This window comes from Megascapheus bottae, chromosome 8, assembly GCF_031878675.1.
Source record: "Megascapheus bottae isolate mThoBot1 chromosome 8, mThoBot2.hap1, whole genome shotgun sequence".
Classification (NCBI taxonomy): Eukaryota; Metazoa; Chordata; class Mammalia; order Rodentia; family Geomyidae; genus Megascapheus; species Megascapheus bottae.
The window spans coordinates 62937247-63081425 of NC_143516.1; the positions used below are offsets into that span (position 1 = coordinate 62937247).

The following is a 144179-nucleotide window of genomic DNA, read 5'->3' on the forward strand; positions in this document are numbered from 1 at the left end:
TTCATTGCTAATATCATCCCCATCATCATCACTAAGTTTTAACTCTCTTCCGGCGTGAACTTTTAAGTTGCGCGGAGAAGGTAGAGTGGTTTAGTTTTTCTGGGAGCCCCAGTGCGCAGCTCAGCTCAGCCCCTGCTTCCTCCTCTGCCCCCCCCCCCCCACCCTTTTGGTTCCTTTTCCTTAATGGTTTAACCCTTGACTTTCCTAGCGGGAGTTCTGCCCAGAGGAGTTTCTCAGCCATGGAAGAATAAAGTGAACTGGCTTGGCTTTCTCTTCTCCTCTCCTCTCCTCTCCTCTCTTCTCTTCTCTTCTCTTCTCTTCTCTTCTCTTCTCTTCTCTTCTCTTCTCTTCTCTTCTCTTCTCTCTTCTCTCTTCTCTCTTCTCTCTTCTCTTTTCTTCCCTCCCCACCCCCCCTGTCATTTTATGAGCTCCTCTTTGGGAAAATCGCAGCCCGAAGCAGAACTGAGTCAATGGGATTTTTATTGTATTGGAAAATGTGAATTGATTTCGCCACCGGGTTCAGCTGACTCGGTGTGTTTAGGGTTTATTATCTGCATGGTTTTATTTGATGAGGGTGTAGGGACCCCCTCCCCTCCAGACACACACCCTTTGGTTGAAATGTGGAGTTTTATCTGATTAGTTAAAGTCCTCTGAAACCAGTTTAGTTCAGCTTGGATCCTCCTCATCAGCTAACTTTGGTTTTTCTCCAGGGAGCAGACCTGGGGATGAGGGACAGAGTCATTTATCACTGTCTGCCTCTCAGTGGCTTGAATATTATGTGGATTGCAGCGTGGCTACTATGCCTATTAGACCAGTTTCGGAAAAAAAAAATAACATTTAAAAAGTCAGACATGACAACAGAACCTCTTAGTACTCTGCTAGGTCTGCCAAAAGCCTCAAACTATTACTTCCAGTCTCTGTCCCAGACGGTAAAACTAGTCGTTAAATGTATTTTTTTCCCTTCTGTTTTCGGAAGACTGTTTAAGCTCCTAGGTAGTGTTTTGCCAAAACTTGACAAAACCAAAAGGAAAGAGAAAATAATTCTCAGCTGGGGAGAGGATGAATTTTTTTTTCTCTTCTGGGTTTGCTCATCTTTTTGTTTCTTGTCTTTAGGAGGCTTACGTACAGAAAATGGTGAAAGTGTGCAATGACTCTGACCGATGGAGTCTTATCTCGCTGTCCAACAACAGTGGCAAAAATGTGGAACTGAAATTTGTGGATTCGCTGCGGAGGCAGTTTGAATTCAGCGTTGATTCTTTTCAGATCAAGTTAGACTCTCTTCTCCTCTTCTATGAGTGCTCTGAGAACCCCATGACTGAAACATTTCACCCCACAGTCATTGGGGAGAGCGTGTATGGTGACTTCCAGGAAGCTTTTGATCACCTCTGTAACAAAATCATTGCCACCCGGAATCCGGAGGAGATCCGGGGGGGAGGCCTGCTCAAGTACTGCAACCTCTTGGTGAGGGGATTCCGGCCCGCCTCGGAGGAGATCAAGACCCTCCAGAGATACATGTGCTCCAGGTTCTTCATCGACTTCTCAGACATTGGGGAGCAGCAGAGGAAGCTGGAGTCCTACCTGCAGAATCACTTCGTGGGGCTAGAGGACCGCAAGTACGAGTACTTGATGACCCTGCATGGCGTGGTGAACGAGAGTACCGTGTGTCTGATGGGACACGAGCGGAGGCAGACCTTGAACCTCATCACCATGCTGGCCATCCGAGTGCTGGCCGACCAGAATGTCATCCCCAATGTGGCCAATGTCACTTGCTACTACCAGCCCGCCCCCTACGTTGCTGACGCTAATTTCAGCAATTACTACATTGCCCAGGTCCAGCCAGTGTTCACCTGCCAGCAACAGACCTACTCCACGTGGCTACCTTGCAATTAATTAAGAATTGCTTAAAAATAGCTGATGGGGAAGCCATTGCAGACAAGATGGTGGGGTGGGGGAAGAAGGAAACAAAGTAAAGGGGTAATGATTCCTAGTTAGGGATGTTCTTTTGTACAGTGACAGGCTCCTGATTCTAAGCTAGGCAGACCTTTGGCATCTTCATTGGCATGAGAGCCTGATTCCAAGCCAGTCACCCTGCTTACCTGTCCCACTATTCTCCTGGCCAGTTGGATTCTATCTTGAAACAAAGGAGACCTGTTGCTAAAAGCAACCAGGTTCTCCAAAGATAAGGTGGGGGTGGGGAGATGGTTATTGACAATATAACAATATGGGTATGTAGCAATCGCTTCCCATAGCTTTGCCAAAGTTGGGGGGGCGCGGACTGGCAGAGGAACTTCTTAAGCTGAATTCACAAAGGAAAGAGAGGGAATTAAAAAAGGTCTCTGTACACCTCATTTGATCAGTTCAGGAGTTCAAATAGTGACAATCTAGGAAGAAGAGGAACTCCTAGACTGGACGACTTTTTGAGATTCCCTAGTGAGTGCTCTCTGTGAAGTGGTCCCCATTGGGCTTGACTTCTGGAAGAGCAGCTGGAGTGCAGGTTGGTGCCCTTCTTGTAACAATCAGCAGAACTGAGGATGATGACACAGTCCATTCATTCCAGCTGCACGCTTGCTCACATTTCGAAATGTGCAAGTGCAAGAAGAAGTAGCTGTAGCAAAGCAAAATAGGCTCAAGGACCAAAGATTTTACAGATAAAAATTCCCGAGTACAAGAGACATAGAATATATATATATATATATATATACACACACACACACACACACACATATAAAGAGTCACTATATTTGTTACACACTAGTATACATCAAAGTGCCTGTTGCTTTCTGAAAATTTGAAGTGGAAAAATTATTTTATGGTTTAATAATTATTTTATCAGGGACTTAAGAAGAAAATAAAACAACATAGAAGCTTGTGAATGGTGGAGGAAATGCCCTATTTTTTTTTCATGGCAAATATGTGTATAAAGTTGATATTATTGGTGTGATCATGTCCTAGGTACGTGCGTGCATTATGTGTGTATGCATATGTGCATATGATAGTGTATATATGTACACATACTCCCTTGGCTATGCCCTAAAATAATGTGTCAGTTAGAAAATGTTTAAATACCCTGTGTTTTTATGTTTTCACTAGGATGACGTGAATGGGCATATTGCAATGATGAATTAGAACCGGCATCTAAAAACACGAAGGAGGGAAACAAGTAATATATTTATAGGAAAAGCAGAGATTATAATTTTTAGCTAGGTTTTTTATTTTGTCTTTTTTGTATGTGTGCCCGAGAATTCATAATGAATATTTTTTTGGTAGCACTCTTAAATAGATAGCATTTTGACAGCTTGAAACCATTAAAGGAAAAGAATTGCATACTTCCAAGGTATGCAATCTTAGGGAACATGGAGATGAGAGGTGACTTAAATCCCTGACTGCTAGCAAGAATTTCTGGTGATCTGAACACTACTTATTAGTATTTAAATGAATTTATAAGTGAATGCATTTTGCATTTCTGGACCACTAGAATTTAGTAAATGTGAAATGACCCTTTTTAAAGAGTATTTGCACAATTGCATAAAGTTTATATTATGAGATATATATTATATATGATGTTTTATAAATTTATGCCAATATGAAACATCTTTAATCGGGTTGTCACACTGCATTTAAATATTTAGTACTGTACTTTAAATTAAATCACTTTGCATTAAACCAAACCCAACTTTGTTTTCCCTTTGACAAGAGACCACAAATATCTTCGTGAAGTGAGCTGAAAGTAGCGAGCCCTTTCAGTTCCAGCTCCCCTCTTGGCCTTCAACAACACTGGTCTCTGAAAATAATGTTTGTTACAGCAAAGGAACACTCATTAAGACAACCTTGTAATCTCACCCACCCTGGCAGAGCATTGCTTGTTATTCATTCCTTTGAAGGCCCACCCACAAGATTCTTGTTGTCAAATCAGGAGGCACCAGGGAAGGAAATAGCATCCCCCATTGGCCAAGTGATGTGTTTCTTGTTTGTTATCTGGGCATTCCTCTGGTGTTCCCTGCTGGTTGGTCCAGGTCATCTGTCTGAACTGCCTTCTGTGCACTTTTCTTTGAAGCCTTAACAGGAACCTGATAAGTTTGCTGCAACAGATTCCCTGTGAATTCCCTCTGATCCGTCAGCCACTTGCACTGCCACACATTTTGGGGGGAGCGCTTCCTACTCAAGTCTGCTCAGTTTCCCTTGGGTGTGAAAATGTAATCAGAAAATGCCTAGGAAGCCTTTCAGCTGGCAGACCAATCCTGACGTACACTGGCCTGTCACAAACCAGAGTGCCACCTTCTCAGTTGCTGGGAAGTTTTCTGAGAGAAAATGGAGGAAAGCTAGTGATCAGAGGAGCTGCGCCACACACCTGCTTCCTCCCCTTCCCATCCTCTTGGTGGACAGAGGGCTTGTCCTTGTCTACTACTGCCTGGAGTCTAGAATTCTCAGGCTCCGCTGTAACATCCACCTACTTAACTGCTCATTCATGACAGAGATTTTACTTTTCTTTGGTGGAAGGAGCCTTAATTGCAAGTGTAACTTTTCATTTATTTCCTCCAATATTTATATTCTTTTCTTGCTGACTTCAGGTTTGATAGCTTAGTTGGAAGTGCCAGAAGCCTATCATTTGGGGAGACACCTTTCCCATCTGTGCTTTAAGACTTACATAATTTATTTCTGTTTTGTATGTACTATAGTTTTGTGCATATGTAGTTGAACACATATGTGTGGCCTAAAAATTTGAATGTCTGGTGAGAGAGAGAGAGAGAGAGAGAGAGAGAGAGAGAGAGAGAGAGAGAGAGACACGCGTGCGCACGAGCGTGCGCAGAAAGCAAGTGGCCATGTGTGTAGGTCAGGAAAAAAAAAAAAAGCCAGAACAGCTCTCAACTTCTGATTAGTGCCTGTGATTTTGTTTGCTTCTGTGTTTATCTGGCCTAGTATGTTGTTACTTTGAGACAGGAAGAAGTTTTGTCTTCTGGAGGCATTTCTTCCCTGGGCAGTCTGGCATGTTAGAGAAGCTTTAGCCTGTGGCAGTGCCCTTCATAAAAGTTTACTTCATCTGTAGTGATCTTCAACTGCCTCAAGAACTCTTTGAACACCAAAATGGACTTTTCCCTTCCAGAAATGGGGTCAAATACCTGGCCAGTTTGATACTGGGTGGACTGTTTTCCACATGGGTCCAAACAAATGTAAGGATGGCAGAATATCTGTAATCCAAGCCAAGAAGGAAACAAAGTGAAAAGCGGATGTACGGTTTCTACCACCCCTTTCTGTTTTGCTTATTGTTGGTTATTTTATTGCGCGTAAAGTTGTTTTCGATGCAATGCTGTTAAATAAATATTGTGAACTCTTTTGTAAATGAAATGTTATGTTTAAAGCTATCAACAGCTGTCAAAATAAGCTTTTCTTTGTTGTTATTGTTGAAAACAGAAACGTGTTAGATGAAACAAAAAAGCCAAAAAAAGTGATTTCATATAGAGCACCTGTTTGAATATAGTCTTTCTTTCCGATTCCTTTTTTAGCATAGCCTCTCAGTGCTATGAGACAGTCTCTATGTTAATCTTTTGTTATCGTAGTGGCTTGCTAAGGAAGTAAGTGGTAAAAGTACAAAGCAGGAAGATGTTGGAGTCAGTTGGCAAGACTGGGTATGCATGTTTTGGGGCTGGGCCGGAGGGCCCCCTGGCCTGTTGGTTGTTTCTGCCCCCGCCTCTCCACAGCTACCGCTGCCCAGAGTGGGTGCTCCTCCAGCAGGCTGCGCCTGTCACCCTCTGGGAGTCTGATGGTCACATGTCACAGGCAGAAAAAGAATGGACTCTTAAAAAAAAAAACTGACATGTTTGAATCAGTGCTAGAAGGAACAGATTGTGAATTTTGTTTACAGAATCCAATATTTGGATCTTTTTGTTTTGTAAATAAAAAGAAGTTATTTTTTTCTATTGATTAGTGTGTGCTGTCTGTGGCGTTTGTGCGAGCTAGGCATGATCTTCCCGTGACGTGACTCCTAGCTGGCATCACTTGGAGCCGACCAGGCTTCAGCGACAATCAGAACATGAACTCGTCCTCCTGGCAGCCAGTGCATCTCTGACCCACTCAGCTCTTGATGAGTCTAGTTGATGGGTGTGAAGGATTTGTGTCTGCTGTGAGCACCGCAGTGTAAGTATCAAGGTCAGCAGACAGTTGAGCTCCATAGCTCTGAGTGGACTTGGGGGGTCTTTGTAACCCAAGGGCAGTTGACTGCATCGCTGCTGTTACCTGCATCATTTGTGTGAGGCCCTTGTCTGTTTTGTCATTCAGTAGAGTTGAATTTGTGTGGGGAATATTCAGAAGAGGAAGGAGGAAGAAGGAAGACAAAGGATGTATTATACTCTGTGTGTGCACTCACACACACCCATGTGCATGCACACTTAAACTGTTCTTTTGGGTAGCACCTAATGCAACCACTCCTTTTCAAAGTGCCAGAATGTAGACACAATCTATTAATTACATTTTTTTTCCTTTCTCAACATTAGTAGCGTGAAGATTTGATAAGTCTCCACCACCAGAGGACATAATTGTGTTTTTTTTTTTGTTTTTTTTTGCCAGTCCTGGGCTTGAGCTCAGGGCCTGAGCACTGTCCTTGGACTTTCTCAAGGCTAGAGCTCTACCACTTGAGCCTCAGCACCACTTCCGGCTTTTTTCTATGTATGTGGTACTGAGGAATCGAACCCGGGTCTTCATGCATGCTAGGCAAGCACTTTAACCACTAGGCCAAACTCCCGGCCCCATAATTGTGGTTTTAAGAACCACTGAAAGCCTTCATGTTGAACAGAAGCATGCTTTACATTGCCTCAATGAAAAGAGCCACTCCTGGTATTAAAAGCCAGCTTCCTTCACACATATACCCTAAAAGTAAGGGAAATCTTATTTGGTTTGATAGTATTTGTGTGACCCTTTCTTCCTTTGTTGCAACACCAAGTTGCAGTGAACACAACTTCAAGAAAAGCCATTCACCCCTCATTTTCTAGAGATCCTTTTTCCTTACACATGCACTTCCTTTAATAAGAGACAAAATGCAAAAATTAATTTTCAAAAGGCAGAAACAAAGGAAAATAGAATCACAGACTTAAAGTAGGAGGAATTATATAAAGCTATTAGATACTTCTGAAGTGAAATCGATTTCTTTCTAAAAAATAAGTTTGAAATCAATGATGGGGATATCACTTAGTCAATTCACTAACATATCCAGGCAGGAGAGGTGGTTTAAGACTACAGTTTCTTTCCCCTAGTAGGCTTTGGATCTTGGTTTCTGTATGTTCATATACACAAGGAACTAAAGGTGCTGGGAGAAGTGGATGAATCTAAATCTAGGGCTCAGAACTATGCAAGAAAGACTTGAAGCCTCGGAATAGAGTGTCATTGAGAGGGTGACATTTGACTTTGGCTCACGAGTTATGGTGATTGCAGTGTCTCAGTGTAAGATGTCAGCGTTGGGATAGGGCATGGATCATGGGGAGAACCTGTATGGATTGTTGCAACTTTTCTGCAAATGTAAAACTATTCTTGAATAAAAATTGACTGATGGGGTTGGGAGTCTGGCCTAGTGGTAGAGTGCTTTGCTAGAAGGAAGGAAGACCAGGCTTGATTCCTTGGTACCACACACGTAGAAAAAGCCAGAAGTGGAGCTGTGACTCAAGTGGTAGAGCTCTAGCCGTAAGAAAGCCCAAGAACAGTGCTCAGGCCCTGAGTTCAAGGCCCAGGACTGGCAAAAAAAAATGAAGATTAAGTGGGTATTTGTAGGGAAGGAATCCATTTGTAGAACTGACAGTGCATTTTATTTTTAGTAACCTAACACTTAAGTTATCAAGATATCACATGAAGGAGAAGGAAAATGTATTTTTTTAAGTTGTATTATAAAGATGATGTACAGAGAGGTTACAGTCTGATAATGAAGATATTTCTTTTTGAAAATTTCGTTTTGGAAAGTGTCACTCCCTCCCTCATTTTCTCCCAGTTTTCCCCTCCCACACCCCTCTCTCATTTTCTCTCAGTCTTCCCCTCCCCCACTGCCCCTCCCTCATTTCTCCCAGTTTTCCTCTCCACCACTGCCCCCCACCCCATTGTACAGTTCATTTTCAACATAGTGTCTAGTGAGTATCATTGCTGAAGGATCAACCAAGATGTTGTGTTTCTTTCCAGAGTTTTACGGAAGCTTTACCTACACAGTTTAAGAGGAAAGAATTAAAGAAGGCTGAGTTCTATAGGAAATAGTTTGCTTTAGAAAAAAAGGAGAAATTAATGCTCAAAAGTTATTTCAAGCCAGGCGCTGGCGGCTCACACATGTAATCCTAAGTACTTAAGAAGCTAAGATCAGAGGGCTGTGGTTTGAAGGTTTGAAGCCAGCCTGGGCAGGAAAGTCCAGGAGACTCTTATCTTCAATAAATTACTCAGAAAAAGCCAGAAGTGGTACTATGGCTCCAGTGGTAGAGTGTTAGCCTTGAGTAAAAGAGCTCAGGAACGGCACCCAGGACCAGAATTCAAGTCCCAGAACCAGGACAAAAAGGTTATTTAAGGGGCTGAGGCATAACTGAAGTGGTAGAATATTTTTTGTAAGGCACCATCACCACAAAGATAAACAGACTGAGAGACAGAATGAAAGAAAGAAAGTGAAAAGGAAGAAAGAAATGAAGGAAAGCAGGAAGAAAGGGAGGATAAGAAAAAGTTGCCTAAGATTATTTTGCAAGCTAACAATTATTTTTAAACTAAGAGTCTTATACTTAATGGAGTGTGGCACTGAATGATTACTTTATGTAGATAACCACTTCCATACTTTTATCTGTTTATCCAAGTGTTTTTTTTTTTTCCATATAAGAGTTTCTTGGAGTGGAGTAACGTCTGTAGTTAAACTTAATGTTCCTGACTTAATCACTGGCACTTGAAAAAGTAAAAATGCAGTTTTAAGAACGTAGAAACCTTTCATACCTTTGGAAGCAATCGTTCCAGCTCAGCAGTTTCTGAAGCTGCAAGGAGGCCCAGGCTTTCTTTGGGACATGGAGCTCCCTGAAATCCAGGAATTTATAAGAGTGTGGAGCTGTTATTTCTAACCTCAATCATGGAAAGTTCTCTTCAGGATCCCCTTCAGAAAGGACTGATTTCCAGCACAGTGTGTACTTACCAGCGATGCCAAGTTTTGTGGCATCATCTGGCTATGCCATTAGAATACGGCTGAAAATCTATTCTTTCACAAGTATTTTTTCTTCTCTTAGCAAAATTCAGCATGGTGAGCTTCCCTGAGTGAGCCTCCAGGAAGGTGCTGGTCTCTGCAATAATCTGAAATTACCTGTGCTTTGCAATTTCTTCACTTAAAAGGAACAAGGAGAATCTGGTTCCTCAGTCCTTCATCTTAACAAAGGATAGCTAAGAAAGTGAGCAATGTAGTTTGGTGGCCTTCTAGAAGCGGAATCATCAAGGCATAAAAGCAAATGAAAAGCAAATTAAGACATAGGTGGAATGAAGATGGTCAGATGTAGTAAATAAAAATACAGGATGTTCTCTATTTAATCTAAATTTATTTCAGATACACACTTCTGTTTGGAAAAAATGAATCATGCAATATTTGTGACACAATCTTATCTGTATTTTTCTGAAAGTCAAATTTGATAGAGTCTTGTGCTTTATCAGACAACCTGTGAACCTGCTTAGGTTCACAGTAATTGGGCTCAACATTTCCCATGATCTGAACAAAGAACATTTTATAATTTGTTAATATCTAACTTTTATGAACCATTCCATATTACATTGCCAGAAAGTACACCCGGTGGCAAAGGCTGGGACATACAATTTGTCAAATATGTGGTGTACATGCTTACTGTGTTTGCCTTGTGCTGGGTCTTGAGATGGGTCCAGAAGAGGTGAATGTCCTGGCTGGCACTTTAGCACTCGAGCCACATCTTCATCTCAGCCATTTTGGTGGTGGATTGGTGTGAGGCCTGTTCACTGTCCTGTGTTACAATCTTTCCATGCCTGAGCTGAAATGGATGCACAATCCTTGGATCTCAACCTCCTGAGTAGCTAAGCAGTAGGTGGCAAATTTGCACTCTTGAACTAATATTGTTTTCTGATATAATAAGTAAATTCTGAAGACTTCATTTGTAGACTGGTGAGGGCAGTGAATGTGTTGCCCCTTTGAAAGGCTAGATCTTAAGTATCCTTACCCCACTCATATATAAAAGACAGTAACTGGACCAGGGCGTGGTCTAGTGGTAGAGTGCTCACCTAGCATGCATGAAGCCTTGGGTTCAATTCCTCCGCACCGCATAAACATCACATACACAGAATCCATGCTGTTATCACCACATCCACAAAAGCCATTGTCCTAGGTCTTTCCATCCCTCAAAGAAGCATTTTTCTTTAGTTTCTTGTTGCTGATGCAACTTACTTATCATTTTCTTCTTCCGGATCCTCCAGTTACAATAGAGTTACCTCTATCATTTTATCAATTTCTTCTCTGAATCCTGAACTTGTTTTCAGGGCTTGCTACTAGCTGAACTATAAACAGAATTCTTAACGGTGTGTCACCACAGAATAAAGTCCCACAATGACAACTTGTCATTGTTTCCTGCTGTCACCTTTTCCCCCCAATTATTATTCTTAGGTACACAAGGGGCTTTCAAATTCAACATGTCATGTGTGAGTACAATGTATCTTTATCCGTGTCACCGATTCCACCCTTCTCCCCCCTCTCTCCCAACCCCATCCTTCCCCTCAAATTACTGAGTTCTCACTATATTCTTCACATTTGAAACAGTACCTGCAACAGCCAAGCTGCTGGTGTTGATCAGCTATTCTTCACAGCGACAAAATACCCTGGAAAAATCAACTTAAAAGAGGGAGGAGTTACTTTGGCTTTGGAAGTTTCAGTCTTTGTCACCTGGCTGTGGCCTATGAGCCCATGGCAGGGCCTGGCGAGGAGCCTGTGATGGTACACAGTGGCTCACCACAGGACACACAGGAGCAGAGAAAGGAAGCAAGCAAGTGACTGAGGACAATGTATCAGCACCAATGATCCATGATCCTCTACCTGCCTTGCATGAAATCACACATCTGTCAATGTTCAATCTTGTGTGTGTGTAAGTGCGTGCATGCATGCGCATGCGCGCCACACCTAGGGCTTTAATTCAGAGCCTGGGTGGCTGTCCCTGAGCTTTGTGCTCAACACTTATGTTCCATCACTTGAGCCACAGCTCCACTTCTGTCTTTTTGGTGACTATTTGGACAAAAGGGTCTCATAACCTTCCTTCCCAGCCGGCTTTACACTTTGATCTTCAGATCTCAGCCTTCTGAGTAGCTAGGATTACAGGCATGAGCTGTAAGTGCCTGACTTATATTTATTTTTTTATATCCTGTAAATAGCTGTCCAATGGGGTTTCAGTCACCATGTACATCGGGTTACTGTATTGATGAAGGAATGCAGGAAGTAAGGCAAACCCTGAAGAAAATACAGGACAGTTATTTCTCACTGTAATCTCTCTCTCTCCCCCCTCTCTCTTTCTTTCTCTCTCTTTTCCTTCCTTCCTTCTTTCCTTCCTTCTTTCCTTCCTTCCTTCCTTCCTTCCTTCCTTCCTTCCTTCCTTCCTTCCTTCCTTCCTTCCTTCTTCCTTCCTTTCTTTTTTGCCACTCTTGGGGCTTGAACTCAGGGCCTGGGCACTGTCCTTGGACACATTTTACTCAACTAGTGCTCTGCCACTTGAGCCACAGCACCGCTTCTGGCTTTTTCTGATTTTGTGGGAATGAGGAATTGAACCTAGGGCTTCATACATGCTAGGTGAGCACTCTACCAATAGGCTACGCTCCCAACCCCTCACTGTAAGCTTTCTGTACAACGTAAAACACAGTGGTTTTAATGTTCAGAAAATTTGACAAAATAGATATATTTTCCATTTAGTCTTCAAAATAACCCTGAAAGTTAGGTAAGAAAGGTATTAGGATTTTTAAAGGAGGAAAAGAGAGTCTTGGAAAGTCTGAGATGGTATAAAAGTTAGAAAGCTTTAAGAACTCATTCAGTGATGGCACAGAAAGTCAATTTCTACTTGAAATGCAGAAGATAAATTGTGTCTTTACCAACCTATCTTCTGTCAACCATCTATCCAGGACACAGGTGCAACATAACAGCCCAGCACAGCTCGTACGAAGTTTAGGAAGAGGACTGGAACTTTCCTTACAGAATGAGATCACACAAATTGCCTATTGTGGGAGAATTACCTTCGGAAAAATAAGCATGATTTAAATTTTCAGTTGACAGTCAAAATTCAATAAACTACTTGCTGTTTTCCATATGTCACATTACAGAGAATGGACCACTTAATCTTGGAAAAGTGATCAATTAGCCTGGCCTAGTCACTTGCGTTTGCTACCCAGCTGTGGAATCTTTTCTGTTTGAAGAAAATGTCTGAAAGGAGAGGTAAAGAGTGCAATGATTCATACTAACCTCTTACAAAATTCTGACTAAATCTCCATACCTTCTGAAACGTTCATTAGTCTTCTTGTCCTAGGTGCTCATCACGCCAGCTCAGTTATTCCACCCGAAATGTGGGCCTTAGCACTTTCTTTTCTTCTCAGTTTGTGACATTTTCTTAATGATGTTATAAGCCTGCTGTAATCTACAGTGAGAATAAGATTCTTAGTCACTTGGTAGATACCTCATAGGCATGAGGGCCTGGGGAAGGGTTATTGCACACTTGGACTTGATTCTGGAACCCTCTATGTGTGTTAGTTTGCTTGCATTTGTGGCATCATATTAGTCTGTGCAGTATTAAACTCGGTACTTAAGGAAACACAGAATACCAAGTCACCATCTCTAGTTTTTATTTAGTCAGCCTCAAGAGAAGGAGGAACTTTTATAAAAAGTGTGTGTGTGTGTGTGTGTGTGTGTGTGTGTGTGTGTGTGTGTGTGTGTGTGTGTTGGAACTAGAATTTAGGGCCTCTAAGCACCGTCCCTTAGCTTTTCCTTTCAAAGCCCTCTCTTTACCACTTGAGTTCCACTCCTCCTTCTGGCTTTTTGGTGGTTAATTGAACATAAGAGTCATCGATTTTCCTACCCATGATACCTTTGACCTACAATTCTTAGGTCTCAGTCTCCTGAGCAACTAGGAATATAGGTGTGGAATATAGGTGTGAGCCACCACAGCTGTACTTTTACAGAATTCTCCCAAAGCACAGCTCTACTCAGAGCCCAGGTTCACAGGCACCGGTCATGCCACATCTGTGTCACTGAGTCTTCTAAGAAGCAGGGCTTGAAGAGGGGTCTATAATACCAATGGATAGATACAGTCATAAAATATTGCGATGAGGGAGGAGCAGATGTGATTTATTGCACCACGTGTGCTATGTATTACAGGATGCCATAAAGAATACAACAGATTATTTGGCAGTCTTGTTCTAATAACAAGAGGGAATTTTCCAGAACATTTACAAGAAAGCATTGTAGCTTAATATAGTATAGAGGAGAGAGAAAGAAAGTGGAATTGTGCGCTTGTTTCCCTTGCTTTCTTTTCCCCATTGTGCAATGTTTAATGACTTCATCTGGTTTCATGAGTAGCTACTCAGGAATGGGGATTTCAGATGCTACAAGCTTCAATTCCAAAGGCAAAACCAATCTAGTAATAGCGGGGATGCTGACTAAATAAGACAGGGGAAGGTGGTTAAGATTTGCAAGACTGTCACCAGGGATAGGAGAGAGAGAGAGACGGGGTGGGGGGAGGGAGAGAGCGAGCAAGCACAAGCACATATCCAGGAGTTACAGTATTTACACTTGCCAAGGACATAAAGTTACACTTGAATGGGGTAGAAAATTGGAGGATAGCACTGATTAGTGCTGAGCATCGTTGTTTAGCACTTGTCTACACTTATCACCCTTCGGTCTCTTTCTTTGTTACCGTGGAAGGAACTACAAGGAACTGAACTGCATTAACTGGACTTGCTGCAAGGGCTCTGCTGCTGTTACAATACAGATTTGGCTCTTTGTGTCACTCTGGTGCCATCAAGCATGGATTGTGGATGAGTATACAGATGAAAAAAGGAGCTTTCTTTCCTCATGGTAACTATAATGGTCCACAAACAAGGCAATACTAAAGCTACCAGCACAACTGTGTTCATTGCAGCATTATAATTGTGTGATCCTTTTGTTGTTGGTGGTGGTGTTGTTCATGGAGCTTGAACTCTGGACCTGGACACTGTCCCTGAGCTTTTTATCTCAACACTAGTGCTTTAACACATTGAGTCACAGCTCCCCTCCTGGTTTTTAGGTGATTAACTGGAGATGAGAGTTTCATGGACCTTTCTGTGTGGGCTAGCTTTGAAGCACAATCTTCAGAGCTCTGCTTCCTGAGTAGCAACGATTACAGATCACCATCACTGTGCTTATAGTGGTATCATCTTAAAACCAGGAGACCCTAGACCATAGGTTTTTCAGACTTCCCTTTCTTCTTTTCAAACACTTTCAAGTACCTTCTTTCTTCATTGAGACCCTTGGAACCTTGGATGTTTCTTGTGATTTATGGAGACAGAAGCACTGAAAACAGAGCCGATCTTGTGGCATTCTGATGGGCAGACTCTCAGGTTCCATTCCCCATACACTATCAGCCCAGAAAGGAGATGGTGCAGGGGAAAGAGACCGTATTTAAAGGTCAAATTTTCATGCTTCCCAGCTAGTCCCACCAGCTACTACTTACTTAGCTTCAGTCAAGGTAATTAGCCTTTTTGCAATTTTGTTTCTTCAGCACCTAAGGACAACTAATACCTGTTCTACAAATCATGACGACCAGATAGCTTGGATGAACTAAAGGAATGAAACTATTCTTTCTATGTAGTTGAAAAACATTGGAATCTGAAAGTATTCTGTATACATCAGGGACAGAATCTGGATAGCTGGGCCTACAGGAGTATATCATAGTACTACCAAATATTTGGAACCTTAAAATACTGGGATTACAAGTAGGTGCCTGCTGTGTGTTGTCATATGCAGTTTGAAGTTTCTGATATTGAACTTCCTATTCAGTGGTCCTCAGGAAATATTTATAGAACAAATGGCTACATCGAGACTGTGAGTTTCAGAGGAGAAAGTAAGTGTGGATGGATGGCAGTTCCACTTACACCTTATCATCAGTCCTCTGCACAGGGATGGTACAGTACGAGGCTTTGAAGGGACTCTGAGCAAGTCCTGCCCCCTTTTGGTTGAGGGGATCACCAGGTATTTGGGAGTTTCCAATCTATCTTTCCATTCAGTGCTTTGCAGTACTCCACAAAGTCTACAATTTTCTGCCACACCTTCTAAAGTCAGAAGTCGGATGGAGCATGAAGGGAACATGAATTTTGTTTAGCCTAGAATTTTCTCTCAGAGGTCTCATTTCATGACTCCGTGCAGTCTTGATTTTCAATATATCTGAATCTATTTGAGTACCCACATTCCTATAATTTGGGAACATTAAAAAGGCTGGGAATTGGTGACAGGGTGGCTGCTTTCAAGCATGTTACCTAGAGGGAACATATTTTGTTATAAGGAAATGGGTATTGCTTTTTGAGAAAAAAAACCTCTTTGAAACTTAATATTGGAAATGAAGACAATTTCAAATATGTTCTATTTTTTCTTCTTATGTCAATATTAGGATCTGAATTCAAGGCTTCCTATCTGAAAGGCAGTTGTTTAGTCATTTGACTCATGCCCCAGATAGGGTCTCTTGTTTATGCCTTGGATTGACTGAATCATTACTCTTTAACTCCCACATTATAGCTTCATATTAGCTGAGATGAGGTCTGGAGAACATTGTGCCAGGGTTCTTGTACTGTTATCTTTGCAACCTAAGCCTCTCAAGTATCTAGGATTACAGGCATAAGCCATTGCTCCTGGTTGATGTGTCTTATTCTTTTAGATTTTATTTGTAAACTATGGGTTATGTGCCATTAAATTGTTTCCACAAATCACATGAGTCACCAACTGCCTTTTAAATCTCGTATTAGAAACATGTCTTTCATTAATGTTATTACATTATGCTGTAGTTAAATATGTGTGCTTTTTTCCATATATTTTTTATTGTAATTAATAGAAGGATTACATTATATTCACCATATAGAAGGTGCATTAATTCACATACATTGATACCATTTCTCATGTCTTGGTCCCCATTTCCCTCCCCCAAAATATGTGTTCTTCTATGCGGGACACCAGAACACTCGGATATGTGGGATGGGCCTCATCTGCATTCGAGGAAAGCAGTGTTTGTATTATCATAGCTCCACACCACAGTGCATAATTCTGCACTATGGAGTACTTCTTCCTCTAGAAGACACTGCTTCCATTATATCTCTAGTTTCATAAATCCTTAGCCATTAGTAAACTTTCTTGCTTTAGGATGTCAGGTCAATTTTCTGAGCTTCGTTTGAGCTTTGCATCAATAGTTTCACGGTGGCATAGGGCTGGGTAAGCATGGATTGGGGTTAGGTAAGGATAAGATTGGGACTGGGATATCTGTATTAGTCCTGTTTTCACAAGTGGAGACTGATGGCTTCAAAAGATGGAGAGTTTTGTAAGAATGCCTGTAGCAGGGGAGCAGAGAGTTCACAGCAGGAGAATGCCAATGCCGACATGTGGACTACCGAGTTATGGCTTATTATAGAGCTGCCCAGCTGACTCCAAAGAGTGGTGCTTCATGAAATGTTGTCTTTGCATGCCCAGGTGATGTTAGAGTGGAGAAGTCCTCAGCTGACATTTTGAGGACTTCATTTCTCTTTAAATGGCTCTGCTCTTTAATAAAGTAATTTAAAAAAGAGTTAGATAAACAGTAGATTCCTCCTTTTATTTGTTTGTTTGTTTGTTTGTTTGTCAGGCATGGGGCTTGAACTTTTGGTCAAAAATGTTTGGGACATGCTCATCTAACCAGTTTTCTACATGATGTCTGAGGTTATATGTAAGGGTAGAGGTAAGCGCTCAGTTCTACTATGTCTAAGGTCCTGACTCATTGGCCCTTAGCTGATAGTTAAATATAACATCAACCTTCATTGTCTTCTGCAATTGCAGTTTGGTCAAGAATTAGCTGGGAGCAACTCTGCTGTATCGATGGCTTCAGCACCACACCAGCCTGCAGTAATAAGGCCTCTGTTTCTCACACAAGTCTTCAGGACTTCTGCTGATGCTGGCAGTTGTCTGTGAACATTCACGTACCAGAGACAAAAACAGCTGGGAACTCCTCTGATTTTCCTTGTCTCTCTGTGAACTCGGCCACCCGCCAAGCTCTCTAATTGGAAGCTCCATGAGCACCAAGGCAAGCCCAGTTGCCTTTTCTTATCTAACCTTGGGCATTGTACATGGTCATTCTGGCTACATCTCACTCTTCAGAAGTAAAGCACTTTGTGAATAGGAATAGATGAGGGGAGTGTGCAGGAATTTGGTAGCATGCATCCACACGTCCACATGTTGCTTAAGTTTCCCTGATTGGGAACAGTGAAAAACCAATGATGTGGCTTTGGACAGAAGCTAAGGGGTGATTGTGAATCTGAGATCCAGATTGAGCAGATTTTTAATCTCACTTCCCTCCTTGCCTTCTTCTTTTCTCCTTTCCCATCCTTTTTTGGAGGTGAGAGTAGAAAAAACATCTTAGTACCCTGATAAAGCAGTAAAATTTCTCTTTCTATTCACCTAGGAAACAAATGATTAGGTATATTTCTGCCAAAATATCTTCTGTATGTTATAATAGGTGTGGCAGCTATTAAAAATCAATTTGTACATCTTCTTCCCAAAGGTCATGCCAGTAACAGATAAGTAAAAACATGTATACCTCCCATCAATAGAGAGTATCAATATTGCATAATATTATTAGTTTTGCTCCACATAAGTTAGTTGCTATAACTAAGAATGGCATGTAGGCAATGGACATAGTCACTGTATATTTCTTTGTTTTACTTTCTTTGTTTTTGCATGAAGTAAAGTTAAACATATATTTTACATGAAGCCAGTATAAACTGAAAAATACAAGTAAAAGAATCCACTCTTGGTAATCTATTCTAGTGACAGTAGTAGATCTGAATTTTTTGACTTATATAGTTTTCACCTTAGAATCAAACTTAATTAAAAAAATAACTCACCCTGTCTAAGAAGAGACAGATTCCTGAACATTTGATCCAATTAGTTAAAACCGAGAGTAAGAGAGGCATGAAGAGTAATTGGACATTTTCCAGAGGGAGCCCCAAAAGAAGTGCTAAGAAATAAGGTGCAAAGAAAGTATAATTTATTGATATATGAGATTGTCAGGGTAAAGTTTAAACAGCTCTGCCACACCGCCAATGTGATATCCATCCTGGAGAAACAGAAATAAGAACCAGAACAAAATTCTTCAACAGAAAAATGCCTTTGCTTCATCTAACTGAATCAGGAGTTAAATTTGGAGTAGTTTGCATCTTGTTTTTCATTTAATTAAGGATTTCTCCATGCTCTAATTTAAAAAAGAAAACAACAACAACAACCCTGATTTATAAGTTTATAGATTGCCTATAAATAGTCTATGCTCATACACGGTTTCAGTCCACAAATGACAGAGTGCTGCTTATTGGAAGATGAATTGTTGCATGCTTCCGTTGTCTAATGACTTCATTAGGGAGCATTCTCTGTGGGTGTCTTCCCATCCACCAGCTTGATTTTCTATTTTGATAGTGATGGAAGTGGGGCCACTGGTGCCGGGGGTCTGTCTGGTCACATATACTTTCTTGTCCCAGCTTCATTTCTTTAAACTTAAAACCAAATGTGCGCACTGGCCAGACTACAAACCCTGATTCTTCCTTCTCCTGTTAAGTCAGTGGTTCCCTCGTGATTCCCTTTGGGTAGTTTTTAATTATGATCTGTTTGTTAGGCTTCAGCAATGGGAGACATTTTGAATTGGAGTTGAAAAGATTCTGCCTATCTGGCTGAAGTGGAAATGTAATGTCTTAGACTATTTGGGACACACACACACACACACACACACATACACACACACACACACACACACACGCACACATCATATACTTGTAAACAACAAATATTACCACTGACTGTCTGGAGGCTGAAATGATGTCTCAGATCAAAGCTTCAGGAGACCCATTGTGGATGAGAAGCGGTTCCTTCTCTGTGTCCCTACAGGGAAGGGGCGGGGGTGGTGGCCCAGATGCTCAACTTTAATAAATCTCTTTCTGACTTAAACTTCATTTTCTTTTGGTCACTCTGAATAATAAGTTTATAATCTAGAGAATGGAGAGACAAATCAATGCTTGATAGCATGGTTAAGACATTATGAGCAAATTTGTTTTCTGAATAATAAAGGCCTATAGGATGGCTGGGCTTATATGTCTGAGGGTCGCTAATATCACATGAATGTATGCTTAGCATGCCATGATCATATTATTTAATTTACATAAAGGAGATGAAAACTTGTGTCCGTTCTGCTCTGCTACAGATTTCTAAGGTGTGACTTTGTATAAGGCAGTAACGACACCAACTATCCATCTTCTACTCACTCTTTCATTCATAAGTAGGTGTGATATCCTACACAGTGGCAGTGCTTTTGATCCTGGAAATGAGGCTGGGAATGACAAACATAAAGCACGCAGAGCTGGAATATTAAGAACCAAAGTGAGAAACATATAATTGTCTGGTGAGGATTCTGCAAGCCTCCAGTCTGAAAGGAATAGGGCATGCAGGTGGTTGATCTTTCTTAAGCTTTAATTGTCAGGTATGGGGAAGTAACTTGAAGAAAGGCTTGAAGGAGACCAGGGCAGGAGCCATGTGGAAATGGGGAGGAGAGTAGAGGAACTATAAGCATCATGAAGTGGAAGATGTGTCAGGGTGAGGAGACTGGGATGGGAAGAAGATGCAGGAATGCGTGTGAGGAAATAACCACAGATGCAGCCAAATTCAGAAGATACATGGGGGAGAGGGGAGGAGAAAATATTACAGAGCCTTGTAGTCCAGTGAAAGATGAACTTCATTCTGAGACCATCGAAGGGTTAGGTTTTCATTGGGTCCTTCGACTGGAGAAAATAAGAGGCTTGGTTTGATGCTATAAAATCTCTCCTAGCATTAGGATGAAGACTTTGTGGTATGTAATGGCATCTCCCAGTTCTATCTTCATTGTAGGCAGAAGAAAGTCCTGCTCCAGCTCTGCTTGGCCTGCGCCAACGCCAGCTGCTTGACAGAACTCTAGGAATCAATTATTCATGAGTGCAGGGTCAGTGGGGAGAGCTGAACCTCCATGTTCCCACGCTTTCTAAAAATACGCTCAGCAAGGTCACCGTGTTTTAGAACTACTGAAGGACTGTGGGTGGCAAATATAAAGACTGTGTGTGTGTGTGTGTGTGTGTGCGTGTGTGTGTGTGTGTGAAAATTATTGCATGTTTGACCTCAGCACAGGTGAGAACTTGTTGTATGAACATAAAGATTCTCTCTCCTGTCCTTTCAGGCTTTCATGAGCACAGGCTTCCCTTTGTTTGGTTTCTTGTCCATGAATCTGCTCCCTTATTAGCAGAGGTGAGATCATTTGTATCAATGCATTAATCTAAATGCATAGGGATTCTACAGTAAGAAATTTACTAATTGGTACATACCATCAGATCTTTTAGTTCTTTAAAGAACGTTAAAAGAAAACATTGTTTTCTAGAGATAAATTATGTTTAATGTTGGGTATATATACATATACATTATACATATATATATGTATGTATATATATATATATATATTGCCAGTCCTGGGCCTTGAACCCTGGGTCTAGGTGTTACTCTGCTTTCCCTAAAGCTCCTTTTGCTCAAGGCTAGCATTCTACCACTGGAGCTACATCACTGCTTTCATTTTTTTCTGTGATTAATTGAAGATGAGAATGTCACAAACTTTCCTGCCTGGGCTAGCTTTCAACTGCTATCCTCAGATCTCTGCCTCCTGAGTAGCTAGGATTACAGGTGCGAGGCATAGGTGCCCAGCTTATATTTTGTTTTTATGTGTCATACCTGTAAGTCCCCAAATATGTTGTTATTTGGACAGGAGATACTTTTAGGAAAGGAGAATCTAGTAGGAAGGAATGCAGTTGTTGTTATATACATTCAGATGATGGTGGATGCTATTGTTTGAAAAAAGTACTGTAAGAACCCAGAGCAGGTGGTTCATGCCTGTAACTAGTTACTCAGGAGGCTAAGCTCTAAAGCTCTCAGTTAGAAGGAGTTTGCCCAGAAAAGTGGAGGTGTGGTTCAAGTGATAGAGTTCTAGCCTTGAACAAAAAAGTTAAGCAAGGATAAGAGGCCATAATTTCCAAGCCCAGTAACAGAACTAAAAGAAAGAAGAAAAGAAAGAAAGAGAAGAAATGAAAACCCCAAATCTAATAAATGAAAAAAACCCAATATGTTTTCTTGTTTGTTTCTATTTTAATTGTGTTACACCTTTGATTGGACAGTAAAAATTTTTTTAACAAATATTCTACCTCAAATTCATCTCATTACAGTTACAGACAGGACTGCAGAGAAATGGGGGGAGGGAGAGAGAGAGAGAGAGAGAGAGAGAGAGAGAGAGAGAGAGAGAGAGAGAGAGAGAGAGAAATAGAGAGAGAAATACCAATGTTCTCAGCAATTAATTTTTATACTTAGAAAAGAAAACATTAACTAGAGGAAGCAACATCGTAAAAAGCTGTGGGTGGTGGTTATGAAAGGGCATTTAGATCCTTTGTAAAAGGCCTTGGAGTTCTCAAGAACTAAATTTAATAAAGGAGAGATAAGAACGTCGTATTGAAATTCATAAAAGAAACTTGGCAGGGTGCTCAGATTTGGTTTCAAGCATGTGCTGGAGACAATTTCCCTGCACAGCTGTGACTTGAGGCGGCATACAGGCTGGTAGTCTGGTTTGCACTGAGATAAAGCACAAGAACAAGGTAACATCATCAAAAGTGCAATTCCAAGTGATACGATCCAATAAAACCTGAGACATGCTCTGGCGTTCTGTCCAACTGCAGAGGCCATCTAAGTGGCTGGATTTGGGAAGCTAGAGTTCTTCTATGGGACAGTTCTAGATCTCTACTAGGAAACTTATTCCCTGGGTCAGTTCTCAGCTTCACTTTGGAGGTTTGAGAAGTTACTTATATGGATTGACAAGAGACAAGATCATAGTCCTGAAGAAACGTGATAATCAAATAGCAGGGTATAAAATCAACTCACAAAAATAAATAACCTTTCTGTATGCCAGCAATAAGAAGACGGAGGCTGAAATCAGAAAAACAATCCCATTTGCAATCACCTCAAAAATGCATATGAATTAACCAAAGAGGTGAAGGACCTCTAGAGTGAAACTTTAAATTTTTGAAAAAGATTTAAGGAAATAGAAAGAGCTTCCATGCTCCTGGATTGGAAGAATTAACATTATGAAAATGGCAATACTGCCCAAAGCAATTTACAAATTCAATGTAATACCCATCAAAATCCCAACAACATTCTTTAAAGAGATAGAAAAAGTAATAGAGAAAATTCGTATGCAATAACAAAAAAAGACTCCCAATAGCAAGAATAATCCTTAGCAAGCAGAGCAGTACTGGAGGAGTATCAAAACCAAATGTCAAACTCTATTACAGAGCCACAGTAATGAATGAGCTTGGGACTGGCAGAAAACTAGATCAGAGGACCAATAGAACAGAATAGAAAACCCAGAAATGAAACCACAGACTTATAGCCATCCACTATTTGATGAAAAAGCCAAAAATACAGGCTAGAAGAAAGGTATCCTCTTTAGTAAAGGATGCTGGCAAAACGGAATATCCAAATACAGAAAATTGAGGCTTTCTTAATCCTTTATTGTATTCACTATTCAAATTTCTTTGCATCAGGCTGTGTGCTTAGAGCTATTTGGACATTCATTTTGCCCTCATGTAAATAATTTGCCTGAGAGGTCTGGGGATTCTAAAATCTGAGTCTGATGTCAGATGACAGGCACACAGCCCTGTATTCCTGTGTCTCACCTGTGTACAAAAATGTCAAGAAGTCTGGCAGGCTTTTCTCTAACAGGTAATTCTTTGAAGTTGTTCCATCTTTTAAAATCATCTTTTAATTGCAAATATTTACATAGTGTCTCTGTATTGAGTCCTTATCCCATTTCAGGTGTCTCAGCTAGCACTGGCTGCATACGAAATCACCTTAGAATGGAATGGCTTCCAATTATAATCACTTATTTATGACTCATTCTGTGAGTCAGTTGGGAAGTTCTGCCTATGGCTCCTGTCAGCTGTATCTCAGCACTCTTGCTTCTGAGGCCCTGGTTAGGACCACTAGCCTGACTCTGTGGTTTTGGCCCAAGTGATTGCTCATTGTGGTTCCTTTCCATTACCGAAGCATCAGAATCTTCTGAGAAAGACATGGTCCTTGGGGAGAGCAGAAGAAAGCAATTATCTCCTGAGACCTGGACTTGAAACTTAGCCAGGACATGTGTAATGGGTTCTTTTGGCCAGAGGTGCTCCCAAGGTCATCCTTTAATCAGGCAGACTAGGAGGGGATGGACAAAGCTACCATGGCTGTGGAAGTAGGGTGGAAGTTGTGTACAAGGTATAATCTACCTACATAGCCACGAAGCTTCCCGCTTTGATGAAGGAACTGAGGTACAGAGTTACAAATTACAGTTTATCTAGGTTCATGGTGAAGCTCAAATTCTGGCAGGGTCTGGCTCTGGAATTCTCTGTTCTAACTGATAGTGTGTGCATTTATTCTCTGTGTGTTTTCTGCCACCACTGTGTTCATTGTTCTGTCTTTCTTGTATGGCGTCTAACTCTCTTGCCATGGTGCATTCCACTGCAGTAAGCCACAAGTCCTCCTTCGCCTCCCGTGTTTTCTCCCCATCTTTATTCAGATCTCCAAGAGAAACATCATGAGATCTCCAAAGAGAACTTTGAGCAAAGTGTATGTAATATGTCTGTGTCCTTCAAATACCAACCGCTGAGGATGGGAACTGCTTGCTTACGTACGTATGCATGCATGTATTTAATTATTCTTTCATACCTCTCAAGTTTTAGTCCCAAAAGGGTGTTAAATACCCTTAAAAATTCTGCCACAAATTCTTCTTTTCTACTAGCAAGTAAGTCCCATCAGGTCAGGATCTAAACTCTGGACAACAGATCCGTTGCTGGAGTTGGCAGGCAATGAGGGTTTTATAAGTATTGTTGAAACAAAAGAATGTAGAAAAGCGAACCTTGCAATTAATAATAGATACCTTCAAGTCATGATATTATCAAGTAAGTTATACTAATATACTGTTCATTAGTCTACAAAAGAGCTCTACTGAGCAAGGCGGCTTTCACCGTGTGGGGAAGTAGAGATTGAGAGGATGGCAGCCCAAGAAGCCCGAGGGACTGTGGTCTGAGGCAAAGCCCAGATCCCCCCACAAAAGAACTAAAGCAAAAATGTTTTGAATTCAAACCCCAGTACTTCAGAGTAAACCAGCAACAACAAAAATCAGCCTCATACTTCCATTTTTTGAGTCTTAAGGTTTTTGTCTGCCTGGGTTGGTTTTTAAACTTTAATCTTTGATCTTAGATTCCTGAGTACCTAGGATTATATGCATGAGCTATTGGTGCCTGGCACATGGGCCTTTTTTTGTAAGCACATATGTATAAGTATATATGTGTGTGTTTGTCTATGTGAATTTTGGAAACATTAGTTTTGTTGTCAACTTTGCAAAAAATATCCCAGTTTACCAGTTGGCATTATATGAATTGATATTATATGGAAATCAAAGAGCTCTATTGGCCTACAAGTGTTAAACTTCTATTTTTACATTTTTACTGGTCTATACATTACATGCAAGGTCTTATCTCCGTGGGCTTAATTACAGAGACTAAACATATTTTCTAATGCAAACATCTTCTGTGTTTCTGCTTACTTACCTAGCACCCTCTTTTCCAGTGTGCTGCTCATTTTCTTTATGTATATCTCTGTGCAGGGTAGCATAATTTTGGAACCAGATTTTAAAGCAATTCATTGCTTATGTGGAAGCGTGTTCCTCAGTAACTTCATACCAGGACTCCCTCATCAGCTGGGAATGTACTAGTATTTCAAGTGCTAGCATGAAAGCGTTCTGACATTATGGAAACTTTTAACACACAAAGATCTTTCAAACCATGGGCTGCCAACCTTTTCTTGCCATTTCGTTACTGCACTTTTGATATCCAATCCTTGAGCGCCACAAAGCGCTGTGCATTAATTAGAAACCACATCAATATGTGTACTGAGAACTTGAAGGTCCTTACTGGAGACCCTTCTCAGTAACCTGGTGAGTTTGTGATTTGTTTTTTTCTTTTTACTTTACCAATGTGAATAAGCAATGGACTGAATCGCTTGTCAAATTCTAGATCAAGGCCAAAGGATTGGGTAGCCTAGATAAGAACCAGAGGAAGCTCATTTTATACACTGTTGTTCAAGAAATGTAGCTTGTAAAGAATGAAGGGCTCCTTTCTTAATTATAAGTTCTGTATGGATACTTTTTATTAGGATGTATTAAAAGGTTTGTTGAATGGACAGGGATGTGTGTAATTATTAATAGGAGGGACATTTTATAATTCATTTGGTTAATATGTATGATTGCTATCCAGAGACAGATCTTATGCCCAGAAGATAAAGAACAGAATGAGCTTAAATGGCATCTTTCCTCTAGAGATCAGAGTTCAAGTCATCAAAATGCATGAAAAGGATCCCAAGGGTGAAAGTTGCTTAACTGTGAATCTGTCCTTTGTAGTAAGTTCAATTCTAACCCCAGGATCTGTTCACATTAAAAAAAGTTAGTGTCAGAATGTTTTCCATGAATACATTTTATTACAATGACATCTCTTGTCAACGAAGTTTCTGAGAATTTATCCAATCAAACATAGGATTTTCTCCCTTTGGGATCACAGAAGGCCACGGACCTTCCACCATTCTCCCTCCAGATATTTCATGAATGTCACAGTCAGGTTCCAGATGGGAGAGTACAAGGCTGAATTCCCAGAAGGCTAGAGGAAGACATGCATGCCATAAACAACTTCTCCTAAGAACTACACTGTTTATGTGATTATCAAACTTAGAGGGTCAGTAAAGTGCCTACTCAGACAGAGTGAAATGTGCCAGAAGAATAGGTGGGTGCTACTGACACACAGAGGAGATGAAATTGAAAGAGAACAGGCCTGCTGGTCTGCGGCCCTCTGATGCAGCATGAAGGCCCAGGACAAAGGCCTTCCCCCATGACAAGGAGCCGTCTTCACTACAGATCAGCAGTGTTCCTCAAAACGCCTGTCTGGGAGGCAGAATAATTTGTGTAAATTGTCTCAGACTTACAGGGAATTCTATCCAGCTCCTGAAGAGTAGGCATCCTCGAGGGCATGTCCTGGAAACGAATAATTTCGCTAAGTCTGAGGGTGATTTGTATTAGCTGATAGCTGTGAGGCCTGGAAAAGTTTAATTCTGCTTTTCCTTCACTGTGTTGAGATGGGTTTTTTATTTTATTTTTTATTGTAATTAATAAAAGGGTTACATGATATTTGCCAGATAGAAGGTGCATTAATTCACATACATTGATACACTTTCACATGCCTTGGTACCCGTATGCCTCCCCCCCCCACACCCCCCACCCGTCTTGGTTTTTACTTTGTCTAAAGCATCAATGTCCCTTTCTGTATAATCGGGGACTGCTGCTACTTCATCGGTGCACTTTGATGAACAAAATGTGAAGTGTATATAAAATATTTATGACAGTGCTCAGTACCAGTGCTGGGTGTGCATTAGCTGCTGTCATTATCATTTTATCCAACATACTCTGAGGATCTGGGCCCAATTAACTTAATTAACATAGATGCCACAAGAAATCTTTGATGAAACAAAAATCTCTGGTGAGTTGGATGGGAGCTGGGGTGCATTTGAGTGGATGGGGTGATGGTGAGAATGGGCACCAAGGGTGTACAGCTGGCAATGCAGAGAAAGAGAGAGAGAGAGAGAGAGAGAGAGAGAGAGAGAGAGAGAGAGAGAGAGAGAGAGAGAGAGAGAGAGACAGAGAGACAGAGAGAGACAGACACAGAGAGAGACACAGAGAGAGAGACAGAGAGAGAGACAGAGAGAGAGACAGAGAGACACAGAGAGAGACACAGAGAGACACAGAGAGAGAGACAGAGAGAGAGACAGAGAGACAGAGAGAGAGACAGAGAGAGAGACAGAGAGAGACACAGAGAGAGAGACAGAGAGAGAGACAGAGACAGAGAGAGACAGAGAGACAGAGACAGAGACAGAGACAGAGACACAGAGAGAGGAAAATCCCTGTTCTGTTGAGTTTTCTGCTTTTTCTTTTGGGGAATCAGGTGCGTGGCTCATTTGCTTTGCTAGGCAGTGTGGACTCTGTAGGGATTACGGGGTTATGGTTTAATTGGGCAATGATAGTATTCCCACTTTGTAAAATTTCCATTTGGAATGCATTGCCTACGTTGATCAGATATTCTTTGTCTTTAAATTAGATAAGACTTTCATTTTTGAGCACATAGTGTTGTAGACGGATCCATCGGTGGTATGTATAATCAACCCATGCCGGGAAGGTTAAGGAACCAGAGAGAAAGGCTGCAAACTCCAGGCACAAAAAGTGACAGTATTGTTCACCCAGGCTCAGTGGTCACATGGATGGCTATCTCTGCGCATACTTCAGAGATGGAGCCCACCTAGCCCGCTGATGAGTGTGATGTGAAAAATGGGTGGGACAAAGGTGGGAATGGAGGCCAGCTTCACGACTCCATCACTGGAGCTTGACACAGATGCACTCCAGCAGGGGCTAGGATGCGATATGTGAGACTTAGATGGTAGATATGCCAGGTGCTCAAGGTGGGTGCTAGCAAGGAGATGGGGTTGACAGGGGAGGTAAGGTCTCCAGTTCAGGGTGGGGGATTTGAATCATATAAAATTGGAATTTGCTGGTGTAATCCTAGCTACTCAGGAGGCTGAGATCTGAGGACTGTGGTTCAGAGCCAGCCCAGGCACTAAAGTTGGTGAGACTGTTATCTCCAATTAACCACTGGAAAACTAGAAATGGTGCTGTGGCTCAAGGGGTAGGGTGATAGCCTTGGGCTGAAGAGCTCAGGGACAGCACCCAGGCCTAGAGCTCAAGCCCCACAACCCACAAAAAATAATTGGAATTATTTAGATGAAGAAACATGATAAAGATATCATAGGTTCATCAATGAAGACTCTAAACACTGGGTCAAAAATGAGATGTAGGACTGGGAGATGGTATGAGGTAAAGGAAGTAAAGATACCTGTCCAGAAGCTACAGCATCTGGCAGCCAGTGTGCAACCTGCAGCCCTTGTCTCAGGAAGCAGAGATGAAGATCAATGCCAATTGACCCAAGATGAAACCCTAGGTTTAATAAAATAACAATCCTTGCTGAGGTGTGTAATGGAAGGAGAAGTGTGACTCCAGGGCTAGAAAAATCAGAGAAAGAGCTAGAGAACAGATGATTTTCAAGAGAAAACATCTTGCTCCCTTTACAATATTTGCTTATTTTCCATGTTATATAGAATTTTCAACTGAAATGCATTTTTGCCTTAAAATGATCCATCTCAATCATTATAGATTATTCCAGCTCTGTGTCATTCTTGATAGTGAACTAATCATTGCTATATTACATTTATTTTCTTTGGAAAATGACTTTGGTACCTGATGTATTACATGTACATTTATTTGGTTATTTGAACCAAAGAAGGAAGGAGAAAAACAAGATGATGAGACAAAGGACAAAGGATAAACCAGTGCAACAGCCATATTCACAAGACAATAGGTTGGAAATGAACTTTACAACTTGGGAGAGGGTGGGCGGAGGGGAAAAAGGGAGAAAAATATGGGAAGTGGTAACAATGTTTATCCAGATGCCCTACTGCAGATGAGTGATACAAAAATGTGATACACACACACACACACACACACACACACACACACGCACACACACAATGGAATTCTACTTTGCCAACAGACAAGATAAAATAATGGCATTCACAGGGAGGTGGATAAATCTAGAGCAAACCATGTTGAGTGAGACAAGTCAAGACCAAAGGAACAAAAGGTGCATGGTATCCTTAATTAGATCCTATTAGATCCAAACAGTACCAGAGCGAGGACTCAATATTTGTGTATACAATGCTATGGACATGGACTTGGAAATATGACTACAACTACATAGACATAAAAATTTATGACTGTATAGACATAATGCTTTATTACATAGATTAATATGTATCTATAACATACAAACCCTCAGCCTAATTTTAATTATGTTCTAAAATCTAAGTGCCAGTGATTGTATATAGAGATTCCTTTCTTGAATACTTGTTTGTTAAACACATCATTTGAAATATGATGTAAAAAAATCAATGTTAATAAATTCTTTAATAAAAACAGAAGTAATGTAATCACTACCTGATGAATGCAACTGTAACCCTTCTATGCATCACCCTAATCATAAAATTTAAAAAGTAAAAAAAAAACAAGAATGAAAGAAAAATTAGCAGAGGTAATAAATGAATACTTTCGAGTATCTCAGCTAAAATAATAAGGTAGGTAATTTTCTTTATAGGTTTCTCAGCTTTGTGAAGGAAAGAGATGATTGGATTGTAACATAAAGGCCATATCCTACCTACAGAGTCAGAGATATCATTGGTTAGAAATTGCACATCCATTTGACACCAGTGGCTCATGCCTACAATTCTAGCTGCTCAGGAGGCTGAACTCTGAGGATTACAATTCAAAGTCAGCTTGGGCAAGAAAGTCTGGGAGATTCCTGTTTCCAATTAGCCACAAAAAGCCACAAGTGGAGCTGTGGGTCTGGTGACAGAGTGCTAATCTTGGGCAAAAAAGCTTAGGGGTAGTATCCAGGGCCTGAGTTCAAGACTCAGAACCAGCAAAAAGGAAAAAAAAAAAGAAATGTCACTTTAAATATTACGAAGAAAAGGGAAAATAATCTCCTACTTGGGATTTCTCCTTCCAAAGTAGAAATGAACTTAAAAAGGTTCAGCAAATCTGAACACAAAATTGAAATATTATAAATAATCCATGAACTGGTAAGTGTGGATTACTATAAAACAATGAATATGGAAAGAGCAGGCAAAAGATGAATGAACTTATTTATTAGTCATTCGTGTAAAATATAAACACTTTTTACTGGAGAAAAAAATCTTCTTAATTGAAAAATCAGATCTATGACTCAAGTTTTGTAAATATTTTCCCAGTTGATTAGTTTTTTTTCTTCCTTGTATTAAAAATCTGAAGTTTGGTAAAGAGGTCATCCAAGATATGTGGTTTTCTTCTTTCTTTCCTTTGTGTGTGTGTGGGATGTCCGTGATTTGTCTATTGGGCAATATTCATTTATTCATAAGCTACTAATCTTTCTTTGTGGCTTTTATTTCTTCAGAGATTGCGTTATTTTTATAAATGTAGAAGTATTTTTCCCCTACAGATTCATTAGAGATGGAGAATTGAAAATGGAAAGTTATTGAAAAAGATAATAATTACTTTTTCACTCAAATTTCTATCATACAATGCCCAAGAAAACATTTTAAATATTCTAGGAGTAGAGTCTGATTAGTCTTCCTTAAATATGGTCAAGTTTATATTGTTTAAGGAGACATTTATTTTTCCTTCTGCAGTTGCTTTAAAGTATGACTTCCTTCTTCATATTCGTAAAGAGTGATTATATAAGTGCCATCTATTCAGTAGCACTAATAATATTTTTTATTTTTAATGCTTCTTTTGGATCTTTTCCTGCAGTACTTTACAAGCTGAAGACTGCTCTTATGCAATTGTTTTTACCTGTGAACTCACTGTTTCCACATTAATAGCAGGGTAAAGATATCAGGCTTCAGTTGAGATTATGACAGTACCTTAATGTCTTTTCCACCCAGACTTCAAGCAAGGAGACTTCCTCTCTTGTTTTCATGGGAATTTTATGAATTCCAATATGTATATTTTTCCAGCTGCAATATTTTATTTGCAATTGGAAATGACCAGTTGAGATATCACTTTTCTTATGAAAAATTTCCTAATACTAAAGCCTAGTAGCTAAAATTGATTTCAACTCCTTTAGAGGCATGATTTTTAAAGTTTTCTTTTTGGTGATTTATGTAGCTAATTCAGATTCAGTAAAACATTAAACTGTCTTTTTCCTTTCATATTAGCCATCTTTTTTTGTAAGTGTATTTACTCTTGTACCAGTGTTTGTTTGTGAGACTTCTTGATTGCAAATATTATATGTTCAGAAATTTCATCTCAGTAACCCAACAGGGTGGGGAGTCTTTACCTTTGTTTCCCTCTGATAAATTATTTTCTTATTTTAGATTTGAAAGGCTGGCTTCAACAGACATGCAGAGCAAACAGACATGTTAGGCTCACATGGAATTTTGGAGTCATTACAAATGACATTTTCTTAAACATCTTTTGGTTTTGGTTATTGTTGCTAAGGAATCTCTTTGCTTTAAAGGAAACATAGTTTTTCTATGAGGAATGTGCTTAAATTGAAATCTTTGTATTTGTTTGGGTCAGTTCTGTCACTAATTAGTTAAGGAATATTACTCAACCTATTGATCTCAGATTCAGGAGCATTCTGAAATTTCTATCCAAGTTGAAAATGACTTTCCTTTATCTTTACCTACAACTTAGTCATTTGTTCATCACTAGGTGATTGATAAAGTTCTTTTATAGCAATTTCATGGAAATTGGGAGGGTTCTGATGTTCACAACTATAGCCAAGCTTTGAAATTGTTGCTGTTCTGATTCTGTTTATTTCCAGAAAACTATTGCATTGGTCTAAGAACAATTACTAGGTTATAAAAATGTGGCATCTTTGTTTTCTCCACTTAAGGATAGGAGTTGGTGGTAAACATTCTCTCATCAGATTAGAAAGGATTTGCCCCCAGTATGGCTTGAGTACTGTGTTCCACACAGGCTCATGTTTAAATCCCTGATCTCTAACTGGTGGTACTATTTTAGGGATTGTGGGAATTTGGAGGAGGTGTCACCTAGGTGGTGGAAGAAGGTCCCTGGGGCATGCCTTTGATGGATATTTGAGTCCCTCAGAATGTCTCTCTCTCTCTCTCTCTCTCTCTCTCTCTCTCTCTCTCTCTCTCTCTCTCTCTCTCTCTCTCTCTCTCTCTCTCTCTCTCTCTCCTCTCTCTCTCTCTCTCTCTCTCTCTCTCTCTCTGCTTTCTGTCTGCAAGGATGCAAAGGCACTCTGCTATGTTACCACACTCTTGCCGTGATGCTCTGCCCAAATGCATAGGGCCAGGAAATCTGACTCCTGGGAAGTCATGAGCCAGAAGATTCTCTTCCCTCTCTATTGTTTATGTCAGCTATCATTAACAGAGATGGAAACAGGAACTCTCACCGAAAACTGGTCCTGGAGAAGTAGAGTCATTTTGACTACCTGCCATTGTGTGCCTCAGAAACAGTGTGTGGAAGCAACTTGGAAGAGTTTGGAGAAGCAGGCAGAAGAAAAGAAGAAGAAGAAGAAGAAGAAGAAGAAGAAGAAGAAGAAGAAGAAGAAGAAGAAGAAGAAGGAGGAGGAGGAGGAGGAGGAGGAGGAGGAGGAGGAGGAGGAGGAGGAGGAGGAGGAGAAGAAGAAAGAGGAGGAGGAGGAGAAGGAGGAGGAGGAGGAGAAAGAGGAGGAGGAGAAGGAGGAGAAGAAAGAGGAGGAGGAGGAGAAGGAGGAGGAGGAGGAGAAAGAGGAGGAGGAGAAGGAGGAGAAGAAAGAGGAGGAGGAGGAGGAAGAGGAGGAGGAGGAAGAGGAGGAGAAGGGGGGAGGGGAAGGGGGAGGAGGAGGGGGAGGGGGAGGGGGGGGAGGAGGAGGAGGAGGAGGCAGTAGCCTGAGATGCTATCTGCAAGGATAAAGTCTGGTGGGAAAGCGAAAATGCTATAAAAATGCAGACAATAAAGATTAATCATAAGGTTTCAAGTGGGAATGAGGGTTCTACTGGGAATGTCATATTCAGGCAAAGAACTTGTCTGTTTTTTATTCTTGTCCTGAGCCCTTGAGACAGACTGCAAAAGTAATGGGCTAATTGCTTTGGCAATGGAAATTTTAAGACAGGATAGCATTGAATTTGTGGCATGCTTATTGCTGGCTGCTGGTACCCCTTTTGTGGAGTGTCTGTATGCTAATGAAGAGATTATTAGCCTTAAGGCAATCAAGTACTTTGTACTAGGACAGGAAGAAACGTGTCCACAGGGTATAGCTGGAATTGGCTGGATCTCACCCATTGTAGGAAGGGGCAGGTAAAGGTTTTAACTTGCTTGAGAAGAGAGCACAGGGTACTTATTCTCACATGGCTGCCTTGGGAACTGGTTTTCCTGCTTGGCAGCCCAGGTACTAAGAAGCTGTGCAACTGTGACCCCAGGGCCTGGCTTAGCACTGGAGATGACAGCAAATCTTGGTATCTCCCAGATGGTGCCACTTTCTCTTGCATGCAGAATCCAAGAGTTGCAAGATCATAGAGACTTCTATGTGGATTTCAAAGGAAAGCCTAGGAGCCCAGGTAATGGTGACAAGGTCAGTGTGCCCTGACCTTGAGAGGGCAAGGAGTAAGGCTGTAAGGGTGAACCCTAAGCTACAAGGGAGACCCCAAGATCCTGTGGACTTGGAGCCTGTGGGACATTTCTGGAGAAATGCTGCAGGCAGAGTGGAGCCAATCCTAGGAAGAGGCCATGCACTTTGCAAATGACCACGCCACAGGAACAGAACTGCCTAAGGCTCTCGAAGCTCACATAGTTTCCATAATGCCTTGATGCTGGACGCAGAGCGATAAGGGATTTAGTGCTTGCTTTGCAGGATTTCAGGCTTGCATTGGTATAATTTTTCCTTGCTAGTTTCCTCTTCCTTTTTTTTTTGCCATGGGAATGTTTACTCTGTGCCATTGTATCTTGGAAATGTGTAACTTGCTTTTTCATTTTACAGGAGTTTCACAGTGAAGAATTTGTTTTGAGCTTAAACTTGAGAGCGAAGTTGGAACTGTTAAGCTTTGAGGACTCTGGAGAATGGACTAAATGCATCTCGCATGATGGACTGGCCGTGAGCTTCAGGGCACCAGGGTCAGAATAAGGGCCCCTAGGTTTGAATAAGGGCCCCACAGGCTTGTCCTTGGAATTCTGCCCTTGGTGGTTAGGTGGTGGTGATATCTGGGAGACTCTGGGAGGTGGGGCCTAGCTGAGAAAAACTGGCTGCTGGGGTGGGGTTTAGAAGAGAAAACTGTACCAGGTCCCCATTCTCCTCCTTTCTTGTTCCAGCACTCAGTGAAGGAGCTCTGGGAGCCATGGTGGCATCCTGCCCACGTCCTTGGGGCTTAGCAACCCTTGTGAAGTCGTGACCCAGAACGAATCCTCCCTCCCCGTTGGTTGATTCTCTGAAGTGTTTTGTTATGGAAGTGAGAGCAGACATTGGCACAGACCCCGTGGATATTTTTTTTTCTGTCTATGTCTTTTAATTTTTTCATATTTTTATTGTAACTAATAGAAGGGTTACATTGTATTCATCAGATAGAAGATGCATTACTTCACAAACATTGATACCCTTTCTCATGTCTTGGTCCCCATTTCCCTCCCCTGGCCCCCTCCCCTCATCTTGTTTCCCTCCCCCCTCTGGATATGGGTTTTATAGTACTGCAGTTAGACCCCAGAGGAACTTACATTTAGCACCTATATAAAATGACATGAAACTGACTAAAAATTGAGTTTTATTCTCCACTGAGTTTGAAGTATTCTTTGTTTTCCTTGCCATGTCTGCTTATGTCAATTTCCCAGTAAGTTGACTGGCATTTGTATTTATGTGCTTTTCAGTCCTGCTGTAGGAGGGGGCTCCCGGACCCCATATCCCATGGGTCGTGAACATTCCCGTTCCCAGAGAGCCAGTGTCCCAGATAAGAGCAGCTCCTTGAGACAGATCTTAGAATTAAAGTAGTCCTGTATGCAAAAGCTTTCCTCTGTCCCACTGGAAGCTTAGATGAGCTTAGATTGTTCCTTTGTGTCATGAAAACCTGTTTTCCTTTGCTCTTGCTTTAGCACACGAGTTCCTTCAACAATGACACCATTTTGTTTTCTATCCCATAATACATATTAAACATTTATTCTTTCTCTCACTCACTTGCTCATTCTCCTGGTGGAGACACCGGAGTTTGAACTCAGGGCCTTGTGTTTGCTAGGTCTGGCACACTGCCAATTAAACCACTCTAACCATGCTTTCTGTCTTTACTTATTTTTGGAGTAAAAATAGAGTCTCACATTGATGCCTGTGCAATGTAGATTTTAATCCTCCTATTTATGCTTTTGCATAGCTAGGACAACCATCACACGCCACAGCACCCAGCCTTTTATTGACTGAGCTGGCACCTCATGAACTTTGTGTCTAGGATGACTTCATCCATAGCTCTGCTGCCAGATAGCTACAAGTATATAAGTACCATGTCTGTTACATCATAGAAATTGAGGAGCTGATTTTCTAAAAATAGCACTCATAATGGCAAAAGATTCATTTCAGGAGTATTTTACCATGACTGTATCAATAGACCATGACTGTAAAGTTATTGGTGAGGGGAAATTTGACCTTCTAGTATTTAAATCTTGCCTCTCTCTCTCTCTCTCTCTCTCTCTCTCTCTCTCTCTCTCTCTCTCTCTCTCTCTCTCTCTCTCTCTCTCTCTCTCTGTGCTATTTTTAAAAAATCATCTCTTCTTCAGATAAAGTTGAAATATTGAACATAAAATGAAGTTCCACAGCCCTGTTACTCATCTACTGACTTTCCAGTTTTAGGGTGGTATAAGATTTGGTCTATTGTATATGAATCTTAAGGTTTATATGGCCCATTGAGGTACAGTCCTGAGAGAAAATGGCACTCTGTGATTAGAAGTGTTCATTCTTTGAAGAGTCCAAGTCTTCCCTGTGTGCTCTGTGGTTTGATGCCTCTGCTCTTCAGTCTGCATTTTCTCTAATCTCTTGGTGTCATTTGTGCTTCAAATACGTTCAAGGACAAAACATTCTGAGTCTACCATTGCAGCTGATGGAGTTCACGGAGGTGGGAGAAGAAGAGTGGGCTGATCTGTACGAGGGCACGGTCTGTGCCAGTGCATAGAGGATCCTGACTTCCCAGGAGAATGGATGTTTAGGGCTTTTGGGTTGATGTGTCACTGTCGTCAGATTCTAGTCAATCTTTGATAATAGCGGTTACATTGATTGTCTCGGCACAGCCGGATTCCTATGACTCACTGGCACATAGGAAACCATTCATTCAAAAAATTAGATAAAAATTGCTAATATTTCATTCTCCTTCAAAACCCCAAGTCCCCATAAATGTCAAGCTGAAATATGAGAGTGAGCGAGAGAGAGAGAGATCTTCTCTTGAGGGAGATAAATGAAGCCTTTTTCCTGATATTTAAGTAGAACATTTAGCTTTCATAATTCTTTCCATACATATTTATTATTACTTTTCAAAGAGCCATTTGAACTGATTACAATTGAGAGTAAAATTTCTTTCAGATAAAATTTAATGAGTTTTATTTAAGATCCATCAATATTCCTTGGTGATCTCTGCGTTTCTGCTGGTCTTTCTCCCTGGCTGTTTTCATAGGCTGGTCTTGGTATTATAATCCTCTTGTTTTGATTTCCCAAATGAGTAAATTCACAGGCACAGGAATCTCTTTTTTTTTTTCTATTTTGGTCAGCTGATTCTTTACCACATGAGCCACATATCCAGCCCTGCTTTTTGCTGGTGGTTTTGGAGATAGTGTCTCATGGTCTGTTCTATCCAGGCTTATAAACTGTGATATTCCCGATGTAGGATTGAGGACATGGACTGTTGAAGCCATGTAAGACAATAGACTTTTTTTTAAAACAAAAATTGGAAATCTTCCTTGTTCATCTTCAGTTAAACAATCAGAATCTCAAGAGCAGAGAATGTGCTTAAAGTAAGGGTGCATTCATTAGCTACAATGACTTAGATCCCATATCATGTTGATGGTTAGAGAGAAGCATACCTTTTCGGAAGAAGAATGCCCATTAGTTTGGGGGGAAAATGATCTTTCCAAATGATATTCTTCTGGTTAGAGAGACAATGCACTTCGTTCATCTGACTATTCTCTTATTTTACTTTTGTGGGTCATGGACCTTGAACTCAGCCCAGGCACTGTCCCCGAGCTCTTCAGCTCAAGGCTACCACCCTACCCTTGAGCCCAGCCCCACTTCTCATTTTCTAGAGGGTAACTGGAGATAAAAGTCTCAGGTCCTTTTGTGTCCAGGCTGACTTTGAACCTTGATTCTCAGATCTCAGCCTCCTGAGTAGCTAGGATTACAGGCATGAGCCACCATGCCTGGCTCTGGTTATTCTCTTATATCCTGTAACCCCCAGTTATTCTAAGAGTGCTGTCTGTCAGGAGCACAAGAAATTGAGTGGTCATGATAATGTGGTTTGTGGAGAGCCTTTGGAGAGTAAGTTGGAAGTATGGTGGCTGAAATCAGCCTGAATTTACCTACAGTATATTCTTAACATTTAAGGGGTTACTGTGCGATTGTTGCTGGAGCCTGAAAGGAAGCTCGCATCCTGGGGAAGCCCTGCGTTGATTAGGAGATAGGGTAAAAAGACCAGCTGCCATGGAAGCCTGCTTTAAAACATCTGAATTGTGTCACCATTCTGGTCAAGAACCATCCTGACATTTTAAGACGCAAGTTCAGTGGAACACATCTGTGAACATCACCTTCCCTCCAGTTCCCCTTAACCTGAGTTTTGGGTGCAAGAGACTGGCTCTGGAAAATAGTCTGTCTGAAAAAGAGTCTGTCTCGGTGCTGTGGGAAGGGTTGGTGTCAAGGGGACAGCCATTTGGGATGGGACAGGGTTAAGGTGAGTTTTCTGAGGTGACTTTTGAAGTTTTCAGAGTCTCTTGCTCTAAAAGCTTCACATAAATTCTCTTGATGAAAGTGTTAATAAAGCTTCTGCTTGTTCACTAATGATTTCAGTGTGTATGTGTGACCTTGGGGAAAAGCATTTGATATCTCTGGTCTATTTTTTTACACTTGGGTGTTGTGATTCTAAACACGCAGTGAAGGTAGCCAACCTTTCACCTGGAAGTCCTTCCATGAGTGGAGCACGACTGTTCCTGGGTATACAGCCAAGGGAGGGAAATTGATGGGACCAAAAGGCTTGTGTGTGTATGGGTGTGTCTGTATGTGTGTGTGTGTGTGTGTGTGTGTGTGTGTGTGTGTGTGTGTGTGTCTGTCTGTCTGTCTGTCTCAGTACTGGGCTTGAACTCAGGACTACAGTAATAAATATTTTCTTTGTATATAATACTCATTACCATCATTTTAGAACATTTCATATAGGTCTAAAATGGTCATCCAAATTTGACAAATTACTCCTTTATGACTATGTATAAAACTGTTATTTTAAATAACAACAGTGTATGGCTAATTAATATGACTTCATATTTTAGATTACTTCTTTGAAAGAGGCTCATAAGGATGAAGTCAGCAACTTTTTATGTGCAAATACAACACATAAAGCCAAACTGAAAAAGGCAAAAAAATATTCTTGTGATGTTTTAAATTAAATTCTTTTCTGGTACTGGGGCTTGAACTCAGAGCTTGAGTTTTTTCCCTTAGTTTTTTTATTTAAGGCTGGTGCTTTACTGCTTGAGCAATAGCTCCACTTCTGGATTTTCACTGGTTCTTTAGAGATAAGAATCTCACAGACTTTCCTGGCCCAGTTGCCTTCAAGTTGTGATCCTCAAGCCTCAGCCTTCTGAATTGCTAGCATTAGCCTTGCCTTATCACACAAAATCAAACAATTGTTTCTCCATGTCGTAATCCTTGTTAAGATGTTAACATTTCTCAGCGTATATTTTGTAGTCAATAGCAGTCTCCATAGCTTTACATTTGAAGATAAAGAACAATTTGTTATTCTTTCTTTTGACCTACCACTATTCCTGAAAGAATCTTATTGGAAGGTTTATTCCAGCTCAAGAACTCTGGATCTTCTTCACCAATAAAGATATAAATGAATGCCACATTCCTCAATAAACTGAATGTGCAAGCCCTGGCAGAACAATAAAAAATTGGGATGACACCTGACTGTCTACAAGACTGGATGAAGAAATCCGACCCTCTGTAAACGTGACTGATTTTCTTGGCAAGAAGACATAAGTTGCTCAGTTGCTTTTGCTGCTTGCCTATTAAGACTTTCTCCTTTTGTGCCTTGTGAATCCTCTTTCTGGCACCAAGATAACAACTTACAGGAATAAATTCTCCAAATGCCCATTGCAGCCAACTGGGTGGGCAGAGACAGTTGACTGAAAGGACCTGAGTCTGAGTCTCATATCCCTAGAGCAATCAATCCAAGAAGTTTCATGGTTATTCTTGCTTTTTTCTTCCTTTTGGTTTCTACATAAACATGATTATCTGACTTCATATAAAAAACACCTGCAATATTGAAACTATTGATTTCAAGGATTTAAATATTTGTACTGGATGTAGGTTTCTTTTTAAAAAAGAAAAGAAAACCCAGACCTTAGCTTTCCTGGGAAGAAGAATGTAATAAAACATCTTCTTGTCCCTCCTACTGTTCTGAAACAGAGTAAACCCTGAATGTAATAATCATTTTCTTCGTATCAAAAAATGTCCACATCCAAGTAATTTGGGATCCTTGATGTTTTATCCTTAGAAAAGTAATTTTGAAGTTGAAAGTTAATACTTGAAATTTATTAAACTTCTGTCTCATGTAGACACTAAGCCATATGAAATTAGGTACATTAACGGAAAGAGATTGGAATTTTAAGAGCAAATTTTAAGATAACAGATGATAATACTAAAGAATTAGATGGCCTATCAACATCGATTTTGTATCTTACATTAATGAGCTTGAATATTTTCACAGTCAATCACCTTGTAATACAGCAGACACTGTGGAACTATAGGTAGTGGTTTCGTCAAGGTAGTTTTGATGAGCATTCTTTAAAAAGTAAGGTTCTGCTCATTTAGTGAGCTTGGATAAAGGCATTTGACTCTCCAGCCTGTGGAATGTATTCAGGAACCCAGCCAAGCGCATTGCACACTTAGCTCTTTTCTGTACAGAGAGAGGCAGTGATCAGTGGCATGAAGTACCAGGACTCCTGGTTAGCCAGCCAACTTCCCTGCTGTGTGTGGGAGGCATGGACGCACAAGCCATACTCCTCCTTCCCTGGGAGAGAGCTGCCCTGCGAAGCTAATCGCCTGGAAGATTAACATTGCCTTTGCTGGGCATGATCGTTCTTCTACTGAGCCCCGGGGATCATTCCCTGAAAATGTCACGTTCTGTGAGTAGATGTACATGGGTGGCATTCTCCAGCAAAGTTGCACAATCACCACACATGGCCATTTATATTTAAATCTAAATTAATTAAAGCTCAGTAAAAGGTGAAATTTCAGTTCCTTGGTCTCACTGGGCACTTTTCAAAAGTCAACAGACACCAGTGGTTAGCAGCCACTGTATAGTGGACATGGTGAATGCTATTATATATATTATACTTTATATAATTTAAATGTACTATACTATATATACTTTTCTCACAGCTGTCAGTTCTACTGAAAACCTACACCTTGATTATTTTTAAATTTTCAAAAATTATCTTTAAGTAGTCCTACAAGGAGATCTGGATTCAGCATAGCTGTACAAGGCTGATTGAGTTTTTAAAATAATGAAGTAAATGAAACTGTAAACAAATAAATAGCAAGTGGAAATAGGTTACTGTGAGCACATTCACTTAAATTTGTTTGGCCTTTCAGATGCAAACCATGCCTTCTGCACCAGCAAAGCAATCCAGAGGAAACTCAGTGAGGCTGAAAGCCAGGTCCTGGGGCCTCTTCTGCAGGAGATGTGCTAACACTATGATCACAGAGCAGAATTATTTCAGGAGGCCTTCTAAATTATTTATCTACAGCTCTTCTTCTGTCATCATGAAGTGAAGTGGTAGGATTTCCTCTGCTTCACTTGTTACAAAGATGTCATAGAACCAGAAAGAGGAGTGGTATACCTGAATATATAATAGTATATATAATAGGTTTTCATATATATAATATAAATAATATATGATATATATTTATATATATAAAGACAGAACTGTCTTTATACCTGGCACATGTGACCCACCACTACCTACATTAATGTCCTGCTCAGGGCTGGGCTCAGAAGCATCCCAGCTCACCCCTCATGCTCTCAGGCAGAGGGAGTCATGAGTCATATGGATTTTTCTGCCATAGAGGTCCTCGAACTGCAATGCAGCCCTACTGTTCTCAGCCTTATAAGTAGCTAGAATTACAATCACGAGCCACTGGCAATACACACACACACACACACACACACACACACACACACACACACAATTACGTTTAACTCAGTTACAAATAATAGACCATAATACTGTTGGATCATTATCACACAGTACATGAGAATCTATATAAATATGAAAGATAATAAGGCTTTGGAAGGAGTTACAAAATATGAGATAAGCAAGCACTTGAACTATAAAAAGAAGCTAGTTTTTCATTGTGTGTTACATAAATGATATCTTTTCTTCAAGCCCCCATAAAAATCATGAAAGCTACAGAATAATGAAGTATTTTGTAATATGCATCATAATCAAAAGGCCTGTATCTCAAATAAAAGTACATAACTCATAGGTCAATTATGTGAATGGCAGAAACACCAGGAGAAAAGTAGAGAGTAATTATATGTATAAAATGTTTGTATTCACATCCATCTATAGATCTATCATCTATCTATCCAATTGGAAAAATGGTGAGGGAGGGAAAGAGGAAGAGAAAGATAGAATTGTCTAGCTATATTGGTTATCATGAAAATGTAAATTAAATCTATGTTATAATTTCATGACATAGTCATCAAAATGGCAGCACCACTGAAGATACCAATATTTTGCTACTTCTAGCATAAATTTGATCAACTCCCTGGAAAATGACTTGGCATTAAAACTGGGTGTGTAAGTACTCTACACCAAGAAATCTCCTGAGTTCATACACATGTGTTATAAAATGCCAGTTACAAATGTTCATAGCATTATTTGCACCAGCACACCAAGATGGAAACAAATTTTCAGAGTTAACTGAATTTGTTTCTGTCCATTCATGCTATAGAGTTATTCTACATATTAGCAAGAATGAATGAAACACACAGTATTCCACAGAGATACGTCATGATGATAATGTTACATAAGAGAAGCAAGGTCCATCATGGTTCCTAGCTTGTGAATCCATTCCTGTTGTGAATCCATTCCTATAAACTAGCATGTGGTATTAACTAAATTAGCATGGTGGTTACTCTGGAGGAACATTGACTAAAGAAGAAGTCAGTATATGGATCTACTCACTTTGTATCTCCTATGAATATTTTTCTGGGTGTATATAATTTTTCACTAAATGTGGAATAGCACATATTTTTAAAGAAAACTAATAGATTTAAAAAAATTATGACTCTGGTACAGAGATTTGTCTTTAGGCAAAGTGCTCTGAGAAAATGTTTCTATTGCTAAATGCATTCCAGACAGATATAAATAGAAAGCTTAATAACAACAACAATAGTAATAATTAATATTTTCTGGGAGCACTGGGGTTTTCTTCTGCTCAAGGCTATCACTTTACCACATCCACCCACAGTGCCGCGCGTGGTTCTAGCTGCCTCCTGGAGGTGGAGTCTTGGGGACTCTTCATGCCTCTGCAGGCTGGGAACCATGAGCCTTCCATCTCAGCCTCCTGAGAGGCTGGAGCTGCCGCCAGTGTGAGCTGGTGTGAGCCCCCAGCAGCCAGTGCTCTCCTTCTCTCCTCCTGTCCCCCTGGTTGTTTTCTCCTTGGATAGTATTTGAAATTATTCCAGATATAGGAGCAGAGTACTTTTTATTATTCTGCCAAAAGAAGGATTATTTTGTTGTTTGATGGACTTGGCTTGTTAAAATCTACTTAGACAGATGATGAATTTGGGGTGGGGGTGGAAATTTCCCAACTTAGGGAAAAAAGGAGGTGTTGATTCCCTGTATGGGGGTCCATGAAGAAGAAACAGAAGCCTGGAGAATGCCGTGAGCAGGAATCCCCAAGGCCCACAGTTGATCTACGTTCAGTGGCAGTTGAAGTCGCTCCTACAGCTGCTTATTCAAGCGAGTGGATTGAGGATGAGCCCAGGCTGCTGTTTTCAGCTCCCCATCTCCTGTTTTCTGCTTGTAAAGGTCACACTGACTCATGCACAAAGCTTTTGTTTGTACCTTGGAGCTGAGGTGAGCTGACCTCTGTACACCTGCTTTTGAATGCTTGACAAAAGCCAGGCTGACAAGGGAATATGGCTCTTTCAAGAAGTTGCTTATTTAAGAAAGGAATTAGCATTTCTGTGGGTGTCAAGCCTCTGGTGGGGAGGAAGAGAGGGGTCTGTGGGAAGAAGATAGATTCACTGTGGGACAGAGGCAGACTGGCATGTCACCTCACTCTACATGACATCCTGAGCCAGTCCTGAGTGAATGACTGAACAAATGAGCAGAACGCTTTCCTAGTTCCTCTTGCCCTGTTTATAGACTCCTCATACAGGAGGAAATGGGGGTTGGTTATACACTTGATTTGTGTGTGTGTGTGTGTGTGTGTGTGTGTGTGTGTGTGTGTGTGTGTGTGTGAGTCCTGGGACTCAAACTCAGTCTCAGCACTTGTCCCATAGACTTTTTGTTTAAGGCTGGAGCTCTGTCAATGAATACAGTTCCATGTCTGGCCTTTTATTTTTCTGGTCATGTGGCTTGAACTCTGATCCTGGTCACAGTCCCTGAGCTCTTCAGCTCAAGGCTACCACCCTACCCCTTGAGCCACCGTGCCACTTCTGGTTTTCTGGTGGTTAATTGGAAATGAGAGTCTCGCAGACGTTAATGCTGGGGCTGGCTCTGAACTGTGATTCTCATATCTCAAACCCTTGAGTAGCTAGGATTACAGATGTGAGCCATCAGCACTTGGCATTAAAAATGCTTCCTCTTTCCCCCAAAAGCAATCGTATACCATGTAGATTAAAGTCCTTGCTGTCATAAATAATCTGGAAGGAACCTCAGGAGGATCCTTCTAGAACTGTGCAAGGTACTGAAGATTAAATGAAGTGTGAGACGGTGCTTAGTAAAATATGGAAATGTTGGGTGATGGGGAGGGAGCTGGTGGAAGGTTGTACCCGGGGAATACCATGAAAAACCATGTTTCTCAGAAGGTTCTAGCGTCATATGAATAATTAATTGGGAGAGGGCCTAGTTTAGTTAAAGTCTCCTGTACTATTAAGTATAGACCAAAGACAGTCTCTGTTGGCCTTTAGGTTAATAGTTGTCCTTGGCAAGTGAGTGGCACAATATAAAAGGGTGAGGCACACATTCTGGTGAAATTCTATTCCTGATGTCCATGCTGGATATTTGTATTGGTTATTTGCAAATGCACATAAACTATATATTTTATGTATTCCTTGTTATTTATTTCAACAAACTAACAAAGAAATAATGATGCCCAGGTCAAGGCATTGGGAATTGATAGAAAGAGAATGGTTTCTACACATCAGTGACCAAAATGGTGTCTATAATGAGTAAAATGAGAGAAAAAAGGAAAGGATGAATAACAAATGACTTTGAGATATTCAGTCTTAGAAGTGGGAGATAGCACATAGCAAGTGAAGAACTTCATGGGAGCAACTCATTTTTTTTTTTTGTAACCAGCCACGGGGCGTGAACTTAGGGCCTGAACACTGTCCTTGAACTTTCTCAAGGCTAGTGCTCTACCACTAGAGCCACAGCACCACTTTTTTTCTGTGTATGTGGTACTGAGGAATTGAACCAGGGTCTTCGTGCATGCTAGGCAAGCATTCTACCACTGGGCCACACTCTCTCGGAACAACTCTTGTGTGGTGGAATTGGTGAGTTCCTGGGGGATATTTGAGATGTGCTTCAGATGTTTAGGTGTGTCTATTTAGAGACCAAATGTGAATGACAGTCAGAGCTCAGAGGTATGTTATGTAGGAGCTCACCAGAAGTTATTGCAACAGAAAATAAATAGCTGAAAACAGTAAAAATATTGAGATCCTTAGAAATGTCCTGAGGAACAACAACTGTGTATTAAGTTTTAGAATACAAAACTGGGAGAATGCTGGTAGTGTGGCCCAGTGGTAGAATGCTTGCCTAGCATGTACGAAGACCCAGGTTCAATTCATTGGTACCACATACATAGAAAAAGCTGGAAGTGGTGCTGAGGCTCAAGTGGTAGAGCTTTAGCCTTGAGAAACCCAAGGACAGTGCTGAGGCCCTGAGTTCAAGGCCCAGGACTGGCAAAAAAAAGTCACATGTCAGCCAAGTTCATGACATTGTAATTTTGGGAATAAAATGTGTAAAAATATTAAATTGCTAAATTTAATATTTAAATTTAGATTGTTAAGTATGTGATTAGACTTTTAAACCTTTTAGTTTTCTATATTTTCCAAATTATCTTCAGTGGAAATATATTACTTTTGAAGTCACAATTGAATGTTATACAAGGAAATGAACATGTTTTATGCCAGGAGACTGTCAATTTACATACATTTAAGAAATAGAAAGCAAAGATATATCCTCAGTAGATTATTTACTATTGTAAAGTAATTCATTTGGAAAGCATAAGTTATGCTTTAAAATGTCTATTTGTTTTTTCAGATAGTTCTCAATTTAATCCCAAGAGAGAGTAATCAGCTCAAAATACTTAAATAAAGTTGATCAAAAATTAATCAAATTCATTAGATACTGTGTTGAAAATGAGCTAGACTATTTGTAGGTGGGGACAGGAGAGAAAAACTGGGAGTGAGAGAAGGAAGAGGTAACATTTTTCAAAAAGAAAGACATTCATTACTTGGCTTATGTAACTGTAACCCTTCTGTACGTCATCTTTACAATAACAATATTTATAAATGATAATTAACAAAAAATTCTGTGGGGTCACTGGTGGCTCATGCCTGTAATCTTAGGTACTCAAGAATCCGAGATGTAGAGGATGAAGATTCAAAAACAGCTCAGGGGCTGGGAGTTTGGCCTAGTGGTAGAGTGCTTGCCTAGCATGCACGGAGACCCGGGTTCGATTCCTTGGTACCACATACATAGCAAAAAGCTGGAAGTGGTGCTGAGGCTCAAGTGGCAGAGTGCTAGCCTTGAGAAAGCCCAAGGACAGTGCTCAGGTCCTGAGCCCAAGCCCAGGACTGGCAACAAAACAAAACAAAACAAAACAAAAAAACCAGCTCAGGCCAAAGAATCTATGAGTCTCTATCTCAAACATAGTGAGCAAAAAGCTAGGCTCAACTGGCAAAACATCAGCTGAGGAAAAAGAAAGACTAGTAAGCTTGTTGCTATGAGATGAGCCCTTGGTTGTATTGGCAGAAGGAAAGAAAGGAAGCAAGGAAGCAAGGAAGGAAGCAATGAAAGAAGTAGGGAAAAGATGAAAGATGGAAGAAAGGAAGAAAGGAAGAAAGGAAGGAAGGAAGGAAGGAAAGAAGGAAGGGAGGAAGGGAAAAGAAGGAAGGAAGGAAAGAAGGAGGAAGGGAAAAAGAAGGAAGGGAGAAAAACAGGAAGATAGGAGAAAAAAGAATAAAAAGTAATAGGAAATTCATAAAGAGAAAATATATTAGTGTGTGTGTGTGTGTGTGTGTGTGTGTGTGTGTGTGTGTGTGTGTTTCCAATCCTGGGGCTTGAATTCAGGGCCTGGGCATTGTCCTTGATCTTTCTCAAGGATAAGGCTCTACAACTTGAGCTATAGAACCACTTCTGATTTTTCTATGTATGTGGTACCAAGGAGCTTTGTGCATGCAAGGAAAACACTCTACCACTCGGCCACACTTCTGGCCTGAGAAAATCCATTTTGAAAGAATCTTCCTAGTCTACAGGGGTCCACTGATGAATAGAAGTGATTATTGTTCTGGACTAATCTATATAATTCTCTCTGTGGATGAGATCAGTTCTGCCATCAGTGGCGATTTAATTTGTGGTGATGCATGTGCTGTGGCAACCCCGTGCAGAGCCAGGGGAGATTCCTCCTGACAGGGTTTTCTCTGTCTGTGGTGATAATTGTGACACGGGGACACTGGCCCTGTCATTCTCCTATGAATGATACTGACAGAATGAAGGGAGAAATTCATACATTTCATGTGGGTCAGTTTGAGGTGTGGAGAACAGATTTTTTTTTTCTGAGAGTGCAAGATCACATGGAATTACACCTGAATTACAATAAAAATATATGGAAAAATATTTATCTGGATGAAAGATTCTGAAAAACCAAAGCACCTTGAATTCTCTCTACAACACTGATCTCTGCATATTTCATAGAGATATGCCCATTATGTTTTATAAAAGAAGATGGTGATTAGTATGCATAGCATGTTATTTCTTACAGAATGTTGATATATGTAGACATATATATGTACATGTTCTTCCAAATATAGACATCTTAACCTTGACATTAGTGGCCCCCAATTTTTAATTAGGTTATCAATAGCCCAAGATTAAAATAAAAGGTCACACACACACACACACACACACACACACACACACGCACGCACATGAAAAAATCGAGATGTTCTCCATTCGTTAAAATAACTTCTTCATTCTTAGAATAGGATTATAACATGCATCCTATTTGATTCACATGTTACAGTATTGAAACATACCAGGGAAGTGAAATCTCCATGACAGAATTATCAGTATGAAAAGAGCACCCTACTTTTACAGGGGTCCCGTCATTGGTCTTGAAGACCCCAGACTATAAGGAACACGTGCATTCCTGTCTTCCTTTGTTGCTGAGGCAATTGCTGGATTCTTCCGTAAGCAATGAAATTCAAGAGGCACAGGCCTGGGCTCTCACTGGCCCTGCCTTTCAAAATGTGCCAATCACACGTTTGTCCTTTTCCAAATAGATGTCGGACAAATCCATCTTGACTGAGAACCAGAACAATGAAGCCAAACCTAGAATCATCCATTCTGGCAAAAGCCGAACCACTGGCAACTACTTTTTAAAAATTTCATTTTTTTAGGAAATGGATTCCAATTTTTTTCCACATGGGGAAAACCCAATAACAAACATTGATTGTCATAAAAATAAGACCAAGGGACCACAGGACTTATTTATTTTGGAGAGGAAGTTAAAAAGAAGTTCATTCATAAAACATTTTATACCAGTTTAGATTAGACCAACAGTTTAAAAGATAAATACCTTGTATTTTGTGTAGATATTCAAGATAAAAATAGTTGTCTACAAGAAAGCTGGAGATTTTTGAGGAAATGCCATAACAGATGGTTCTTCCATAAATGGTGGCTGAATTACAGGAATAGGCAAAATGAGAAAATGCCATTTTGTAGGTTCTTATGATTTCTATCTCCAAGGACATTTATACTCAAAGTTTTACACACACACACAATTCAAGCCAGGATATCTGAAGTTCTGGCCAAAATCTCGCTGGTGTGATGTGCTGTTGCTCTCTACATTCTTAGGGAATACTAGGAGAGAATTAACCATGACAGAGATTTCGTGTGGACTGCTGAATCTCACTGTGGCCTCCATGGCTACTTACCTGCAACCACAGAGCCCACAAACTCATCAGAGTCCAAAAGGAAAGAGGGGCTATATTTAAAGTAAGTTAATTAAAAGGGAAATCTCTTGTGGATTTCTTTAGGTAGTTGGCTCGTGGGACTCCCTGGTTCTTTCTTTTTGTCAGAGAGAGCTAGGCAGCGTCCCTATTGTCTCGGCGCCATCTTCCTTCCCCCCTAAAAGGGAAATTTCTTTACCAATAGATACTTTAGTCTGTGTGGGTACAGGAAAAGCCTCGTCTTACCGGTTTAGAAAGCCATGAACTTTTGGAGCTTGAGAGGGGATAGAATGGGACTACATGTGGGGCCTACGGAAATACATTCCTTGACTGTGCTTTGCTCTGTTACTGTGATCTGCTGAGATTCTACATTGCCTGAGTTTAGTAAGCTGGAGAACAGAGGATGGAGGGGACTGGATGGTGTGGAAGGAGGATGACGTGACCCATTGCAGGTCCAGTTTCAAAGTAGAGACCAACTGGAGGAGATACAGCATGGACTTTGAGGGGTTCAGTAAAGGTACCTGGCCAAGGCCACATGGCACAGGCCACAAGCAGCTAGTGACTAGATGAAACCAGGACTGGAGATCCACTTACCACCTTGAAGAGATTTTTCTTTTTCCCTTTGTGCCTTAATTGAACAGTTGAATTCCCATTTACTCTGTGAGGATGCTCATTCATACAATAAACTTTTCTGAATTGGATGACACTGCTTTTCCTTTGTTACCAACTTGAACTGTAGGTCTGTATCAGATCTCTCTGACTGGCCTCCACATCCATCCCTGAAATGCAGCACTCACTACTGCACATGTGTGACTTGTTCCTGAGTTTGGGAATACATACCCATGTGTATATTATCAAACCCATGTCCATAATATATGCAGCTTTTTTGCAAGAAGATTTTTTCTTGTTTAGACCTTTTGAGTTCTAATTCAAATACTAATAGTCTGACCAAGTTTAGCAATACTTGTAAATTTAAGAGCATATTTCTCATTTAGTTTCCAGGTTATCACAAGACATCTTGGAAAGCTTAGCCCCAAGACTGGTTCTTATGAGCATTTCCGTACTACAAAATCTCCAACTTTTTCTTAATCACGAGCTTACTGCTAAACATTGGCAGTAAGAAGGTTAAAGAGGTCATGATTATTCTCATGTAGATGGGGAAGAAAAGTACAAGTCTCAGAAGAACTTTCATGAACTTTGATTACCTATTTATCCTTAGATATACTTTGAGACTACTCTAGAGTGAAGAAAAGAGTTTTGGATGTGTTTTTCTCTCCACAGGATTGGCTAGTATGGACTCAGTTGTAACTTAAATGATTTTTTTTATTATTTCCTTTTTGGGGGGTGAGGAGAAGGTAGGGTAGGGTGGGAGAGTAGTGCCAGGGTTTGAACTCAAGGTCTTGAGAGATCAGTCAGCTTTCTTGCCCATGACGGGCATTCTACCAATTGAGCCATGACTCCAGTTTGACATTTTTCTAGTTAGATGAAGGCTTATTGACATTTTTCTGCCTGAGCTGGCTTCAAACCACCATTGTGTAGATCTTAGCTTCCTGAGTAAATAGTGAGACACCCATGTCCAGGCCAAACAATTGTTGTTTTGTAAAATCATGACTTGATTGAAGTATAGACTTGACTCATCAATTCTTATGTTACTCAAAAGTTGTGTAACTGTCACAGTGTGTACCCCATAATTCCCTGTTGTCAGTTCCTCCTCCCAGTTTCTCTGCAGAGGGCTACAAACTCCCTGGGTCTCTGGGTCTTCGGCTGGCATCTGCTTTTCAACACTGGACCCTCCTTGTATAATACCAAAGCCAGAAGGTTTGCAGAGTTGAGTAGAATGCAACCATTGCCTCGTGCAAACACATGTTAGTGGATTGCTGGGGAACAATCTATGTGACAAAGGTACACTCTGAGTTCTGGTGTATATTCATCTCATTATGTTTAATAGTTATTTTATATTCCATTATTACAGATTATACTTATAATTGATCACATTCAGTAGACAAAACAGATGCATGAAACAGAGGATACATGATGCATTTTAACTGGAAAATAATTTTGATACAGTACTCAGATTCAGAAGAGACAAAACGGAAGGTCATGCCATTGGAGCTGTTACCTGAGAATGAGGTTGGAACAACACCTTCTATCAACTGAGCCTGCTTCCGTACTGTCTCTGGGCACTCATGAGGTTGCTGAGCACATGCTGGGATGTCTGTAAACATTCCTGGCAGTGTGAAACATACCTCACACAGAATGAAGCTGTCCTCCATCTTCCTGGGGCCTTCCAAATATCTTATAATTGCTCTTAATTGGCAGACTTATTTTTCCAACTAAAATTCTGAAATTCTGCAAAAACAGCTGAGAAATGAAGTTTTGGGCTTTCTACTCCTTGGTGTATTGGATGGCATATTTGAAAGAGGCAGGGGTGATGGCTGAGTGCTAATCAAAGCCATCATGTTGTATAACGTGGCATAGTTCACCCTGCAAATGCTGGCTTCACACAACCAAATGACTATTTCCTAGCAGAATTCCAATGGAAGATCACCCAGTGTTCAATTTCAAGCGTCAACTTCAAAATAGGCATTAAAAAATGGTGTGTGTCCTGCTTAGATGCCACCATGCTACTGGGTTTTGAAATCATATCATAAGAGGAAAGGAATGGAAACAGGAATTAACAGAGCAATCTATAAACATTCGAGGAAGCAGGAATAACTTTGTAATGAGTTTCAGTGTACGTCAGATTGAAGATCTATACGCATAGATTGACAAAGAGGCAGGTTTCACATTGGGAAATTTTCCTCTGAAATTTTGCCTTATAGCCCTTTGGAAACTAACAGTCTGCTGGGAGTTGGTGGCTCACACCTGTAATCCTAAGCTACTCAGGAAGATGAGATCTGAGGACCATGGTTTGAAGACAGCTGGGCAGGAAAGTCTGCGAGACTCTGATTTCCAAAAACCCACTCAGAAAAAGCCTGAATTGGCACTGTGGTTCAAGTGGTAGAGTGCTTGCTCATCTTGAGTACCAAGAGGCTCGGGTATAGCACCCAGGCCCTGAGTTCAAGTTGCAAGCCCGGAGTTCAAGCCCAAGATCAGAAAAAAGAACAACAGCAATAACAACAACAAAACAAATCAACAACAACAACAACAAAAACTAAACAGGTGAACTAGGCTTACATTTTGTGATCTGAATTATTCTAGATTTTTTCCATATAGATCTTGGATTTTGTATCTCCAGCATTCTGGTTTCATTTAAGAGCACTATCATTTCATAGGATAGGGAAGGGGGTAAATAAGTTGAGGGGAGGAGGTAGGGGCAGGGAAATGGGGACAAAAACATGAGAAGGGAGATCCCTGTTTTTTAAGTAATGCACCTTCTATCTGGCGAATATAAGGTAATCCTTCTATTAATTACAATTAAAAACCAGAATTAAGTTAAAAAAAGGTTAATGCTTAAAATAAATTTACCACTGTTTGTGATAAAATGTGATTGTAACTGTATCAAATTCACAAAATAATGGTCCCACATGTGTGTTTCTACAGTTAAGTAAATTTAACAAAGTTGCAGTGTGGCAAGACACTACAAAAAAAAAGAGCACTATCATTTCATTATTTCTTAGCATTAATTGTCCTTATATACTAAGTATGTCTAATGTTTTTATTTCTTTTTCTCCATTATTTCTATATTAATCCAAATTTTAGTTTTCCATCATGAAGTTGTGGTTCAAACCACTAATTTTAGTGAGGAGACTATGATCTGGAGAATTGAGGTCCTATGCTAGTCCAGGCAGAAAAGTCTGAGGCTATGTATACACAATACTGTAACCAGGAAAAGGCTGGAAGAGGTTATGACTCAAGTGATGGAGAACCAAAAGAGCCAGTGGATGGCTGTGATTTCAAACTCCAGTACCACCACCACCAACAACAACAATTGAAAATATATTTAGTTTTCTTGGTTGGTCCTATATATCAATAGCTTTATGTTTTCTGAGATTTCAAGAGAAGTATTCTTGGAAATGTAAAGATGTAAAAGTAATTTGATGCCATTTTTGAAAATAATTGGACAACAAATATTCAAGAAGTGAGCTCACAGATTGGTAATTTGGGAAACTGAGATGAGATGAATTCTAACAGGAAAAAATGTGAAGCGTATTAATAAGTTGAGAAATACTAACCCAAGATGAAATACTTTATGGGCAGAAGAAAATGAGACCACTGTTTTGCCAAAAGAGACACGGAGAAGATGGTTTTGCCATGTGTGTGTCAATAAATTAAGACTGATGTAATTTTGACCTGTTAAGGAAGGATTCTCATGGACAAGGTGGAGACTGTTTTCCAACTTCAACAATTCAACATTGGCTCTCGGAAACTGGATTCTTGAAATAGATGACAGAGAACCAGAGAAATTTAAAGTAGTTATTGAGGTAAAAGTAACTAAGAGATCTGAAGATGGCTAGCTATATAGAAGTAATTAATTGTAAAATAAATCCAGGAAAGGATTATTTATAAGTATTTGTGTAAGCAAATTATATAGTAAACCCAGAAAAAGATTTCTTATAAATTGTATAACAAATTCAGAAAGATATTTATTAACCAACATAATTATACAAGCAATTATACAATTTATTAAAATATACAATTAAGTTTTTATTATACATTTAAAGGCTAGAGATTACTATCATAGATCAAATACCCAAAAGACAAATTTACTTCCTGCTAGCTAATCAGCCTGGGAAACTATAGTAGGGTATATAAATTTTGAGTCTTCTTTTTTCTATTGATTTTTATTTTTTGAAAGATTAAAACTCATAGGTTGGAGCAATAATAGAAAAATAATTTCCATCTTCTAGACAAAAAATAAATACCCCTACTAAGCTAATAATTGCCTGACTCAGTAATAAATGACATATCCCATACCTTCCAATGAATTGTTTATAAATTACTTACAAATTCCAGTTGCATTCTTTGCTAATGAACAAAAATTATACACAATAGCTTAAAACACCTAGGCATGATAAAATCAAATTTAACTCAAAAGACCTAACACATGGATAAAGGTGAGATTAAAATCCTTAGCTCTCATTTTGGTTATCTGTACAATATAAGAAAAAAAGAATTTTTTTCTTGAAAAAATTCTGGATGGCACACTTGGTTACATTTCTGGCAGTCTACCTCATTCCACAGATTGTGTGTCTTGTCCCCCATTTCTCTAAGTAGCAAGCACAGGTCTGCCATGTTCAACTTAATCTGCTTGTTGACTATTAATGTGATCCTGAAAGTAATTTATTTTACTACTTTCCCTTAGGCTCTGTCCCTTCTTGATAGCAAAACATTAGAAAACCAGGGAATGTTTTGATAAGTGGTCCAATTTGTTTTCCCATATAACCGTTGATTAAATTAACACAGCTAGGCAGGCTCAGAGAAAACAGGGCAGATGAGAGTGTGTCTGTTAGGCCAGAGTAGACCAGCTTGTGACTGAGCTTGTTGGAATATGAGAGCTTTTCTCCATGCAGAAAGACCCTGAGAACGGTTCTGAGGCAGCCTAGCTAGTACATCTCCAGAGCCCCACAGTGCTTCAGACTGGCATCAATCACTTGCCTTGTGCAGTGTATCTGCTGTGTGCTAGCTACACAGGTCCAGTTTCTTCACGTTTCTTATGTAGGTAATTTGGTGATCACATCTCCATTCATACAGGAAGGAAATTTAGGAGCAGATAGGTAAAACAATTTTCACAAGACAAACAATATTTCAACTCAGAGGCTTCACCATCCATTGCTTGGTATGGCAAAGAGATCTTATAGCATTATCACTTCATTATTGGGAGCAGAAATTAATTGCTTACACTTTAACACAGGAAACAGGACTTTGGATTACTTTTTCCCTGTCCCATCTCTCCGGGCCTCAGTGTGTCATGGAGGATGTGTTCTTTCAGATTCCAAAGTCTCCGATCGGGGAGGTTTTCGTAGTGAGCAGCCATGGCAGGAAACCCGAGGTCAGCTCTAGTTGGTAGCTTCTTACTGACCTGAAGAACTGGGCTGCAACAGAAAATCGTTTTCCCTCTAGCAGGGACAGGCTTGTTACCTGGCCTCATTCAATACAGCATCGGATGATAGCACAGGAGAAATAAACTTCTGTAGAGGGCTAACTAATTTCTCAAGAGAGACTTCGGTTCTATTGATTCTTCCACGTTACTGAAAAAATTCAGAACCCATGTCATACAGACCCTGCTGGCATAAGGGAGTTTCACTGGGGAGAACAGCAAGTTTCAGAATATTTTACTGGCCCAACTTGTGCCAGAAGAGGTTTAAAAAGGTTACTGTAATTTTAGACTTTTTGAACATGTGGATATTAGAAGCAATTTTCTATACAGTTGACTGAAAATGGATTGGATAATAAGTCCTGAAATTTAAAAGAAAAAAAAAACCTAACACTTGTCACCTCTGCACACTCAGGGATGACCCTTTTTTCTTTACCATATTCTTGTTGGACTTTATTGCACCAGAACTTTCTAGAGCTCCGGATTTGAAATGTTCAGGTATAAGTTATTTATTAGCCAGATCTTATGGTCTAAAGTTGTTTGTTCCAACATTTCGTATGTCCCTGTTTCTAGAATATTCTTTACAATTATGAAATCAGTAGAGGATAAGGCTACTGGTTTGTGTTGTCATTCACGTCTCATTTTAACCGTAGTTCCTAACTCCTGAAGAATACTCGAATTTCTAAGGAGATTTTTAAAATGTAAGAATTTTGGGGTAAAAAAGGAAATCTTGGGTTCTACCTCAAGGATTCTTTGGTAATTGATTTGGAGTTGGAACCATTATATCAGAGTTTTTTTTTTAAGTTTCTCAAGTGGGTTAGAAATGTTGCTTTAGTTTATAAATTTGTAACATGCCTATCTTCAAAAAGCCTGGCTTTAATAAAGAAGTCTTGTCTCAGCCATTATAAGCTATCACAGTTCATGCTATATCTTGCTTCCTATAGAAGAATTTTTGAAATAAGAATATCTACACTAATTTGATCAAAGTAATACTATATAAGAAGTTCATCCCTAGGCTTCCTTAAATTTTGCAGGCTTAGCCTAATTTGTATTTGTCAAGACAAGGCAGGAAGGACCTAAAATTTAAGGGGAAACTGAAGACAAATATCAGGGAAGGTTGTATGAGAAGAAAAAGAGATGGAATGGACTAGTATTTTTGCAATGAGTATTTTTGTAATGGCTAGTATTTTTTGTTATCCCACCTGCAGTTAATTGTAATTAAGTCTCAGACTGAATCACCTACTTCTTTTCTCTTGTTTTCTTTTTTTTCTTTCTTGCCCATTCTTTATCACTCTTCCAATCAAGAACATAGATGGTTTTATTATTAGCCTACATAGTTGTAGATTACAGCCAAAATCTGCATGTCAGAGCAAGTGGACAAATGGATTCCATTCTTCTGGGACTTTTTTGTCCAGTTTGGACATTGGAGTCCTTTGTACCTATAGTTGAATAAGGTAGATTTTATTCCTCATTGCAGTGAGGAAGTTTACACACCACCACTCGAGGCCTCTCTGTCTAGTGGACATGTCTATGCCCAAATCTTCCATGTTAACCTACTTAGAAAAAAAGGACTTAAGATGAGCAGATCCTTGTAGATATTCTGTGTGGGCCTGATAGTTCGTAGAACCAAGTGTCTCTTCCCAGACCCACAAAGGACAGAGAGTGAGATGGCCACATGCTGACAAGTGAAGAAGCGCCAAGAGCTGTGAGAAGGTAGCAGAGTTAAGGAGTGGATTCCCACAGCCTGCTAAAGATGCTCAACCTCCAGCAGACGTTCACGGTCGCCATCTGGCCTCTACAAATTTGAAAGAATATATTTCTGTTGTTTCAGGTTTCCACGATGGTGATAATTTGCCACAGGAAACCAACAAACCGGGTGAGGATAGAATGAACCCACTGTAAGTATAGGAGTTGGGCTATTTTATGAAAGGGAATAAAGAAAAAGATATTGGCCTAAATTGTGTGCTACCAGAAAACAGGGGGCAATTTAACCTTGGAGAAATCTTATTTATAGAAGGGGAAGATCTGGACAAAGATGAAGTTAAAAAAAATAGCAGTTACTGATTTAGGCTGAGAAATGAAGTACTCAGCATTTTGTGGGTGTTACAATAACTGTTTTTGTCTATGCTCGGTGAAAATTATAAAGTAGTCATTCCTTGCCTTGTTTTATCATGGTTCAAGAGACACCTTGTCTGCTGCTGGTGGTTGGTGAGTTTATGGACATTTGGAAGATGGTATGGCCTGGCTTTGAGTATCAGACTAACTTTCAACTGTCATCTGCTACCTGACTTCTTGAGCATTGCACAGTGAATGAGCTAACTCTTTGCTGAAGGGGAAAATCAGTCCCATAGGTGGAAGGTGAATTTATACACCACTGAACTCTATTAGTCAGTCACATTCATTACTTTGGGTGCATTTTGTTTTCTTGTCTGGAAGTGGAAAATATCAAGATTTTATAAAACATTCACAAAATTTTCTAATTGAAACTGTAATGTAATTACTCGGTTAATGTTCCTAGAAACATAGTTTGGGCTTTTAGTGCTTGCAGGATAAGATTTGTGTTATTCCTTAGTGTATTATTTTTTTTTAGCACCAAACATTATTTGTTTGGGACCTTGTTTTGTCTGTTATAACATTGTGGGTCTGTACAAGTAAAGTCTATAGTGGGATGGTGGGCTTGTAAGTCCATTTTCCAGGCCAGCCTCTGGGATGGCAGCTTCAGAAGATTCATTGGAATGAATTTTCCCCCGGACACGGTTTTAAATTCTCCTCAGAACTTCTTCTGTCTCATTTGTGGGTCTTCAAAAACTATTTCTTTTTTAAAGTATTCATTTAGGCCAGAATTCTAAAAAGATTGCCACATGCATTTTCTAGATTGTCAGGACTGCTTTTGCTGTCGCTTCACCTCTTGATTTTGTCTGACTCCTGATAAATGACAGTGGGCCACGGGTCAAACTCCAGTGGACGATCTCACTTGAGGGATGGGGGAGATGTTCCTTTTCCCACATACAGACTTTCTTAGTTATCTAGGAACTAAGAAGATGGAGATTTAATAAACATTTCATTTTCTGTTCTCTGTTGGCAATCTTAACAGCTGTATGACACCCAATGAGGACAGCCCATATCTTGTATCATCATCTGAAATAAATCTATCAGACAGAGATTTGACATATCTAGGCCCCAAGATTTAGAGCATGTTTGTTTCAATGGGTAATGTAATTATTCCCTACTGATGCAGTACCTACAAAATCTGATAATACCAAATTCAAAGCATGCAACTAAGAAAATAAAACCAAATTTAATTACAGAAGTAAAACATTTCTAAACAATCTAATTATGTCACCAGAAATCATGGATCTGAAGTTTAATGTACCGATAAAGTTTTATCATATAGATGAAAATTTTTATAAATTAGACTTCTGGTCTGAAAATGTTTGAATGTCAGGCTTGCTTCCTCAGAGCCTGTAAGGGGCCATTTCCTTGGTACCTTCTGTGTCACTTGTGCTTTTCTAACTACTAGGAATACAAGAGCACATGAAAAATGAATTATACACGGGAGTTGGGGCTAATAGAGATAACTGAGAGGTGATCATAAAAGCATTCACTGAACAATTAGTTTATAAGCAAAGAAGGTTTAAAAGGTGTCAAGAAAGCCAGCTTCCCAAGGGCTCCCATCCAGAAGGATGTGCTACACAATCCCTGGAATTAGATTGTGCTACCCATGTCAGGGAAGCTCAAGTGGCTGTTGTGGTTGGAAGGCATGATGAGGAAAGCATGATGAGGTGAGGCAGGATAGGGATGCGGCTCAAGACTTGAGCAGTTCTGTAGACCCTGTTTCTGCTTAATGGAATAGCACAGCCTTAGACAATGCCTACCATAATCTGATATTCATTTTTATTCTGGCCATTGGGTTGGGATTAGACTTTGGTGGGAAAGAAGGAGGTGGGAGGCTGAAACTGTGACCAGATGAAACATGGTGGAGACTCAGCTATCCTGGCAAAGCAAGGGTGCTCAGATGCAATCAGATCCTTTCTTTTCTTTCTATGGGCTGCTTTTAGCTCAGAGGTCTCAAAGAGGACATAAAAAGTAACTCCACAAAGTTAGTTTAACATTGCTGAGAAGAGGAAGATTGTGGAAGAACAGGTTTGGGGAAGGGTGAAAACAGGATTCCAGCTCCATCTGAAGTGTGAGACACCACTTAGAGATCTCCATGTATGAGAGAACACCATGCACAAGATTTAATAATCCAATAACACAAATATTTTGTTATTTCCTTGGTGTGCTCTTCTTTCTTTCAAATAGATTGTATCCTCCTTCCATAGTGTTGCGGTATTTTAGATTATTCTTTGTCTTCTATATTATCAAGTAAAATTTTGACACCTACAGTTCAGCTTGTGGGTTTATGATGTGAAGAACCAAAGAAACATATAATAAATTAGACATTTCAATTCTATTATATATAGTTTCTCTTCTAAAATTTGGCATTCCTTATGCTCTATGTGTGAACAAGTTCATATGCCATATTATCCAAAGAGTACCGGAAAGGCTTGGCAGATAGAGTAATTAAGTTCCGCCTGGAAAATGTTACCAAGAAGTGATTCCTGTACAATGCACACATTAACAGGAAGAGTTCATTTGTGTTTAGTCCACATTCCAGCTCATTCACAATGAAAATTCATGTCTTAGGACTCACTGGCAGGAAACATGGCAGAGATCCAGAAACTAAGGCCAGTGGGGTGGGGCCAATCTTTCCTTCACTGGATGGAATTGATGATGGCATCTTATTATCAAGCCAAGGATTTTAAGCCAATTTAGGTAGGATGAAGCATAATGATTTAAGTAAATGGCTTAATCTTTAGAAACATGTTCCAGAAGGAAAGAATGTATTTTGTTTATTATTGTTATCTTTAAACAGGATCTTTCAGCAAAGTAGCTAGATTTAGGAATAACAAACTGGTTTTGTGGCTGTAAATGTAAACACTGAGAGGAGATGCCCAATGAAATTACTTTCTAGTTGTCTCATTGGTACAGCTAGCTTGGTAGGAAGGGACAGAAAACAGGGAAATGAGACTATTATTTTGTACCTTTCCATCAACCAGGATAACAGAGAATTAATTCTTACATAAAAAATAGTAATGATTCTACTTCTTATGACGGATCAGAAAATAAACAGTGCATCAATCATTAAATTTCAAACATATAGATAATTTTAGCTAGAAAACATCAAGTGATTCATTTCCTGGGTATCCTGCTAATTCAGTCCCAGGTATTTATGCTGTGATCCCAGTGGGTTCCAAACGTAGGATGGGGTCTTAAAACATTCATTGCAATCTTGCAGTGTTGACACATCTTTTAACCATGTTATATGACAAGGAATTGAAGCAAAAGTACACATTCAGTTTATCCCTCGTGAATGTCATTTTGGAAAGTATTCATGCATTGGTGAGGGATAAGATTATCTCCTTCTCTATATCATCCCTTTAGCTGAGTAGTTTGCTTTATGATGCCTTGGCTCTTTCACTTTAGGATGAATTTTAAAAGTATAATTATAAATGTGCAACAAATGCATACAGGGTTGAGGGCAAGGATACACAAATGTATTGATGGAACCATGGTATTTGCAGGGGAGGCATCAAATGATGTCATTCCTTAGAAAAATGAAACTCACAGTCTAGCAACATGAATACCAGGAAACCAGCACTTGAAATGTCCATAGGGAAAGGAGGGAAGAGAGAGGGAGGGAAAGGAGGGAAGAGAGAGGGAGGGAAAGGATGAAGTCACAGTATTCAATGTGGGTCCTATGAAACTTGAAAATGTGGGAGCGTTTGTGGAGGAAGATATGGGGGAGCAATTAGAAGGGTGGCTTCCGGGAAGAGGAGTTGTACTCATGTCTCGAATGGTAACTCCTTTGTACAACGACTTGAAGATAAGAAAGAAGTTAGGTTTTAAAGTGTCATTAATAATCTATGCATTTTTTTATGTTCCTTTGACTGCTTTTCTTTTCCCCTAGACGGAAGATTGTACTTATCATAAATAAAATGCTCCAAATAAAAATGAAACATGAACTTTTGGTTCTGACTGTCGGAGGAGGATTGAATTCAAAGAGATCACAACAGCCACATTTTCTGATACTTTGCAGTCTAGAGCTAAGGCAGAGCCTCTTCAGCAAGTAAGTCAGGGTTCCCAGGGCTCATTGTCTGCTACCTTCTGCTGCATAAAGTTGTCTTGGTGCTAATAAAATAAAAGCTGGGAGAGGGTGAAAGGCCTCCAAAAGCCATTGTCATTGAAATGAGTCATGGTGTTGACAGGGGAAGTTGCTTGCTCACATTTAAGTATCTACGTCATTCCAATGAGCTGAACTAATTAACAGCATCACTGTAATCTTTTCTGTTATCGTCACCAATCTCCTCGGTTTATGTAAGGGGATATTTTTATTTCAGATTTGATATCTGAGCTGATGGAAAGAGGTTAGAACAGTTAACAAAAGAGAAAACCAAATAGGAAAACTGTTCACATGATTGTTTTTTTTTCAAAGGGATTTTTAAAACACTCCCAAATGTATTTTTGTCTGGTTATTTCCTACAATGTCTACTTATTGCTGTTCTTTGACTGAACTGGTACTAAGTATATTGATTTACATTTGGGTTATAAATCCAACTAAAACTATTAAAATGGAGGATTGTTTTTTGTTTGTTTTTAAGAGACAAATATCCAAATAATGAATGGATGCTATACTTTTTCTTGCTAGTAGCAAGGAATAGGCAGGAAGTAAATAGGATTCTGACTGGAGTCTTTCACTGAAGCAGTCCGTATGTGGAGCTAATCTAATCAGAAATGCAGTTTTTAAATAAAAAGGGCAAATTACTTTTAGGAATGCAAAATAAACAAAAGCATCTGTAACTCTCCCCTATCTAATCCCCTCTCCATTTTGAGCCAATCTTTGACTAAAACCAGTAAGAACATATTCGATACAATATGTGATTTGGTTAATGGTTGTCTTTGCAAGAAAGGCAAAGTTGCTCTTTTTAACAGTTGGCATTCTGGTTTCTGACTTTGAGAAATTTTGAGCCCAGTGAGATTTCTTCTTTATTTTCAGGGGGAAATGGACTCATCATTGCTTTCTGGGCTTAAATGGTGCAGGCTCCCAGGTCTCAGTGACATTCAGGAGATTATGCTGGTCCAGTTTCCTAGTTCTTACAATAGCAATATGGAGTGCATTGTCCCTGCTGTAGAATAATACTTCCTGGAGAAAGGGCTGTTCTGTGTGGGGAGCCCTATTGTGTTGCACAGTCTGGCACTACACTCAGGAGATGCCTATGAAACCCTAGGCTTGCCTCTTCCTGGTGTTAGCAGAGTGACCTTGTTCTATGCTCTCTTGACCTTGGCTCTTCTATTTGAAACAATCTCATTATGACTTCTCCTTTTCTATTCTTTGCCTTTTGTTTGGAAAGGAGATGAATGCAATATGAATGGGGGCGGAGTTAAATGTTTGGCAAACTGAGAAGGCAGACAGAGAAGTTGAGTGACACAGTTTTAAACTCATTGGATATGTGGCGACAGAAAACTGAGGCTTGTTTGTCAAGGAATGTGCCATATAATGCACATATATTATAAACATACAGTATGCATAAAATACACACTGAACAAGTATGAAACACATGTACACTACATATACAGGCACATTGTGTATTATACATGTACATAAAATGTACAACTCATAATGTACATTATAAATTACATATTATATATGCATTATATTATATAATATATGATGTGCTATATTAATATGATACAATGTATGTTAATGTATATTATATAGTATGTGTAATACATTATATAGTATTTAATACTATAGGTTCACTGAATTTATATATATACTTGTAATATATGTTATATGTATAGTCCAAATATTGGGCATATAATATGTATAATATACATGCAACATATAAAATACATGTGTTTGTTATATATAATATATCACATATTATTATATATATTCTCTCTTTGCATTTATGCTCTGACATCTCTAATCAATTAATATATGTGAGTTAGCCTTTCTGAACAGAATTAGTAGACTTTGTTATGCCAAATAGGAAAACCTTTTGGCAAAAAAAAACAGATGAAGACTAAAATAGACCCAACAGCCCAGGGAATTTATTTTTTGTTTTCCATGCAATTACAGTTGGAGAGCCAAGCCAAGATATACCACCTCCTCTATTAATCAGTAGGGGTAACTTCTGTCATAAACCCTGGGAGCAATTTTTGAAAAAAAAAAAAGCCTAGCAAACTTCAGCTGTCTCTCTGGACAGACAGATTCTTCTTCTCCATCCTTTCAACACAATCATTTTCTTGGGACTGACAGAGGGTGGTAATGGCAAATGACTCAATGGACAGATTTCAAAATATAGGGAATAAATCTCGACCTGTGGTCAGAAAATAATTATTAAGATTGGGAACACTTCATGGTAGTTTTGGGGAAAAAGCCACACAACAGTTGTCTGAACAATCCTGAACAATCAGAGTAGATTTTGGACCAACATCATTTTTTTTTTCTTTTTCTTGCTTGGGTGTGGTGCTTGAACTCAGGGGCTGAGCTCTGTCTACCTCACAATTTCTTATCCTCTATTAGACTCTAATGTTGACATCATCTCCCCCATATGGCTATGTCTCCAAGATGCTATGATCATGTACTTCAGTGATTTCTCAGTGGAAAGACAAATATCTGCATTTCAGTTGAAGGAATACCAGGAGGGATAGTTGCCACCAGAGAGATTTCAGTACAACGAAACTAACCGTCATTACATATTTTATATAACTGAGGTTTTGTGGTAGTGGTATGGAAATATTATAAGAAATTTAATAAAAATGGTCTCATAGTTTTAAACACTCTTATAAAGTTGCCTCAGAAGAATGCAAAGCCCTGGTTGAAATGACTTTTAGAGCATACCCCTTGAAAGCTGCGCCATGAACACATTCACCAAAGAAATGTTGGCCTTGTACACTATGGTGGCCTAGGAATTGTAGCAAAAGACCATATTTTATTTTCATTTGTGAAATTATTGCAGAGTGCCTTTGAATGCTCTTTGATTCATAATCATTTCTGTGGCCCTTCTGAAGTTTAGTTCCCAACTCTATCATTATGTATCTGTTACAAACTTTCCTATAGCATTTATTTTTAGGTTTCTATAAAAAGGTCTTTGAAATTGTACATGTTTTCAAAATCATACTTCCTTTCAAAAGTGCTATGCCCATAATCCTCTTGGAAAAACAGTGAGTTGAGGTAATTCAGGCTCATCAGAAGTAAGCCAGCATTCACAGTATTTGGTTGACTGTCGCAAGACTTTTCTTTGCATATGGTATTAGTCATTCCATTACATTTTTTTTTCATTTAATCCCGTTGAAGCAAATCATACTGTCCTCCTAGCTAAGATAGTTCTTGGGGTACTTAGGGGCAACACTGTAAAATTAACCATCCATCACATGACCATCAGAAGAGGTCACTGAGGAATACATATAAAGACCTATACATACTTCCACAGGGAAGTAATGATATTATGCAAGGAGGCTTCAGAGTTGCATGCTTCATTTTCTCTACTAGACTTTTCATTGAAACTCAAAAAGCTTGGTGGTAACAGTAAACAAATCCTTTATAATACAGTTATGAATTAATCAAAATATCTGAGACACATTTCATGATGAACTACCTTAAAGACATCAAATACAGCACTCTTCATTGTTTTCAGTGAAGAATAGTATTTACAGAATAGGAATGCTGACCCTGCCACCCTTAGTTCTGGTCTGTCTTACCTCTCAATCCTTTGGCTCTCCTCAGTTTACTTATTTCAAGTGGAGATTCTGCTCTAAATTCTAGCTCTAAATTCTACAGATTCCAAGGTTGCTTCTCCAGGTATATTTGCTTGAGAGGATGAATTTGTAATTACATTGGTAGTTTATTAGCCATTAGCCAGTCATTTTTTTAGCAAGATTCAATTATTGTCATAAGAAGATGTTGAATGAGTAGGAAATGAATAGGAAGTAGGATAAAATCTGTCAATACATATTTGGAAATGATTCCAAACAACCCCATCCTTACTTTTCTATTTTATGAGTTAATCTTTTAAGAAAATCATGCAGAAATAGCTTTGAAGAGATTACTCCTTTCATAGAACTAAGGCTGTAAGATTTCATTCCATAGGAATATACTTAATACCAAGTTGTTAGAGTAATTCCCAGAGGTACCACGAAAGCCTTTGTCATTATCATGATGTGACTTCAAAGAAACTCAGCTAAAACAATTAAACACTAATTAATTATATAACTGCTGCTGCTTGGAATACCACATTGAACGAGACAGAATCCTTGTGGACAGAATCCCATTGCCTGGGAGAATTGCTCTCCCACTGTCTAAACAGTCTGGAAGATGAGGTGGCTTTAACCATCCATTGCCTCATTTCTCAGGAATAAGGTCTGGCATCTCCACTTTACAAAAATCACCTATGTTCATATTTTCTTTTTTGGTGCAGGTTAGACAAACATACAAATCTGACACCTAAAGTATGCATACAGGATTTCTGAAGCCATAAAAAATAAGCATTTCCCTAGGTTTGTGTCTAATAAAACAGAAAAGGAACCCGCTTGACAGAAAGTGGGCATACTAAAGGCAGTGGTGGGCCAAGACGAGCTGCACACAGCCCTGCAAGCACAGAACTGAGCTGGGCTGACACGTGGCAGCCACCGGGGCTCTGCTGCTGGTAATGCTGCCACTGCTAACCAAGGGAGGTGCTCAAAGGCATTCTGTAATATCCACATCTAGATGCTAAGTTAACCAAGGAAAGAACAGATTGCTTCCAGAGATACAGCTAGAAGAATCACCCATGTGTGAGTGAGTGAGTGTGTGTGTGTGTGTGTGTGTGTGTGTGTGTGTGTGTGTGTGTGTGTGTGTGTGTATGTGTACTGGGGTTAGGACTCAGGGCCTGGATTCTATCCCTTATGTTTTTTTGTTCAAGTCTAGCACTTTACCACTGGAGCCATAACTTCACATCTGGCTTTTTGGTGGTTCATTGGTGATGACAGTCTCATGGATTTTCCTGCACAAACTAGTTTTGGTCTTAGTCTGAAGATCTTTACTTCCTGAGTAGCAGGGATTACAGGTGTGAGCCCCTGGACACATCAATGTGTCAATGCCATTGAGAGACAGTTGGGGCAGTGTGTTAGGGGCCTCTCACAATCTCAGCGCCACTGCACAAGTAATAATTTTCTTTTCTTAATCTTGGGGTTTGCCTTGTCTCAGGTAATACATTTTAGGGAACAAGACACTATTGCAGAATAACCCTTTCTTGGCACAAAACAACTTCATTCATCAATGCACAAAGAGAGACAAAGTTAAACACACAGTTCAGTCATCTTTATTTTAAGCAACATTGTGAAATTCTTTCCCATTTTAATTATAGGCGTTTAAGTATGTTTTTGCCTTATTGATAAAATAAAATGTTCCAAAAATGTGCTTGGAAATAAATAACATGATAGGTAAACATTAACTATTAGTCCTAACAGGAAAAATCAGAATATGCTCATGATTGTGTTGAAGTAGCTAGTTTATAATTAGTGCATGCATTTGCATGTTTAAGACATACACAGAAGGCATCAGATTACACCTCAATTTTGTGTTTATTAGAATGAGTATAACATATCCATTAAAATCATATATTAGATAATTATGAAAACTATCATTAGCACTACATTCCTTTAGATAAAAAGTAAGTTTTAGCAGAATCTAGTGATAACTCTAGTTTATATATACATATATATGAGTACATATATGTATATGTCTGTGTTTATATCATCTATCTTCCTATCTTTATACCATGGCAAAGAACCTGAATTTTCACATTTAGGGGCATATTTCCAAGTCAAATAGCATCTACCCTTGTATATAATTTTAAAGGAAATGCAAAGTGTATGTATGGTCAAGTGTACTGTAATTATGTGAAGAGACGACATGATGAAAAAGCCTTACGATATGCAACTTAATATGCACCCATACAGAAGGGAGCTAACGCATGCGTCCTTTGGATTGGGAAGCAAGGGAACAGGGTAGCTCCTGAGGGCAAGGCTGGAATGCTAGCCTGGAGCAGAAGGGTTTGTCAGGCTGACCCTGGTACAAGGGCTCACACCATGCCACGGGCCAGGACGTAAGGCTGGTTTGAGCTGGCTAGGACCTTGCCCTGCTCAATCCTCATACTCTTTCTCTAGAACAAGGTCCGCTCCAAGGGCCCTGATGGAGTCAGTGAGCCTATGCATGTGCAAGGTGAGAGCACAGCAGCTGGTCCAGAGTTAGAATTCAAGGGCTTTCAGCTCTGACATCAGTACACAGCCTGCTGGGAAAAGCCTGGAGTAGGGGTGGGAGAGGCTTAAGTGGGTGGACATCTACACTGGAGAGGAAGAAGGATGGGGGAGAAGGCTCACTCCTTTCCCCATTGTATCCAGGGTAGACAGACCTGACATACACAGAGGGCTAAGATCCTTTCCTCTTACAGCACAGGAACCACGTGCAGAAACGTGAGCATGCACTGTCCCCTCCTTCACCCAGGACCTTGAACATTACCATCCTCTCAGGTTCACACAGAAGACACTATAGACTGAAAGACAGCAAAGGATTGGCCAAGCAAAGATAAGTGGGAATTGAGAGAGTTGGTACTGGATGCCTAGTTAGCTAGCTAAGGCAAATGGTAAGGTTAATTTTAGAAAAAGACAAAACAGTGAAGAGGAAAATGAAACTCAGGTCTTGACACCGTGTTTTCTTTTTGTCTTGACGTTAGCAAGCCATTAGCGAAGCCTCCACGCCAGCACATGCTCTTAGTCATGTAAGGATGGGAAGGCAGCTAATTATAATTGAACTGAAAAGTAATTTCCTTGTGATTTCCTTTGACCTTTGTCTCCAGGGTGATTCTGCACCATTTTTCATTGCTGCTTTGTCTAAGTGCTTTTGACCGTGTTAGGCAGCTTTTTGTCATCTGAAAAATCAGAATGGTATACAAGGTATTTGATATTAATCATGTTCAAAAAGGATGTTCAATAATCTTTTGTTTCCGTAGCTAAGTATTCAGGTATAATTTTATAAGGCTTTCTGATATAGCTGTCTTATAATCCCTACATATTTTACTACTGTTTAGAAATTGGGGTATGTTTTGTTACTATTTCACAACCAAGATAGTATCAGGATGTTTTGGTGCTAGAAGGGAAACTAGTAAATATAAGAGAGAGCTACTGTAGTGTGGTAGTGTTTTGAATTCTATCTCCATTTTCTGCTTAGAATAACCACAGAGCTGCTGCATGTTCATAGGAACTTGAGAAATCAGAATGGATGGGGCATTACAATGGCCTGTTCTAGAGTCAACTGGCTGATTCACATCAGGAGTTTCTTATAGAGAACACAGGATATAGCATTTCTTAATTCACCATGGTAGCAAAACTTGGTCTGCATCTTCAGATCACCAACTTTACTTGGTATATCAGAGTGGACCAGTATGGGGCTAAAATATATTCATTCCAATATCTCTGCTTGCAGTTGAGGAAACTAAGACGCTCCAAGCAAGAAAAATAGTTCCCACTGTGATACTGTGGGCGTTTCCACACATTAACTTTCCTTGGTGAGTTCTGTCAACCCTAATTTGGGTCTGGGCATAGGAGTGAGACTAGAGATGATTCATTCTTTGATTTTTCCTTGGGAAAAACCAAGTATAAGCTCCAAGAAATTGAGGGAAATGTTCACTAAAAATGTATTTTATAAGCTAAAATCAAAATGATAGGGACTGAAAGAGAGAGATTGTAGTTGAAAGCACATTGAAATCTAACATTGTGGGATTGGAGAGTTTTAAAGACCATATATATATATATATTATATATATATAATGATTTTTTTTATAATGTCTGAGTTCATACCCTTAGTTTCAAAAATGAAAAAAAGCACTGGCAAATGTAATTACCTTCTGGTGTGCTTTATAAAATCTGATATATGAGATATCAAAATAACCTAATACATTCAAGAATGAAGAATGATAGGCTGGGAGTTTGGCCTAGTGGTAGAGTGCTTGCAGTCTTCATGCATGCACAAAGACCCAGGTTCGATTCATTGGTACCACATACATAGAAAAGGCAAGAATTGGTGTTATGCCTCAAGTGATAGAGTGCTAGCCTTAAGAAAGCCCAAGGTCAGTGCTCAGGCCCTGATTTCAAGCCCTGGGACTGGCAAAAAAGGTTTAATTATCTAACTGAGGTTAGATTATAACACACACACACACACACACACACACACACACACACAATCCATATTTTAGACTACATAAATGTATTAGCGATCCTGAGAAGCTTCATTTTTCTTTTGCCAGTCCTGGGATTTGAGCTCAGGGTCTGAGCCCTGTCCTTGGGCTTTCTCAAGGCTAGAGCTCTATCACTTAAGCCACAACACCAGCTTTTTCTATGTATGTGGTACCCAGGAATTGAACCCAGGTCTTCCTGCATGCTAGGCAAGTACTCTCTCGCTAGGCCAAACAAAATCCTGGTCCCATAGAAGCTTCGTTTAAAGTTATGGAAGTGGTATTGTACCTGGAGAGTCAAATGATTTTTAAAATCTGATATATTTGAAGTGGGTGTATTATAGCATTGACATTACTAAGCCCAGTATTTAGTTACCTTGGCACAGGATGTTAAAGAAATGCAGAGAAAAGGGAGACACCTCGCAACTATCCTTTGCTGTCATGTCATCAGATGAGGAGACAATGAAGAAACCAGTGGCTCCTTGTACCGGATCGTCATGAGTTCTAAGCAATGCATAACAGTACAGAGAGGAAATTTTACTTTTGACTTAAATGATCATTATAGAAGACCTGTCAGCAGTTTTCTGTCCTTTTCCTTCTGAAGTTCCCCCTTCCCCACTCCACCCCTGTTCTTTTTTCCTTCCTCAGCATCCTTTAAATGTGGCTGGCTAAATTATACTTGGGTGGCTAGAGAGTGGGAGGAACTGTAGTTATCTTTCTTCCCTTGTCTTTACTTACCCATGTAGTTAAATCATTGGTTGTAATGATATTGTATATTTAGGGAATGCTATGATTTGTAGCATTACATGTAATTATTGCAAAAACAAGTATCAGGTAGGGATATATTTTTTGCAGAGTTGATATGGTTAATCAGCTTCACAGATGTTAAAAAATAAAAATTAGGGAAGCCAATTGATTTGTCTAGTTTTGCAGCAAAGAAATGCCAGATGGAAAATCAAACTCAGTTTGCTTAAAAAACAAAATTCAGTCAGGCATAAGGAAGCACACCTGTAATCCTGGTTACTCAGGAAACTGAGATCTGAGAACTGCAGTTTGAGATTAGCTGAGGCAGGAAAACCCGTGAGACTCTTATCTCCAATATACCACATCTCAAAAAGCCGGAAGTGGAGCTCTGGCTTAAGTGGTAGGGAGCTATCCTTGAACAATAGAAGCTCCGGGACAGCACCCAGATCCTGAGTTCAAGCCTCAGGATGGACACACACACGAACACACACACACACACACACACACACACACACACACACACACCCCTCAATCTTCATAAACTATGGAATTTATTTTGCTTTATTAAAAACAGATTTGTCTTTATTATGAATAGTTAGGAAAATGTAAAAATAATAACAAAGAAAAACATAACCAACATCCTGTTGTAGTCAATATTTTTCATTCAATCTTAAAAGTAAGTTAAGAATTAAAAGCAATGTGACATTATTCAACTGCACAGATATCTACATCCTCTCTCTCAACTGATGGTTTTGTTCCCCTTTGCAGTACTGGGGTTTGGACTCAGGGTCCCATTCTTGCTATGCAGTTTACTTACTTTATCAGTTGGGCCATATTTCTACTTTCGTTTTTTCTTGGCTTTCATTTCCTTTTTACTTGGTTCTTGCTTTTGATTTCCCTCTTCTCACCTCTGTCTCCTGTAACTGGATTACAGGTGTGAACTCCCCATACCTTATCTGCTTCTTTAGATGGGTCTGCTTTTCCTGTAGGTTGGCTTCAAACTATGATTTTCTTGCCTCAGTTTCCTGAGTGGTTAAGATGTGCACCACCCTGACTGACTGAATTTTTTTTTTCCAATGCAATATTTCTTTTTCAAGTAGTTCTCTGTCTGGCCTTTTTTCCTCTTCTCATTCAACCTTGCAATGAATGAGTAGCACCAAACTTTATTGAATATGTCAGATTTCTAGGGTAGAAGATTGAGAAAGTAAATCACAACATTTCAAATATGTCAAACACATTTTTATAGCCTTTAAAGATCTTGATGAGAATGTTCTGTTATGGGAAATCACTTAAAATATCTTTATTAGATTAAGGGAAAGTAGACCTATGTGTACATTAGATGTTTTTCAAATTATGTGAATAATTTGAATAATATAAATACATTGGGAAGAAAATATATTGACATACTAATGGATATTTTCTTCAACGAATAATGTTTTATTTTCTTTCCTTTTTTTGATGCTAATATTGAGTCTTGAAATCAGGCCCTGGGCACTGTCCCTTAGCTTTTTCACTCAATGCAGGTGCTCTACGACTTGAGCCACAAACTCTACTTCTGGCTTTTGGTTGGTTAATTGAAAGAGTGTCACAGACTTTCCTATCTGGGCTTGCTTTAAACCACAATCCTCACATCTCAGCCTCCTGATTCACTAAATTACAGGTGTAGCTACCAGTACCTGGCTTACTTTTACTATTTTGAACAAACTTAACTGCCAGCAATAAAAGGGAGACAGACTTTGAGGAGGAGACAGGACTGTTCCCTGTATAAGACCTTGTCCTGCATCTGCTTGGTCCTCATCTGTCACCTCAGTGGTTTATTTCAATGCCAGGAACTTTCCCTCATTCGGCTAGCAATTCCAGCATGAGTAAACTTATTCTTTCTCACATGGCATGGCCCCTTTGTTAGACTGACTTCCCAGCAGGTTAAGAAACCTCCATTCACAAACAGGCTATTCAAGTGTGGCAATGTCACAAGGATCCCCCTTGTAGAATTCATGCATGCCATTAAGAAAAGAAGCCCATATTTTGGAATATTACCAACTAGTTCTCTTTTGGATTATTGGATTTTGACAGAATGAGTCAGTAAACCATTGCCTTTTTATATATATTTCATGACTTAGATTAGCATATTAGCTATTATATGTTTACATAGTTTGTAGACGTACTGTATGCCCTTGTAATAATGTGTTTATTATTGCTAGTATAAGGCTATAAGCATATGATATTTACTAGTATGGAGTCATCATTGTGTCTTAATTAGTGAATCATTTAGGCAATTGGAATACAACTGTGGGGCTTTGAATTCAGAAAAAAAATCATACAGAAAAGTCACTGAAATTTCCAAAGTTTTCTTGAAACTTTTTTGCTTGTCAGTTGGTAACATTTTAGGATGTTTGAGAATTACAAAGTATCACACTAAGGCATAATTTCAAACAAGATGACAGAACTGATTTTCCCTCGAGTTTACTTAAATTTCTCTGTGTCTCCATAATACATATAGTCCATTGAAAGCAATTTATATCTCCTTTTGCAGAATATCTGTTACCAAGGTAACCAACCTTTGCTTACTATCCTGTCCAGAAGTGAAATGCATGTCATCTGAAGAATGGTTGAATTTTTCAGTAGAGATTGTTTGAGATTTTTATATTAAATGACAATGAAACGCTATAGAACCATTTCCACGAAATATGCCTTTGAAGTGTTTGAAATGATCATGCTCAGAAAAATGATTGTTCTCAGAGGTGAGGGGCTATTCCGTGTTTGTGCTTTCCAGGGTTGGCACATTAGCAATCAAAACAAGATTTTGCCTTTGGTCTCCACCTGTCTATGCAAACTGGACGTTTATGCCTTACTTGAGACATAACTGAAGGTAGACAAACTGTTCCCACGGTGTAGGGAAGTGGAAGCTATCTGGAGAGTTCAGCCAGTGAAAAAGGTCAGCTCAGCTGCTGGGCAGAATTCTCCATGGCCACCCCATGGAGTGCACATTCCCTGTGCACTCTGGAAATGGTTATTTATGCTTTCTGCCTGCATCTGAAGCCTGTACCAGGGAGACACACAACTTTCCATCATTTGGCACGGTAGAGATTTCCTGGGCTGCAGTGTATGGGTGAGAAGCCGCTGTTACTGCATTTGCTCGTGGAGAATGTGATAGGGTCTGGGTTTTCTGACACTTAGCTAAGCCATCAACTTCAGTGCACTTCCATTTCCAGAAGAGGAGCTTTCTTCTACCTTGCACTATTAACAGTAGGATCTGCTTGTTGGTTGGCTCATTTATTCCAAACAATATGTATGCTTAGGGAAGTGAGGAAGAAACAGAGTGGAATTTTGATCCAGTTCCTCCCTGGATCTGAGGCAGAGAATCCAACACACCAGGCCTTGTCCACTCCCCATAAGGAGGCCAGCTGTTATCCACAGGACAGTGGCTGTGGAAACCCAAATGCCATCTGCTCTCATAGGAATTAGTTTTCATTCCTTCTTATTCCTAAGCTGAATAGAGTTTAATAGCCTAAGGATATAGTGTCTATGAGTGGGCCTGCAGGAACTGAGAGGGTTGTGAGTACCTGGGAAGGAAATGGTAGGAATGAAGGTTCATTTAAATCTGTAGCCATTTGAGAGGTATAAAGGCAAATGTCCACCATGTGAGTGTGTATGAATTGCAAAGTTGCAGGCACGAGTGCCCTCTGGGCCCCTGAAGTCTGTACCATGGACACAGGATGAGTATCAGAATGCTTCTGGACTTGAGGCAGGCTGGGAGGAGCAGTGCGAAGCTCTGTCTATTTCTCCCCTACCAACCCCCCCCCCTCCTGTCCTTGAAGCAGCCTCATCCCTGCTCCTGCATTTCTGAGCTATTTCCCTCCCCTCCATGATTTTGCTAGTGGTTCTTTAACTCAGGAGATACCTCTCCTCAGGAGTGACCTCTCAGTACTTTTGGGATGGTGAGGCAGATGTGTTGAGTTTGTGAGCAGGAGCGACCTCTCTGGACATCCATCAGTATTGTTTCCTGTCTGCAAAGAGTAAATAAAAATGTGTTTGGTATTGCCTGCCAGTAATCAAAGAGGAGAGTGTATGATAGGCCCTTAAATGCAGTAGCTGGTCCTGTCTCTATTGTCATTTTTTCTTGTCTAAATTTAACAGTTTTGTTAAATGTCACCATTGTGTCTTGTACATTGGTGGCTACTAAATAAATACACACAGTTAAAGTGGTTATCTATCTCTCTATATACATATATTATATATTTGTATATGCCTACATACATATTTGTGGTTGAACTCAGAGTCTAGGCAGTTTCCTTGGTGTTCAAGGCAAGCACTCTACCATTTGAGCCACAGCTTCACTTCTAGCTTTTTGGTAGTTAATTTGAGACAAGGATCTTATAGACTTTCTTGCCTGGACTAGCTTCAAAGTGCCATCCTCAGATTTCAGCGTCCTGAGTAGCTAGGAAGGCAGGCATGAGCCACCTGCCCCCAGACATTAGTAAATATTTTTAATGAATACAATATACTCTTTCCTGGAGATGAGAACTTATAGAGCTCTTAGTGTGCATAAGGTCTTATCTAGGTCACTTATAATCATTCAGGTGACACAACCCCAAGGGAAGTTCAGCCTTGCTATTTTATAAACAAGAAAACCGATCCCAGTGATGAAATAGCTAGATTAAGTGTTTCAGCTAAGACATGGGTCCAGAGAGTCTGGGCTCCAGATCATTCCTTTGATTCTTGTGTTCCACTGAGATCCACTGGGAAGAGTTCACTGATTAATAATGGCTGTAATTTGGGGAAAGAAGAGGAAACATGAATGCCTAGATTACGCAGGCAGGTGGCCACCACTGTCTCTGAGGCGGGAGTGGATTATATTTGGGTTTCCGGACCAGTGTTTCCTTCCTTTCCCAGGAAAATGTCAGAAGTAATTTCAGCATGAAGAGAACACTTTCAAGAGTGCAATTGTGTGTGTGTGTGTGTGTGTGTGTGTGTCAAAAGCAGGTTTTCTAGGCATTACCTCTTCCTCAAGAATGCTCTTTTGCCTTGGCTGAGCCATTTATTCAGAGATGCTTCTACAGAACTAAACAAAGAATAATGATGACAGTCTTCAAGTTTACTTAAAGATGTGGGTGAACCCATATTCTGTGTAGCTACTGTGCTTTAAAATTGAAGGAGCTTCCAGCCATCATGTTGACACATCAAAATAATCCATATTTAGGCCTTATTTAAAAGTATATATTTTTCTTTAAAAGATTCTGTTCTGAACAGTAAAAGGTCATAGAATGGAGACAGGCTGTGATCAAGACCAGCTGACCTATGAATTAGCTGTGTGCATTTGGTCATATTATTTGACTTCACTGAGCATCGGAAGGTAATACTTCAGGCTTGCAAGGTTGTTGTGAATATTAGGGTTTGAATTCCAAACAGGATACATTCTTCTGCAGGTACAGCTGCCTGTAGAACCTCAGATGCATTATACCATTACATAATTATAGATTTCCTTTTGGCTTCACAGACCTGAGTGGAGATTTCTTTCAGGATTGCTGGAAAATTCAAGTGGAACTGATAATTCCTTGTCTTGGGCACTAAAACTTGTCCCTTAGCCCCTCATGGCTCCAAGAAACCGGTGCATATACTAATGTGTGAAAAAACATAATTTGCCTAAGTCATGGAAGAAAATATGATTGTGTTGAATTCATGGCTTAATAATAAGTTGTTGAGTGCTAATAGAAGACTGAACTGTGCTTCTTCGTTGCTGTGCACTCTGATGTAAATATGGGCCAGATAGACTGGTATCTAATCAGTGACGTTATAAGCAGTCAAGTGCAACGGTGACCTTTTTAAGCTTCTGCATTAATTCAGCCTGAGGATCTTTTTAATCTTGTGTTTTCTGCCTAGTGTTGTGTGATGATGAAATATACTGGCAGCCCTACTGTTGATGTATTCTGTACCTGAGGACCTGAGGCATGCCCCATCAGCTTGGTTTCCTAGGATGCAGGATTCTCACTGCTAAATGCTGAAAAATCTAGCACATGGATATATTGTTTCCTCTACAGGTAGGACGGACAGTATTGGTCTTAGAGTCAGCTCTATAAACATATCACCTGATTATTTAAGTCATTAAAATCTCAGCTACTTTTACTTCATTGCTTCAAACTGAAAGGAATATGCAGTTCATTGTCAAGTTAAATGTTCAGATCTTTTATGGCTTGGAAGTATACATTTAGTGTCAGGTTAGTTATTTTTTTAATTAAAACTAATCAACTAAAGTGGTAATTGTAGGTGTGAGGGATTGAAAAGCTGACCACATGACTGCATTTATAACAGTATTTCTGTTTTAAGAAAGCATTTAGCATTTTGGAAAAAGATACCTTTGTGTGTTAGCTGGTAACAACATGTTAATGAATGGTTAATTACATTAAAGTCTGCTTGATGGGGGATTTTGAGTCAGATCTAAGTTCTAGAGAAATTATTAAAATAATTAGTTTGAAGAAAATTTATTTAAAAAGGAGATAACTCTCCATGAAACTTGCACCACTTATCAAAAATTAAAAAGAAAAGAGCACAGAAAAGCAAAAACTCTGAAAGAGAATGGAATCTCTAGTACAAATATAAGTTTATTTTTGTCCATGTAGTGTAGACAGTAATTTTTCTCTTTTATTTTGTCTTGTTTATTTATTTACCTATCTTTGGAAGGGGGGCATAAGAAGGGCCACAGAGATGGAAGGACAAGCCTGAACAAATGAAGCAGTGACACTTACTAGACAGATTGTGGCTGGGGATGGGAGGGCAAAATTGGGAGAGAATAAAAGAATGGGTGCACTCATTACCTGACTTATGCAATTGTATAACCTCTCTGTACACCACCTGTATAAAACAATACAAATATTTAGTAAAATGAATGAGTGCAATTTTCAATAGCCATGAGAAGTATCTACTCTGTCTAATGATTGCTGGTAGAGGAAGGGGCTAATTAATGTTTTTAATTAATTAATGCTAATTAATGCAGAGGAGGCACAGACCCTGGCAAAAGTAGTATCCTTAGGAAGAAATAGGGACCAGAGGAAAAGTAGATGGTCAGGCCTTGGATAGGAGTGGGTGGATCGCTCATGAAAGTTTCATTATGCATAATTGTCTCTATTTTGAGCAGCTCTGGTGTATAACATATCCTGTGAGGCATATATTTCTTCCTGCTCACCAAAGAATTTATCGTAGGTAGTCTGTCCTATAAGTAATAGAAATATGCTCCTATTGGTGAATTTACAAGCCTTTGAATCACCAGTGATCACCTGTTGAAACCTTTCAAATTACCTCTTCAATGCAAGATGAGCCTTCTTGGTTTGATATTTCTACGTCCAGTGCACAGCTCCACTTTTTTTTTCAAGTATTGTCTCCTTGATTGTGTTTCTGAACTACAGGATGCTTGGTAAAAGATAAACAATGGGTTCCAGCACTCTGTGAAAAGCCCTAGGCTTGAAGGCCTCAACCTTCCTGGGCTTCGGCTCTGGCTGCCTGAAGCTACCAAGTGCCTGGCGAGGCTTTGGCCCAGGTACCCCCACTTCTAGTGAAAGCATTCCATGGTTTTGGTTTTTATTTGTTTTTTTTTTTTTTTTTGCCAGTATTGGGAACCTGGCCACTGTCTTTTAGCCTTTTTGTTACCTCCCTCCCTTCCTCCCCCACTTCCTCCCTCTTTTGGTAATACTAGGTATTGAACTCAGGGCATCCAGCTTGGTTAGGCATGTGTTCCAGGATTTGAGCCATGCCCAAGCTCTCATAAAAATTTATAAGGAAAATATTTTGTATTTCTATGACCATTTCCACTTATAGTGAATCTTGACATGTAGTAAATGGAGTAGAGTTAATAATATGATAACATAAAAGATCAAAGAAGACTGCCATTGAGTGATTTAGAACCAAATGATAGACTTCCAGAATGATAATTAATTTTAGAAATTACATCAGCCTCAGTTAATTTGTCTGGCAAGCTTCTTTAAGCTCCCTGAACCTTTTCCCCCTCATTTCTCAAAGTAAGGTGAGAGAAATTAGTATTTGACTCAATCCTTTCTCTCATGCTGGGTTTGGACTCAAGGCTTTGGGCTGCTCGGCGAGCTTGATTGGCCAGCACATACCATCAGAGCCACATTTCCAGCATGACGTTTTGAGATGGAGTCTTGCGGACTTTACTGCCCAGCCTCGCTTTGAACCATACTTCTCTGGATCTCAGACTCCTGAGATGCTAGGATTACAGGTGTGAGTCACTGGTACTCAGCTTGATTCACATTTCATTTAACTTTCTACAGTGCTCTACTAAATCAGAAGGGAGCAGGATCACATGGGTGAGATGAAACTTTCAGACGATACAGTGGAGATTCACATCAAAGTAGAGTGGAATCCTAGTGAAAATCTTCACTTCTCAGCTGAGGATAATGATTGCAGATGAATAGTAAATTCAGCAATCCCTTCATACCGTCTCATATCTTGCAACATGTGCCTTGCATCTACTGTGTTTATGAAGATGAAGATGGTTCCTGTTTGATTCCACTGGGTGAAATGGCCTTTGAGTAAAAGCTGAGTGAAGAGGTGTCATTGCCATGAAGCAAGAGCTTTGAGGAGAGGGAGGGAGGGGCTGCTGGGGGTAGGGAAGGTTAGGGGTGTGGGAAGGCTGGCCAACCAGCCCTCTTCACTCTGGCCCAGCTCTTCACACCTTCAGGCACATTCATTCAACGTCCCAGACTGCAGACTGATAGATTTTTGATGAGGGAAAAGTTAAGGAAATCCTGGAGAGTCAAAACAGACAGAAGACACTGTTCTTCTATGTGGAATCAAAGGGGCCATTGGAGCCATTGCTTTGCCTTCCTGAAGTCAGGGTCCAGCCTGGTGCAAATCAATATTTGTGGATGCATAATTTCATCGGGGCAGTCTTGGGTTTTCTATAGCAAGGTTGTCTTTTAATAAAATGACCAAGCATAACTTTATAAGGCAAACAAATGAAATAAAACCTTCCACACGACTACTGGAAATGTTCCTCTTTTTTTTTCCCCCAAACTCCAATACAGACCTTTCAGCGAAGTAGCTTGACAGTTTTATGTGTTCCTTCCTGTTTAGCATGGCACCGAGAGGTGGAATTTAGGCTTGCTCTTTCTGAATTCAGGCCCACCTGACCTGTTGAAGTCACTTTCTCAAAATAAAGACAGATCTAAAATACTCTCAAAACTCATCCTCAGCTAGAATTTTAGAGCAGTTTTTCTCTTCATTTGTGTTGTTTTTAAACTTTAGAGTGGATAAAAATTCTAAAACTAATGAATTACAATTATGTTGCCGGAACAGGAATTATCATAGAAATACATGTATCATATGTGTACCTATTTGAGACAACTTATTTAAAGTGAGACTATGTGAGGAACAAGATACAGAATTCTAGAGGAATCTGAATCTCTTAATAAACTTTAGCCAGGTACTTGCAATTCTGAAGAGGTTGAGATCTGAGGATCTCAATTTGAAACCAGCCAAGGCAGATAAAACTGAGAGACTCTTATCTCTAATAAACCATCACAAAGTTGGAAATAGAGGTGTAGTAGAGTACCAGCCTTGAGTGAAAAAGCTAAACCAGGGTAAGAGGCTCTGAGATTAAGCTCGAAGAAGAAGAAGAAGAAGAAGAAGAAGAAGAAGAAGAAGAAGAAGAAGAAGAAGAAGAAGAAGAAGATGGAGGAGGAGAAGGAGGAGAAGGAGGAGAAGGAGGAGAAGGAGGAGAAGGAGAAGGAGAAGGAGAAGGAGAGGGAGAGGGAGAGGGAAAGGAAGAGGAAGAGGAAGAGGAAGGAGAAGGAGAAGGAGAAGAGGAAGGAGAAGAGGAAGGAGAAGGAGAAGAAGAGGAAGAAGACAGAGAAGGACAGCAAGAGAAGGAGAAGGAGGAGAAAAGGGAGGAGGAGGAGGAAAAAGAGGAGGAGGAGGACATAAGAGAGGGAAGGGTATGGAGAGGGGGAGGAAGAAGAAGTAAAATGGAATGGTTCTATGGCTCTATTACTCAGCTAAGGAGAAAAAGCAAGAATATTCTCATAGACACAGTAGGCCTCAATCACATTAGCTTTCAGACAATCTTTATTACTTGCCAATGCCCTTAGTAGTGTATGTTAGTTCCATTCTTGACAGCGTGCATTCTGTGGGTTTGGCCCAGTGAATCGAGACCTTTACCCATTGTTATAGCATCACTCTCAATAGTTTATGGCACTAAACACCCTTTCTGTTGGGTTCTTCTTCCCTCCTCTCTAGCTTTTGAAACCATTGTAGCTTTTTGCTGTCTGAATAGCTTTTTTCCCCCTAGAATGTGATATAACTTTTTTTGTATTGAATTTTTTCACTTAGCAATATGTACTTAGCCTCTATATTTTCCTGAATTCATGGCTCAATTCTTTTAAGTATCATATAATATAGCATTATTTAATTTATTACCCTTTTATTTATATAATCTAAATACAAAGGGATATCCTGGTTGCTTCTAACATTGGAAAATTGAAAAAAAGCATCTATAAGGAAGCTCATGTGTGGGTATATATTTTGTTTTCCTTGCTGAAATAATGTGAGTGACCTTACTATTTGGTTGAGACCCCTGGGACAGAAGGCAAGAATCTGTTTTGTCTTAGAAGAAATTACCAGATTCACTTTGTAGGAGGCAGTAGCACTTGGGCTTGGCTTTCCCTTGGTGGGCAGAGGAGAGTACCCGACATCTGAGTCCTCAGAAGCACTTGGCAGTGTTGCTGGCTGGGATTTTGGACATTCTCATCGGAGTGAAGTGGCATCTCTCTCTTTTCTTTTCTTTCTGTTCATCTGGAGAGATACCTTCTTGGTTGAGAATAGAAGGGCATTTCTGCCCTGGTTTTGACAAAGACTGGAGAAGCTGGCAGTGTGTCACAAATTTGGTAGATAGTAAGCCACTTGTTGTCTTGGTGGCTCTCCCTTGCAATGAGTTTGTCCCCACAGGGCCTCACAGGATAGCCCATCCTGGGCTAGGAGCACAAACAAGGGGAAAGTCAAACACACTGAAAAATGCACTCATTCCCTCAGCATAGAGTGACATGTGGCTTCATTGTGGAAACCCAAGAGTGCTTGTATGTATACAAGTGGATTTACAAAGCATGCACATGTTCTTTACAGTTTGGTATTCCAATGACCAGCAAGCTGTTGCTCCCCAGCCTCTCAAACTATGTCCTGTCTCAGGGTATGGTGGTGAATGGTAGCTCGGGCCAGCTCCCCCTGGAGCCTGTAGCCATCAGGTGTCACTGGATTCAACAACAAATGGCACCATTGGTCTCCCCCTGCCAGTCACCCTGCAGTGTGCTGCCTGGCATTTTGCTCTGAGTAGAAAAATGACCCAGAATTAAACAAAAGTTAAAATGGAAAGGATAAAGAAGGAGGACAGAAACTCATTCACTCTGTGTGCATTGCACTCTAATTTCTCTGGGCCAGTGATCTTATTCAGAAAAGCTATATCTGGAATCAGGTAAAGACCTAGTGCTAAATAGTTTTGATAGGCAGCTAGCTTCATTAAGCAGTATTAAGTACTCAGTTTTGCTAAAAGCCCATCTTTTTTAAAAAAATTTTTTGCCTAGGCCTGGAGCTCAGGGCCTGAGCACTGTCCTTGGGCTTTCTCAAGGCTAGAGCTCTACCACTTGAGCCAAATCACCACTTCTGGCTTTTTTCTATGTATGTGGTCCGAGGAATTAAACCCGGGCCTTTGTGCATGCTAGGCAAGCACTCTACCACTAGGCCAAATTCCCGGCCCCCATCTTTTAAAAAATCAGAGTAAATGTTGAAATCTTACAATCATTGTCACTACTACATTTATATTAGTCTATACACATGCCTCACTTGAGGCAAGAACTCATGCAGATGGACAACTTTGTATTTATTTTATGATGTTCTGTATATGAAATTTGATCTGTTTTAAGAGCCTCATCCTTTGCTGGAAAAATTGTTGTCATCAAACAAACTCCCTCATTGTCTCATCTCTAAACAACACAGGCTTGTCTCCATCAGCCATGGGGGCCAGGGGCAGGTCCCTCTCCTCTCTGCATTCTACCCTTGAGAAGAAAGAATTCTGAAAATATCCTCTGTTAAAAACTGTCTGCCCTTCTTTTTCCTTTTTAAAATCCCCTGTGTAACTTAGTAGGACTTCCTCTCTGTTTGAGAATACTATTTCTCCCTATCCTTCTTTCCTTGCTCTGCTCTTCTGTTTTGTTTTCCTGGCTAGCTTCTTCTCTGCTCTCTCTTTTGCTAATTCAAGATTTGGCCTTGGCTGTCATTTTTTCCATCGCCCAGTCTTGTCCTGAGTGATCTCATCCATTCATGGTGCCCAGCTCAATCCGCTGTGGACTTCCACCTCTCCAGGGGGCCTCAGCCATATCTCCCCTGAGCATCTTGCTTTCGTGCCCAGGTGTCAGACATCCCGATGTGGCAGATCCAAAATGAAATTCTGAGTTTTCCCCATTTCAAATTCTCTTGTTTTCCTCTTTTCCTGTACAATCTCAGTGTCTCATCATATTGCTCAAGGGTGAATAAGGGAAGCTGTGGAGTGCACTGGACACTGGTGAATGTAAACTATGCAACTGGTGAATGGAGATGGAAGGAGGGCCTGGGAGAGAGGGAGGGGACAGAAGACACTGCACAAAAGAAAATGTACTCATTATCTGACTCATAGAAATGTACTTCTCTGTATACCACCTCTATAATAATAAATTAAATTAATTAAACCTATGAAATCTTGCTTTCTAACTAAACAATTTTTTTTGTTGATTGTGGGTCCTGGACCCTGTCCCTGAGCTCTTCAGCTCAAGGCAACCCCTACCCTTTGAGCCATAGCCCCACTTCTGATTTTCTGGTGGTTAATTGGAGATAAGAGTTTCATGCACTTTAATGCCTGGGCTGGCTTTGCACTGAGATCCTCAGATCTCAGCTAGGTCTAATTAGACTTTTGAAACCCTGTTGATATTTATTTGTAAATAACGTATATTATCTTTATCTTAAATCTACTCTACTGATTATATAGTTTTTTAACAAAGAGGAAATCTGAGAGAGATAGATTATCTTATGCATACTTTTGAGGGAAAGTTCTTAGGAGACACAATAGGTTTTGGTTTGTTGTATTATGTTAGATTAAATATTTTGATTTAATTCTTTAATTTAGGCTATTGCATCTACATTGAGAAAATTGTTGATTTCTAACACAGTGATGTTTTATTTAAAGTTATTTTATTCTTGACATTTATTTTCAAAATGTATTCAGTTATATTGATGATCTAATAATCCTTCCAAGCAGAAATTCCACATTTAAGATGGAAAAAAATGACAGAAGGAGATTTTTTTCTTATGGAGGTAATATATAGAGGGGTTATAGTTACATTCACTAGATAGTAGGTGCATTACTTCTCACACATTGATACCTGACACAAGGAGATTTTTCCAAAGCTCTCTAGGATGGTACTGTTGTCTTAATTTTAAATTGAATAAAGAGAAGTAATTTCTATGCCAGGCACATTGTGTGTATTCAAGAAAAGTCATGAGACCTAGGGCTACAGTTCATCAGAGAATCTGCTGTCTAAGTCTCCTTAATGCATCCGTCCTCCACTGTCCCAGTTTCTCATCATTCTTAGAATTGTGCTTGGGTTCCTTTAGACTCATTGTAGTAGGAGTCTTCAAAGGCCATCACTGTAAGTGTTACATATTTAGCTTCGTACAACCACGGTCAGACGTGCTCTTACATCTTTTGGAAGAACCGTGGTCCTGAGGCCAATGGTAGTACTATTGTACGTGTAGTAGCCACTCAAGGGGACAGCATGCAGTGACCAATGAATCTTGGGACATTCCTGGCTCACGAGGATTTTATCTGTTGGGCAGGAGCTGCAGTCTCAGGTTTTTGTAGCCAGGGAGAGGCTGAACTCAATCTTAGCACATCATGTCCAGTGGATACTTAGAGACAGGAGCAGGTGTGGAATCAGTGGAGGGAAAACCAGTAAGCTAGACATGTGAGGTGAGGGGTGTACGGCATAACTCCCCTGCCAGGACTCTGGGCTGAAGACAGCCCAGGCGCTCAGCCATCCCAGGGGTTAGGGTGGTGGACCAGAACACAGAACATACACGGAGACAAGAGCTGAGGTTCCCGCTAAACTGAGGCTGTGGACGCCGAGGCTCTTCTGGGTAGTGGCATGGATACCAGGACATGGTGCAGAAACACATTAGCTGAAGATAGAATGACCAGCCCTCACCCCTGCCCTCAGCAGCAGCACATGGCAAATGGAGGTTTGCATTGAGGTCTCCCTCACTTTCGGAGAGATTTCACATCAGCTGACACATACATAGGAACTTTCATCCAGTGGTGAAGGGGGCTGCCGTGTGTGTGTGTGTGTGTGTGTGTGTGTGTGTGTGTGTGTGTGTCTACCTGTGGTCTCTTCTCAACCATGAAACACATGAAACCCATGTTTTGCAGGGTGAAGTGGCATGTTTAAATAATGCTAACATGATGCTATGAGGTCTAACGCAAATTAGAAACCCAAAGGTTGAAGGAGGTACTTGTCTTGGAGTGAAGATGGTGCCTTTTCATGGGTGAGCTGGCTTCCCCGGGAGTGTGGCCAAGAACACTTGGGACTCTCTGGCGGCAGTTCCATTCATTGTTGGTGGAGACTTCACGTAGTAAAATCCTCTTCAGGAAAAGCTGCCATCTCACTCCCCATCTCTATAGCTTCCATCACCCTCTGCCCTTGGGGGACACAAAAAATAAATTTAATTTCCATTCTGTGTAGCAGCTGGCCATTGCATTATTCATTTATTCATTCAACAGATGTCTACTGAATAGCAATTGCATATAGGCACTGAGAACTCAAAGGTCAATCGTACCGAATCTGTTCTTGCCAACAGCACCATCTATTCTACCAGTCCTTTCAAGCTCTTATTTTTTTAGAGTAAAAACTCCATGTCATTTTTTTTCATTCTTCATGTGTCCCATTTTAAGTCTTTCATATCATGCCTCTCTTTCAAGTGATTGGAGTTGGAAGTCTAAGTAATGAGCCTAAGGATGGACACAGTTGGAAGGATGTTGTTCTCTGTTCCTTGATTGGAACAGAGAACACAGACTCATAGGTACCAGTATGAAGTTCCGGATTCTCAGATGTTATTATGCAACCCAAACACTTTTTGTTAATTATATCACACACCACAGTGATGTATTTACCTCAAATTTATTGAAGTAAATTATCACACTACTTTGACAGACCTGCTCAAATTTTGCAGATGTATCTTATCTTCAGTATCTGTCACCACCCTCCAATTCTGTTCCTTTTTTCTATCTATCATCATCATTTTATTTTGCCTTTCTGAAAGTACTCATAATAGTTTGTTTAAGGATTAGTGTACATATTTGTTTTTAATGTATTTTATATAAAATGCAAATAGATTAGCATTTATATACAGATATATTTGGCAATTGTGGGGTTTAATCAGTGCCTTGTGATTCCTCAGTTGGCACTCTACTACTTGATCCATGCCATCTGTTCTGCTTTAGTGTTGGTAATTTTGGAAATGGATTCTAACAAAGTTTTCTGGCTGGGCTGAATCTGAGCTATTATTCTCTGGATCTCTGCCTCCTGAATAGTTAGAATTACAAATGAGAGTCATTGGCACAAAGAAAGAAAGAGAGAGAGAGAGAGAGAGAGAGAGAGAGAGAGAGAGAGAGAGAGAGAGAGAGAGAGAGAGAGAGAGAAAGGGGGAAAGGGAGAAAGGAAAAGGGAAAAAAGAAAGAAATGGAGAGAGAAAGAAAGATAAAAGAAGAAAGTAAGAAAGGGGAAAGAAAGAATGAAGGAAAGAAAAAAGAAGGAAAGAAAGGATAATTTCAATACCACTTGATTCCTACACATTTTCATTCTTTCTGTGTCACGTAGTAAGTATAGAAGAAAGCCATAGATTAGGTGAAGGCTTATTATGAAACGTATCTGGCTAGTTATTAATAGTGTGTATCACATGAAAATATAACAAAGGGCTCCCATTCACCATCCGTCACTTCCCATAATAACTGGAAAAAGGAGATAACTTTTATAATTAGAGATATTGAAGCCAGAGCTCCGATACTGTGGCTGCATATATTTTTTAATTTTGTTTTTTTGTTAGCATCTTACTCTTGGTGAAATACTTGTCTCTATGTAAGAGGGCACCAAACATAATGTTCTAGGCAAACTAGAAGAAGACAGAGAAACTGAGCAACCATGGCCCATCCTAGCCAGACCTGTCTCCTGGAATTAGCTCTATTTTATAGGAGAATCTCAAAGGATAGAGTGACACCAGCCACCATGTGCATTACATTCACATGTCTGCCCAACAACTAGGTGTGAAACCATGTCAGTGCAAACCGTACATCTGATCTGGTCATCCTTCCCGTGTGCAGTATTCAGGGCTCCACACCGCTCGCTTTAGTTTTAGATTTCCCTTTCCCTACTCTGCAACTTTGAGCTGGGAAATTTCTCATTTGCTGCATGTCTACAGTTTCAGGCCACTTCCAGCACAAAATACAGTATGTTTTCCATTAGTAACTAGTAAAATCATTCGCTATGTCATTTCTAATCAATTCTGACTTTTGTGGCATTTTATGTTACTTAGGTTGATATCAGCATTATTTCCTTTTTCAAAGAATAGAACTAGAACCCATATTATATATGGAAAGGAGCCTGAAATTTCTTCCCATTTAGATTTTAGAATCATGTTAATTTAAGATATATAGTAGCAATGAAGTCTACAGTACTTCCTTTATTGAATGTTTATTATTGGGCCACATCTCCCTCTCTCTCTCCCTCTCTCTCTCTCTCTCTCTCTCTCTCTCTCTATATATATATATATATATATACACCTATCTATGTATATATCTATTTCTGTATACACACACACATTCCTGCTTGGGCTTGCTTTTAACCATGATCCCCAGATCTCAGCCTCCTGAGTAGTTAGGATTACAGACATGAGCCACTGGTGCCTGACAAACTCTTAATATCTTTTCACAGCATCTAATTTTATCCTATATGATCTATGCCATCGTCATCTAGATTTTATTAAGATTATATTTGAGAATTAGCTTTCTCTCTACCTTCCCTACCAAGAAAGATACCTGTAGGATGACTGCTAACAATGTAAAAATGGAACTATTTTCTGCATTTACTATGGCCTGAGGGTTTATTTTAAAGGGAAATACAAGTTAAAATTATTACACAAGAGAAGCTGCTCAAGCTGTTCCACTGATAAGTACCCTTACATAGAGAGGAGAAATGGGCATTTAATTTTATGTGGGAGGAATTGAATATATTTTTATTTTTTTCCAGAAAATGGATGAGACTTTTAGTGTATTTGTGCCACTTTTGTACAAAATATACCTCTACCACTGTTATAGCTTCCCTGTGGATGGAGGCTTCACTCTGTTCCTGCCCTATTATGAGTTATAATGAGGCTTGGAGTCAGTTGGTGATTGTACGTATGGCCACCTTAGTGGTTACTGGTCTTAACAGGAATTTCCATAGCTCCTTATATTTGCAATTACCAGTGAAGTATAGGGAGTGCAGCAGCCTGCCTTTTTTTCTGTTGCCTGTCCCCCCTCTCATTTCCATCTCCTTCACCTTAAAAGGAGCTGAAGAGCAATGCTCTATCTTCTGAAACTTCTTCACAGCTTGATAGGGCTATAGGTCCTAGAAATTGTGAGATACCTGATCTAGGAGCTTCAGTGGCAGGTCTTCACGCTTGACATCTCCTGTGAGTATGGACTGGAAACTATGCTTGGCTATAAATTTTACATGGAGTTGTTGACACACAGTCATCAATTTCACATGCTATTATTGTGGGAGAAACTAACATTTAGTGTCACTCTTGGACATCTATGCAAAAGATGATAAATCAGGACACAGTAAAGCCATTTACACAACCATGTTCCCTGCTGCACTGTCCCCATAGCCAAAGTGAGGAATCAGTCCAGATGCCCCTCTCGGGATTCATGGATCAAGAAAATGTGGTATATAGACATGATGGAGTTTCACTCATCCATTAGGAAGAATGGTATTACATTTCCAAGGAAACAGATGGACCTGGAAAAAATAGGTTAATTGAAATCAGGCCCACAGAGCTAGATGACACATGATTTCTCTCATAAGTTGAAGGTTGAACTAAGTTATCGATGTATAAGTAAACCCACACGGGGATGTGCGCAAATGCTCACAAATGTATTAACTGAACTATAGTATTTCCAGGAGAGAAATCATAGAGTGTGATTTCTTAGAAGCCCCGACTTGCAGTCCAACAAAATGAATATCAGGATACTCGTACTTGAAAAATACGTGTGTGTGTGTGTGTGTGTGTGTGTGTGTGTGTGTGTGTGTGTAAATGTTAAGGGGAGGAGAGGAAGAGGAGATAATGGAGTCATACCATTTAATGCATAGCCTAAAAAAGTTAAGAAAACTGAAGGGAGGGGGTGGATTTGGTGGGTTCGGGGACTATAATGAAAGAGGCAGCATTGATCAAGACGCATTGTGTTCATAATCTGATTTGTTGGATAGTGATTCCTTTGTTCAGTTATTTACATGTAATCAAAATAAAATTTGAGGGAAAAAAGAGAAATGGGCTACACAGTATGGACTGTGAAATGGCCACAAGTGAGTCTAGCAGTATTTGAATCTCCGAAGAGAACTGTACCTGAGGACAAAACCAAACCTTGTTCCTGTGCAGGTAGTGCTGAGGACGGCGATGGCAGTGAGGGGAGGTAGGATAAGTTTTGCTCTTTGGCCCATGGTTTGGTTTTGGCTGCTCCCATCCCTCTGGCAGGGGTCGCCTTGGCCTCTAACCCCCTTTCACTCCCAGCTCTCTTATTCTCTTCATGAGGAATTCAACAAAAATTATCTAATTTCATCCTATCTGGCTCATTCATAGGGTGAATTTTCCCAGAATAAATGCTGAAGTAATGACCTCAGAGTGGTGCATTTCCTTTGGAAAAATCCCCCTTTAAATTCACCGGAAAAAAGTCATTTCTCAAAGACAAAGTACTGAAATAGCCAGTGAACAAAACTCCCAGAAGATTTCCAAAAGAACAAATAGATAAATTCTGAGGTTTAAGAAAAGAAATATGCAGATAATGAGTGAGGAATGGCGACACCTTATCTTGAAAGACATAAACTATGGTTTAGAAAAAAATTAGTATGTAAAATATTAGCGTGATGGTGCTTACTGAAGTACCCTGGCTCTGATAGTTTCCATCTTCTTTTCCTTTTCCTCTTGTCTAGCTTTTGAAAAGTTAGGACCAGTAATATATCATTACAGTGTAATGACACATTTATAAGTTATATAAGTCTTTATATAATGACACATTATATAAGTTGGGTAAATATAAACTGGCTTTTCTGTGATAGAGTTAAACTTTGGAAGAAATAATGTGAATGAAGCCTTCATTATTGCTCATTCATTAGATTGCATATATTTCCTGATCGTGGACTTAGAACTCCACTAGTGTTTTTTCATGTCTAAACTTAGTGATTGAGTTTAAAGAATGTTTTACTTCATGTTAAAGAGTTGTGGGTTATGAAATCTTTCTTCTACAGAAACATTAAGGAAACATTTAAAGCTGGGTGCTTGTGGCTCATACCTGTAAGCCTAGAGATCACAAAGCCACTTCAAGCAGGAAAGTTGGTGAAACTCTTATCTTCAGTTAACCACCAAAAAGCTGGAAGCAGAGATGTGGTTCATGTAGTAGAGTGCCACATGAGTGAAAAAGACAAGAGTTCCTGAGGTCGAGCCCCAATAGTGACACCGAAAGAAAGGAAAGAAAAGAAAAAAAAGGAAAGCATGTGAATGGTCAGACAGTTCCATGTGTACTTGAGCACTGAAAACATATTTGTCCTGATTGTCAGGAAGCCTTTAGGATGTTTAGTGGAGGAAAGAAGCCTCATGCTTGATCAACGAGGCTGATTTATTTCTTGTAATGTGCATGACTAAAATACATTAAAGACATTACCTGAAATTAGTTTGGATCTCAATTTAAGCAACTCTCATCAATTTAAGCATCTCTTTTCATGTAATATATAGGCTACATGGAGTGTAGCATTCAAGTAGAGGCTTAGAACAATTGTGTGTTAGTCAGGACTCCTTTGCCTGAGAAAATTAGTAACACAATTTGCTCTAGTTTATGCCCCCCCCCACAAATTCCTAATCATGAAAGCAAGAATTATTGAATTGTAGGATGGGCAGTGGTACAACTGGGTCATTTATAATTTAGACAGAGGTTGATACAGGAATTTTCCCTTACCACAGTACAGTCATCCCTTCTGATTTTCAGTATTTTCTGTCTCTTAGTCCTAAGATTTCCCAAGACAAATTTAGTTTACACAAAAGCAGCAGAACTTTCAGAATTTTGCTGCCACTATAAGATGCAAGTGGATTTTCTTAGTTCTGGATCAGGAACAACCCAGTGAAGACTCCTCAGAGTGATTGTATAATGCAGGCTTGTGCCTTAGCTCAGTGTAGAACCAGTTGGCAGGACCGTGGTTGATGCCCCATGGTGTAAAACCTGCACCAGACTCAGTGCCTGAGCTCTTTCACAAGTCTCCCTTCCATTAAAATCCACACTACAGACTTGGTGGTCCAGTGTAAAAAGTGTGCTATGGAGCAGAGACATGTTCAGTGGAAGGCAATTAGAACAGGGAACTATGCTGGTGGAAAAAAGAAAATGGCAAACAATTTTTTAGCATGTGTGTCATTGAGAAAAACGAATCTTATTCTGTGTTTAACGTATTTATTTATTTATTTATTTATTTATTTATTTATTTATATTTTGCCAGTCCTGTGCCTTGAACTCAGGGCCTGAGCATTGTCATTGGGATTTCTCAAGGCTACTGCTCTACCACTACCACTTGAGCCACAGCACCATTTCTGGCTTTTTTGTATGTATGTGGTACTGAGGAATCAAACTCAGGTCTTCATGCATGCTAGGCAAGCACTCTACCACTAGGCCAAACTCCTTGCCCCTGTGTTTTACTTTTAAAAACTAAAATTGGTTATTAAAAATAATGAATGCTCTATCCTGATACAAATCTACTGACCATGCTTATTTATTATCCATGCACAGTTTAGGGAACTTGTGAATAATCTAAGACTATCCCTTGAGTTTTTACCATGACAGAAGCAATACTAATGCACTCTTGGTGGATATGATTCCCACAGACAGAGCACAATTAAACATGAATATCACAAATGGTGTGTGGAAATAAGTTAGAAACAAGCAACTAGAGTCAGTAGGAAAAGAAAGGAAAAGGAATTAGGAATCAATCCTCTAGAACCTCTAATGTTCCTGTTATTGTATACATACTATTGTTATTGGAAGTATAATATAAAACACGTTTGTTTTGAGTCCTTAATGTGCATTAAAAAGCTAATTCATGAAACTTTCATTTGCACACTCCTTTTCCAAAAGAAACTGCATCTTCTGATACTCTGTCTCCTTCAGTACTCTGAATTCTCTAGAAAACTAGTGCCAATGAGACGTGCCTAGCCAGGTAGATGGATAGATAGATAGAACATGTTTTATGTTTTGTTCTTGTAACTTTCTTCATTGATAACGTTTACATAACATTTTACTGACCAGTGTCTCTATTTCTTGCCCCCCCCTCTCTCTCTCTCTCTCTCTTTCTCTTTCTCTCTCTGTCTCTCTCTCATGTGCGCGTGCACGCTCCCCCCATGTCAGCCTTTTTTCTAACCAAATTTAGCCATTTATTAAAAAAATAACCACGAACTTTCACCTCTGCATATTTATGAATGCTCATCCTCTAAGGGAAGTCTCCTGTATTATCCACAAACTACATCAAGTATCAACACAAATCCTGCTTTACCTACAAAACTCGTCAGATATTTGATAGTATCAATTGCTTTCCCCTGATGCCATACACACCTCTTATATTAAAATTATAGAAATTACTGGGGGAGGGCAAGGGGGCCAAAAACATGAGAAAGGGTGTCAAGGTTCAAGAAGTAATGTACCAACTACCTGACTAATGTAAATATATCCCCTGTGTACATTATTCCACAATAAAATACAAAAAATAAAGAAATTATCAGTTGGAGTCTTATACACACACACACACACACACACACACACACACACACACACACAATCTTCCCTTAGACCATGGATTTTGTGTGATCAAATAGTATCACAATAATGGATGCAATATCTCTAGACACTCAGTCAAAATTTGTTCAGCAATATAAATATATTATTTAGAAGGTGAGTAAATGAGAGAACAGAAGACTGTACAAAAGGAAATATGCTATTACCTGACTCATGCAGTTGTCAGCCCTCTGCACATCACCTTTATAATAACAATAAAGCAAATTAACTTAAAGATTTTGCCAATTACAATTAGGTTTGCTTCATAGAATTAAGCAAATCAAAATATATTGTGAAATACTTTACTCCTCTGAAAAGAATCATCTTCAGAAGTCTGTTCTGGACTGCCATTGAAATCTCATAGTGTCTCAGGAGCTTTAGTTTTTCCAATTTATTGTTTTTGTGTATGACCCCAGTGTTCACGTTTTTAGTCCATGATGTCAACCGGGAGCCAAGCTGTTCTCATTGCATTCCCAGTAAGGGGAAGAGCCAAACAAGACGCATGCCTCCACCTTTCCCCATTCTCAGATGTAGAAACAAGGCCGTAAATTGCAGAAAGAGTTGGGAAATATCCTCATGTAGTTTTCATGCAATGTGTCAACTAGAAGTTGAGGCTCTCCTCTCAGGAAAAGTGGTGAGACCTGATATTAGATAGCAGCGAATTTCACTCAATATAAGTAGAAGGTAGCTGGGTAGAATGAACAGCGCTAGTTTTGATTTCTGGTTATGCAAGCGCTTAGTAAGTCATCTGCCACACAGTCTCTATCTTAGCACACCAGCACTGCAAATATAGACAGGTAAAGAAAAAACTAAATGTATTTAGTGGAAATAAATTGAAGAACAGCCAAAAAGATGGGAGGAGAGGAAAGCCTGATTGCCAGCAGAGGCAGAGAGTTGTGTCAGCATTAAAAAGAAGGGAATGCTTAATTGATGCCTCCAGAGCCCATTGAACACTTCCCATTGGTTGATGACTGCCGTGGGAGCTCCTCAGACAGTGCAGGCCCTGGCTAGGCCAGGCCAGAGCTCTCCATGGAGCATCTCCTCCAGCTGAATTTATTTTGTCTCCCTACAGCCTTTCCCATTGATCAGTTACAACTCCAAATGGTAGAGTCCAGAAGAGGCTCCCAACATTTCTGGACAATGTGTGCATGCGCACACGTGTGTGTGTGTGTGTGTGTGCAACTACTGAGGACTGAACTCACAGCCTTATGCTTTCACTTGCCTTTCGTGCTCAAGGTTGACATTGTACATTTGAGGTGCACCTCAGCTTACAGTTTTTTGCTGGCTAGCTGGAAAGTCTCATGGCTTTATCCACCTGGGCTGTCTTTGAACCACACAGTTCAGCCTCCTGAGTAAGCAGGATTATTTGAATCAGCCATCAGTGCTCGCAAAAACTGAGTTTTGATAAGACGGCCAGGACAATTTATTAGGAAAAGAACAGTTTTATTTTTTAAATGGAACAGCACAGAAGCAGCTGGCTCCACGCATGCCCAGTGAGAAGCTGAATGCCCCACCTTTACAGCAGATACTAAAACCAGCTGAAGACCAACAGGCAAAATTAAATCTACAAACCTCCTAGAGAAAGATTTTTGTGAATACAGTAGAAAGGTGAAATTGAACCCTTCAAAGGGGCTAATAGAATGACTTATAAAATTTATAGCAACAAAGTTGTTAAGAAGAAACAACAATAAAGAGAGGACTAGTGGAGTTCAAGAATAGGCTCTCCTGTTTGCTGATGGCTGTCAGATCCCATTGGCTGTTCATTGAAGAGCCTCAGGCAGTTCTAAGAAAAGTGCTCCCAGCCACTATTAAGTTCTGTTTCTGGATCTTTTGCATTCTGTCAACTAGTGAGTGTAGATTGTATGGATTTGAGTTCTCTTCTCAGCTTCTTCTTCAGGACAACTTTTGCTTTAGTCTCCAGTGCAAAGCAGCAAATCTCAGCTTACCCAATTCTTCCACTCTTCCTTTTGTCTAACACTCCCTTCCCAGTTTGGAAAATGGAGGTAGGTGAAAACTTTCATGAGATTTTGGGCCGGCAAATGTTACTTTCTGCTCCTAGAGGCCTTGATTTATCTTGAAGTTTCTCATCCTGTCTCACACAAGGAAGAGAGACATGGAAAGAACAAACAAACAAACAAACAAACAAACAACAAAAAACACTGAGCCCACAGCCTACTTGAATTGGACTTTAAATCTCTTTGCACTTTTTTTTTTTTTAACAAACAGTTCTCTGTACTTACAAGATGTGAAATGGTTGTGGCAAAGAAACTAAAACAAATGCTCCGAGAACAAAGCTGTCCATGTGTTTATTATAACCACAGTATGAACTTGTCAAACATTGTGTACCAAAGCCTATTCTAATTGCTTTATGTGTAAGTCACTTAACTATGCTGTGTCCTCATGAGGAAGGCGAGATTATTATTCTTGTTTTACAGATGAAGGTAACAGACACTGGACAATTCTGGACGGTTTACTCAAAGCAAAGTACAAGAAGCAATGAAGGAACTCTGCTGCAGGCTTCGTTTTTACTCCTTTGTTTCACTGCCTCTGAGTTTGTTCACACACACACACACACACACACACACACACACACACACACACCTCTCTTGTGCCAACGAATTTACATTTCCCCGTCAGGGTAACAGTAATCATTAGTTCTTTTGCAAGGTAATCTGCTTATTTCTACTGAGAATTAAGGTTTTGAATAGTGATTTAAAACAGATTTGCATATTTCTTTCTCGGAGGTGGCAGAGACCCAAGTGTGATAATATCTGTTCACAGTGGCATATCCTTTCAACACTCTACCACCTTAACTGTGAGTGCATACTCACGAACAGGACGCAAGTTCCAGAGATGGTTTATTCTGCTATTCTTTCCCCTTCTCCAGTCAACTAGGATGACACTTGGGGGTCTGGATTCTGAAAGCATGTAAAGGAGTTGCCCGTCGTCTTCATCAAAAAGAGCCTGTGATATAAACAAGCTTATTGTTTAAGATACTGAAACAATGAAGTCTATTTTTATTGCAGCTTTTCATTATCACCAATAAACCCCATAACATTATACATAGCAACAGAATAATCATAATGTAACAGCTCACAAGTGTCTTTCTGAATCCCATCTTCCCTAATCACCAAAGAATGGATAAATAAATGTGCAACAGTAGAGGAAGTAAAACAAGCATCTCTTGACTTCTTTTGGTATTGGCTACAATTTTATATGCTAATTCAAATCTCCATGTTTCTGCAAGTTGATACTGGGCACAAGACACCTATGAACGTCTATCCCATCTACTCTTTCCCTACTCTAGGATACCTCAGATGGTGACCAGATTTTCTTGTTTCATCCCAATGATGACAAAGTTTTCTTGTTTTATCCCAATGTTTGTCAGTAGCAAAAAAAGAATACAGAAATCTGGATTCTGTAAATCTGCCTCCGTAGAAGGAGCAATGAGTCTGGGGAAATTTTCATAGTTAATTTATTCCTGAACAGAGAATTCACAGACCATCATCATCATCACCATCATCCGCTCATCTCATTGTTTATTATCTTTTAAATAGAAAAAGCTCCCCTTTACCTTCAGGTATAATCAGCATTTAAAATGAATTTCAGAATGCATGAAATCTAGAGTTTTTTTTTAATGCATGGATGGTAACTACATTTACTTCACCTTTAATTTGGCAGTTATATTTTTCTCTGCAATAATGGAACTATAATAAAATTTGCTAGTAGATGCATCATGATAATTGAATATATAAAGAATTTTCTTTAAGTAACGGAAGTAATGTCTTGTATATAAAAGACAATTTGTTTCTTTTGAGACAGGCTCTCATTCTTTATTTTTCTTGCCAGTCCTGGGCTTGAACTCAGGGCTCTACCATTTGAGCCACAGCACCACTTCCTGCTTTTCCTGTGTATGTGATATTGAGGAACTGAACCCAGGGTTTTATGCATGCTAGGCCAGCACTCTATGACTAGACCACGGTCCCAGCCCCGACTGGCTCTCATCTAGCTCAGGCTGGCCTTAAACTGCTGTTTCTCTACCTCAGCCCTGCAAGGTCCAAGAATAAACCGTTTACTGAAGGTTTCCTAAACACCCTGAGTTCTAGTTGGCTGAATGGAAACAATTTTAATGCAAAAAGTATAATGTATCATTTTAACTCACACCTACTACTTTAAAGAAGAATAAGTTATGCATAACTATACTGCTTATCTTTATCATTTTTTTGGTCTGGGGCTTGAACTCAGGGACTAGGCATTGGCCCTGAGCTTTCTTCACTCAAGGATAGCACCCTAATACTCGTGCCACAGTGTCACTACTGGCTTTTGGATGATTTGAGATGAGAGGCTCATAGAGTTTCCTGCCCAGGCTGTTTTTAAACCACGATCCTCAGATCTCAGCTTCCAGAGTAGCTAGGATGACAGGAGTGGGCCATCAGCATCTGGAAGCACCTATGTTCTTTCTAACATTTGGAGGAACTGAATTCTGTGGCTCAGGTGGCTTTTTCTTCTGAAATGGTATGACAATAAGTAACATAGCTCAGAGTTTGTTTCCTAGTAGTTGGGCAAGGAGTGACCTTATAGAGACGTGGTAGAACATGAGTGCTCTTAATTTGAATTGAAATGTTAGGTCTGTGGTTAAAAAAAAAAAATCCAGTCTATCCAATTTAGATGTCTTCTGGAGTTGGCTTAAGCTTGTCACATGCAAACAGATTGCTTGTTTAATTTCTACTTGATAGCTACAGATGCTTTCAGTATCCTTTGTGCTATAAAATAATCTCCTTTTTTCCCTTTCCAAGTGAATACAGGTATTTACAGGGAATTAGACCTGAGCAACAATATTCTTCTAGGCATCATCTGAACACCCTTAGCAAAACCTGGGGAACTCTCTTGAAGCATGTACAAGTTTTCTTTACATACAAAGCACTGGAGAGTTTCAAACAGCAGCTGCATTCATCATCGCGAGCACTCTTCTTTTGGCGCTGCTGAGCTGAGTACCCAAAGTTCTCATCCATAAATCATTTTTATGAAATGAATAAATGAGTCCTTTCATTGATGAAGTCCAAACTGACTGCACCGGTTACATTATAGCTGAGTGGCATATTGATCGTGTCCTGGAAAGGAGGATAAGTGTGGGTTTCTGCCTGAGAGGAGTGCAACTTACAAAAGTCAAGTTAGACTTGGAATGATGACAAAGAGTAAGTGTCGAGCTCGGTGCTGTACGAGTCCATGGATGTCTTATTAATGGTTACTCCAGAGGTCCACAGAGGAATTTCTGACACGAATTTTACATAGTGGTTGACTACTAATGAAGCAAACTTCTTAAATATTTAATAGAGGTCACTAGGACCAGAGGAAACGACCTCATACAAGTAGAATCAGAGATTCGATGTGAGATGTTTATTTTATAGTAATTAACACACCATATCTATTTAATACTCAGTAAACATATACAGAATGAAGTAAAGGCCAGAGTTCAGGAATGCAATAAAAGAGCCAAGGAACTTGGTCTGCCAGCAGAGACAGAAGAGCTGGTCTTCTGTATCTGTATCTATAAAGAGGCACGCAAATTCACTAAGTGATCAAAGTGCCTCTGGCTCCAAAATTGAATCATAAGGCTCAGACAACCAGCTCTCCAGAAACACTGGACACGTGACAACGTCTACACCTGGGATGGAGAGTTGAAAACTTAATGGAGGTTCTGAATGCAGAACCCATAAAGATGTGAATGTCTTCTATCACTTTCTTTACTTTGAGTTAATTTTTTGTTTTCTGGTGGGGTTTGGACTTAGGGCCCCTTGCTTGCTGGATAGACATTCCACTACCCACATGTCTCTCCTATCCCCTTTGACTTGATTTATTTTTCAGGTAATATCTCAGGCTTCTGCACTTTTCCTGCCTTGTGTTTCCTTACATCACTGGGAATTCAGATGTGAACTACCATACTTGGCTTGTTTGTTGAGGTAGAGTTCTTGCTAGCCTTTGCTCAGCTTGGCCTCAAACCACAATCCTTCCAATCTCTGACTCTCAAGTAGTTAGATTATAGGTGTGAATCACTAGTCTCCGCCTTCCTTATTTTCTTAGTTTAAGTCATGCTGTGAGTTCAGGTTAAAATTTAGTGCATGGAATTTTCAGAGTTACATTCTGTATAGTTAAATATAAATTTTAAAATTAATCTACTTTATTGTTACTATAGAAGTGGTACACAGAGGGTTAAAATTTCATGAGTCAGGTAATGAGTATATTTCCTTTCCTCTAGTGTCTCCTGTTCCTTCACTCTCTCCCGGTCTCTCCCTCCCATTTCCACCCATGAGATGTAGAATTCATTTCTTCTGTGTCCTGTGAGCTCTTCTGTACTTTTTCACCCCTTTTCCTTGGGTTGTGTGCTCTCCTTCTAAACCTACTGAAGATATACACCTGAGTACACCATACATATGGAAAAAAAGAATCATTAAGAATTAAAAATAGAACAAATGAAAAACCTAAAAGAAATAAAAAAGGAGAGAGGTCTTTTGTTTCCTTATTTAGGAAGCAAGATAAGGAATATATCTTGTTTTGATGTATATTATTTTATATTGAGCTCAAGAGGCATGTAGACATTGAGCCTTTGTGTTTCTCTCTTAAGAGTATGCTCCTTTGTCTCACTATGAGCAGGTATGTAGAATCCTGTGTAATTTATAATATCCAGTGCATTTGAGATCTAACTTCTGCATATCAGAGAGGACATGGACCCTTTGTCTCTCTGAGCTCAGCTTACCTCATTTAAAATGACTTTTGCTAGGAACCTTACTGTGCTGTTGGTGGGAATGTAAACTAGTACAACCTGTCCAGAAAGCAATCTGGAGTTTTCTCAGAAAAACGAAACCTCGACAGTCCCCACAACTTTGCCACACCACTCCTGTTGTACATCATGAAGCAGGATATGATAGACTTGTACATCTGTGTTCATTGCTGCGCTGTTCACAACAGGCAAGATTGGTAAAAGCTGAGAATAGTGAAAACTGAGAATTTGCTAGGATAACCAATGATTTGAAAATGTCACCTTCAAGTTATTAATAGTCATTGATTACAATCACTCATTTAATTTTTCCACTTATACACAATTTATATTCCATTCAATTTAAGCTGGTTGACATCCCATGGACAACATCCAAGCCTTTGCACAGTCGTAATTTTCTATGGCACTTCCTGATTGTATTGTGGCCACCCCACACTTCGCTCTGTGCTTGCTGGCTTCATGCTGCCATGTTGCTTTCCACTCACAGCCCACGCCAGCCACTGGGACAGGCTTTCCTTGTAAGTCTCCCTCAGGGAGAGAGACTACCTTCAGTCATCCTCTGCCTCCTGGGCATGCAGCTCACCCTCATAGGATGGGTAGAGTTCACAGCAACTTCTGGGATGTTTCATAATAGCTAGCCAGAAGTCCACGTTTACTACCACATACTTCTCAGGAATGGTGGAGGGGGCAGACATGCCTCCATTCTTGCATATTGTATACAGGGATGACCATAAATGTGTACATACCACAAGGCAGAAAAGTTAAAACTAACACATACTATCAAACCAATAAAAAGATCTCATTATTTACCAACTTTCTAATTTAGAAAATATTGGCAGCTAGGATCTGGTGACTCACATCTGTAATCCTATCTTCCTAGGAGGCAGGATTCTGAGGGCCAAGGTTTGAAGTCAGCCAGAACAGGTGATTCTGAGAGATTCTTACCTTTAATTAACCACCAAAAAGGCAGACGTGGAGTTGTGGTTCAAGTGGTAGGGTGTCAGCCTTGAGCATGAAATCTAAGCAGGAGAATGAGGACCAAAGTTTAAGCCGAGTGCGTACACACACACACACACACACACACACAGGCAACTAAATGAAAGATTGGGCATATTCTTAAAGTTAGCAGAGAACTGATTTGAGCCAGCACAGCAGCTGAGGTGCGGAAGGGTGGAGGGGGAAGAGGGTTGGGGCAGGGGGGACCCTGACAGCAGGGTAGGCATGCTCTGGGCCCAGGCTGCTGTATAAACCATGTTCAGCCATGTTGCCACCCACAATGCCAGGGGCAAAGTCTTCCCAAGATTCCATGCTTCCACAGGCTCCCCTTTCTTCCTTTCCTCCTTCCCTGCTTGTTAGGATTATTATTACTACTTTTACTATCTTTAAGCAAATGTGCAGAGGAGAGTGGATACATTGCGTTTGTTTTTGAGGTATTTTTCATTTCACTGTGGAAGTAGTCACTACCTGTTGGATTGTTTTGATAGTCTTTCAAAAACAACTGGATATCCATCCAATCACTGTGCTACCTCAGAGCCCTTCGCATATTTGTAGGTCATTTATATGAAGGTCATGTATACACATGCATCTCACACATTTACTGCCTCCACAAATTGTCAACTCCTCTAATGCAATTCTCATGTAGTCAGATTTCCTAGGAGATCATTTTTCTGATTAACCTTTTCTGGATGAATGACCTTGACAATATGTCCTCATAATGAGGGTGCAGTGCCAGGCACAAAATTCCAAACTTAATCCAATGGTACTTACAAACATATTACTGAAGCCACTATAGGATGTTTCGGGTAGACAGAAAATTTATGGAACCTGTTAAATTTGGAATAATTTAAATGTCTGGATTTTTTTTTAAATGAACGCAAGGCTTGAACTCAAGACCTGGGCACTGTCTCAATGTCTCTAAACTTTTTTGCTCAAGGCAAGTGCTCTAACACTTGAGCCATAGCTCCACTTCTGGCTTTTTGGTGAGTAACTGGAGAGAAGAGTCAGATGGACTTTGTCTGATTCTTCAAACTTTAGATCTCAGCCTCCTGAGTTGCTAGAATTAGAGGTATAAACTACTGGAACCCTGTACTTTTTCCTTTTATCTTATAATTTTATTTTTTTAAATGAGAAAATGCTCTCATGTTGTGCCTTTTCTATTCTTACACTGGACTCCCCAGACTTGCTGACAATTATTCTTTTACCAAAATATCACAAGAAAAATACATTTTGATTTCATGTTTTTCCCCCTAGATATTTAGAAATAAATGCTACTAAATACCTTGGATCTTGTTCAGAGAAGGTGAAAACAAAAACAAAAACAAAACAAAATCCCCATTATTTGAAGAAGAAAGTTCAAAACTGATAATATTCAAATGTGTATGAGATGAAACCATATATGCATATATGTACACATGTAATTTTCTATAATTATAAAATAGTTCTGAAAGTATGCAAATAATTCATACAATAATTAGCTCTGATGTTGCCTTTTTATTTATTAAATGTCAGACATATGTGTAAATAAGCTGTCAAAAATAAGTTTTTTTTCTTTTAACCAGTCCTGGGTTTGAAGTCTTTGGACTTCTCAAGGCTAGAGCTCTACCACTTGAGCCTCAGCACTACTTCTGGCTTTTTTTTTTTTGTATGTATGTGGTACCGAGGAATCAAACCTGGGTCTTTGTGCATGCTAGGCAAGTACTCTAACACTAGGCCGAACTCCCGGTTCCCAAAAATAAGTTTTAAAAGAAAAGAACTGATCACTGTTTCTTTGTGAATGGTCAGAATTTCTGTTCTCTCAACAATAGTGGTAATGAATTATTTTGGAGTGAAATATTTTGAATTATTTGTTATCTATGGTTTGAGTAATCTAATGATATGTACATATTTAAATACATTTGGGGTAATTGGCCCATGTGCATTTTCTTCATTTGATTTTTCTCTAACAATGTTCAAAAAGTAGTGTACCCACTACTCGATGAATGTAACTGAAACCCCTCTGTACATCACCCTAATGATAACAAAATAAATAAATAAAATCTGAATAAAAGCATTTTTAATTATTACAAACCAAATTTTAATTATTAAAAATCAAATTTTTAATTATGACAAACCAAAATTCAGGACTTCACAAAATACAGTAGAAATAACAATCACTTTAAGGTCTTTACACTACTTTCAGAATTATGTATAGATAGTGATTTGTAGCCCAAATATTTCTTTTTGTAAAGCTTTATAAAATGTCTGATGATTTCACTTGATTCTGTTCTAAAACATAGCACTGATTACTGTTGTTTTATATTTCTTTCTTCCAAGTATTGTAAGGTGGCTATGGTAGCTCAAGATTAGCTACTTAGGAAGTTAAAATAAAAGGATTGCATTTCTGCTGTTCTAGATTGGCTCAGGAAGAAAGGTTTGTAAGGCTCTCTCAAGCAATGGCTGGGCAGAGTGGCATATGACTATTATCCCAGCTACAAGAAAAGCACAACAAATGGCTGGTTTTAATGACGGGTTCAACATCCCAGTGACATGGTAAGCATATGTAAGAGGCTCACAGCCCAGGCTTTCTGAAGCATGAAATGAGACCACAATTCAATAATAATTAATAATGAAATGGGGCTGGAAGCATGGCTCAGGTGGTAGAGTACCTTCCTTAGCAAGTGTGAGGCATATACATACTTGTATACATAACATATAATATGTGTATTATATATGTGCATATGTGCTATGTAGTATACACATATAACATATGTAATGTGTATGTATATTATATAACATTTATGATGGAAAGTCCAGGAGGACTTCAGTCTCAAGTTTATTCAGAAGGGATAAAAACCTCAATGCAATTACCCTTTGCTTCTCACTATCTGTCCTGTAGACAATGCATTTCCCAGCTCTCTGAGGATGTGGTGAGGAGGGAGGTGGCAGGGGTGTGGAGCTGGTGCCTAGACGCCAGCAGACAGTGCAAAGTCTACGCCAGTCATCATAAGACACGAAACAGCACTTATTACAGATGGACATCAAAGTTCTTACTCAGACAAGAAAATTACTCCTCTTAAGATGGGATTTTTTTTCTTTAGCTAACGTACTATTATGAAAGTAAACCAATCATTTGATTGATCTAAAAACGAGAAGAGTCTATGTAGCTGTATAATTCTGTGTGGATTTTTAGATTAGTGAGGTACTAAGACAATGAATACATTCGAAAAACTGTTAAATATAAAACAGGTGTTCCAGTGTGTTATGTAAAGTACCCCGCACACATCTCTAACCAGGACTGCTTGTTGAAAGGGCTACTGTAAGCGCAATTTTTAAATATCAACAAATATCCAATTTAATCGTTCTTCCTCTGTGACCTTATGAAAACTGAATAGACAGTATTCTTCTTTATAAATTCAAGAAATAAAGTCACCTTTGTTTTACATATGCATACACTGAAATATATAAGCCATGTAAAATTGATGCAAACTATAGTTCATATGTCATAGAAAGGTTGTTAGTTCAATGGCAGACCAACCACATATACGACTGTTACCCATGAGATTCTATAAAGAAGTACAGCAGTCTTTGCACTAGGGAAGTAGCAGTTGCATGCACTATTCATGTACTTGTGGTGCTGCTAATATGACTGAAATCTTGAACGCTACCAGATGCTCTCAGCTCATATCTGTAGTCCTAGCTACTCAGAATGTTGGGACCTAAGAACTGCATTTCAAGGCCAGTCTAGATAGAAGAGTCTGAGAGATTCCTAATTCCAACTAACTAGCAAAAAGCTACAAGTGGAGATGTGGGTCAAATGACAGAGCGCCTGCCTTGAACAGGAAAAAAGAAGTCAAATGAAAGCACAAAAGCCTGAGTTCAAGCCACAGGAAATATAATCAAACACCTTTAATGTTGCCAGACATCTAAAAGTACAGCCATACCATGATCCACAGTACATTGTATTTGATGATGTTGATGAACAATTGTTTACTGCTCTGTACATAGTAATGCTATGTATGTAGCCACTATTAAATGGTGTACTCTATCAAAATTGTACCTATAGCAGAACCCCAGGAAGATGCTTCAGGAGAAATGGAAGATGAAGGCTGAGTCACCACAGAGGCTGACAGCTCTGGACTTCCTGATAGGACAGGAAGTCAAGCAGAAACTTGACTGGCTGTTCTGAACCTGTGTAAACTTTTTTTTGTCAGTCCTGGGGCTTGAATTCGGGGCCTGGGCACTGTCCCTGAGTTTCTTTTGCTCAAGGCTAGCACTCTACCACTTCAGCTATAGCACCATTTATGGCTTTCTCTGTGTCTGTGGTACTAAGGCATCAAAACCAGGGCTTCCCGCATACTAGACAAGCTTACTCTACTAGTTAGCCACGTTCTTAGCCTGCCAGTGTTAATTTTGGCTCATGAGCTTCTCTCTTGGTTTCTAAACACAAAATTGAAGAAGCAGAAAAGAAATGTCAAAAAATGCTTTGAGAACAAGACTGAAAAGAAACAAATACCTTGCACAACTGTACCTTAAGGTTAGTGTTTCAAGTGAAGTGTTGCCACGAAAGATCCAAAAAGGGAAAACAAATAAAATGTAAGATTAAAAAAAACTCAGAAGAAATTAAGATCCAGTTATCACTGAAGAGAGAAAATATGTTTATAAAGTTAGCGTGGTGGAAGTGCAGCCTGTGGTAAGGCCTGTGGGTGTGGATGGTGGCTCCGAGGGCTTTTCTTCCACACAACTCCCTCACCAAGTTCTTCAAATTCGTTTATCCTCCACCTTCTCCCTTTCCAGCAAATCTGTGCCATTCATGCATTTTCCTCCATGCCAGAGGGCAGGGCCAGGGAAGATTTTGTGTGGAAAATTATATGGCAGGTGTTTTCATGCTGAAGGCAATAGTAAGATTCATGGAGTCTCCAAATTAATTTCAAAATCTGGAGAGTGTATGAGCACCTTTCCTCTTGAATGCTGAATCTATACTTTGTCAAAAATGATAGCTCTGATGATCATTCCCAGGGTTAAATTCCTAAGCAGCACAGTGTGCATTTTTAATTTGTTAGTGTAACAACTTCTCTTTTCACTGAGAAAAATAAAATATTCTTTCCAAAAATGAGCTTGTTAGCCTTATGAAGAAAGCTGCTTGGTATCTGCCCACAAATGTTTCTACTTTAGGGTTTTCTAGGCCCCAAAATGTCTGTGGTAATATGTTGTTAATGATGACATCATTAAATAAACTTTGGCAGCCATCTGCATGAGGTTTGAGGACACATGGAACTGTAAAAATGCTTCTATCTGTTGAATACCTCAAACTCTAAGTGAGTCTATTTTTATCCTATTGGTAACTGGATTGAGCCATTAGTTGAGCTCCAAGTTGATAAGCTTGTAAGACTTAGGTTTTCAAGGAAATTCTTTTAAATGAAACAACTATGGCCTGGGAGAATTGTCTGCAGAGCCAAAGACATACTTTTGTGACTTTGATCTTTAGAGACTGAGATTCCAGAGAGATTAACTAACTTGAGTTCTAAGCACGTGAATCAAGTGTAAGTATTTGTGTTCACAACCAGAGCCCTAGAATTAGACATGGTTAAATCTGCCAGTCAAGTTCAGTGGATAAAGCATGTGTCATTAGAGCCACAGCAGTGTTAGGAGAACAGTCCTGCACTTTTTCCGGTAGGTACGTTTCCCACACCAGACACTTCCGGTGTCTGTAGAGGAGAAATGTAGTGAGCTTGGACAGAAAATATTCACTATGATTCAATTTGCTAGTTTTACACATTAGCTCAACTTTGCCATTAAACCATGCAAAGATTTCGTTACTTATGTTACGTTTGCATTTTTAGGAGAAAAATAGGGAAAATCAAAGGTGATCTTTGAGCTATGAGTCTGCTATTTCTCAGTATTTTGGAAAGGGGAATTGTTTCTTGAATGATTCATCTCATTTTTGGTGGTGATTGCATCATTTAGTTTGGAAAATATCAGTGGCAACGTAAGACAGAAGCATAACCATCTTTGCAGAAGAAAGCTGAATGGAGATGTATTTTCATTATTTCTTCTCTTCTTCTAACATGTGTTGATGAACTATGATTAAGTCACCTACGAAAAGAGAGCATAGTAATACAAACAGGATGCTGAGAAATAACTAGGAGTCAAGGGGCCAGTCTACAGGATCAAATAGACTGGAGAAATGAGCAGTTGTGCCATGCCTATTATTTCTTTTCTGCAGTCTTTGTCCTCAGTTAATGATACCATTTCCCCCTGGATCCTTATACTTTGTTTTAAATCTCATTTCTAGAAAGAAAGGAAATTACTGTGGGAAGAACACAGGTTATAAAACCAGGTAACTTGAGCCAAGTTACTGGGCTGAGGACACGATGTCTTTAGGCCCAAATCATCTGTAGTATGTGAACAAATTCAAGCACTAAAAACAAAACAAAAACTCATCTCATGTCACTATTCTTTATTGCAAGGTCCTGCTAGAAAACCAAAATGGAGGAAGTTGGACCAGCAAGAGCTCATGTACCTGAAGTTAATTAGTGAGATATGCTGCTCTATTCCTTACAGGATTTTTCCCCCAGCTTCTTTGTGCTGCCAAAAGACAAATTCTTACGCTCTGGAGACTAGGATTCCTACTATGGAGCACTTGACATGAACTTTCTTTTCTACCATGGCTGTTTGTTTTTCATTTTTGTTTAAAGAGTAAAATTGATTTGTACCTGAAGTCCTAGACTTGCTTTCATATTTCCAATTGAGCTTCAGTACAGATACATGCCATAGATTAGGAGTGTTTTAATCCATTAGCATTATTATGGAAGTAGGAAAATTAAAGGCATGGGACCTACTGTGAAGTAAAGGTAGACATTAATTTGGATGAAATGGATACTCCACAAAGAAGAAGGATTGCAGATTCTACACTTCACAGTGTCAGAGTGTGGGGATGGACATGTACAGGGGTGACTGGAACATTTGCCTGTCCTAGAACTTGAGAAAAGTTTGTCATATGGAGATTCTATGCAGACACATCGCATATCTGGGAGATAGTGTTTTAGTGTATATTTTTTTTATAAGATAAAGACAGGGATGGCTTTCTGTCACATCACTGAGGGTTATATACCAGATACTTCTTATCAGAAAACTTAGGGAGGAATAAGTACTTTTGTGTTCTGGAAGTGAAATTCCACAATGTTACACGAAGTTTTCCAAGTACTTTCCAAGTACTTTTTCTCTTTCAGTTCATTTCAATGCTAATGTGGCTGGAGTGATATTTTGAAATTGAAATCAAATGCTTTAAATTTTGATTTTTAAAACTCATGAGTATCAGAAATGGTGCTGTGGCTCAAGGTAGAGTGCTAGCCTTGAGAAAGCATAAGGACAGTGCCCAGGCTCTGAGTTCAAACCCCATGTCTGACAAAAACAATCATTAGTATCTATTAGTGTGCAAGAGGGATTTCCTCATGATATTTCTTTATGTTACGATCCTTAGCCCTTTAGCATCTACACTTTACCCTATTTCTTCTTAAACAATTTCACTGTGTACCACTGCTCTGTGTTCATAATGCAAGTCAACTCTCTTGACCATACCTATCCTTATTCACAGCGACCTTTGCTAAATCCCTCTGCTGTTGATTCAGAGCCTGTTGTGAATTTATCATTCATTTTTTAGTGCACAGTACATTCATTTCACCAACTGGATTTAGATATGTATGTATTATGTTTTATATATATGTATTAGGTTACAATATAATATAACATATATTGTATTATATATTATATTTTGCTCAGAATAACTCTCTCTAAAGCTATTTCTTTCCTTATTCTCAAACTTTCATTTATCAAGTTATTACTGCAATGCTTTTATGCCCTCCTCGTGCATAAATGTTTATTTTATTTCTTCCTCCTGGCTTCTTTTTAATTTTTAGAGCTGGTATTTAATATTGTGTGAAACCTTATGTGGGATGGCCATTACTAATTTCCTGCCTTTTATACTCATGGAGTGCTTTTAACAGCAGCACAGAGATCTATAATAAATTATTCCATGTATATATACTTATATATACATCTATGCACATAGACATATAGATATATATTTCTCCTCACAATGTTGATCCATATGAAGTTCATCTGCACTGCCGTGATTGTTAGAACCATCCTTATTACTATGCAATAAGAAATTTATGGTTGAATCTCTGAGAGGAAGACAGTCCCTCATTTGATAAGTTTTCAAGCCACTTCACCTTTTATTTTTCTAGTGTGTAGGGGGTAAGTTTACAATGACAAGTTCCTTTGTCTGTTTGATATTCAGTCTTTCCCACCACACCAGAAACTCCAAGAAGGGAGGACTTGGCTCATGCTTTTATCTTCATTGATTGTGACAATTTCTTTTAAAATTTTTCTATTTATTCATTCATTTATTTATTTACTTATTTATTTTTGTATGTCATGGGGCTTCAACTCTGGGCCTGGGTGTTGTCTCTGAGCTCTTCAGCTCAAGGTTACTGCTCTACCCTGGATCCACCGCCCAACTTCCCCATTTTTAGTGATTAATTGGAGATAAGAGTCTTATATTCTTTAGTGCCAGGGCTGGCTTTGAACTACAATCCTCATATCTCAGCCTCCTGTGTAGATAGGATTTCAGGTTGTGAAAATTTCCTGTGTACATTTAAACCCAAAGACAAGATTATCCCATGGATGAATGATGAATGTAGCTCTTGCCTATAATCCTAGCTACTCAGGAGGCTGAGATCTGAGGATTATGGCATAAGGCCAGTCCAGGCAGGAAAGACTGTGAGACTCCAATCTCCAATTCACCACTAAAAATCTGGATGAGGAGGAATGCACTGAGTTGTATGACACCAGCCCTGAGCAAAATGGCTAAAGCCCAGCTCCCAAGCCAGAGTTCAAGACCCAGAAGGGGCATAAGCAACATGAGGCTGTATATGCTGGATTTGCTTTCGAAAAGCCAAACCTTCATAACCAGAAGCTTCCCTAAAGCTTCTGAATAAAACAGGTGATTTTCCTCTTTATTCTTTTTGTGGAACATTTCAAGAAAAAGCTTTTATTCTTGAGAAACTGAGTAGTTAGACTTATGGATTAACCACTGGCTCCAGAATTTTTCCCTGCCCCCATTTTTATTTGAGAATTATTAAAATATAAAACATAGGAATGCTAACTTGGGAATTCCCATCTGGAATGGAATTCTGTTTTATGAAATTCTGTTTTCTTCCAGGGAGGCTTGAAGCAGAGAAGGAACAATGAATCAAATAATCTAGAGGAAGACAGAATCCTGAGAACATGAGATAAATTTCTCTATTAAGCCTATGTTTATTTGGCAGTGTCCAAAAGGAGCTGTTATCAGAGACCCAGTTGAATATGCATTCTTACTTTGGAAAGGCAAGACTGTAGAATGAAAATCTTCAAATGAACTACACACCTGTGCTGCTGACCTCACTCTGATGGAGTGTTCCACTCTGAAGGAGAGTTCCATTGAAAACACTGACTCTGGAAGTTGCCAGTCAACATTCTAAGATTGTTTGGCCTCAGCTTCACTGTTGTTTCCATGGGTGGCACTGTGCAGCTAGGTTCACTTTTTAGGAACTGCCATTTTTGCAGTAATTTCATTAGGAAAATTAATGTAACAGTTTGGTTGGGAGCCATAGTGTTTCTCAAACTTCATTTGATTCATTTATCTAAGAGTATATATCAGTTTATGCATCAATCATGTATCAATTTTTTAAAATCTATACTTTCACTCCCCCTAACCAATAATGCCAACAAAATCATGGGTTTGGGGCCGGGAGTTTGGCCTAGTGGTAGAGTGCTTGCCTAGCATGCACGAATACCCGGGTTCGATTCCTCGGTACCACATACGTAGAAAAAAAGCCGGAAATGGTGCTGAGGCTCAAGTGGTAGAGCTCTAGCCTTGAGAAAGTCCAAGGACAGTGCTCAGGCCCTGAGCCCAAGCCCAGGACTGGCAAAAAAAAAATCATGGGTTTGCTGGGCTGCTCATATATGGACAATACAAAACAAATAGATATCTGTCGTGTACTGCCATTATTCACATATCTAACCTAAATACTAATAACAGAGTACATATTTTATGAGAGAGACAATTGGAAAGTAAAACAATGGTAATATTAGACTTGGAAGTCCTTTTAGGCATGGCTTATTACATAGCTGCTTTTGTAAATCTCTGTCTCTGGTGTGTGTGTGTGTGTGTGTGTGTGTGTGTGTGTGTGTGTCCTTCTCTTTCCAGTACATCAAAGAAAATGATTTTATTTCAGGGCAGCCATTGAATTAGGTTCACAAACCCTTATATTTCTGGGGTCAGAGAAGTTGTGACATGTAGGAAAGCACTGTGTAAAATAGGGTGTGATTAATGAGTGCTGTGCAGCGTTTTTGATGACATTGCCAGGCCATCCTTCTGGAGACCAGGCCACCTATACAGCAAGGATGGGGCTCAGCCTCAGAGATTTCACGTGGCATTGGAACACCTCGGCCTTATCACCCAGTGAAATTAAATGCCCTTTGCAGAAAGATTAGGAAGTAAATTGAACAATCAAAAGTGTTTCCATACATGTTATCTTGTGGGATTTTTGTGGAGAGTCTCAATATTAATGCCAAACAGTGTAAAAGGAGCAGCATGACACAATTATATTATAATTATAAAGGACACCAATTTTATTGGGTTTTGTTTTCAATGAATAGAGTTTACTACTAAAATCTGTTTTAGGTCCAGGAAAAATTGTTTAGAATGTATGGAAAAGTCTGATTTATTACCTATATGCCACTCAGTTTGCTCTGTCATTAAGTATGACCAATTTGTAATATTTTGTAACAAATATTAACATGCTATTACGAAAATACATAGTCCACACTGGGCTTTGATCTGTATGTATAGTCTTATGGGACCTGAAAATGGCATGTATTTGCCACTTTACAAAATAGGTCAACTTCCTAAAATTTCACCACATTCTACGTGTTGGTCCTGATCCTTTCTTCTTAGACATCTGGAAACCACTCACCCTTTTATCTATTTATGGCTTCCATACTTCTGGTTTCTAGAATGTCATAGTGTTGAAATCATACAGCTGGTAGTCTTTGCAGTTTATCTTTTACTTAGTAATATGCTTGTAAGTTTCTTCTGTCTTTCTCTGACTCATTAGCTTAGATCTTTCCATTGCAAAGATGTAGCATACTTTCTATAATCCACTCACCTACAAAGAAGCTTCTTGTTTAATTTGAATTTGACCAATTATTAATAAAGCTGTTATAAACATTCATGTACAGGTTATTTTTTGTTTATTTGGCCGTAAGTTTTCAACTCATTTGTTTGCCTGGGAGCATGACTGTGAGATCACAGCTTAAGGCTATATTTAGCTTCATAGGAGATGCAAATTGTCTTTCAGAGTGGTTGTTTGACTCACAAGGTCACCTCTGTGTCTCTTTCTAACACTGGGAACTAGGCTTACAACATGGCCAACCATGTTGATTAGTACTTAGTCTCCCCTTTCCAAGGTCACTTTCAGGTCTTATTTATTTAAGACCCTCATTCTAGCTAGCTAGGAAAACAGAGAAAAAAAAAACACCAAATAAGCACAAGTATTATTTACTGTGTCTACCTATTACATGGACCTTTTCCTTTCAATCTTAACCAACATTTCTCTTATGGGGATTTATTTCCTCCAATTTGAAGATGAAACGTGTGTATCTTCTTCTTGCCTTAAGGGCTGTTCATGAAGCTCTGATGTCAGAGCACTTGTCTAGCATGGATCAAGCTCTGGGTTTAATCTCCATTACTGAAACAAACAAACAAAGAAAAAGAAAATAAGGAAACTGAATCAACCAAGTTTCATACAGCCAGTCAGTGGTGGAAATGGATGTAATCTGAAACAAGAAATGATGCAAATGAAATAAATACACAAATAAGCAAGCTCCTTCTAATTCAAATTAGATATGGAGCTCTTTTAGGTAGCACCACCATTTAGTATTTCTTAGGCTATAACCCAAAGGAATAATTAAAAGTGATATTTATTTATTTACATGTTCTTTATTTCTCTATTTAATCTCTTAAATAGGAAATTGTGAAAACTATAATATTATACTCAGTAAAAATAGTGACAAGCTTGGCTTGCATTCCAATTAGTCAGAAAAGTTACTTTAAAAACATCTTTTTTTACTCTTCAGCCTGTGAAACTAGAAAATTTGAGAGGATAAGTAGGGGAATGGGTTGAATTGAGAGGAATGAAAGGAAGAATGTTGAAAGAGCTAACACAGATCAAGATGCATTGTACTAATTAACAGGTATGATAACTTTGGCAAAGTACTAGCATATAGAATATATCTGTAAAATTAAGCAGCTTTACTCTATGCCAACAAGGAGAAGATTGAGAGTGAAAACAGGAAAGCAACTCTATTTGCATTAGTCTCAAAAAAAATACCTAGACATCAACTTCACCAGGGAAGTCAAGGAACTTTACAATGAAAGCACTAAAAAATATAAAAAAAGAATTTGAAGAAGTCAAGTGAAAGTGGAAAGATCTCATGAGTCCCTGGATTAACAGAACTAATATTGTAAAAATGGCAATATTACATAGGGTCGTCTACTAATGCAATGTAGTATTATCAAAATACCTATGACATTCTTGACAGAGATAAAGAAAACAATTTGAAAATTCATATGGAACCACAAAAGGCCCAGGATGGCAAAAACAATCCCAGGGAAACACACACACACACACACACACACACACACACACACACACACATGCCCAACTGCCAAAACAAAAACAAAAACAAACAAATGAAAAACAGTGCTGGATATATTACAATTCCAGATTTCAAAGTCTACTACAGAGCTACAGTAAAAGAAATAGGCTAATACTGGCAAAACAAACAAATGACCCCCAATAAAATCATCTCCAGGGACCAATGGAACAAAGCAGAAGACACAGAGATAACCCCACAGACCCACAGTTACCAAATATTTGATAAGGAAGCCAAAAATATAGGCTGAAAAAAAAATACAACCTCTTCAATAAATGGCATTGCAAAAACTGGATATCCACATGCAGAAAACTGAAATGAAATTTCTGTCCTTTGCATAAATAGCTAAATCATTTGATAATTTTCTATTACATATATAAGAAAGGTAAGTCTAGGATGTAAGTCCTGAAACCAGAGGTTAATTTTTAAAACACAACATTTACCAACCTGATAGAACAATTGTAGCGTTCTGTTTAAGCTACACCTGTCCACTTTGACCTCTCTTCCCCACCCTTCTCCCTGGACTATTCCTGATCCCACAACATGGATCCTGGCAGGATACAGGTTTGCAAGCACAGTCAGCATTGTTCCCATAGGGCATGTGGTTTGGACGTGATGAGTGAGGCCCACTCAGCTTTCTTTGCTCTCTCATCTAACTCATTTCCTAGCTGTCAGTAATGTGGGGATTTACACATCACTCTATTCAACACCTATGTCAATTTCCTAAGATCACAGAAATAAACAAAATGGCTTAAAGTCACAGAAATTTATTGTCTTAGTTTTCTGGAGGCCAGAAGGCTGAAATCAAGGTGTTGAAAGATTCCTACTCAGCAAGGTGCCTTAGCTCAATATTATACAGCCCCAGTCTCCACTTTCCATGTGGCCTCAATCCTATGCACATCTCAAGCTTCACATGGCCATTTTATAATGAGCACCCCAGTCCTAGTGGATTATCATCATGCCAACACTGCTCCACTCTGATCTCAGTTTTACTAATTGCATCAGTAACTCTACTTCCAACTGTAACTTGACTTCAGACACATGCAGTGTGACTGGAATTAAAAAATCAAAACCCATTTAAAAAAAGCTCTGGAGAAACTAGGAATCCATGGAACATTGCTCAGTATAACGAAGAGTATGTATGACCCTATTATACAGCTAGCATTTTGTATAAACCAGGAACAAGAAAAGGATGTGTGCTCTCTCTCTCCTCTTCAATATAGTATTAGAATTCCTAGCCAGAGCAACAAGGCAAGAAGCAAACATAAAGTGGATCCAAATAGGGAAAGAGGAAGTGAAGCTTTCTCTCTTTGAAGATGACATGATTCTGTATTTAAAGAACCCAACAGACTCCACCCCCAAGTTCCTCGAGCTGATTTGAAACTTTGGCAAAGCAGAAGGGTATAAAATTAGTCCTCAAAAATCAATGGCTTTCCTGTATGCCAACCATGAGAAGAGTGAGGCAGAAATCAGAAAACAACTCTATTTGCAATAACCTCAAAAAAAGTACTTAGGAATTAACCAAAGAAGTCAAGGACCTTTCTGATGAAAACTGTAAATATGTGAAAAATGCTCCTGGATTGGAAGAATTAACATTATGAAAATGGCAATCATGCGAAGGGTTACCTAAAAATTCAGTGCAATACCCATCAATATCCCAATGTCATCCTTTAAGGAAATAGAAGAAGTAATCCAAAATTTCATATAGAATAGGGGCCGGGAGTTTGGCCTAGTGGTTAAAGTGCTTGCCTAACATGCATGAAGACCCGGGTTTGATTCCTTGGTACCACATACATAGAAAAAAGCCAGAAGTGGTGCTGAGGCTCAAGTGGTAGAGCTCTAGCCTTGAGAAAGTCCAAGGACAGTGCTCAGGACCTGAGCTCAAGCCCAGGACTGGCAAAAAAAAAAAGAATAATGAAAGACCCCGTAAAGCAAAAACAATCATTAGCAGAAAGAACAGTGATGGAGGTATATCAATACCAAACCTCATACTCCATTACAGAGTTATAGTAATAAAAATAATCTTGGTACTGACACATGAGCAGGCCTGAGGACCTGAAGCCCTTGAAATTAACCTACAGACCTATGACCACTTAATCTTCGATAAGGGAGCCCAAAATTAGGATGAAAGAAAGACACCCTCTTCAAGAAATGGTGCTGGCAGAATGGGCTAAGCTCCTGTAGAAAACTAAAGTTGGATCCTTATGTGTCACCCTGCACTAGATACCCTGAAAATTTTACAAGAAGTAATAGGAGATACACTAGGACTCCTTGGCACAAGTCAAAACTTTCTTAATAAAGGCCCAGAAACACAGCAAATTAAAGACAGTTTGGACAAATGGGACTCCATTAAACTGTAGAGCTTCTGTAGGGCAAAGGAAATGCCTAGCACGTTAAATAGAAAGCACACAGAGTGGGAGAAGATCCTTACTAGCCATATAATAGACAAGGGCCTCCTATCTAAAATATACTTAGAGCTCAAAAAAATCAAATCTCTCCAAAACAATTCCTCAAAGAAACAACCATCCCATTAAAAGGTGGGCTAAAGACTTAAAGAAAGACTTCTCTAAAGGAGAAATAAGAATGGCCTATAGACACAAGAAGAAATGCTCAACATCTCTGGCCATAAAAGAAATGCAAATCAAAGTAAATTTGTGATTCCACCTCACTCCAGTTAGAATGGCCATGATCAAGAAATACAATAACAACAACAGGGGATGTGGCCAGAAGGGATCACTACTACGCTGTTGGTGGGAGTATAAACTTGTTCAACCACTCTGAAAAGCAGTATGGTGATTCCTTAAAAGAGTAAACATAGAGCTCCCCTATGACCCAGTAATCCCACTCCTTGGCATTTACCCAAATGTCCAGAAACAAGGCCATACTAAAGATATTAGCACAAGGATGTTCATTGCAGCATTAGTTATCATAGCGAAGATATAGCACTAACCCAGAAGCCCCTCAGTAGATGATTGGATCAAGAAGATGTGGTATTTATGCACACTGGAATTATATGCTGCCATCAGAAAGAATGACATTGCTCCGTTAGTGAGGAAATGGAAAGACCTGGAAAAAAAGTCTATTAAGGAAACTATGCCAGGTCCAAAGCAAAGTAGATTGCCTGGTTGCAATAACGAGAATATTCCTATAGTATTATTATCAGGGGATGCTAATAGCCCTATTGCTAAGTGCATAATACCATATATAATGAAATGTATCAACATTCAATATGAACTCCAAGATCCGGAAACAAGAGGTTCTTATTATGTCCTATGTGGGGTTATTACTTTTTCTTTTCTTTTTAGTTTTCTGTACTCTTTGTCGTATACAAGACAAAGCTTATCTGATCCATTGAAGGCAAATGGAACCACAGAAACAGCAGGGCAAAGGGTGTTTTAGTGCAACAATGACACTCACTTGGCACTCTGTTGGAAATGCACTGTACAATCTGAAGAGGGGAAGAGAGGGGAGTGGTAACTGGGAGAAAATGAGGGAGGGTTAACCATATTTAAAAAGAAATGTACGGGGATCGCGCGTCCAGGAGCGCAGGTGGAGCCCGCTGGACCCTGGACGCATGCAAACGCGCGGGGCTTGGCGAGTCCGGACTGGTTGAGGGACCCGAGGGGGCGCGACGGAGGAAGGAGGAAGGGAGTTGAGAGCCAGACCCGGTCATTTTCCATGGCTGGCGTGGAGCCCGCGCACACGGGCTGTAATTCTCCCGCGGCTCGTAATGATACCTGCCGAGATGGGGTCGTCGCACGGAGCAGGCCGGCTCGCGGAGACCGCGGAACCCTCTGGAAGCATCGCCCTGCCTCTGGCCCGAGGCCGGGGCTTCCAGTCCCACCCATCTTTCTCTAGGTCAGCTTTCCTTTTTTTTTTTTTTTAACAGCGTGGAAACCGTCCATGATTTTCATCTCCACAGTCTTCCATTACTTTCCGACGCTGTCGTCAGCCGACGGTTCAATGGTCTCTTCCGTCGAAGCTACAGAAGTTGAAGGCTGTGCAAGTCACTCCAGGCTTCCTGTCCCTGGGTCCACTGCGCTGATGTCCTGCCAGGCCTGCGTTCTACCGCTGCACCCAGGCTCGGGCAATGCTTTCCTGCTGGCTGTTTGGGAAGTGGACAAGTGCTGGGTGCAAGAATGCAGCCTGGGTACGGTGTCTTCACCGCACACAAACGAGGTCCGAGTCTCTAAGGCTTCTATCTGTCGAGTGTTGTAATCTCACACAGACGTTTTCGAGTTGGGGCAAGAGCGTTGGAAACCCAACACAGGGCTCCATGTGTGCCAAGCACAAACTTCCCCCGACCTACACTCTCCACCTAACTTTATGAGAAAATTCACAAGGCTGGGAATTTGGCTTAGTGATACTGTGCCTGCCCAGCACGCTTGCAGCTCTGGGTTCGATTCCTCAGTCACAACATAAACAGAAAAGGCCAATAGTGGGTATTGGGGCTCAAGTGCCAGCCTTGAGCAAAAGAAGTTCAGAGACATTATCCATGCCCTGAGTTCAAGCCCTAGAGCTAATAAAAGAAAAAAGAAGGAAAGGAAGCAAGCAAGCAAGCACATTTTCTTTCTTTTTTTTTTTTTCCTTTTTCTTTCTTTTCTCTTAGTACTTTTCCTGCCTAGGCTGGCTTCAAACTACCATCCTAAGATCTCAGCCTGCTGATTGGCTAAGATTACAGGTGTGAGCCACCCATGTTTGGCAGGGTCTTAATCCATTTAAAACATATGTATAAACCAGTATTTGATATTCTGTTTTGTTTTCTGATACAAAAATGGCACGGCTGGTTTGATATGTACTGGTAAAAATCAGGTCAGAAGAAAATGGGAAATTTGGGCCGGGAGTTTGGCCTAGTGGTAGAGTGCTTGCCTAGCATGCACGAAGACCCGGGTTTAATATCCTTGGTACCACCTACTTGGAAAAAGCCCGAAGTGGTTCTGAGGCTCAAGTGGTAGAACTCTAGCCTTGAGAAAAATCCAAGGACAGTGCTCAGGCCCTGAGCTTAAGCCAGGACTGGCAAAAGAAAAAAGAAAGAAAATGAGAAATTTTTCAATCCCCAAATATTTCTCCAAGAGTTATATATAGACTTCCCAGATGAGCAGGCACTGAGATAGTCTCAATTTCTGACAATAAGACTCTCCACTTAGAGTTTTTGTGGCTCCTCACCCAACCCAGGCTTACTGCAGAAGACCTTAAATAAATGTCTATTGAATTAAACTGCAGCATTTGAGAACCTTAAGGATACTTGGAGGAGGTGTTTAAGGAGCACCACAGAGATGCTCAAGAGCCATCACTCAAAGGACAGTAAACAAGAATCCAATTCACTAATGACTTAATGGGATTATGGAGGGACAATCTTGACCACCACCTTATTTGGTAAAATGAAGTCAAAATTTCAGGTATGTTTTCCCATAGAGATTATACGAGTAATTCTAAAAACATGTTATTTTGTACTTAATTATGAGTACTGTCACTTCGTTTTATGTCCCCACTCAAGAGAGTGGGGACATCTTAAAGCCTGCACAGTCATTAAAAGTAACTTCAGAGGCTTTCTGCAATGTTTATTATTAAATACCTTGAAACTAAAACAAAAATGTACTCAGTACCTTATTTATGTAACTGTAACACCCTGTTCATCATCTTCATAACAAAGATTAAAAAAATAATTAACCCTAGGCAGTGGATACTAGTGATGTTGTCTTCACTTTATCTATATTTATCAAGTTTTCTATAGAAAAATTCTATTTGAATGAATAATTCAGTTAGATAAATAAAGTCACCAAATCATTTAGGACGAAGCCAATTTTATTTCTCCTGTCACACTCTGTCTAACACACTCTAGCTATTTGTACCCATAAGAATATTAAGGATATCAGGCAATGTGTATGCTTCTGTATTTTAAAGTCTTCAGAAAACACCCATTGGCTTCTTAATCACAGCAATCTTCCTAGAAACCACTTACATTCTGTACATGAGCTTTGATGAAAATGCTTGCTCAAAACAATGAAAGATTTGTAATTTCAGAACTCTTGCTAAAATACAAAGTAGATTTCTGATTTGGACCTTTTCATGGCTCCTATTTTTATTAGCATGTATTTTTTATACTTGAGGTAAAATGATCTAGTGAGTCCATCTTAAAAGTATATTCAGTCAGCTAGATTTTAATTTGGATCTAAATAACCAAGCCATGTAGGACCAATTCATGTAGAAAATTAGAGAATTCAGGCCTTTGAACTATAGTGTTTGTCAATATTTTAATGTGAACTAACAGCCAGAAGATTGTTTTTCTGTAGACTTATAAGTGAAATGTATATACAACCCAAATACATAATAATCCTAAGTGGAAATATATGATAATAAAAGGGCTATGACAGAGGAGAAATAGGACACTTTTGTAGAATTAACTATATACATATATATGTACATACATATATCTCATAAAATCTGCAAAATCAAGTACAGTCATAAAATGCCTTTGTAAATGTTTCTGTAAAGTTGGGGAAATGCTCTTTCCCTTCTGCTCTTATTAGTTTATTCTCAACATATAAATGCCATTGAATGTAGTAAAAATGTAAGACAGATGAGTTTTCTTCAGTAATGTGAAATCTCATTACTTTTTTTCTCCATTCCAGGAAGAATTTCCTACATCTAGTCTCTCAAAGCCTGCTTGTGATTAGCTAAAATGCAAAGGTATGTAATGGTAATACAAGTCGTGATAAGTTACTGGTCATGTAAACCATCAAATGTAGGATGATGACATACTAAACATTTAAAAAGAAGTGTCTTATAGCACACAGAAAAATTAGCAGTATCCACAGTATATAAAAGCATATAGAGTCATTAGATTTAGGCTTATAGTTTGACATTTTTATGTGTCTATCTGTTAACCTTGTGGAATTCACACTCCCCCCACGCAACTCCAGCTTCAATTTCTTGATATATCACATGTAGAAAATACCATACTATTTAGAGCAAGAGTCCTAGAATGACAACTAACATAAGGACCTGCCATACAGTGATACTGGGTGGTCTTTCTGTCCTGGTTATTGAGTCACTGAGCTCCCAGAACAGAATGAGCTAACAATGACATTTCATAGGACATTGGAGTCATTAGGGAATAATACTTTTCCTCATTTTTCCTCTCTCTCTGTCTTTATCTCACTATCTCTCAGCCGTAATGGTATGTAAACTCAAGGTTTTGTGTGTGTGAAGGAGGCACTCTACCATTTGAGCCTTACTTCTACCCTACATTTTGTTTTTTTATTCTACTATGCAGGATTTGGACAGAAGCACCAGAAAGTAAACAGCTCTTGAGGTCTTCTACTGGTTTCTTTTATAATGCTGTAGTCATGTCCTTTGCAATGATATAGCCATCGTATCTCCATTAGAAGTCTCTTACATTTCATGCTTACTTGTGTTAAAAAAATTCTTTTCTCTCACAGAAGACAAAAGCAGTGAGAACAGTGGGATCTCATTGCCAAAAGTTGTGTATGGAGTGTTCACTAGTTTAGTTGTTCCCAGGCCTGGTAATCTTTGCACTGTGCATAACTGGGAGCAGAATGGAGGGCTGCATGCAGAATACAATGGGATATAAAGGATGAGCAAGTACTCTACGTTTGCTTCTTGCTGAATTCAGCCAAAAGGCTGCACTTGAGTCTAAACAGATGTTTCTGTTGTTTAGGTCGATGAAGTTTATAGAGTGCATGTTTATCTTTGCAAAGAGAATGTGCAGAGTTCCTTGAGTCTTGAGATTCCCATCTCTCTTGGGCTGGGATGCTTAGTAAAGCTGGAACTGAAATTGGATGAGCACACACCATCATTTGGGTGCTTTCAAGTCAAGACAGTCATTTACTAGCCAGTAGAAAAGAAATAAGACACATGGACATTGTTTTGCCTTAAGATGGTTGATGTTCTATGAAGACAGAGCCCTAGAAATACTTTGCATTCTAATCAACTTACTACATTCTGAATGTAGTGGATGCATGCTCTCTAATGTCAATTTGGTAGGTATGAAATAAAAGGATAAAAATATCTAACAAATGACAATTCCAGGTATCATGCTGTCAGTCACCTCTGATTTAAAGTTCTGGTCCTAGGAGACTTAATTTGTTACTGTTCCACAAGTTAACAGGGAAGTCACAGCCCTATTTTGTTTTATAAGGATAAGTGTGTGCTGTGCACATGTCTATAATCCTAGCTACCCGGGAGGCTGAGATCTAACATCTCAGATTGAAGTCAACCCAGGCAGGAAAGTTCATGAGACTCATCTCCAGTTCCCTACCTAAAAGTTGCAAGAGGAGCTGTGGCTGAAGTGGCAGAGTACAAGCCTTGAGTATAAACGCTCGGAGATAGTTTCCAGACTCAGAGTTCAAGCCCCAGAATGGGCACACACACATACACAACACAGAGAGAGGAAAAAAATATATGCGAGCAAAAGGCCTGTTTTCTATTATAAATACAGAAAGGGGTGGACAGGAGCCATTTGGACTCTACTAAATGCCCTATGTGGGTAGTCACCGAAAGTGATAAAAAGCCAGGATTAGTGTCCTGGCTGTGTGATCTTGTGAAAACGTTTCTGATGTTTAGTTTAATTCTCTGCTGCCATTGTCATGAAGTTCTTAATGCCTTTTGGATCAAAGGCGTCATGTGATAATGTTTCGCTGGGCCCCTCAAGCTCTGCAGCTGGCCCTGCTAGACTCACTATGACATGTGACTTGAGAGAAGGTAGCCAGGTAACCTCGGGAGTTGGGGAAGCTTATGGTATCTGAGGCTGAGCGAAGGATCCAATGGTGAGCAGTGGATACTGAGACAAGGAGTGGTTCACAACAGTGTCCTTGAAGACACAAGTCTACCCAGTCATTCTCAGAGCAGGAGCTGAACTGTGTTTTACTCCCTAAGCACAGAACATGACTTTCTCTTCTCTGTTGATCTGAGGGCCACAGCAATACTCTTGTTTCTATATCCTGGAGTTCATTTTGCTCAGCACCATTCTATATGGTCATATGTACATAGCTATTGAGCAATTATGATTCTCTGCCAGGAGAATTCTAGACATTTACTAATTATTACAAATGAGGGAAACCATAGAGTCTCAGCTTCTTTAGTTCTGGCTAACTTCACTTAATATGATTTTTTTCCTCAAGTCTTTCCATTTCCTTACAAATGGGGCAATATCACCATTTCTGATCACAGTATAGAATTCAGCACTCAGTACTTTCCTGGCTTTATCATCACAACCACAACACACTTATCACGTCACAGTGTTAATGGTCAAAGGGGCAAGGTCAAGGTGATATCACGTAGGTCTCTTTGGGAGGCTCTAAGGAGAATCGGATCCTTGCCTCTCCCCTTGGCTTCCAGTGCTTTCTGGCAGTCCTAGGGATTTGTTAGCTTATAGGAGCACCCCTCTAATTTCTCCCTATCCTCTCCTGCACTGGGCAATTGAATCTGTGATTCTGTTTATTTACCCTAATAGCTTGTGTCTTGTCCAATATGACTCTCATCGCTTCCACCAAGTAAGACTTTGTCTTACCTTGATTGTCTTTACAAATTATTTCCAAATAAAGTCTCATGCATAGATTCTGAGGCATGAATTTTGGAGAAACATTTTTCAGTTCAATATGTTTATGAATGTTGTTATAATGAATTATTTTTCTTTATTCATATGAAGGGGCTTTATTGGGGGGTTATGAATATCATTATACTGAAATATCATTCTATGGGACCCAAGCAACACAACCAATTCAGCCAGTCTGCCAGTCCTTTTTGCTTGTATTTCCTCTTTTGTTTTTGGTACTGGTGCTGGAGTTTGAACTCAGAGCCTTGTGTTCTTATTTGGCTTTTTCTCTAACAAATGGTGTCATGCCACTTGAGCTACACCTTCAGTCCAGATATTTTTCCTGGTTAATTAGAGATAAGAGCCTCATGGATTTTCTGCCTGGGCTGGTATGCAGCACTGATCCTCAAGTTCTCAGCTCCCTGAGAAACTAGGATCACAGACATGAGCCACTAATGGTCAATATTAGACTGTGATAGTAGTTTCTATGTCTATCATACAGATACAGTCTTTTGCATTATTTGTTCAGATATAAGTACTTCTATATAGTTGGCATTACAGGAGTCAATCACTATACCCATCTTATGAATTTTTCCTAGATGAGGGTGTCAGTAACTTTTTTCCCCCAGGTTGGCTTCAAACTTCAGTCCTTTGATCTCCACCTCCTGAAGAACAGGCCAAGAAATTACTTTTCTGTCTCAGATTAGTGTCTTATTTTGTTCATTTTAACAATCAGTGTTGATAAATCCAGCTATTCTGTGAAGATCTTGGTTTGTAAGGGGGAAAATATTATACATGACCAGTGTGTTAAATAACAAGTTTTTATTTACCTGTAGAAAATAAAGTAAGTGGATGGCATTTCATGTGAGGTAAAGACACAGAGGCTGGAGATGGTAAAAAAAAATGTTGTCTGGAACTTCACACAAATACGAGTTGGGAACTAATAGCTAAGATTAGGGATTTGGGAAACAAAGGATTTAAGATTATACAAGGATCTGTTTGAATATTAAATATTATCTCCAGGGAGCCATTAGTATGTGTTTATTTTTGCAAGAGAATGGCATGAATTTATTAGCATTTTGGGAAAATCTCTCAAGCAGAACTCTGGTGAGGAGTAAGGTTGGAAGGGAAAGTGAGTATATAATCCAGGAGACAGGGTGCACCGAAGTCATGGCAGGGGAAGGCATGGCAGGGTTCAACTGGGTTCACATCTATGGGACAGGTGAGTGTCCAGATGTGGGAAGTGACAAACAGGGAGGAACTAAGGCTGACAGAGAGCTGGAGGGCACCTCACTTATTTCCTGATATGTTCACCATTAACCATCAAAGTAACCACTTCTCAGCCACTTGAGGAAATCACCTAAACACACACTTGGCCCTATTGATATCTTGGACCAGCAAAAAAGTTGTGTGTGAGGGCAGAAGGGGCAACAATACCCAACAAGAAATATACTCACTGCCTTACTGTATGTAACTGTAACCCCTCTGTACATCATCCTGACAATAACATTAAGTAAAAAAAAATAATATCCTTTAGCCAACACTGTGAATGAAAAGCCCATTTATCATGGTCTGAATGAAGCTAGTATGTAATTCTCACTTTTTTCAATCTGGCAAGTTACACATGAAGGCATTATTGTTATAAAATAGTCAAACGATGCACAAATATTTAGACGATACCACAAATGTCCCATTTTCCTGTCTGCCATCCTCCCACATCTTCTGTGTTCCTTAGATACAACAGTTTCCAACTGTGTGGCATTCAACCTTCCAGGCTTCTCTGCTAGATGCTGAGTCTACACCACAACTGTGAGACATTGTTCAGCAGCTTGACCTTTCTCTTGTCCAGAGTGTGGAGATATGGAAGAGTCTTCAGCACTGAAGACTCAGAAATAGGGTTTTCTTTCAAAAAAGGAGAGAGTGAGTTAATAGAATTAAATGGATCAACATTCACCACTGAGAATGTCAAGGACAGCACATTGACAGTTCTGTCTTCAGAACCCATTTGCAGGTTTCACTTGGTGACTGGCATGGTGGAGTTCAAAGTCTCAATAGTTACACTGGATTAATAGAGAGGCAAAATCCTGTCCTTCATCTCATAGCAACCAGAAACCATGAAAATGACAATATTTTATTTTGCTTAAATCTCTTCATTATATATCAGACATGTTTAGAGGGAGTACAATGAAATTGCCTGAAATGAAAATCTGGCAAGCAAGGTGAAACAATCCTTTTCTTTGTAGGAAAGATATTTAGATGACTGTTCTCATTATTTCTGGGATGTGTGTTTATAAGGAAAGAATGAGGGATACTTCCTAATGAAGAGCAAACCAGGCTGATGTGAGGATCTCTTATTTGCTTCTCTAAATTTAATTCATTCAGTACACGGGTTATGGGTGCGAGTGGGTCACCTAGAACGAGGCCCACCCAACAATTCTGCAGTAAATGGTGACTTCTGTGTGAGTTCACATCAAGCCTTTACTTTTGCCATGGCTGTTTTTTTTTTCAAGTCAATGGCGTCCTGTGAATTTCAATGCAGACATGGAGAGTTTTCAGGTTATTAGAGAAAGTTGGAGCATTTAGAGAGATTCGTTCCTAAACTGGACTACTAACAAAATCTCTTTTATTCTTTACGAACTGTCATATATTAGAGACATTTCATTAATGAATTACCTGCTTCTTGCGGAGAAAATTCTCTCTTTGTCATCATTCTCATTTTATAGCTCGTTGGAGCTTTCACCCACACTGCGTCCTTCACCTCCTTGGGGCTTCACGCCCTTCTTCTGGATCTTCTGGGTGAGGCGGGCAGGCCTGGGCCCTGGTCTTCCCCAGGGATCCTTGAATTTTCACCTCAGCAGATTAAGAAGGAGGACAGCGCTGTCTGGAGACTGCAAAGTGCTGGGTGAGAGGCGCAAGTGCCATTCCTGCGTTTTTGCAGGAGACTGGAGGACAAAGCGGCTGTCAGCTTGAGTTTCTTCATCTGTGGAAGTAATCCACTTCGAGCCGGGTGTTTGCTTAGAGGATAATAAAGGAGAATCTGTGCACAGAGATCAGTGCACATCACATACAGTGTGGAGGCCCAGGAGGCAGCCGGAGTGCTTGTGAGGTTTGCAAGTGCCGGTGGAATCCTTGCTTCTCTACTCCTCCATCCCCTCGGTTTGCTGTGCACTGAGCAGGGGCAAGGAAATGAGCCTCCTGGCTGACTGCTGTGCTCCTGCCTTTTTCTCCTAACTTGATGCAACTCAAACACCAGGTAAACTTGAACATCTATGTCTGAACGTTGAGACTCCGCCATTCCTGAAGCAGAGAATTGGTGGTAGGGTATGCTTCTGCCCCAGGCTAAGCTTACAAACCTTATATTCCAGGAACTTGATCATGGACAGGGAAACAAACGCCATGCTTTTGAAGCCCTGCCCCAGAGAGTAGCTTCTGGATTTACCAATGCTTTCTTCCCAGCTTTCTCTTGCTTCCTAGTCTTTCAGGTCCATTCTCAAGTATAATCGGAAGGTTTTACCTGATAGGAGTTTGTGATGTGTTTAGTTCAGTGGCTGGGACTCAGTAAGCATTCGGGAAGTATTAGCTATTAGTCCTGATATTACTGAATGATAACGAGCAATCTTGAACAGACACAATAGGGTATTTGGAAATGCTATTATTAATTGTATTCAACTGATACAGATGTCACGCGTTTGGTAATTAGTTACTGTCATTTGTGTCATAGATGTCATACTAATTGGCAATATTTGTATATTTCCACCTTAGTTAAGAGAGGATGAGTTTAAACGTTTTTAAAACTGTTGAATGTTATCAGTTTTCTCTTTATACATAGACACTTACATCTTGCTAACTTTTTGGCAACAAACCCCTCTGTATTATGTCTCCTTGGGCATGTATTTTGTCTTTAGAACTAACAGGGATCTTCTTTTTCAATGGTTCCTCCATGAAGCACACTTAACTAACCTTAAAATATTATTTAAAAATATTTAAAACAGCTGTGCCTGTCTGCTCTGATGGAATCTTGCTTTGCTCTCCTCTTACCAACAAGCCCTGGTATGGAAGGCTTGCCAATAAGATAAGCTATGAGCTCATTGCTTTCATTTGTATTTTCCTGATTTCCACTGAGAAACATTTTCATATATTTTTTGGCCATTTGTATTTCCTCTTTTGTAGACTGCCTGTTTTCTATTTGCTTGTTCAAGATCTGATTTAGAAGGTCTGTTTCCTTTCAGGCATAATGGAGGATTCCTTGAAATGTCTGAGGAACATGTTGTTGTCTTTCCTAGATCCACAATTTCTGCATATGACAGTGACAGTGAATTCTTTCTGAACAATATTTTAAATTGGCATTATAATATGATTGTAACTATACATTTTGAACAGTGCTAATCAAAGTTGGGTCAGCAGCACCGGTCTATGGAGATTTTTACATATGTGCAGTAATTTCTAGCCACTTTCCAGGATTCTTACTAAGAAATCCAAGGGTATATGATTAGAGAGATATAGCTAAGTTTAACAAGCCTTCAAGGTAATTAGAAAACTCCAAGATAAATCAATTATAGAATACAAAAGCTAAAACTGAATTAACATTTTGGGTACATTTTATATACTTCCTTGACTTAGTAGCTAACATGTGAAACATTTGTTGGTACACATAATCGTAATGTCTTAGGTATTATCTTCTTAGCTTCTCTTTATGGTGATTAGCAAACCTGATATAAAGACCCCGGGAGGAAAGATGTATTTCAGAGCATGACTGCAGAGGGTTAAGCTCATGGTCACTTGGTCTCAAGTGCTTGGACAGGGCATCATGGTGCCTGTAGCATGTGGTAGAAGAGAGCTACTCATCTCATGGCAGACAGGAAGCAGAATGAGAGAAAGGCAAGGGCCAGGGATATGATACTGTCAAGGATCCAGTAAGCTCCACTTCCTGAGTCTTCCAAACCCTCCCCAGATGGCATCCCCAGTGGGGAATGGATACTCTAGGGAGGGAGAATTTGGGGTCTTTGCCTATTCAGATAAGACACAATAGGATTATTGCAAGTGTAAAAAGCCATTCTCACTTCCATGACCCCAATCCACTTATAAACTTCTTGAATCCAGGAAGTTTAAGAGCAAGTGTGACGGGATGAGAGTCTGGCAGATGGGTGTGTCAATAAAAGGGCTTAATGGAGAATTCTTATGTTATTTGACCTTCTCTGTATCTTGGTCATGCTGTTGGCCACATAAGCCTTTAAAAATTAAAATTTGAAAAGATTGCCTGGAACTGAAGACACACATACAGACAGAAGTACAAGCATATCTGAATATGATTTCAGTGGATTGCCTTGACATCAATATTTTGTTTTAGATATAATACAGATTCAAAGTTGTGGGGGAAATGTGAATAATGGTGACAAAAGATTTGCCCATATTATTTCTTACAATTGAAAATGGTTCTTTGATGACTCAGAAGAATAATTAAACAATGACATCAGCTGCAACAAAGGTTTTATTAGGATTAATTGTTATCAGTTCTCCAAAATATTGATGAGAAACTTGAAACACAGTTCATGGTCATTTATACTGCAAATCTGGTAACAAATTCCAATCATCTTAAGTAATAAATTTAAAAGATTATAAAGCAAGGCCTAACCATGTTAGATGAAGGTCATTTAATTTCCAATTGAAAAAAAAATCACTTCAGAAAGAAAAAAATCCTACCACAAGCCAGCACTAATTCTTCTTTAAATAGTGTTATCTTCAACATCTTAATATATTAATTATCTAAATATAATAATAACAAGGAAACAAAATACAGAAATATGAAGACATAACTAGTATGATTCTAAGTTTTATTTTATATATTTTATTGTAATTAATAGAAGGGTTACATTATATTCACCAGATAGAAGGTGCATTACTTCACAAACATTGATACCCTTTCTCAGGTCTTGGTCCCCATTTCCCTCCCCCAACCCTACCCCTCATCTTCTTTTCCCCACTTCCCTATCGATTTTGATTCTAAGTTTTAAATTTTAGAGTTGGGTCCATTTTTATGGGAAGGTCAATCTTCTGTGGGAAAGTAACAATGTAATAAGAAACACATTAGAGTTTAGTGTCTGCAGAGCAGACCTAAGAACCTATTTATGAGAATGCAGTTCCAAACCATTACAAAATAGTTGCTCAATAACCCCAAACACCTAAACAATTCCACCATCAGGGTGAGATTTCAAGAGGAAGAATGCTCAAGATTTGTTGGTAAGCCTTGGCAATTTTTTTCCTTCTGGCATGATTGCCTATCTCACCTCAGGTTAGTCAGGTCTGCCAGCCAATAAAGTTTCTTTTCATTCTCATGGATTTCACAGGGAAGACTTTTTTGTCGTTGTTGTTCCTAGAGGAGGTGTTGCTTCCTGCTTCTTCAAGGAGCTGTAATGTCCTGGACTTCATCGATTTTGACTTAGTGGATGGACATTGCAGACAGGGATTGAGCATTCATTTCATGTTTAAATGGCACATTTTGACACATAGTTTTATTCTGTGAGCTATTAAATCTATCAATACAAGTGGAAGATGAAAAGAAGATGGGATGCTTCACATTGTAATTATAATCTTCATTCCCTTTATTCATTTGGCTTATGCCTGGATTTATCAAAGAGGGTTTCCCTTCATTCAATATCCTCTTTCACCTGGAACTCACTAGCCTGCCAAGGCATCTTCCCATGCTCAATAGTAGAAGTTTAGAATGTTTAGAACTCCTTATGCCATACTTGTAAAATTATACTTGTAATTTTTTAAAAATCAAAATCATTTACATATATATTTATTTAGTAAGTGATTTCTTAGAGCAAAGTTTATTGGTATTGTATTCATCTACTCATTTCCTCATGAGTCTTCATCATAGAAACAGGTTTGTGTCTGAGAAATGGGGACTCGGAACGCAGACCACTGAAGCCAGAAGAAGAGTCCTAAACTGGTAGCTACACTTTAGGGCGAACTTCCTCCATGTTGAATTGATTGTATTCTCAGCAATCAACAAACATGTTTATGTATTTTGAGAAAACTTCCCTGCAGTGGTTGCTCAAGAAGAAAGTCCCATAATCTAGGAATTTGAGACCACCTTTTATGTATATGTCTTTCTGCTCTCTGGGATTCTTTCCACCCTGCACACACAGGAAGATTCCTCACATGATTTGAGTGTATGGGAAGGAAGCTTTGTTTTATGGTTCCTGTGGTCTGAATTTGCCTGTATTATCTTGCTAGACTTGATCTCCTTAAACAACCTCTCCACACAGGCTGAGGAAAGGCTCCTGGAACTTCAGTTTACTATGGTGTCTCCTGCAGTGATAAGAAAAATGCTGGCCTGAGTTCACAAACAAGGGTCAGATGACCAGGGTGAGAGCAAACAAATTTTGCGTTGTTTTAGTTGCAGCTGACTAGGGGATTGGAGAGAGAACATCTCAGGGAAAACCAAGCAGTCATAAGTTCCTTCCTGTTTGTTTATTTATCTTAGTGATCAGCACTTCTGCCTGGGAGAGGGAATGTGTGTTTGTGTATTCCCATGTTCTCTCTAAGAAGTTCAGTATCAAACCCCCCCCCCCAAAAACAAAAAACAAAACTAGGAGAGACCTTCTTCTTGCCCCATATCCCCATATCTCTAATTATGTGATTGGATGAAAGCCATTATATGATTATTTGGCCAAGGATAGAGGAATCCTGCAACAATTAGTTACTGATGCTTGTTTGCCATGTGACTGGGCTGTGGCATAACCCTGCCATTAAGTTTCCATTCTCCTGTTCCTAAAATAATATAGTCTTTCTGACCATCACTCTGTCCTAGTTTTGGTTGCTGTTATCTGTTACCAGTATGAATCATCCTCATTTTAAATTAATGCCACTTTCCAGACTCTTCAAATAAAATTAACAAATTGAATTAAAAAAGATAGTGTCTTGAGTTGGGAATTTTCTATCTACGCGATAGAAGAAAGGTGTAACAGATGCAGTGGTTCACGTCTATAATCCTGAAGGAGTAAACTAAGAGGACGAGGTTTGGGGGTCAAAAGGTGAGTGGGACCCCAAGAAGCTGGTCACTGTTGCTGTGATTTCAGCTACAGGGAGACCTAAGTAGGAGCATGTCCATCTCAGGAGAGCCTGGACAAAATCCTGAGATCTTGTCCCACACCCCCACAAAAATAAATAAAACAACTGAAGTAAAAAAGGATGGGGGCATTACTCAAGTGTCAGAGTACCTGTTTAACAAGAGCAAGACCTTAAGTTCAAACTCCAGTACTACAATAAAATTAAAAAAAAGAGAGAGAGAGAGAGAAATCTAATACTTTGGAAAATAACATTTCTAATCATTTGGCTGAAAAAAATACACATCTTTATATAAATATGAAGAGATACTTAGCTTACCTCAGGCTGAATAAGGCACCAGCATTATTCTTATTTCAGCGTCTCTGAATACCTTTCCTCTATTTCACTTACTTTATTTTGGGAGATAATCAGACACACACACACACACACACACACACACACACACACACACACACACACGGCAAAACAACAACAACAAAATAAAATGCAACTGCCATGGAAATAACTGAGTCTTTTGTCTCCCTTTGGAGCTCTGATTCTCTAAAGCACTCAGCAGGGAGGTTCAGAGAGTCTCTCTTCTGTCATTTGCCCAAGGCCACCTGTTGCCCACCTAGGCAAGAAAGTTCACCCACTGAGAAGGTTGACTCTGCCATCCATACTCAGTGCTCCACAACTGTCTGTGCTTATCAGGAGCCTTGGGGAAATTAATTCCTCCTGACACCTGCTTCCTGCTGGATCCCAGAGTCAATAGGCTTGGGCACAGATTTTCTTTTTCTTTTTTTAATTCACTGCAACTCTCCTGGGCAATGGAGGAAGGTGGTGCTGACCTAGAATATCCCACTCGGTGCCCTGGAATTCAATATGTCTAAAGCAAGCCACTTCTGGTTTGTTAGGCTCATGGCACAGTAGCACCCATTCTTGGTCAAGAGAAAATTGAAATCCATCCTGCTGTTTGTGTTTAATGCAAGTTTGATATTGTGAGAAATGTGCATCTTTATTTCTTTGGCCTTCAGCTCTCTTTCTTGGAAGAAGCTGGGGCAGAGGGCTTTGTCTCCGTGGAGGGCACAGATCACTGGGTTGCAGTGGGGTGAGGTCCTAACTAAAGAAGAGATCAGGGATGGACCCACGGGCCACACTCGCCCACTGAAGTTTAGAAAAAGCAAGCGGGAGTGAAGGAAAGTCCAAGTTGGAAGCTCCATCAAGCCATCAAGTGTACCAAGCTCTCAGGGGGCACAGCTTTGATGACTTCCACTGAACACTCATGCTGAGAGGAGACACATGGTGTGGCTCTTCAGGGTAGGCTTTCCCAGGGAGGGGAGAGATGGCTGAAGAAGAGAATGCCTTGCAAGTTCTAGGTGGAACTGAGACAGCAACTTGTAACTTAATTACATATGGATGGAAATTTCCTCTCTAATTTTTGTACAGAGTTCTGTCATTGATCTGCAGAAATGGATATTAAACATAAAACCCCACAGGGCAGAAGACTTGGAGAACTAACCGGGAAAGCCTGTGTCACAGAGGGGTTCCTACTGGGGTGTGGAGATTAGGGCGGTGCCAACTGTTTATGGCCTATCTCCTGTGGACTGGCTAGTGACTCGGGTTGTTTGTTAAGAGCCCTGAGCTATCTCTTTGTCTAAGACCCTCTTATGGGAGAGTAGACAATTCATCCTCATACATCACACATTAATAAGCTCTGGAGTAGCAACTGGAAGCAAAGCTTTCTCTTCTTAACCATTCTCTTCCACGTCACCACACTACTGTGGAAAAGAAAAATGGTTGTAGCTCCGAATTTGCTTAGTAGAACGTACATGATGGATGGCGTTGGCAGGGCAGAGCCAGGATTTACTCAGCTTTGTACCTGAGAATGTAATTATTAATTCAACAAATGCTTACTGACTAATATTTAAGCACCAAGTGATTCCTCTTTCTCTTAAGTCCTCTGAATTTCTCTTAAGTCCTCTCAATTTCATTTAGGTGGACTTCTGTTTGAGAAGATAATGCTTACTTGCAGGTAGTTATATATTCTCTTCATTTCTAACCAAATCATTTCTTTCTTGGATATCCTATATTTTCATTGCTAGGGAAATCCATTCACCTTGTCATCTAACCCTGCAGCATCCACATACTGTGTCCTTCATCAGTCATCCAGCTGGTCAGTTCTGTTTCTGTGTGCCTCTTCTCTCCACCCCCTGGACTTAACTGTCACAGCCTTCACCCCAGCTTCTCCCGTTCGGGTACACAGTGTCTAAGTGACACTCCAAATGATCAATCATATTAGGTCATGCCATTATAAAAAGTCCTGTAGTGATTCTTCATTGCCAAAACGGGAATAAGAACCCTTAAGACTGTGTAGAAATACCTTCACATTGATATTATCTATACATTTTTCCTACCTGTCTAATCTTCCTGTATGTGTCAGATGCACTCACTTCTATGAATAGTTGGTTTATAATACATTGTATTTTTATGGAAAGGTCTGTGAGATTTACTAAATAAAATGAATAAGATTTTATATTATGAGATGTAGGAAACCATTGGGTTTATTAGGGACAGGTAGCAAAGACCAGGGTAAAATGTACAAGAATGAATGTAGAGGAGCTTGACTAAAAGGTCTGGACAGAGTGAAAGGTGACCGCCCTTGATGAGGACTTGAGATCTGAGTCTGGAAAGGTCAGGGGAAGGAAGTGATTGCGAGAATGAGGAAGACTTCCACAGGAATTTTCCAGAGTTGTTGTGGTTCATCTTCCCTGGCTGGTTTCTTAGCTTAAGGTGCACAGTGCAAGTGGAAGGTGCAGAAAGAGCAAAAAGACATTTAGATTAGTGGTGTGTGTGTGTGTGTGGGTGTGTGTGTGTGTGTGTGAGAGAGAGAGAGAGAGAGAGAGAGAGAGAGAGAGAGAGAGAGAGAGAGAGAGAGAGAGAGAGAGAGAGAGAGAGAGAGAGAGAGAAAGAACCAGGCCTTGAACACAGGCCTTGTGCTCTTGCTTGACTTTTCTAATCAGAGGTGGCATTTTACCACTTGAGCCAGATCTCCACTTCTGGCTTTTTGCTGGTTAATTGGAGAAAAGATTCTCATGGACTTTCCTAGCTGAGAACTCAGATCTCTCTGAGTAATTAGGATTAGAGTCATAAGCCACCAGTAAACAGCTCCAACTTGTTTTAAAAAGCTAAGATGAGTAATTTGGTAAAGAAATGAGAAATGCAGAAAAATACTACATAAATGAGTCAGAGCCACGTATATTTAAATTATGTGTTAGCATAAAAGGACATTTCTAAACTATCAAGCATTATTTTTGGCCACCAGGTACTGGATGCATTTCCTTGATTTAATTTTATACCACTCATTTGTTAAGGAGTACTTCATAAAATGCTTAGGAATTAGGAATATCTAAAGTTTTTCTGCTTTCTACTTTGAAGTTCTATTTTATGGTAAGTATTGTATGGAGTCCTGTGGAAATAAATAAACACATGATACTCTCTACCCTCAAAGGAAATTACAAGCCTGTTGAGGATTTATAACAAGCAAAACAAAAATCTAGGAGTTAGTGAATTAAGGACAAAGTTTAGGTCCCAAACCCTTTCCTCTTAAAAGTGTATAACCGAAGCATGAAAAGGGGGATATTTAATTTGCTCTGCTTAATTTATTGGTTAACTACTAGAAGCAGAGGCCCCAAAACAGTCAACAAAGAGCCCGTATTCATGGGAAATATTCAGCATGCAAAATATGCTTGCCAAGAAACCAAACAGCCCACACATAGCCAATAAAAAGTAAAGACTCTTCACTTCGTACTCTGACTAGCTCCAAAGCTAAACTGTGTCAGGGGCCACCATTTCCCAGTTGTAGAACTGTTAAGAGAGTTGTGGGGTTGGGTGGTTTTTTTCTTTTTTTTGTCTATTTTTTTTCTTTTTCTGCCAGTCTCAAAATTCTGCAGCATAAACCACGGCCTAGGACATTTAAGTCTCTTCAGTAATGAAGGTGGTGGATATGAGTGCTGTTATTTTAAACATTTAAGAAAGAGACAGCTTGGTCAGGCAAACGGCTACTTCACTGCACTTAGAATTTGGGACTTGCTTCATAATGGTGGGAAGAATTCATGCAGCCATCATAGAAAGATTGAAACCACAGAAATACCTTTAGCATCCAGGAACCTGGAGGCACATGTTTGACTTTGGTATCTTCATTTGCTATATCTTTAATTAAGAAGAATAAATTAAATGCTTCATTGTCATAAAACTATATACATTGGACATTTGTCTAATTTTTCTATGATGTAAAATTTGGGCAAAATGATGTATTTTGAGATTTTTTTTCTTTTCTTATGCAATATCATACTCAGAATTCCATGATTTGAAAATCAATTAATAATGCCTTTGAGTGAAAGTTATTCTTGGCTAGTTCTGAGATTTAGACTCTGGACCACTCATTTGCTTGGCTGGGACTCTACTGCTGGAGCCATACCTCCATCCTTACTTTTTGTTGGTGAGTGGGAGTGGGTTTTTTAGAGTGTAGCAGACTTGTCTTCCTTGGCTGGCTTTAAATGTTGACCTTCAGGAGTTCTACCATCTGTGTAGCTAGGATGACAGGCCTGAGCTTCCAGCACCTAGCTTGCGTACTATTTTAATACTAGTTTATTTTCTAAAGTGTCTTCTGTTTTCTCTCCCATTTGGTTATAAACAAATACTAAATGTTTCTTACTCCTCTTTGGCATTTGAAAGGTTAAGGTATGCTTGGTGGATTTAATGGAAAAAAATATGGAGTAAAAAGTACCTATTGGGAAATTAGACTTTTTGCAAAGTAATAGAGGATTAAATGGAAAAGAGGCACTGTTATACTGTTATAATAATCCCATACACATAAAACATGTCACTGAGCAAAAGGATCCTCACAAATGGATCTCTTGAGTATAGTGACTTGTATTTAACCAGTTAGGATATAAGAGGGGTAGGGCCAGAATTTTTTTCTAATATTTGAATCTGGGCTTGATGTTTGAGTATGAGACATTAGAAATTTAAGTAGCTTAAATAAGACTTTTAAGATTTACCTTTATGTATACAGAGAAATAACAGCTTTTGAGTCATGAACAGAATCATTACTTACCTTCTATCCTGTTATTTATTGAACACTGGCAAGGCACTGGAAACATTTTAAAGTATTAAGCTAAAAAATAAGAATCTGAAAACCAGAAAATGTATTATCAGTCCCATAACCAAATATTTTATCACTATTTCATACTTACATGTTATGGATTTGAAGTGAGAGTAAATATCCCATGAGTACTGGTATATTTAGGTGACTGTATAGCTATTAAACACATAACAAAAATAGTTCAGAAATCAACTCAAGGTTTTATTGCAGTGGTTCTACGTCAGAAGTACCTATTGGAATCTTCTAGAAATGTGCTCGCCTTGTCTACTCAGTGGGAGAATATGGAATTCTGTGTCATCAGTGACAACTTTCTCTAGATGATTCTGTTTTATCTCATTTTCTCTGAAAGTAGTTTCAAGGACTTGTTTGTTTCTTTATTGAAATTAGGTTTTTATGATTCATTGTGTTCAATAATGTATCCTGGGAAATATTCTTTCTCTCTCTTTTTTTGTGTGGGTCATGGGGCTTGAACTCAGCCTGGGCATTGTCCCTGAGCTCTTCAGCTCAAGGCTACCACCCTAACCCTGGAGCCACAATCCTACTCTCTGTTTTCTAGTGATTAATTGGAGATAAGAGTCTCACAGTCTTTTGTGTCTGGATTGTCTTTGAACCACAATCCTCAGATCTCAGCCTCCTGAGTAGCTATGATTACAGGTGTGAACCACTGGGCCCAGCTATCCTGGGAATTATTCTTATGGAAGTGTTATGGGAGATAATAGGGATAAGAAATGTGGATTTTGGATTTTTCACTTTACTGGCAATCTAGTGTGTGGGATTGACAGGAAGCAGCTCCCTAAAATGGGCACTTCATGTACCTGTTTTAGGAAGACGGACACAGCTCTGCCTGCCTGCCTTGCTGATTGCTCTGAGAAGTGATGAATGGATGCTTGCATCACATTGTTAAAATAAGGTTATGGTTTTCTTTGATTTTGAGAGGCTTTCCACTATTAATTCTAGTATGATCACCAGATAGAAAAGCAAGGTCGAAGGGGGTGGGTGGCAAGTAAGCAGTGGCCTGATGGTGAGAATGAAACAGCGGATGAGCTCCCAGCAAATGACATGCAATTCAGAAGGCCCAAAATACATCATCCAACAAGTGATAAATATTATCCAGGCAGTCAAGTGTAAGAAATCATTCTAGATTAAATAAAAATATTAACGATGGCCAGAAAGGCAGGCATCAATATGGAGAGGCTGTGGATTTACTGTGGTCTCACGGGAGGATTAAGTTCTGGGAGTGGATAGGGCTGCTGACGCACGGTCTTCTGAATAGCATGGCGTTCACAGGCTTCAGCCTTGTCACCCCTTGCACATGCAGCACCAAGGGAGCTGTGCAAGGGGGAAATTCGCTGTGATTCTCATCAACAAGCTGCCTGGACCTGTGGAGTCATTTCCACAGAAAAGACTTTGATGGTTAGGTGAGGTGGTTCACATCTGTAATCCCAGCCAGGGAGGTGGAAAAAGAAAAGAGGATCTGGTTTTGATTCCAATCCAGGCAAAACTTTATAAAACTGCGCATGACAAAGCGGGCGTGGTGGGACATGCCTGTATTCTCGGTTTTGTTTGAGGCACAGGTAGGTAGGCCTGCCATCAAAGGCAGCATGAAAAGGTAGAAATTATGTGATTTGAAGCCTTCTGGAGAAAAAATAAATAATGAGATTTCCATGTCAAGAAATAAGCCTGGCATATTTTTTATGTCTAGAACCCCAGCTACATTCCGAGATAGGAAGCTTCTGGTTCATGTTTGCTTTAGGCAGAACACAGGAGACTATCTGAAAAATAACAAAACTCAAAAGGACAGATGGAGTCTCTAGTGACAGTGTTAGCTTATCAAGTAGGAGACTCTTCCTTCAAAACCCACTGCAGAAAACAAATACATGGATTTGCTTTATGTTTTTGAAGATGAGGTCCTCACATCTGCCTAGAGTCTCAGTACTGTGACTGAAGGCAAGACAAAAAAAAACAGGGAGTTGCCCAACCTGCCACCAGGGCCCTGTTCTAACTGGCCCAGTGCATGCCTAGGCAGAGCCCTCCACCTGTAGGGCCATCGCCTGTGGGGACCCATAAAACCATGGCTGGAACATTAATCAGAGAGGCAGATTTTATGTAGTAGTAAACTAACCTGTTTGAGGGAGTAGGGGGGAGTATTGCTAAAGGCAAAGAACAGAAGAACGTCTTGAAGACTCAGTGAACACACCTCCATTATTTGAAGACCAAAAGTCTGAGCCCAAATCTCTCGTAGTCTCTGTCTATGTCTTCCTCTCTCTCTTTTTCCTCTCTCCCCTTTCTCTTTATCCCCCCTCTCTCTGTCTCTGTCACCCTATCTCTGTCCCCCACTCCCTCCCCCCCTCTCTTCCATGCCAGGACTCAAGGCCTGGATGTCATCCCTTAGCTTTTACACTCAAGGCTGGCACTCTACCACATGAGCCTCATGTTCACTTCTGGCTTTTTGCTTGTTAATTGGAGATGAGGGTCCCTCAGATTTTTTCCCCCAGGCTGGCTTGGAACCAGGACTCTCAGATCTCAGCCTTGTGGCTAGCTATGATTCCAAGCATGAGTACCTGGTGCTCAGCCTGAGGCCCTTCTCAGTGAACAGAAGATAGGCACAAGCCTCAGAGAATATTTACAGTTCAGAGTAAACACTGAAGATCTTCAGACTACCTTCTCCGGGCAGCCACAGGCCACAGGAGTCTCCTCTGGCTCTGAAGCCCAACAACATAGTCCTGTCCCCTCCTTGAACACTTTGTCCTGGTGTCAGCTCCCTGTGAGTCTTTCTGCTGGTTCCTGTGACTCTGTGGTTATGCTGTACTCAACTTCTGTTATCTGTTATACTTTACCTTGTCTTCTAGTTTTGCACAGTTTCTTTCATTGCAAATCCCTTGACCACATATTTAAAAATAACAGTATCTGTTCCAGGAGGATGAACACAGTGGTTTCTGTCTTCCACTAGATAAAATGCATCTTCCATGTCATTGAAATCATGAATCCTACATGTTTGAAGCAGTTCTTCCTCATACTATATACACTGAATGATTTCCATGTATTTCCCAGAGATGTACGTAACAATAGTATATTTGTTCTGGAAGAAGATATAATGGTATGGCTGTAATGATCTCAACTGAATAGCAATTTTGCTAGTCCTATACCATATTTATGAGTACAAAGTTTAAAGGTAAAATTGGAAAAACCATAGAGAAAGCCTTTTAACTTGCATGGTTTAATTTACAAGCAGCATGGAAGTGGTGGGCCCCAGTTTGACATATTCCTTGCATAGCTTCCAGGCTTCCAGCCCTAACACACAAGGGCTCATGATCTTTCCTTTTCTTTTCCAGCAAATACGATTTTGTTCACTGGTAAGATTCAGCCCATTTGAGTGTAGAGCAAAGCAGCTGTTCTGTCCCACTTGCGCTCAGTGGAGGATAGGACAGAACTGGTGGAAAGAGTCCATCATCGAAGCTGAAGGGAACTGTCAGAGGTAGTGCTCATGGCTGAAGTCCACTTACTCATTTAGCATGGTCAAGTACGGGATAAATGACATGAAATCAGCCACACTAACCATTGTCAAGCAACTAACTTGGAGAAGAGTATTTAAATGCCGTAAGATTTGATTTGTAACCATTATCAAGCAGACATTTGGTAATACTTGTCGGATAAATTATTCTAGTATCTGCATATATTTTGTTGTATAGAAGAATGAATCTAGTCTCTCATTCTGATAAGAAGTGCAAATCCTTCTTAGTTTTAATCAAACAAAGCTTCATAAATCAGTGGCTAGCAATGACCCATTTAAAGGTTTTAATTTGGAATATGATACAGGATAGTATTCATTTTCCCCATAAATACCCAGATGTACTAGCGCCACCAATTAAGAACACATTTCCCTCATTGAATCTATGAAGTTCATTGATTGATATCAACTCGCCATGCATGTCACCTGCAGAACTTTGAAATCACAGTCCTGTTCCATTGACCCAGTTCCCAATATATCTAATTGATGTTAATAAAACATATGGACAAAAGATCTCACCAATATCCTTAGTTCATAGACATCTTTAGATCACTTTAGTAAGTTTTAGTAAGCTAAAACTTAGAATCCTAGCTTCTCTAGAGGTAGGGATGAAGAAGATAAAAGTTAAAGGCCAACCTAGATAAAATAGGTAGCAAGACATTGTCTCAATGAATAGGCTGTGAATGGTGACACATACTTGTATGGTGAAAACACAGGATCTTTTCTGAAAAATAACTAAATCAAAAAAGTGATGGGGTGTTCATGATTCCAGAGGTAGAGTGCTTGTTAGCAAGTACAAAGCCCTGAGCTCAAATTCAATACCAAGAAAAGGGAAAAATGAGAAATTCATATACTAATAATGGATGGTTCTGAAAATACTGTTTGGAGGTTGGTTGTTGAGTCAGACATTAAAAAAGCCATCTAGGTGCCACTAGCTCACACCTGTAATCCTAGCTACTCAGAGGCTGAGATCTGAGGACTGCTATTTGAAGAGAGCCTGGGCACAAAAGTCTGTAAGACTCTTATCTCCCATTAACCATAAAAATCCAGAAGTAGAGCTGTGGCTCAAGTGGTAGAGTGCTAGCACTGAGTGTCCAGTCCCAGAGTTACAACTTCAGGAGGGGCAAATAAAAAAAAGAGAGAGTGCTTAAAGACATTCCTTTTTGTTTATTTGACTGCTAGTATTACTGTGGAGGTCTTGAGGCATGGCAGTTTGTAGAGATCTCATTCCTCCACTCTGTGGACTGGAGGTGAAGCCGTGTTATTGCTAGCTGAGTGAGCTGTGTCTGACTCATGGCTTCTTAGACTTTCTAGGAAGTGGGTAGAAGGGTGAAGGTTGCAGTCCTGTCCAGTAGGTGATGAGGAGTTAAGATAGGCTGTGTCATGGGTGGAGTAGCACTGGGGTAAGAAAAGATGAGGAGCTCAGATAGGCTGTGTCCTCTAAGGAGGACGTAAATACCACTTACATAATTAGAAAGAACTTGCCCAGATCTACCATGAATGGAGGAGTATATGAGACAATGATGTTGGCTAATGACATGATGGAGAACCTCTCTGAAAGCGGAGGCTTTAAGAAGTTAGCCTATTAACGCTCCTTCCCAGTATACACCATCTTTAACAGCTCATGTCCCCAGGAGCTAGTAATTACCAGAAACTTCTTAAATGCAAGAGGTTTTCTCTAACTGCTATAAGATTTCTTCTTTTTTAGACTAAAAAGTACCAAACATTTAATAGTGCCAGAATTGTACCAGATACCAATAATAAAGAAGTAAATCAATCAAAGTTCTTTATTTCAGGAAGATTAACAGACGATAGATGACAGACAATGGATGATGATAGTAAGTAGATAGGTGATAGATACATAGTTCATAGATGGCAGATATGTACATGGACAAATAGTTGATCAGACTGATATATTATACTAGATGATAGATACATGAGGAATGATGATGATGATGATAGATAGATAGATAGATAGATAGATAGATAGATAGATACATAGCAAACCAGCAAACAGAATAACAGAATGTTGGATGCAGTTCTTTTTTTGTGTGGGTCATGGGGCTTGAACTCATGGCCTGGGCACTGTCTCTGAGCTCAGTTTCTCAAGGGTGCATGCTACCACTCTGAGCCACAGTTCCACTTCCAGTTGTCTGGTGGTTAATGGGAGATAAGGATTTCATGAACTTCTCTGACCAGGCTGGTTTCCAACTTTGATCCTCAGGTCTCAGCCTCCTTAGTACCTAGGATTACAATGCTACATTTTTTGTAACTGGGCCATACTATGACACCATTGATGAATCAGTTAGTAAGGTTGTGACATCAGCAACTATGTATCCAGTACTATCATGCCCTTGTAAAGTATCAGTGTTTTAGTGCTGGTTTTACCTGAATCTGTATCAGACTTTTGACTCTCCGTCTCCTGTCACAGAAGACAACAGTACCAGTACTCACTAAGAGTTCTGTGGTCTAGTACTGGAAAAGAGTGTGGCATATAAGGGATTTTTTCAGCATGCTATCAGTTTGATTAATGTCAACTAGCCATCTTTGACTTTATAACTATAGGTAGAAAAACAAATCAGGCCTTCAAGTGAAAAGGAGCCTGTCATTGCGGATGGTATGGGCCAGTCTGCTGTCATTCCCCTCAGCTCTCCTTCCACATTTCCTAACAGCCTGTGGAAACTGCCTCAGCTTCTACTTGCAGTGAGAGTTAATTTTTATAGTAAAACATAAAATAGTGAAACATAAAATATAGACTGTCTTGCTGAGGTGCTTTATCACTTTCATTAGAAAAACTAAAGATAAGATAATTGATAGCCCACACTGAATTTATTTTAGGGATTGGTCATGAAGAGTACTACACTTAATTTCACAGCACATTTATACATAGATGAGATTTAGAATATATTGTGAGTTATGTGAAAGAAAAGGGGATGACTATTAGAAAGAGAAAAAAGAAAACATGGAATAAATTTGAGCAAGCTATTACGTTGCCCTTGTTTGAAAAATGCAAAATCAAATGAAATAGTTTTCAGTAAGATGCACAAAAACCATCCACATTCTACTCTAACTCAGGATGGAAGAATAGAAAGAAAAACAGAAATTACCTTATCCTTCGAGTTACTAAGTAAAATCCAATTTAAATAATGGGTATAGAAGCTGAAGCCTTTTCCAAGTGCAGCTCCTTTGATTTCTGAGGAATCTGAGAATGTCAGACTGGATTATTCTCTCTGGGGAAGTCTCTGTTTGTGACATGAGTGAAGATATGGCCAGTGATTTCAGACTAAAATAATTAGATCCCTTTCTGTTTCAGAAAGATAACATTTATCAAAGTAGGAAAGGATTTAAGGAAAAATTACCAATTTTATTAGCTTTTTCAAAGCTAGGTAAATTGGTACAGAACCATGGCATGTATTATATAGTTCTTATAAAATTTATAATTGCAAGCTGATTCAACATACACAAATCAATTAATATAATTCAACACATCAACAGGAGGAAGGGTAAAAATCACATGATTGTCTCAATAGATGCAGAAAAGGCATTTAACAAGATCCAACACCCCTTTATGCTAAAAACTCTGGAGAAACTAGGAATCCATGGAACATTCCTCAGTATAATAAAGGCTGTGGATAACAAACCCACAGCTAGTATTATACTTAATGGCGAAAAGCTAAAGCCATTCCCTCTAAAATCAGGAATGAGACAAGGATGCCCACTCTCTCCACTCCTCTTTCACATAGTATGAGAATTCCTAGCCAGAGCAATAAGGCAAGAAGCAAACATAAAGGGGATCCAAATAGGGAAACAGGAAGTGAAACATTCCCTCTTTGCAGATGACATGATTCTGTATCTAAAGAGCCCTATAGACTCCACTCCCAAGCTCCTTGAGCTGATTCAAAACTTTGACAAGGTAGCAGGGTATAAAATTAACCCTCAAAAATCAACTGCCTTCCTATATGGCAACAGTGAGAGGAATGAGGCAACAATCAGGAAAGCAATTCCTTTTGCAATAGCCTCAAAGAAAATAAAGTACATAGGAATTAGCTTAACTAAGAATGTAAAGGACCTTTTTGATGAAAACTTTAAGACCCTGAAAAAGGAAATTAAAGCAGAACTAAGGAAATGGAAACACCTCCCATGCTCCTGGATTGGAAGAATCAACATTGTGAAAATGACAATCTTGCCAAGGGCTATCTACAAATTCAACGCAATACCCATCAATATCAATATCAATATTCTTTAAAGAAATAGAAGAGACAATACAAAATTTCATATGGACTAATAAAAGACCCAGTATAACAAAAAGAGTTCTTAGCAGAAAGAACAGTGCAGGAGAAATTTCAATACCAAACTTTACACTCTATTACAGAGCTATAATAATGAAAACAGCTTGGTACTGGCACAAGAACAGGCCTGAAGACCAATGAAATAGAACTGAGAATCCAGATATTAAACCACAGACCTACGGCCACCTAATCTTTGACAAGGGAGCCAAAAAAATAGAATGGAAGAAAGCCTCTTCAACAAGTGGTGCTGGCAAAACCAGTTAAGCACCTGCAGAAAACTAAAGTTGGATCCTTCTTTGTCACCCTGCACTAGAATTAACTCCAAATGGATCAAAGACCTGGAGGTAAAAGCCAATACACTGAAAACTTCACAAGAAGGAATAGGAGACACACTAGGCCTCCTTGGCACAGGTAGAAACTTTCTCAATAAGGACCAAGAATCAAAGCACAACAAATCAGAGGAAGGCTGGATAAGTGGACTGCATTAAACTGCAGAGCTTCTGTTGGACAAAAGACATAGCTAGTAAATTAATTAGGAAGCCTACAGAATGGGAGAAGAACTTCACTAACCATACAACGGACAAAGGCCTCATATCTAAAATATATCAACAGCTCAAAAAATTGAATCACTCCAAAACTAATCTCCAAAGAAACAACCATCCCATTAAAAGATGGGCCAAAGACTTAAAGAGAGTCTTCTCTGAAGAAGAAACAAAAATGGCCTGTAGACACATGAAGAAATGCTTGACATCTCTGGTCATAAAAGAAATGCAAATCAAAACAACTCTAAGATTTCACCTCACTACAGTTAGAATGTCCAGGATCCAAAAAACTAATAACAACAGATGCTGGAGGGGATGTGGCCAGGAGGGATCACTACTACACTGTTGGTGGGAGTGCAAACTCTTCCCACCACTATGGAAAGCAGTATGGCAGTTCCTCAAAAGACTAAACATAGAGCTCCCCTATGACCCAGCAATTCCACTACTTGGCATTTACTCAACTGTCCAGAAACGAGGGCATACTAAATCCACTAGCACAATGATGTTCATTGCAGCACTATTTACCATAGCAAAGATATGGAACCAATCTAGATGTCCCTCCGTTGATGAGTGGATCAACAAGATGTGGTATTTATACACAATGGAATTCTATGCTGCTATCAGAAAGAAGGACATCGCCCCAATTGTAAGGAAATGGAAAGACTTAGAAAAAATCATATTAAGTGAAGTAAGTCAGACTCAAAGGAATATA

At 39.6% G+C, this 144179-nt stretch overlaps 1 protein-coding gene across 1 annotated transcript in view; it reads left to right on the forward strand.

Moving 5' to 3' along the window:
* Positions 1 to 2462, forward strand: part of Tent5a (terminal nucleotidyltransferase 5A) — a 3418-nt gene extending 956 nt beyond the window's left edge. The window contains exon 3 of the mRNA XM_090338519.1: positions 1114 to 2462. Coding sequence (XP_090194645.1) covers positions 1114 to 1890 — 777 coding nt within the window. The 3' untranslated portion in view covers positions 1891 to 2462. The remainder of the gene's footprint in view (positions 1 to 1113) is intronic.
* Positions 2463 to 144179: the final 141717 nt, after the last annotated feature.